Raw genomic sequence first — 131,583 nt, forward strand, 5'->3', positions numbered from 1 at the left:
CATATCTTTTTAAATGCTCTTGTACCCCCATACCCTGAAAATGCAGTTTTCCTTTTGCAGAGTCCCCTCAGGACTGTCACTTTACAGTTGCTCCCACAATGAGCCCCCAGTTGGAAGTAGCTTGGTGTTTTTTTTGCCTTGAGTCTTTGGCTGATCTACCTGGGAAAGGCATAGCCCCACCTCCAGAACCAGCGCAATGTGGACTCTGTTATATTCAAGGGTACGTGTTCCTTCTCCATCTCATAGATCCCTTTCCACTGCCTTGACACTGAAGGGCAACCTTGCCATCACTCCTTTCTCGTCGTTCCTGGGTCTCCCTCTGAGACTCACAGAATGAGGAGTGAAAAAGACATGCAACCCCAGCTGACCATGAAGGAGAATCACTATCAGGTGTTGCTAGGAACATGTAAGAGGTAGCTCTAAGCTAGCCTGGGAGGTAAAGGAAGGCTTTGCGGAGGAGGAGGCCTTTACATGGAGACAGAAAGGATGAATAGGCGTAAGCTAGGAAGAGGGAGTGAAGAGGACTTTCCAGGTGAAGGGAATGACCCACTCAAAGCCCCAGGCAGAACAGAGTAGGAGCGGCTTGAGAAACTGAAGTCAGGCCAATGTGCTCGGCACTCAGCATAGCATGGAGAGCCAAGGGGAGGGAGGAAGAGATGAGGCCAGGGAGAGGCCACGGGGACGATTCTAGACTTGGAGGCTTTTCCTGGGTTTGGAAAAGCCTGAATTGCCGAGCTTTTTTCCAGGGAGAATAACTCAACTGGGCCGATTGTGTGAGCTGGAGCGGAGGTGGAGGCCAGGACGCCAAGATGGAATTTTCTGGCTTTTCTGCACACTGGGGACAGCTGTAGGCTGTCTGGATCCCACAGAGCTCAGCAACATGCCTGACTCACCACCCCTGAGGCTGCCCAGCCCACAGGTGACAGTGTCAGGGCTGGGGCCACCTGCCTGGTCCTGCCATTCAGCAACCTTGAACAAGGCACTCCCCACAAGTCTCTTTATCCATACAATGGAAATGACAGCTACATCCCAGGCTTATTCCAGGATTCCCTGAGATCGTTCTAGGTCAGAGGCTTTATCCATAAAGGTTATTATTATACTATGACTGTTGTTATGGATGTTTGCAGCCTGTCCCAGCTCCTGGGCACTGCTTCGTCTGCTGGTTGCTGGTCTGTTTCAGGGACAGATGCTAGCAAGGCGCAGGGCTGGCATGTTCCGCTTTTTTGCGTACATGCGAATCTTGCATTCAGAGAGCCCCTCCTTCCACAGAGGGTCCAGCGGGGTTGCTTGGGGGACACATTCCAAAAGGAATAACTCTGTGTAACATGAAACCTTGAATCTGGAAACACAACCTCTATGGGAAATTGGAGGATAAGGTCTGCTCTGTGGACCGCCCAGCCTCACTCCATACAAAAGGTATATTGAAACCCAAAGGCCTCATCCCTTAGCCTCCAGACTACAGTCTCACCCATCACTGTGGCCCAAGAGATCTTCCTAAAAACCAAACTTCACCAGGACACTGCCCTGTTTCAACTCTCCCACGGCCCCCACTCAGGTTCCCCCTCAGGTTCCGTTCCGCACCCCTTATCATGACCTACACTGCCCTGTGGTTCAGGCCCCTGTCCATACCTGCAGCCACACCCGAGCCTGCTCTGACTCAGCCACATGGGCCTCCAACAGATTGAGGTCTCTCCTGCTTCAGGACCTCTGCACAACTGTGAGCCCTCTTCCCGCTCTAACAGGCCACTGGCAGTTCTTCCAGATTCAAAAGTCCGCAGACTTTGTTAAACCTCCAAATAATAATAGAAAGTAGGCCAGGCATGGTGGCTCCTGCCTGTAACCCCAGCACTTTGGGAGGCCAAACTGGCTGGATCATCTGAGGTCAAGAGTTCAAGACCAGCCTGGCCAACATGGAGAAACCCTATCTCCACTAAAAATACAAAAATTAGCTGGGTGGGTGGCGGGCGCCTGTAATCTCAGCTACTGGAGAGGCCAAGGCAGAAGAATCACTTTAATCCAGGAGATGGGGGTTGCAGTGAGCCAAGATCATGTCACTGCACTCCAGCCTGGGTGACAGAGTAAGACTCCATCTCAAAAATCTAAATAAATAAATAATAATAATAGAAAGTAGTAATATTATCCCCACTTTCCAGATGAGCCGACTGAGGCCATCCACCATCAGGCCTGGAGTCTGGCAGGCCGGGCTTCAGGTTTAATTGCAGGAGCCACTTGCAACATCACCAAGTGGCTCCTGCAACTGAACCTGCAAGTCGGGCCAGCCAGACTCCAGAATCTTTAAGTACCCAAGATGAAGCACCCTGTCACACCTTTACTACCACAGGAGGGCGGAGGTTGCTCAGAAAAGAAAGGCTGGCCAAGGAGAACTGGGCCAGGGTAGCACAGCATCATGGCATGGAAGCCATTCTCAACACATTCAAAACCTAGTTCAGCCCTCAGACGCTGCAGTCTTAGGCGGAACATTCAACCTCTCTGAACCTCAGTTTTCTCATCTGGAAAATGGGGCTAAATAATAATAGAAACCTCACAGGTGCTTTGTGAGTATTTGGGAGTGACATACGAAATGCCTGGCCTGTGGTGGACGCTCAGGGAATGGCACAATGCCACCCTCCCTTGACGCATCTGGGGAGGCTGCACCAGTGCAGACCAGCCTAGCCCAGACACGCCTTGCATCACCCAAGGTTAGGCAGCCAGGGCCTGGGAACCATCCCTGCCCTGTTTTCTGTTTGGGGCTTTGTGTTTCTCAGCGTTTCCTTTGGAAAAGGTCCAGCTTCCTCCCCACTGGAACGAGGCAGGAGGGGTTCGCGCCTGGGTCTGGATGCCCGAGGGAGCCTTGTGGGGAGATGACAAGAGCCTGGGGTTTGGAGTCAGGCCAGTCGGATTTGAATCCAGGATCTGACCTTTACAACACTGTGTGGCCCTGAGCAAGTGACTTCACCTCTCTGAGGTGCCAATTTCCTCACCTGTTTCAGGTCTCATGGTCTCTGCCTCAGAGAGTACTGGATGCAGATGGAGGGGTGGGGTGAGAGAAGGTTCTGGATGCAGTTCCCCAGTGTACATCCGGGGATTCCTTTTGTGGGTGGGTTGAAGACCAGGGGAGGAGCCAGAGGTTGACAGCTGGAGTGACCAAGACAAATGCTCCCTGGCAAACTGAACCCAGTGGGTGTCCTGCCTGGGATGGAGGTAGGAGGGGCAAGTTTAGGTCCAGCTTGTCAGCATGCTGCTGGAATGAGGGTCCAAAGCGATCAGGCCTCTGATTATTCAGGAGGAAAATCCAGCTTTCCATGCAAAATCTCATGATTAAGGTATGGTAAGGAGTATATAGGATGATTCCATTTATTAAAAAAAATCAAAAACAGGCAAAACCAAGATAGTGGTTTCCTTGGAGGGAGGGAGGTGGTGCTGGGAGGGACATGAAGAAGGATTTCGGGAAGCCAGTAACATTCTCTCTCTTCATCTGGGTGGTGGTGGCATGAGTGTGTCCCCTTCATTACCCTATGCTCCGGCACTTTTCTACATGTGACTTATGCTTCAGTAAAAATGCTAGAATAATGTTAAAACAAATAAATCCAGACTGCAGTGCTGGGAGGACAGGATATCTGCAGGGGCCAAACTGAACACATCGACAGGCTGCCTTCTGACTCCAGGCTGGAGATGTGAGGCAGGCGTGGGGGCTTTTGGCCGCTGACACCCTGGACAGGCTCCTCACCCTTAGCAGGCAGGTGCTTCCTCAGCCACACAGGAGGAATGCCCCACCCTGCTGCCTTGTCCGGAGATGGCTGGACAGTCACATCTCTGATCAACGCTCCTCTTGGCCAGGTCTGCTGAGCTCACATTCTAGAGAAACAGACAAGCTCTGCCACTTAAATGATAAAGTGGTCCCCCCAAAACTCACCCTTATTTATTAGACATTTTACTTTACCAAGAATGCCCAGAGGACAGTAATCAAAAGTGATACTAACCAAAACAAATTCACTCAAATGCATTCATGGAAAACGTCTTTCTGCGAGTTATCCTTAGTGTCTTAATACAGCTTTTATGGTTTCAAATACCATCCTGGGTCTTCTCTGCTCTCACTCTGGTCCTCAGCTGGGGAAGCCCCCAGTTCCAGACAGGCTGCAGAAATAATCCAGCCCATCCATTTGGCAAGAACGCCAAAAGGATAGGCTGTGGTGGCTCACGCCTGTAATCCCAAGACTTTGGCAGGCTGAGGAGAGTGGATCGCCTGAGGTCCGGAGTTCAAGACCAGCCTGGCCAATATGGTGAAACCCCATCTCTACTAAAAATACAAAAAAATTAGCCAGGTATGGTAGCGGGCACCTGTAGTCCCAGCTACTTGAGAGACTGAGGTGGGAGAATCGCTTGAATGTGGGAGGTGGAGGTTGCAGTGAGCCAAGATGGCACCATTGCACTCCAGCCTGGATGACAGAGTGAGGCGAGACTATGTCTCAAAAAAAAAAAAAAAAAAAAAAAAAGCAGAAGAGGCAGACCCAGTTCTGTTTCCAGAAAAGGCTTCCTAGAATCTGGATTTCACCAAACCCATCTGCCAGCCCTGATCACCCCCACGAGGTAAACTCAAAGGCTACAAACTTAACCGGTATTGTTTTGGGGCCCAGGAGCCCCTGATGTCACAGGGGTCATGGTAGGCAGTGCGATTGTGGATTGCCCCAGCTCCACACCTGTGTCTGGTCCAGAAGTCTTGGTTTTATTTTTATTTTATTTTCTAAGGGCCAATGGGAGGTACATACACCTCCTATATAAAGTGGTACTAACCAAAACAAATGCACCTAAAATGCATTTATTTGCACAGACACTCATAAAAACTTTACTAGACACCAAATAATTACAGGAAGGGGTGAACCTTCAATCCACCGAGCCACAGCATTTTGAAGTGGATTTAAGATAAAGATCAAATAGAATCGGTACTGGCCCCAGCCTCACACTGAGGTCTCTTCCCTGGCCATGGACCCATGAGGTGGAGACTGAGGAACTTTCTGGCTTTTGTGACTGTGTCCAATTCATGGAAAATGTCTTTCTGCAAGTTATTCTTAGTGTCTTAATGTGGCTTTTATGGTTTCGAATATGATCCTGGGCCTTCTCTGCTTTTACTCTGGTCCTCAGCTGGAGAAGCCCCCAGTTCCAGACAGGCTGCAGAAACAATCCAGCCCATCCATTTGGCAAGAAAGCCAAAGATTCTTGAAGAAAATACATTTTAAAATAAATATGTGACACCTTGAGAATGCCACGTGGTTGGTTTTGGTGTAAGAGGCTGAAGCCCCTAATTCTGTGGCCCCACAAGGGTCTATCTCTGAGCAGCTACTTGCAGGCCCAGGCTCCAGAGCAGGGCCAGTGGCAAAGGCTGTGCCAGCTGTGCCGGGCCTCTGGGCACTGCCTGGAGGGCTCCCGTGACCAGCCCACAGCTGCCTGGAGTGAAGCTTCACCTGCCTTGGAGGAAGATACACAGGTAAGCCCAGGGGGTCTGTGTGCCCTCAAGCCCTGGGTGGAGGAGGAGGAGGGGGAGGAGGAGGCAGCAGTGATTTCCCCAAGTCTTGATAGCAAGGCCCCCCTTTCATCCGATTATTTACCAAAGACGTACAGAGCCCTGGTGGGTGCTGGGTGCTGTGGTAAGCACTTACATTTCAACCTCTCCACAACCCTGTGGGACAGATGAGGAAGTTGAGGTGCAGAGAGTAGGGCAGAACCTCCCTGAGGTCCCACAGCCGGATCCTGAACCAGATCTGGGTGGCTCCCTAAGACCTGCTCTTGACCACTCCGAGCCACTGCGGGACCTCAGCACCACACCACACGGCCAGGGCGCAGTCTCTGCGGGCTCCAGTCCCCAGGGCTGACAGCAGCCTGGGCTCTGAGGGAGCCTGTCTCCTGACCCACTGCGGAGGAATCCCATGACTAATGACCCAGACCTTGTGCTGGAAAGTCATGGGTCTGTGGCCAGAGCCCCCATCCGCTGGGGGGGGGGAAGCTGCAGGAAGGACTGAGGGGGTTCACTGGGGCTGGTTGTCTCCCTACTACACACAGACACACACGCTTGTACCCAGCCTCAGACTCCATGCTCTGCCTCACCAGCAAATTCTCCTTCAAACCCGGTGTCCCCACCACCCCTCTCCCATCAGGCTCAAAAACCCCAATGGGAGAGGCAACCAGTTCCCAGCCCTGATTCAAAGGATCCCAGCTGGGACCCATCCCATCACTCCTCGGCGTGGGCCTCCATCTGGGTTCAAGGTCGCTGTGAGGTCTCCCACCCGCACAGCAAGACCACAGACACTTGCACCGTGCTGCGGCAAGGGTTACTCTGTGATGATTACACACGGCCATCTCTAGGTGAGAAGGGGCCCAACCCTTTGGCCCATGTGTCCTGGGGTCCAGTCAACTGGAGTCCAAGAAACGGAACATGGTCACTGCTGGCTGGCAAGTTTCCAGTACTCAATCTCTGGGTGTTCCTGTTCTACTTCCTGAGTCTGTGTGGTTCTCCCGGGACCGTAGACCCGGGGCCACCTCCCAGGAATATCAGCCCCCAACCCAGCCCCACGTCTTGGGACAGCTCTGGTCCACCCAGTCTGGCCGCCTCTTGTGGATCTGAGACTCGGCAGGGCCAATGACGGCGGGGCGACGTGGGACGGCCCAGGCTCTCCGCAGCCCTGGCTCTCCCGGCAGAGTAAATAGAGACACTCGCAGGTCCTGGTCCTCGGCTTCTAGCTCCTTCGCACCCGGCCTGGACTGCCCCTGCGCTGCCCCAGATCCGCGCCTCCAGCAGGGGTGGCAAACAGGGAGGGGGCAGTGCAGCTCCGGCTCTGGTCAGAAGCACGAAATGGTCCAGACAGCCCAGTGCGGCATGGACAGGGCTGCGTGGGGTGGGGGAGGGCAGCTCAGAGGACCCTGGTCGCGGGAGGCGGGTGGCGCAGAGGAGAGGGTGCACGGCCATAAGAAGAGAAGCAAGGGGGACTAGGGCAGGGCTTAGTGGAGCTGGGGCGTCCGCAGACTGGAAGGAGCCGAGACCCCAACCCCGGAGCCTCCCTTTCCATTCTCGCTTCTTCCAGCGATTCCGAGCCGCCGACTCAGTCTTTCCCCAGGTGGAAAGAATCCGAGGTCGTTTCTGCCGCTGAAATCTGAGCGGCAGAGCATCTCGGATCCGCTGGCGAGGACTGAGCGGCTCCCGCGACGTGGGCCGCAGGCGCCCGGGGAAATCCGCTGGTCCGGGATCGGTCCGGGATCGCACCCGCAGGGCCCCGGTGGAGCAAGGCGCCACTCACCGCCTGCGGGCAGGAGCTGGCTCTGGGCCTTGGCCCCTGCTGTGCCGTCCAGTCGGCCGCTTCTCCAGCAAGGGAAGCAGTGGAGCGGGACGGGAGCCCTGATTGTCCTGGAGAGACCTGGGGCCTCTGCGCATCTACGTGCGAAGGACCCGCGAGACCAGCCAACTCAACTGGGAGCACGGGAACAGAGGAATGAGGACAAAGGGCAAGGAACAGGGCCTGTAGGGGTGTGTGTGTGTGTGTGTGTGTGTGTGTGTGTGTATCTGTGTACACGGGGGAATGAATGGACAGCGGGGGAAGACACTGAGAGGGGCCCAAGTGGGACCCTCTCACTTGGACTCAGCAGCCCCACCCCAAACCAGAGAAGGCAGCCAGGCTCTGGCGTCCACCAAGCCAGCGCCCCTTCCCCGGACGTGGCCCGCATCGCGGCAGCCCGCTCCATATCATGCCTTGGTGGCGTGAGATATGATTCTGGCAGGATCGCGGGAGAAGCGCTGAGAATCCACAGTCCCCAAGTCAGACCAGCCGCGGCACGGAGCAGTTACTGTCCAAAAATCCTTCTGCCCGGAGACCCAGCCTTTGAGTGGCCTGAGAAACGCGCCTCTGGGCACAGCCATCAGCCCCCGATCGGCCCTGGACGCCAACCCAAGAGTCAGAGAAGCCTCGGAGGCCGGGGTAAAGGGGCCCTTATTCAGCCAAGGGGCGGTAAAGGAGAGTTGTGAAGTAGAAGGGGTCAGGCACAGGGAAGGTGGGGAGTGGAAAACAGGGGGAGGGGATGGATCCCTGCGCCAGAAGCTGGGAGTTTAGGGCCTGTGATGGGAGAGGATTCCCCTGTGCACCCTGAAGGAGAGGGCGAGGGTTTGAGCCTGGAACAAGGACTCTGGCCTGCAGGCAGTCGCGCAGCCCCGGTTGCAGGGACGCACCGTGGCCAGCAGAGGGCAGAATGTGCCTGGTCCGCCCGCAGGGCCCGAGCCGGGCTCCGCACCTCCGGGCTCTGGCTCTGCGCGCAGAAACCTTTGCCCGCCTGGCTTCTCCCTGCAGCAGCCGCGCCCCCGCCTCAGATGCCGAGAGAAGACGGCCCAGGCCCAGGCCCAGGCCCAACTTCGCGGGTCAAGGCCTGGGGTTTCCAGGTTAAGCAAAGAAGGGACCAAGATGTGGGAGAAAAACTCCACATTTACTCGTCCACTCTCCCCGACCTAAACACACAAAGGCGCCTTTAGAAATACAGGGAGGTACAAAGCCTCCCCCACCACCAACACACACACACAAACAGACGCTGGGAGACCCGCGAGCACACAGAAGCATTCAGAACCCCGGAGATACGCGGCCACACGAAGGTGACACAGACACCCATAATGAAAAGGATCGCAGACACAATACGGAGGTTGAGACACGCACAAAGACTTAGGCACCCGCACAGTGATGCAGACACACACGCCAGACACAGAGGCACGAAGGACCCACACATTCACACACACATGGGTGCAGGGGACTCAGACACAGATCCACAGATTCACCCCCTGGGAGTCTGGAAGCTTGCAGGAACACACATACCGTGTGTGCAGAGCCAAGGTGCCCACGGAGGAGCCGCAGAGGCGGGGGCCCGACACGCACAGACACACGCAGATACCCACCGACACATACGCAGGTATTGGAGTGGGGCGGGAGCCTCCAATCCTCCACAAAGCCCGGCCCCTCCGAGGGGCCCCGCGGCGCAGGGGGCCACTTCTGACCAAGCCTCCCGTAGGTTCCAAATCCGATCTGCCCTCTCGCCTCCAGCGAGGTCAGGGGACCCGCCCCCCATGCCCTCCGCCCCCGCCTGGCTCCGCGCCGCTGCTTCGCTCCGGGAGGAGCCGGGGCCGCCCCGCAGCGGATCGCGAGGGTCAGCCCGCTGCTGCCCCGAGCCTCACCCGCCCCCTTGCTCCCCGGTGAGCCGCGCGTCGGTGGGGACCCAGGGGCCGCAGACAGCCGGCCCGACGCAGTGGCCTCTCGCACCGGACGCGGGTGCCAGGCCCGCCTAGCGCGGGAATCAGCAGCTCCGTCTCGCCGGCCTTTCGCTTCCCGGTGCCGAGGCCCACTTTGCCCAGGTTGGCCAGGGCACGGCCCTTGATCCGCGCGGCCCAGCGACCCCGGGCCGGGTACCCGGGACGCCAAAGGACGCCAATCTTGGTAGCCAAGCCGATTTCTCTGGAGCCACCACTCCCTCCCAGAGCCCCTCGCTGCAAACCCGAGGAGGCCCGGCTCTTGCCTATCGCTCCCGCCCCCGCCCGGGGGGGCCCTTTTCCAGCCTTAGTTGTCCTCGAAACTCTCGGTTGCCTGAACCCGGGCCTGACCTTCCTTGTCGGCCCAGTGTCCCCCATTCTCGATCCCGGGGGGCCCAGCCTCCCTTGGGCTCAGACCTCCGCCCAATCTCTGCCAGGCCTGGAGTTTTCCCGGACCCCTCACCCACACTCCGGGCCCACTCCCCGTTCCTGGGCCTGGGTCCCCCTTGGGCGAGTCCAGGGCCAGCCGTCCTTGCCTTCTGCCCGCCCCCGTCCCTCGATCCCGGGAGCCGGCCCTCTCCGCAGACCAAGCCACCCCGAACAGGCGCCGCCGCCCGGAGGACGCCGACTCAGCTCCGGCGACCTACCTCGGCCGACAGTCGGGGGTCCCCGGGTAGCCACTCCGGGCCGGCGCCATCCCCTGGAGGAGCCGCCGCGCTCCCCGCCGTCCGCGCAGCCTGGCCTCGCTCGGGGCCACTCCTCGTAGCGCTGGAGCTTTACAAAATATTAATAATAAAGAAGACAGGGGAGAAAAGAGAAAGCCTTCGCTCCCCAACTCCCAAATCAGTTTTTCAAGGGGGTGGAGCAGAGAGATTTGTTTCGAAGGCGACCCGAACTTCTGCAAGGGGCCCGCGTGGCGGCCGGCCGGACCGGGGCGCTGGGGCCCGCTCTCGGGGCCAGGCGCGGCGCGGGGCGCCGGGACACGAGGGGGGGCGGCGGGACGGCACTATTTGACGTGGAGCCGGCGGCGCATCCCGGCGCAGGGATACGGGCCGCGGGGTTCAAATGTCAGGAAGTTTCGGAAGGTGAGGCGGCCCGTATCCCTCCGCCGCCAGCCCCAGCTCTAAACCCGGCGGCTCTGCGGGCGCACCATGGCACTGGAGTAGCGCGGGGAGCGCGCCCGGAGCCCCGCGGCCCGCTGCGCCCCGCCCGGGACCCCGCTGCGCCGCGCACCGCCCCCACGGCCCGCGGGGCCGCCCCTGCACCCCCCACCCCCTCCCCCGCCCGCCGCCGCAGTTGCCGCCGCCTCCTCCCTGCGGCTCCGTCTGCCGCCGCCGCCGCCGCCGCCGCCGGGCTCCGGGACTGACAAGCAGGTGACAGGGGAGCCGGCGCGCGTGGCTGCGAGTGCCCGGGAGAGCGCGGCGCGGGCTGCAGCCGCCCCGGCCCGCCCGCACGACGCCGGGGCCCGGGGCCAGCGCGCCGCAGCTCCACGCTCGCCGGGGGCCGCCGCAGCCCCTGCCCCGCGGGGGCCGCGCCTCCCCGGCTCCAGGGCCGCGGCGGCGGAGAGCGGGCGGACCGGCCGGCAGGCGAGCAGCCGGGCCGGCGTAGTCCGCAGCGCGCCCCGCGTCCCATGGATATAGCAACAGGTCCCGAGTCGCTGGAGAGGTGCTTCCCTCGCGGGCAGACGGACTGCGCCAAGATGTTGGACGGCATCAAGATGGAGGAGCACGCCCTGCGCCCTGGACCCGCCACTCTGGGGGTGCTGCTGGGTGAGTGCGGGATCGGAACGTTCGAGTGGTGTCAGGCTTGGGACAGGGGCGTCGTCCGGCTGTGGACACGGGCGTCCGGGCCAACGGATAAAGGAAATGGGTTTGCCATGGGGATGGGGGCAGAGAGAGACAGGACTCCTGGAGTGATCACCAGAGGGCCGCAAGCACGCCTCCGGCGGGCGTCCTGAGGGGACAGGACAGCTCCAGTCGCCACCCACCATCCTTTCAGGCCTAGGTTCTAGAGCTGCCACTCTGGCTGCGTAGGTGGCGGGTGGCAGGGGTGATGGAAGACCTAGCAGTCACCTTGGCGAGCTTGAGAGAGGCGCCAGCTCACCTGGGGTGGGGGAGCTTCTAAGAGAAAAACGTCTCCCGGGTCACTCAAACCACAGATCTTGGGGATATCGGGGACAGAAGACCAGGAGCGCTGCCGTGGGGCGTGTCAGCCAGCGAGCGCCCCAGCCTCACCTCGCCTGTCTTGGTCCCAGCCGGCCACCCTGCGCCATGCTCGTTCTCATTTGTCTTAACACCGAGCGCGGATTCTCCGGAGACGGGGAGAGCGCAGCGCCGAGCCGAGGCTCGAGGCCCGCGGCCTCTCCACTCTGGAGCCTTCGGACTGGGACCGACTAGCTGGGGCTGCCCGGCCCCTGGCGCAGCGGTCCAGGGAGTGCAGGCGGCGGGCGGTGATCCCGGGCGTCCCGAGCCTTCGGGGCCGGGGGCTGTGGGCCCCGTGCGACCGGGACGCCAGAGCTGGGCCGGGCGGTGCTGACCGCCGTACTTTCGCCCCGTGCGCTGTAGGCTCCGACTGCCCGCATCCCGCCGTCTGCGAGGGCTGCCAGCGGCCCATCTCCGACCGCTTCCTGATGCGAGTCAACGAGTCGTCCTGGCACGAGGAGTGTTTGCAGTGCGCGGCGTGTCAGCAAGCCCTCACCACCAGCTGCTACTTCCGGGATCGGAAACTGTACTGCAAACAAGACTACCAACAGTAAGCGCTTCTCGTCCTTCTTCCCCGCCACCACCCGGCACTCGAGCCCAGCCAGCCCCCTGCCGGGCCCGGCCCTCGCCAGCTCTGCTGCCGGCTCAGTGCGCCGCTGGGCCAGGCAGCTCTGAGGGCTCCGGGAGCTGCGCGTCTTGGGGCTGGGGCAGAGCAGCCCAGCCAGCCGGCACTGATGGGGTCCCGGGAACCTCCGGACGGCCCCCAGTTGCCATCCGTTATCCCGGAATCCTGCTCTGGGCCGCTGAATTGGGGTGCAGGCCGAGGCCCTGGGCCGGCTGAGGAATTTGGTGCCTGGGTCTTGGGATAGGGTCTGGCCCTACGGAGGTCAGAATTGGGAAAACAAAATTGATTTCCAAAGGAAAACGGTGCTTTAGGGGGCCAGGCCTGGCGGACTGCTTCAAGGCCCTGGTGAGTGGGGATTTGGGATTCCTGGAGCCGGGAGCCGGGAGCCAGGAGGTGAGGTGCTGGCCACTGAACGGCCTGAGCAGCAAGGGAGGCCCCCTGTCTGCCAGGCTCCCTGCTGCACTGTTAGTCCCTGATGGAGAGAAAAGAATGTCCATATTCCCCAAACCGTTCCATGCGGGAATTTTGCACTTGCAGTTTTTCTGGGTTGGAGAAGCATTCCAGGAAGAGGACGTCAAAGGGGGACAAGCTACAACCTGGGGCTCCCAGTGGGAGTGAGGAGCTGACAGAGTTAGCCCTCCCCAGAAGGTCTCCTTTCTAGCAGTGTGTACTGAGGAGGGGAACAGCCCGCTTTGCCCTGGTATAACCCAAACCTCGGCGCTGAGACCAGAGACGTGGCTTGAGCCCTTCTTGCTAACTTTAGTTTTTAGCCGAGACTGGATTTGTATAGCCGGGGCTGGGGACAGATAACAGTACATGCAGGCTTTTTCTTTTGACCTGCTGGATTTTGTGCCTGGCAGTGCAATTGGGAGGGAGGCAGTGAGGAGCCACAACTGAAAGAGGGGTGTGGGGATCCCCAAAGCCACATTGCAGAGACAAGTGGGTGCCTGTGAAAACTTTTTAGTGGTGCCAGAAAACCGTCCTGGATGAGGCTGCAGAGTGGGTATACCACTTCGGTTGTTTAGTGCTCAGAGAGGACTATGTATGCCCGAGCATCCAGGGAAAGAAAAGCTGGGCTGCCGGTGCCTCATGGTGAGTGCACCCTCCCTGCAGTGCCCAGGGACTGTCCCCAAATCCAGGGTCTAATGGAAAGCAGCACAGCCGAACTGTTTAACTGAGGCCTGGAAATAGTGCAGGCCAGAGCCCTAGAGAGGGCATCAGGTTTTACCCCAAAAGGCTCTGGCTGTGCCCGGTGCTCTAGCGGCTGAGCTGGAGCTGCTTTTTGCACTTAGCTCTTTCTTCCGGCTGAGGGATCTTTGGGTAGGGATTGGAGTCCATTCAGAGGGTCAGCTGTTTTGCTGGTCCCAGAGTGCAGGTGAGGCCTTCTTCTCAGTAGGAAGCACCCCAGATTTAGAGATGCAGCTGTCGGTTGGCTTTGTGCTGTGCTCTGGACTAATTTGATTCTAGTTCTGGGAGAGGGAGATGCCGCCAGTCAGTTCAGCCACAGCCCAAGCATATAGCAGCACAAATAGAATGGGAAAATCAGATTGGGATAGATGTGGTTGTGGGCTCTGGGCTGGACTCTGTAGAGAGCAACAGCTTCCAGCCCTCTCCCCACCAGCCCTGCACCCCTGGTCTCTGCTGGCCTGACCTCCGAGCTCTGGCAGTGCCACTTACCACCCAGGTCAGCCACCAGCCTTGGCGACACACGTGGGGGAAGGGGGCCGGGGAAACTAGAAAGGGACCTCCGAATCATTTGCATGGTTTGAAAAACAAAACAAAACTACTTTTAATATATTGAAAAGATTCACCAATCACTTGTACATATTCTGCCTCCCCTACCCCCCATGATCATTTATGGAGCTTCTCTTTTACAAGAAGAAAGGATGCCCCCAGTTCTTCAGGCACAGAATGGTAAAGTCATGAAATTTCAGCTGGATGTTGCCTTAGAGAGGAGCGGCTCACCCCCTCATCCTACAAAACAAACGTTAAACATTTGTGACTGCTTTGTCCAAAGTATATTTGTTTTTTAAAGAAAAGGAAAAAGTCACCTAAGAGCCGGATTCTTCAGTGCAGTCCCGAGTGTTGGGAATTATTTTTGGCACAGGGCGAATCTCAGGTCCCCAGACCTCACTCAGTCTGGGTCCTGTGGGGCTGAAGCACGGGGTGGGGAGTGTATTATTCTAGTTATGCAGTTCACTTCTCCTCCCTCATCCCGTTTTTCCCAGTAATCCCAATTAGGTATCTTCGTTAGGCCAGCAGGATGTGCTAGGGGTTAGGTGTGGGGTGGTTGTTATCAAGACAGTCCTGGGGACAAATACCCAGGGAGTCGTTTTGCAGGGAGGTGGAGCACCGCTCCAGGCAGGCAGCGGCTCCCTGGAAAGGGATATTCTTTGCACAATAAATTTTTTTATTCACATTTCTTTTCTTCTTTGAGATTCGCAGATGCATATTTATTTCATCTGTGCGTAAATGCTTTTCAGACGAGAATCCAGGCGAGCGGGTACAGAAACGTGCCTTCTTGATTTTGTCGAGTCTTTGCGTCAGCGGCATCGGGAAATTAACAACCCCCGCACCAAATACAACTTTTGAAAAATGTGTCCTCACGCCTGATTGAGTTGCAGGGCTCCATCCTTAAAAAGAAGTTGCCGTTTTTTGTTATATGTTTCTTCCTCCTTTCGATGTGTTCTCCTAGATCCGGGATACCCAGAAGTGCCAAGTTCTTTTACGCACCACGGGGGTGATTAATTGACACTGGGGCACATTGAGCCGAATTTGATAAAATCCTCTTGTACATCCTTGGTGAGCGGAGCACAGCAGAGGTCAGCCGCAGAGTTTGGGCATTTTCATTCTTAACTCCAAAAGTCTCCTTTTTCCCCGTGTGTGATTTTTGGGGGCTCATTTAAAAAAAAAAAAAAAAAGCCTTTTCGGACAGAAAACCGGTTAAGAAACGGAGAGGAACACCTCTCCCCATCCTCCACCAGAGAACAAATGAAAAATAAGGCACGTTCCCCGCCCCCCCCCCGCCCTGTTTTTTTCTTGGCGGCTTGGCCAAATAGACTTATGTAACTCTCTTTTCTTGCCGTCTGTCGCTCGTCTGGAAAGGGTTTTTATCCTGAAGAGGTGGCGAATTCCTGGAGGAGGCTCCGGAAAGGGGGAGGGTCGGTGGGAGAGTCCAAAAATCTGTCACAAAATGGAGTCTAATCGCTTGTAAGACAGCTCCCAGGTCTGACGACCCAAGACCCGCTGGGGCGCGAGCCGGCGCCTTTGTGCGCGGCGAGACGCGGAGCTCCAGCCCGGGCTGCGCTCCTACCTCGGCGGCAAGGCCGCGGCGCCCTTCCGCCCGCAAGGCCTGCCCGGGCGGTGGAGCCTCTCGGCTGCACAGACTTCTAGGGCTCCGTCGGGCCCGACGGGGGCTCTTTGGGCTCGCCTATCCAGGTAGGATGTGCCCTCCTTGGCAGAAGGGGAGCATCGAGGCTTTGATTGAGTTTCACAAAAAGCCCTGGGGTGAGTCCTGGCATGAGTTTTAAAAAAATTTCCCCCAGCTGGCTGCAGCTCCCTTTGCCCAACCGCTCTGCCCTACACATTCCTTTCTTTGGAAGTGTTTACCCTGGGAAAGACCTTCCTGGGAGGCTCACCTCTCCCCCCACCCTCGCCATCCAGCTCCCAAGTTCGGGTGTGGCCCAGGGGGAGAGTAGTCAGGCTCAGCCTTCTCTGGCTGCTGCTTCTCCCAGCCTGGAAGGCCTCCCATAGGCCCTCCTGCAGGGTGCCACTCTCCAGCAGCACTCCTTCTCCAGTGTGTACCCCAGCCAGTGAGCCCCCCATCTCACCCCAGAAGACTCACTCCGGACTGCAGAGGGCCTGTCCTGGAGACTATCTGCCTGAGAGGAGGAGCCAGGACTTTGCCTTACAAAAAGGCTTTCATGGTGCTGTCTCTGGGGACTGAGACCCAAAGGGCTCACCCTGGCAGCCCAAGTCTGGGGACCCTCTGGCCCTTTGGAGGGCATCTCACCATTTAACCCAGTACCTTGGCTGTGTGCAAGTGGGTAAGCACAGGCCTTCCTGAGGCTGCAGTCCCCTGCTGCTGAACGGAGGCATTATTCACAGTGACTCCTGGCTCACCCTCGACTCCCTGGGCACTGGGCTGGTGTGGCCTTATTTGTTTGCCCTATTTTTCTTGAGTAGGGGAAGCAGGCTGGGAGGATCTCCTCTGTGTATGTAATTGGTGACTGTCAACTCTCTCCTGCCCTGTCCACTGGAGCCAGGCTTAGAGACCACATGGCCCTGGCACCTAGCTGATCCTCCTCTGTGAAATGGGGACTTATTCTGCTGCGGGCAAATATTCGTATAAGGACTTGAGATAAGGTGCCCCAAGGGACCTGGCATCTTGCCTGACTTGTTATTAACACTCTGGAAGTTATTGTTGTTACTATTCTCACCATCAGCATGGCAGGGAATACCTTGTCTCCAAGGACACACACTAGACTGCCAACAGGTTCTATGCCTAGGTTCCATGGCACGCAGGGTTTGCCTTGAGCCTCTCCATGCAGGGAGGATGAGGGGCACCCCGGGGAAGCCATTGCTTTTGCCTTCTTAGGACATTGTGAAAGTCTTGCCTTCCTCATCCTTGAAAAGAGCTTTAGACTCGAGTCAGACCTGAGTTCACCTCCCAGCCCAAGACTTGGCAGCTGTGTGATCTTCACTAAGTGACTGTTGGTCTCTGAGCTGGGCTTCATCAACAAACTGGGGGTGATGATGTGACTTTGCAGGGTGGTTGTGAGGATTACACAGGCACCTGGTGGAACTTTAATACATATTGCATTCTCCAAGGGATCAGTTATTCTCTCCTGCACCTCAAGAGAGGTGGAAAACCTAATTGTGTGGGTGAGCACAGATGCCAACTGCATTAACAGAAAGGGCCACAACAGCCTGGTGTGCTAGGTTCTTTCTCCTTAGGGGCAGAGGGAGGTTGGTCCAGAGCAACAGTATTTCTGCCAGGAAACAATTGGCATCTCCAGGGCCCGCATATAGCTTGGAAAAGCTTAATAATTCATATTCGAAGAACTGTTTGTACTCATTGTTTTGTGATTGAAACAACAAAAAATAAAGCTCAGCCAATGGAGAAGCGCGTAGGTGAGAGAGAGATCCAGGGATCTGTCTATTTCTCAGAAGGAAGATGAGGTTTGAAAGGCAGAGAAGCACCATTCCAGGAACTGAGAAAGCCCCTCCAGCTCGGGCTCATGGCCTTGTGAGGTTTCCACCCATGGGCAGCTGGCGATGCTTCTCCAAGGAGCCTCCTCTGTCCTGTAGCTCTGGAGTTTCTAAAAAATAAAAGGAAGGAAAAAAAAATCAGTCCTACTTTGGCATCAGTTAGGCTGAAGGATGGAGGATCCTCTCACCGACATGAGTTATAACTTCCAATTTGTTAGACACCACAGTCAAGCCTCAGCCGGGGAGGGAGGAAGGGAGGGATAGTCCACTCATCCAAGGAGCTGCATGTGTGCTGTCAGTCAGTTGGGGGTGCCCGAGGACCCAGGGCTCTGGGCTCTCTGGCTGACCCAGCCGGAAGTTCCTCCGGCCCTCTCCAAGCCAGATTCTGTGCCGATGGCAGCAAAGAGCAAAACCAAAATTATATATGTTTATTGCCACTGCAGTCAGAAGTGGGGAGTCGGTGGTAGTAAGAGAGGGCTAAGGCTGAAAACCGTATTTGAAAAAGTTAATTCACGAAGGTAGAGGAAGCAAAGTGGCAGACGTTTGCCATTTCATCGACCGGCTGGTGTTCTCCATTCATGTCATAAATGTCTCCTGTCATTTGATGCCAAAAGCAACATGATTTGGTTCCCCGGTGGCCTATAGGGTTTTTCTCTTCTTCTTCTCTCTCTCTCTCTCTTTTTTTTTTTTTTTTGGCAGTAAATGTTTATTTGTTAATAATATACTTTAAACAGCCTAGCCTTGACCTCAAGTCTTCTGAAGCATCCATCTTCTCTCAGAAAAATGTTTCCAAGTTTGTGTAATTTTGGGGGGAAGGTGTAACTGACGGGGCAGTGAAGGGCCTGTGTTTGCTTTAACTACCGCTGCGGTGAGGAGTGGTGGGGTATAAGGGGCCACTGTGCTCCGAATGGCAACTTTCTTGGATTTCAGGCTAGCTGACAGCACTTCCTCTCTGCCCTTTACCTTTGCTTCGCCTGATCAGTACAAATAAATTTCCACGTGGGCCCTTCCTTTGTTATTCCCTGGTTAATAGTGTATCCATTTCTACTCAGCATCTTGACTGGCAGCTGCTGGACCTGCCCTGCTGACCTTGGGGCCCTGAAGTGGGGATGAGGGGCTGGGGATCTGGGGATGTGTGGGTACATTTGTGGGGAGGCTTTGTCTCCATTGAGAGTCTGGCTCGGACCAGCCCTGGATGAATGTCCTGGCTGATGGCAGAACACCTAGCTGGCCTTAGCGCTTGGTAAACTGGGGGTAAGTGTTGCTAAAGGAAAAACCCAGTTCCTGGAGCCTGGTTCCAGAAGAAACAAAGATGTTTGCTTCCTGGCCGGGCTGGTGCCGTGAGAGAGGCTTCCCCAGGATCTGTGGGGAGGTGGCTAGCTGGGGAAGGTTCTGAGGGCTACCCAGAGCAACAGCGATGCCCATTAGGGCTGGCAGGAAGGAGGAGGCCACCGAGCTGCTGGGTAGCTGAAGATAAGAGCACGCTCGCTCGGACACAGGGCTGCCAGGGGTCCCTCCCCCAAGCGCCTCCAGGGAGCTTCAGCAGCAGTGACGGGAGGGAGGGCCGGAGTGGTGCTGGGTTGGGACAAGTTGGGTGTGACTGCTGTTCCCGCTTCTCCCACCGCCTGCTTTCTGTGGGGACTCTGTGACTCTTGTCATATGACTCCTGGATTGCCATAGTTACTGGGCTGTCGGGTATGGGCACCGGACGAGGACCGAGCTGCCTTCAGGGATCCAGAGGATCAGGGTGCTCTGGGGTGACCTCCTCCAAATGGAGGGGTCCTGGGTAGGGCACATTTTCTCAAAGAAAGAGCAAGCTTGTTGGCAGTTACAGAATGGGGATCCAGAATGTCTCCATCTCCCAGTGACAAGGGCCAAGGGCCTTTAGGGAAGGACTGACAACTCTTCCTGAGCTTTAGTTCCCTTCACTGTGAAGTGGAGTGATCATTCCAATCTCACGGGGTTGCTCTGAGAATAAAGTGGAACAAACTCAAGATGCCAGCCAGTGTTGGGCATGCAGTCAGTGTATGTTTTCTTTCTTCCTGCCGGGAAATGAGCCGAAGGCAGCCCCGTCTGGCAGGAATGCATTGTCTGTCCTGCGTGGGAGGCCCAGAAAGTGCAGCCTCCTGAACAGGCCTCCCAGAGGGGTCTTGCCCACCCTTCTGCTTCTCACCCAGGTCAGGGGCCTGTGTTTTTATTTTTTCCCTTGAAAAGGGAATGGGGCTGGTCTGGATGCCAGACGCTGCTCCTCGGAGCCAAGGGCAGCCTGTGAATGGGCCCTCATGACTGCTGAGACATGGAGGTCCCATTTTTCCCAAGAGACTCCTGAGCATGGTCAGTGTAGATGTGATCCTGCAGGAGCAGAGCCTTACTGAACAGAGGCAGGTCATAGTAACGCATCTAAAAGGGCAAGGCATTAGCATTTGTTGAGTGCCTGTGAAGTTCACTGTACCACTCCGGCTCTGTGTATAGGGAAGGCAACTGAGGCTGAGCAGCTTGAAGGACTTCCCCCAGGCCCAGAGTTACTCTGTAGCAGATTTTTTCCCTGCCCAGAGTTACCTTGTAGCAGACTTCCCCCCAGGCAGGTCCAACTCCCAAAGCTGGATGGGATCCCTAAGTCCTCCTGTGCGACTTCTGGAAAGTGCCGGCTCTACAAAGTTGCCAATCTCCTCCTAAGCGCCCAGCCTGGGAGGGGTGGGGAGCTGCTACCCGAGGGCGGATAGGCAGGGTGTCACTGACCTCCCTCACGAAGATTGCCCCCTGTAGTGCCAGCCCTGGCCAGAGGAAGAAAAAGGTTAGAATAACTGCCTTCCCCTGGGCGGAAGAGCTTCCTTCGCTGTCAGGACACGCGGGTGGGGTCGCTTTCAGCGACCTCCACCCGTGCGCTTCCCCAGGCCCACCTCTCGGCGGTTCCTCCACCACGTTCTTCTTTCCTGGGAGTGGGATGACACCATGCACATGCTCCTGGGCTCCGCAGCCGAGTCGCGGGCGCCAGCGGCGGTTGATGAATTTCGGTGTCACCAGGGGTTTAGCCCGGATTTGGGAACCGCGCGCTCTAATACGCGCACACGGTCCTGCCCTTTCTAAAGCGCAGCCCTTTCACCCGGCCGCTGATTTATGGAGGAATCCGATCCTGGGACGGGCTGGGCTGGAGCCGGGAGTCCGGGGCTCTGCAGTTGTCTTCGGGTTCCTCAGCGTTTCGGGGACCCTTGGTGGCTCGGGCTCTTCTGGGCTGGGCTTGGGGTGCCCCACCGGGTGGGACCTTCCAAGGCCCAGAAGGAACCAGCAATTCTCCTTGGAACCCGGAGAGTTGGCATTTCATTCCTGGTTGAGCACAGCCCTCGCCCCTCCCCAAGCCCTCCCGCCGACCCCCTCGGGCTGGCCGAAAGCAGCAAGTTCAGGAGGATTGTTTATTGAGAGAACAGAAAATTAGGGGTTTCGGTGGAGAATCTAAGACCCTTTTCCCGCCTGAGAAATGTGCAAAGTCCCTCAGCTTCCAGAGGCAACCAGGCAGCCCGAAAGCCGAGTTCCCGGCACTAGGGCTGACCCCAACCCCCTCCCTCCTGCGCCCCGGCCCGAGGGCTGCGAGCAACGGGTTTTTTTTGTTTTGTTTTGTTTTGTTTGTTTTTTTGGTTTTTTTGTTTTTTTGTTTTTTTTTTTTTTTTAAGATTTGGTTTGCAGGGGGGAAATGTGGTTGTATCAATCCACAAATATTTACTCTTAACAGACTTGTATCTGTGGAGATTTCGAACAAAGACAGTTTAGGGGGATTACAAAAACCCTAAACCCCGTTTTTCTCCCGGACTTGGTGCTTTAAATGCCAATTACAGGCGAGCCATATCCAACAGCAACGGGGAAAGGCGAACGGGGTCCAGGGAGGGAGTCGGGGCGAGTCCGGCCATTAAATGTAACTTTTCATTATGAAAAGGATTTCGCCGGTTTTATCTTCTAATAAGATTATGTCACGAACACAAGTACCTAGGATGGTGCTGAGTGACAGGGCTCTGTCGTTTAATCAGAGGCTGTGCCGCTCAAACCGCGGGGCCCTTTGTCCCACGGAGTGAACGACGGAAACTTGCCGTCCTAATCCCCTTATTCATGTCAAGCACAGAAAAGAAGCGGAGCACCTTACAACCGTGTCCCCTCCACCCCTTCCGAGAGCGGTGGGAGGAGGGGGCTCCGGCTCGGTAGCCCTCTGGCGCTTTTCGTTTCTGAGCACGCTTGGGCCTCTGGAGCCAGCCCGTTGCCGCGGGGGTGGGGAAAGGGGTTGTTTTGCTGGTGCCTTAATTGGCAGCGTCTGGAAAATGGGGACAATGATCCCACAACTAGAGGATGAATGGGGGGAGGGTTAAAGGGATGTTTTTGCCTCCTCTGACGGAGAGCACGGGTCCTACTCTGTCCTCTCTTCCCAAGAAAGGTGGCACTCGGGGTACACACCCACCACCCCCATTAAAGCGGGATTAACCAGAAGAGAGAGACCAAATGGAGATGCCAGGCTGGGGCCCTCGGTGGGGCAGATTTCGTTGGATCCCTGGGACTGATGTCACAGTGCTCGCGCTCGTGCAGGTCCTCAGGGTTGGCCATTCCTGGCTGCACACTCAGCCCCTTTCTTCCGAGGGTGAATTCCTTTGTTCGACCCCCGAGGACACCCGCTTCTCCGCCAGGCCCGTGGCGCCTTTCTTGCCACCTCCGCCGCGGCCGCCGCCGTCGCCGCCACCCCCGCTCCACCGTTTGCAGGGCTTTCCCGCTGGGCCCTGGCCGCAGAGACCCAGCCATGTCCGCCGACTGGCCCTTCGACGCCGCGGCGGTGCCTGAGCCCTGCTGCCTGCTCCGACACGCGGAACTCCGGCCGGCGCCGCGGGCGCAGAGGCTCGGGCTTTAGCCGCAGTGCTTGCCTCTGGCCTCAGTGGGGAGCCGCGGGCGTCGGAGAAGCGGCCGCGCTGTTCCGGGTCGCTGCACTGGCTGAAAAAACCAAAAGCAAAACCAACACCCAGTAAATGAAGCCTGCGCGCCTCCGGGGGCTCTGTTTTGCGCCCCTCATGGACACAGGGGTGGGAGGGCTCCCGGAGTTTCGCCGCAAAGGCTCCAGTCAGCGGAACCGGAGGGGGGGACTTCGGAGGAATTTCTCTGTGATGTCCCCGCTCCTTGGCCTCCTATTAGAGCTCATAGAGGCTCCGCTCTGGAGTCCCCCATGCGCCAGTGCTCCCTGGCAGTGCTCGGGGACGCCTGAGTGCACCCAGCCTCCTCCTGCGTGCCGAGTTCAGGCTCCGGGCTCGGGGAGGATCAGGCTGAGAGCAGGGTGTCACCTCGTAAAAGCGACAGGCAAGGGCTGTTTTATGGGGAGGTAGAAGGAGCAGGAAGTGATGCTTCCATCTCTGGGAGCAAAGGAACGGGGAGCTGCGATGGAGGAAACCCTTTCTGGGCAGGACGAGTACAGGGATAGGACAGGGCCAGTGACCATGGGATTCGCTGCCATTAAGTGTGAGACCGGCAGGCGGTAGTGGGGAAGGGGACCGTCGGAGCCAGAAGCCACGAGCTCACCTCCCGCCCGTCCTCTCCCGGAGCCCCCTCTGCAATCCTGGCTCAGTCGACAACCGGCCCTTCCTTCCAGGTCAGGGGTGGGGGAGAGACTTTCTCCCTCCAAACACTTGATACCAACTTTGTTTTTTTGGCAAGAAAAATAAGCCTTGTTTGGAAAGGGGTGGGTGGGGGGCGTCCAGCGAGCGAGGGAAAGAGCAAGGAGGCAGCGGCGGAGCAAACTCTGCGGATTAGGTTTCAGCGCCTCCGCCCCACCCCCAGCCCCGCGGCTGTGATTTGTGTGCGGGGGTCTGTGACCCTGCGAGCATCAAACGGCCCGCGGGAACCGGCCGAGTTCAGAGGGACAGTGGACCGAAAGGCGGCCTAAGACAACGCAGATGGTTCCTATCAGCCCGGCGGGGCCCACGCCCTGGGCGCGCAGCGTCCACCCGTCGGCCTGGGCTCCTCCGAAGGGAAGAGGCCTTGGTCTTGGGGGAGGCTCCTGCCTGAGCATTGATAAGGGTCTGGATGCAGCAGCCCACGCCCAGTCGGCCGCACTGGAAAGGAGGCCTTGGAGGCTGGTGTCAGATGGTTCCTCGGCCAGGCTGTACCAACCTCACAGGGCTCAGGAGGAGCCTAATGTGCCTGGTCTCCTGAGTGGCCTCTGAGCCGGGACCGGCAGGAAGAGAACCCTGCAGTCTCGGCCCAGTGGCCCAGTTACCCTGTTCCTGCCATGCAGGCAGCTGAGGTTCATCCATGACATAGTGCCCCTCCCCCAGGGACCCTTCTTCCCTTTTTTACTCAGAGAGGTGCCCTGCCCTGCCCTCAGCCTGCCTGCCTGTGACTTCATTCATTCATTCATTCTGTGCCCACGGGGGACTCCAGAGCAGAGCCTCTACAAGCTCTAATAGGAGACCAAGGAGCCCGTTCATCAGAGACAAATTCCTCTGAAGTCCCCCCTCTGATTCTGCTGACTGGAGCCTTTGGGGTGAAACCCTGGGAGCCCCCCACCCGTGTCCATGAGGGGTGCAAAAAGGGGCCCTGTTTCTTCCTGCTAACTGGAGCCCTTCTGCTTGGCTGAAGCTAACTTTGAAGGACTCTTCTATTTTCTCCCTTCTGTCCCTAAGGGAAAGCGGAGAAGGAGGCTCCGCTCATACCTTGGCTCAGAGCCTTGCCTTGGAGCTGGGAGCCCTGCTTGGTCAGGGTGGGAGGGGCTCTTCCCCCACCAGCCCTGCCTCTGAGCCTGCTCCCCATCTTTCCCCAGAGCCGGAACAGCGCGGGTCAACCTCAGCAAGCCCAGGCCACCCTGCCCTCCTTTCCAGGGCCTGGTCTTATGCGTGGCCCCTAGCGACCACAGTGGAGCACAGCAGGGCTGCACTCACAGGGACCTGGGGCTGCTTTAGGATGTCCCAGCTGAAGGGCTCTTCAAGATCCCAGTAGAAATGGGAAAACCACGGTTCAGGTGCAGCTAGGACTTGTCCTGTTGTAGCAGAGCAGAGGCAGAAATCCCAGTCTACACACTACCAGGCTTGGGGTCTACGTGGCAACACCACAGTCCTTTCAAGAACCCTCTCCTGGACTCTGGCTTTAACACTGGCCTACTCTGTGTTCCCTCGGCCCAGATCTCAGGGACAGGAAGTTTCTTCAATCCCAGCTCTTGAAGAGGGGACGACAGGTGGGCCTGGACAATGAAATGATTTTGATAGTTTTCTGGATAGGATGGGGCCACATGACTTAGGAATTCTATCTACCAAACTGGGACCTTGAGGGACAGAAGCCAGGTGAGCACAGTGCCACATCTCACCATCTTTCTTGTCTCTGACTCCCAGACACCCTGGGCTTAGCCCTTCCTCTCTACGGTGGGTCATAGGGAGGCCAGAGGCCTGGCTGGGGCCTCAGAGGGCCAGTGGGCTGCTGGAACCTCTCGAGACTCCCATCTCCCAGGGTCCCTGCCTCAGGGGAGCAGTCGGCTGGGTCATCTGTGCACGGAAGACACATCTGTCCTCCACATGTTGCAGGCCGAACAGAGGACATGTGGTTTGGGTCGTGTTATCTTAATCATATTTATTAGCCAATCCTGTGGCAAAAAAAAAAAATCTGATATTGTTATAATTTGGAAAAGGTCCCCAAATCTACAAGGCGACAGATCAGGAGAGGCCGCCAGCAACAGCCAGGTCTCAGCTGGGTTCGGGACGTGGCTTTGGAAGTTCTTTGGGTTGTTGTAGTGCAATGGAATCTCTATGCTGTGAAACAACACTTACTGCTTTCATTTTCCCAAACAGAGATCTGAAGCGAAATTAATTACCCCGCCTTGACTGATAGTAGTTCTGTTGGAGTATGGTTCTAATCCTTATTAACATTCTCTAAAGTCAGGCATGAAATATGACTTTTACACCACACTCTTTGGCATATGTTTTTCTTTTCCAGAATATTTTTCAGGCTATCTCTTAAGACTCACTGCTGTTCATTATTTTTGCCATAGGTCTAAAGTTGCCAGCCCCAAAGCCAGTCCCGCACACAGCACAGCCAAGTGGGGAGGGGGGTGTGGGAGGAATGACACATCTCTGCTTGCGACGCAAATTGCTTCTGATTATTGAGCTTTGACTACTTTTCTCCATCGTGTTTTTATTAAAAACTCCAGCATGTTTACGCTTGATAGTGTCTTCAATTAGGTTAAAAAAAAAAAAAAAGCGGGGGGTTCCCCTTTCTATAGCAGTATGTATAGAAAATAGTTGTTATGACCACAGAATTACCATCCAAACCTGGTTCTAGTAAAGCCAGCACTGCTTTGACAAGCCCAGCAGGCTGGGTGCTTTTTTTCTAAGCATTCCAGCTGCTAGGGAAACAGACCAGAGAGGAAGCCCACAGAAGCCTCCATTCTGCAGGGTACTTGGGGCACCTCTCAGGAGCTAACACTTCCCAAGTTTGTGAGTGGCAGAAGGAAGCCCAGCTACACAGGGCTTTCTGAGCGGTGGGGCAGCTCTGGAGCAGGCACACCACCGCAGCGATTATAATCCCAGCTGATGCTTGCTTAGCGCTCGTAGCCCATCAGGCGCTGCTCTCAGCTCTTTTCACTCTTTAACGACACTGCAACATGGGTGCTATTATTATTTTCATTTTCAGGTGAGACAACCAAGGCACAGAGAAGTTAAGTAACTTGCCCGAGGTCACACAGCTAGTAAATGTCACCCAGGCCTTGTGTCATGAGAAACTTTCAGCAGCCTTTTGGGAGGGTGGAGTCTGGCCTCTGGCTGGGATTGGTGCTCCGGTGGTGGCCTGGCACTGCAACTTAATGTTGTTTGTTGAAGGAATGGCTCCTAATGAATGGCCAGTGTTCATTTCATGCTGCTTGTCGTAAGGTTTTGGTGGGGATTCACTCACTGAACCTTCTCACTGCTTTGGGGGCAGGTTTTATTAACATTATTTCCCAGTTTGCCAACATTGAAGCTTGACTGGAAAGGTATAGTGATTTCCCCAAGGTGGCAAACTTATCATCGCCAGCTTCAGATGGCACCCCAGATCTTGATGGGAGTTCCTAAAAGCACTATTGCTTGCCTGGGTTTCCAGATGACAGAACTGGGGCTGAGAGGCGGGAAGCCACACACCCAGGGTCACACAGCCAGTGAGGGGCTGTGCAGCATGGAGTCAGCATCTGCAGGTACCACAGCCTGCCCTTGAGATCGCTTCCCAGCTCCAGGGAACCCAGGCTTGGGGGAGCACCTGCACTGAGCCTTCTCAGTGGGTCTGACTTGGCCTGAACAACCCTCCTGACAGTAGCACATTTCAGCACTGGAGGGAGGGTTGTTATCTGTGACCTGTCTTGTGCCAAATAGGCACGGCATCACCCCTTCCAAGCCCCATTTTACAGAGGAGGAAACTAAGGCACAGAGAACCTAAGTGTCTTGCCGTAGGTCACACAGCTAGTGAGCAGCTGGTAGGAACCACACTCAGGTGACCTGTCTTTGGGGTGATGCCTCTCAAAGAGAGGCTCTGAATCATCATCTTGGTCATCAATGTTGTCAGCTTCATGCATGACCACCCCTGAGTGCCTTCTGAGTACTTTGCAAATACATAGTGAAAGCAGCGAGATTCAGAGAGGGAAGGTGATTTTCCAAGGATTATACCACAGGGTGGGGCCGGCTGGGGTCTGCCCTTTTGCCCAGGATAGTGGAAGTCTATCCCATGGATGGGAGCATGGCCAGCCCTCACAGGGCCACCTTTACCCCTGCAGTGCCTTCCTGGCTCCGGGCTGCCGGTGCAGCAATTCGGGGCAGGCGTTGTCTGGCCTTTGAAGGGACGGCTGCCTGACTGTGTCACTTTGAACTGCAAAGGGGCCTGTGGTGAGGGCTCGGCCCCCTCCCACGTGCCCCCGCCTGCCCACCCCTCCAGCTCTGGTTCCAGTCGGCAGGCCTGGAGCCAAAGGGGCGGGCAGGGCAGTAGCCCCCTGTGGGATGTCAGCCTGATAAGTGAGTAGCAACAGACCCCTGGAGGAAGATGGAGCTGGCTGCCCACTGGTTGGGCTGTCCCACGTGGCAAGAGTTCAGGCCAGTCCCCAAGGTGCCATCCTCCCAGACATGCCCTTACGGCTGCAGAGAAACATCTGTCTGAACGTCAAAAGATTTAAATTAAAATAACAGTAATGATAGTAATAATAATAATTTGTAAAAGGAAACAGCTTGCCTTGGGGCACAGGGAGTATCAGGGACCCAACCCTGTGCTCCATCCGCTTGGGGAGAGCTCGTGGCAGGAAGTCAGGAAGAAGAAGTATTAGGTAAGAGACCTAATGCCTATTAGGTGTGGGCTACTGATTACCAGGAGACCAGCTGGGGGCCTTTGAGTTGCTCAGCTTCCTAGCCAGGTGCTGGTCAGCTGGGCCAGGATGGGGCAGGCCCACGCTGCCCTCAGAGAGCTTACAGGCTAAGTGGGCAGGGTGAGGTAAGGGTGAGGGCTTGGGCAGCGTTGAGCAGAAATCAGGCCAGCACGGTCCCTGTGCCTGCAGATATTGGCCTCTTCTTGGACTTTGTGACCCCAGAACTGATTCCTTGGGAGGCCAAGAACTTAACCAGATTTTTCACCAGTGCTTTGGAACGTCAGGTTTCACCACTTGCCAGCTGTGTGACCTTGGGTTAGAGGCTTTCACTTCTGTGTGCCTCAGTTTCTTCAAAGTTTCCTGAGGACCAGACACCTGCCTCCGGGTAAGGATGAGATTTACAGAGGGAGCAGATGCCAGTCCTCATTAGGTGAGTGGTTCCTGCCAGTTTTGTTACCAATGCTCCCATAGTCCTTTGTGCTGGGCCTCAGAGGGGTCCGGCTTTGGTCATATGTACCAGGTCTCAGCTAGAACAGGGAACAGTAGGTGCTCAGTTTGTAGGGAAAGACAGTGCAAGGGTAGGGAGCGGGGCTGGACTCTGGGCTTGGCCTCTTTCTAGCTGTGTGACCTTTGACAAATCCGTTAGCTTCTCAGAGACTCCATTCCCTCGCAAGCAAAATACACACAAAGAACCTACCTTCCAGGTTGCCGGGAGAGTGAGGTGAGATGCTGTGTTCAAAGAGCCATACCAGTCAGTGGGAGCTGTTTTCCTTAGGGGGTAGGGTTGTGGGCAGGGGTCTCATTACTCATTAGTCACACAAGAAGGCAGCAAGAGTGTGTGCTGGCTTACCCCAAGCAGGTGCCCGTGGGTTGGAAGGCTGGAGCTTGGGAGGATTTGGGGAGGGCGTTCCAGGAGGGGGCCTTGGCAGCAGGAATATCAGGGGTTAAATGGGTGGGCTGGGACAGTGAGTCTGGTGGAGGGGCTGCCAAGGGGCTGCTGGGACTGAAGGCTGCAGAGCAGGAAGGAACCAGTAGCTGTGCTCCGGCATTTGGATTTTATCCTGTGGGCAAGAGGGAGCCATTGAAGGTTATTGGACAGGGGAGTGACAGGAACTGGAGAGGCACTTTATGGAGATGATGGGGCAGCACGTGCCTGGGATGAGACTGGCCGGAGGAGGCTATTGGCCACCTTGGAGATGAGGGACTGGAGAAGGAACCGGGCGCAGGGAGAGTCACAGAGGCCTGGGGCTTGGCGTTGGGGTCGCTGGAACCCCAGGTACTCAGCTGTCTGGCTAAGGCCTTGGGGTCCTGAGCACTCTAGGCTGGTCCCAGCAGGGGTGACCCACTTAGCTAGTCCCTGGAATGGCCGGCTTGACCTGCACAGCCCCATCAGGCCCCACACCCAGGAGGGCCCTTAGCTTGGTTTCACACTCTGCTGTCACACTCTTGAAATCCTTAATTTTTGAACAAGTGGCCCTGCCTCTGCCTTTTCATTTTGTGCTGGGCCCTGCCTGCGAGCCCCCAGCTCACCTGCCATTCCCGCATGTCTCAGACACTTGCCCACATAGAGGTCTTGCTCAGGCTGTGGCAGTTGCCCAGGAGATGTCCCCTGGCCTCCATCGTCCTTTCTTCTTCTGGAAAACTCCCCTGCTCCCAAGGCCTGGCACAAGAGTCACCTGTTTCATGGAGTCTCTCTGGCTCTGAGCCCCACCCCTGTCCTCCGGGCTTGGATCTGTCCTGCAGCACTAGTTAAATGTGCAGAATCCTAGGTCTGTGAAAGGACTCAAACTCTCAAGGTGGAGCCCACGAATCTGCATTACCAGATGACCCTTGGGGGAAGCCTTGCATGCTGAGGTCTGAGAACCTCTGCCTAGGGCACCTCCAAGCCTAGCACAGGGCCTGGTACTTGGTAGGTGCGTCCGTGTGTTGTGTCATTGTGAATGAATGAATGAGCTGTGGTTACCCGTCCATCTTGATGGCTGAAGCTCCCTGGGCCTGGCTCATTGCCTGGCATGGGTGGATGGGGTTGCAGCAAGTGTGGTTCCACAGGACAGCTGGGAGGACACGTGGCACATCCTGGGGAGCAGTGTCCTGAAATCTCGGGACATGGGGGCCAGGCTGGGGGATGAAAGAACAAAATTAGTACCCTCTGGGAGACAGGAAGTGGGGAGGGACCATGGAGTCCACCAGCACATCCTCCCTCTAGCTCTCCCCTCCTCCAAAAGAACTGCCCAGAATGCTATGGGCAGTCCTTTTGGAGGAGGGGAGAGTTAGAGGGAGGTTATAGAGCATGCACACAATGATGGAAGTAAAGGGTTTGATTGTTATTTCTCAAGCCTTTACACCTGTGCAGTCACTGAGTTAAGGATCATATTGTTTCATTCAACCCTGAGCCTCATCGTCTGTGAGGGAGAGTCTGTTATTATCCCCATTTCAGCAATGTAGAAACTGAGGCACAGAAAGGGGACTTCAGCAGTCCAAGTTCATACACCTCAGTGGGACCACTCTGCCAGCTGGCCTCTGAGATGCCTCACTGCCCCTGTGACTCCCGCTTGTGATGCCTCAGGGATGCACCTGGTGCAGTGGGCACTCCGTGAATGTTTGGGGAAGGCAGGAGGGAGGGAAGAAGGAAGCCCAGCTCACTCATCCAACCGGAAGGACTCCTGCTCCAGGCAGGACTGGAATGACGCCAGAACCCCAGATGAGTAAGACAGTCCCATCCTGGCCTGCCTGGGATGAGGAGCAGGCAGGGACACCTAAAGGAGAAGCACTGATTTTGGCAGGATGGGGCACGAGAGGGCACCTGGAAGGCACAGTGTTGAAACTGAGACTGGACATCCACCTTGCCCAGCAGTGACGGGAGCATCATTGAGAGGCCTCACCGGTCCGGTCTCTGAACACAGCGTCAGTTTCATACAGGCATTCCAGAAGGTGTGTGGAGCTTCCTCCCTCCACATCCTGTGTGGGTATCAGGGAGGCATGGGGAAGAAGACGCTCCAGGCCCTGCCCTCAACTGTCACCAGGATGAGTCTAGCCAAGGGACAGCAGATGCCAGGAGCAGACCCGGTGCACAGCAGGTGCTCAGGGACTGTCCCTATGGAGATTTCAGTTGCCCACCTCCTGCATTAGCCCCTGGTGCCAGGTCCTGGGCCCTCCCTAATGCCACAGCCATGAACCACTATCTTGAGTCCTTTGACCTCTCTGAGCCTCAAGTTACTCATCTATAAAATGGGTATAGCTATTCCTACTCTCCAGATTGTTGTAGGGATTAATTTTGTAGCAATTAATCCGGGGAGGGTCCTGCTGCAGGGGCACCTGGAAGAAGGGATGCTTCCGAGGGAGGTGAGAGAGCTTTTGCCAGGCGGGTGACATTTGGACAGTCAGGAAAGGCGAGGAGGAGGCCTTTGCCTGTGTCATGTCAGGTGTGGGGTAAGTGTGGGCCAAAGCCCAGAGACATGGAAGCCCCTGGCCTGTCAGAAGCACAGGGCTCTCCCCCGCCCCCCCTCCTCTGTGCCCATGGCTGTCCTTTCACTGTCAAGTTGGCATCAGTGTGGTTCTGCAGACTCACTTCTAAGTCCTAGCACCTACTGCATGCCAGCCAGGCACAAGCACCTTATGAAGCCTCCTGGTGTGCCTGGGAGACAGGTGTTACTATCATTCCCATTTCGCAGATGAGGGGACTGACGCCAGAAGAACCCAGAGGCCACTTGTCCAGGATCACACAGCTGGGGAGCTTCACCACCAGGTCTGACTCCAGTTCCTGCCCACCCTTCCCCCAGCCCTCCCACTCCTCTTCTGGTCTGCTGCTTGTCACCCACTTGCTCATTGCCTGCACCTGGAGCAGACAAGGTGTCCTGGGGCTCACACAAAGGCAAGGGAGGTAGGCTGCTGGACTCAGGAGACTGAGAACAGCTTCATAGAAGAGGCAGGCGCGAAGCTTCTGCAAAACCAATTGCAGTGGGAGGAGATGCTATGGCGAGAGCACTCCAGGCTGAGGGCACTGCCCGGGCAAAAGTGTGGAGGCTGACAAACCCAGCCACGATGATGATTGATGTCACAGCAGTCATACACATGACCTTTGAGATTCCTGGGAAATAACTGTGTGTTTTGGAGGAGGCTGGTAGTTTCAACCTTGGTTCTATGGCTTTCTGCCACTTACCCTGTTTTTTGTCACATATAAAATTGTTATTCTAAAAACCCAAATCAGAGGTTCCATTGAACGAGGAAATGGTAGCTGCTAAATTATTATTATCCAAGTCTTGCAAAATTGAAGCTCAAGAAACAGGCTCTGAGAGGTTAAGTAAGTGCCCCGAGGCCACTCAGCTGTGGAGTGAGTTGTTTGGATTGGGGCCTGACAGTAAATAGTACCAGGGGCTGCACATCTTATGTGCCGTGGGCTGGGGCCTCTCAGAGGAAAGGAGGGGCGGGCCTGAGGCTTAACTGAATGCTTGCAGGCTGAGCTAGACCCTGCCCTATGAGCTGCCAGCCCTTTAGAGGTGTGCAGGGAAAGGCGTTCCACTCTCATGGCCCGGAACGAGTGATAGGAGTGGCAGCCACTTCCTGCTAGAAGACAGCCCAATGAGTTTCCTGGGTGCCCTTCATGCTGGAGCCCTCCCCTAGGACTCCACTAGCAGCTTCCTCCCTCCCTCCTTTCTGATATTTGCGGAGAGGCTACTGTGTGCCTTGTCCTGGGTACTAAGGACACAAGGTAGACACAGTCCTGCCCAGTGGCAGTAGCTTGTAAAGGCTCTGATGAAGGGAACACAAGGCACTGTGGTCCCAGGGGATGGGGCTCCTAACCCAGACTTGCGGGATGGAAGATGGCTTCCTGGAGGAAGAGCTGCTGAAGCTGAGAGCAGAGGAATTATCCCAGGAAAGAGGGCAGGAGGGCAGGTTTCAGGCACAAGGGCCTGGAGAAGTCAGGTCACAAAGGTCTTGAAGTCTGTGCTAGAGGGTCTGGCCTTTACTCCAGAGGCCCCTGGAAGCTGTGAAAGGGTTCTAAGCAGGTGAGTGTCATGTCAGATTTCAGGTAGAACATTCACTCTGGCCGCTGTATAGATTGCAAAGGGAGGCTGGGGACCAGAGGAGAGAGTGAATGGAGGCTGTGGATGTGGGGAGAGGGGCGCTGCAAGGTAGCGTTCAAGTGTGTATACCCTGGTGCACCTGACTGCAAGTACACGTGTGCATAGGTGTATCTAGGGGGGTGTCAGGACTTGAACTCAGTGAGAGCCTGCCCTTGTCCTCTAGGTCAGAGCTGTCACCCAGCATCCGACACAGGGAATGGCCCATGGTAGAGACTCAGTGAATACGTGTGGTTCAGATCTCAGTGGGTACGAGGCATCCATGACTCTGTGTGCATGCATGCAGGCACACATATGTACAAGTGTGTCAGAGAGGTTGGTATGTGTCCATGCATCCCTAGAGATGTGTGTGTACATGACAAGCTGTGAGATGGCACCTCTCTGGCCACACTCCCTGGGAGGGACCCAGGGCGCCTTTGACAAGAGGGTAGGCAGCTGTTGGCCTGGTCTGGACTGGCCCAGCCTGGCATAGACACCTTGCACCCGGCCAGAAGCCACCAGCATAAGCTCTGCTTAGCTTTCGTGCCAGTGCTATCAGTCAGGGAGTTATCACTGCTGCATATTGTTCCAAACAATTGATAGTTGCATACCTGCCCTACTCACTGCAGCTGAGCTGATCCCAGGCAGTGGTGGGTGGTGGCACTGTGCTCTGGAACCAGCAGCATCTGGAGAGGCAGGCTTAATGCCTCCTTGGGGATTGTGGCTTATTCTTCTGAATTCAGATGCCAGAGCATACGGCAGGGGCGGCGCCTGTGTCTGTGTCTGTGTGTATGTGTGTGTGTGTGTGTGTGTGTGTGTGTGTCCCTGTGTGTGCTGGGGGTGTGTCCCTGAGCCTGCACGTCACCCTCTGTGCCTATGGCTAAGGGTGCCCACCTGTCACCTTGTCTGTGCGCACAGCTCAGAGTGTCCCGTATCTGTGTGCCCTGGTGCAGTCAGGCGCTGCTTGTGCATTTGTGTGTGTTTGGTCGTGGGTGATTCTGTGGTGTGTGGCATACAGGTTCGTCCTGAGAATGCTGTGTGGGTCTGGGTGTGCATGTGGTGTTGGCCATTGTAGGCTGATGTGTCAGGGTGAGAGGAGAGTGTGCACCTGTGTCATTGTGGGTCCTGCACGTGTGATGTATGGATGCAGGCTGGGTGTGACAGGCAGAGAAGCAGATGGCCCCTCCTGGCCTGTGACGTCCCTGGCCAAGGCTCCCAGAGCCAGCCCAGGTTTTGTCAGGGATTTCCTTTCACCTCTATCACGTGCAGGGGAGGGTGAGGTGATGATGGGTGACTGGCTCCAGGGACTGTGGTGCCTGCCCTCCCTCCCTCTCCAAGCTGGGAACTGCGGCAGCTCCTTCCTTCCCTTCCTCTCTGTTTTCTCAGGGACTGGGCCCTGCTGTAGCCTCAGGGCCAAAGGGATGGATACCCAGGGCCCCCTCTCACCATGGGACCTAAACCCTGAGAGGAGGCACAAACCCCACTCCTCCCCCTCTGCAACCCTGCCCTGGGACGTCCTTTGGCCCTTGGCAGGCAGCCTTGTCAAGGCTGGGCTCTCAAGAGTCTGGAAGCGACCAGGCTTCCTGGGGAAGCATGGGGAGAGGGGACACAGTTCCAGGGCATGGGGCAGGTTCCCGAAGCCCGGGGAGCTCCCGGTCCAGGTGAGCCCCTCTCTGCTGGTGCCCCTGGCAGGTGGGTGTCGACCGGTATGCCCCGGTGGGCATGCGCCACTGCTGTGCCCTCCCAGGTGCGCCTGCCCATCTCTCCCAACAGGTGTGCCCTGACAGGTGTGCCGGATGGAGTTTCCCTGGGAGGAGCAAGGTGAACAGCAGGGCCTCCAGGGCTCCCTAAGACTCCTCGCAGCCTCTGCACCACCCTGCAGCCCAGGAGGCCAGCGCCCTCCCCGCTGCCACCGGCTGCCCTGCCTGCGGCCCTGCCACCCTGGGGAGCTGACCCCGACCCCACCTGGCCCCCCACGTCCCAGCTCGGGGGCTCACAAAGGGAGAGGAGGGAAGAGCAAAATCGCAGAGATTTGTCTTGTCTGGGGCTGACAGCGGAGCGAGTGATTGCCAGGCCCGCTTGGCAGTTTTTAATCATTTTATCTCTGTTCTCGGCTCTCCGGGGAGACAGCCAGTGCTTAGCAGTCTGCTCAGAAAGACCTCGGGGCGCGTGGCGCAGCGGCGGCTCGGAGCTCCCATTATTAGCTGTGCTCTTCGGAGCGCGCTCCGATCTCTCCCCGGGGAGCCGGTGAAAAATTAACACGGGCCAGCGGCGCGGGCGCCCGATGTAACTGTAATTACTCCATTGATATTCCTCACACAATAGCGCTGTCATCAGTCATTTACATAAACTTTCTCTCCCCAGGACGGGCGGAGGTGCCTAATCCTATTGGGCGCTTCCACTGCATGCATTATACATGGCAGCTCCTAGGTGCGGACGGAGGGAGGGGCAGATCTCGGGGCTTCTAGGTGAGGAGGGAGGGAAGGAGGGAGGGAATAATTGGGAAGGAGAATTGGAGAGGAGGAGAGAGAAGGGGGAGGAGAGAAGGAAAGGGGAGGAGAAAGGAGAGTTGGGAAGGAGAATTGGAGAGGAGGGGAGGTAGAGGGGAGGAGAAGGAAGGGTATAATTGGACAGGAGAAAAGAGAGGAAGGGAGGGAGAAACGGTGAGGCAGGGGCAGAGCCAGAAGCCATCCCCAGAGGGTGGGGCTCCCAGATGGGCTGGGGTCCTGCTTTACCAGGTGAGGGTTCCTCTGCATTCGGGGCCAGTCCCCAAGAGCTGGGTGATGGGGCTTCCGGCCAGCCTGCCTTTCCATCATCTGTCTGGCCTGGAGCAGGTGAATCTGATTCTCCAGGGGCCTTGAACAAAGCCTGGCCCATGCCCCACCCCTCTACCCGCCTGGAGGGTCTCGCCATAAGCCCCACTGGGCTGGGGCTCGAGGCTCTTCAGCTGCTAAGGAGTTAAAATCTCCCTGGAAATTACCCTGTAATGACCTAATTAAAGAGTTAGGGCCACCTACTCTAGGGTGAAAGCTAATAACATGCGCCCAACAATAATCATCCCAGTGGAGCCCCCCTGTTATTGCTGCAGCCTGGTCCCTTCCCACCACCCCCGGCTGACACCCTCCCCTGGCCCTGCCAGTGCAAGCTGTTAGTGACTGGGGAGGGGCAGAGGAGGGCTCGGGATGGGACCAAGGGGAGAGGCCCAGGATAGTCAAATTTCCGTTGCTGAATATTTAATGAAGCCCGTGTGGTTTATTTGGTTGGCCTGTCGATTTTTATTCTTCTGTCAATAGCTTCTCATATGTGGGGCTGTGATGATCTTTAGCAGGGCCTCTCCAGGGACGGCTGCCACTAAATGCAATTATGGATTTTATACCTCAATGTGTTTGATATTTCCACTGATCTAATTTGCAGCCTGGTAGTTTATTGTTTGGCATTTTAATGGCGCTCAAATGCTATGGGAAATTTGATTTCTTTTTATAATTCCTCCTTAACGCAGTTAATGTGGGTGGTGGGATGGCCCAGATTTTAGAGCCCAATGTATAGGAAAAAAGGAGGAGGAAAAAACTAGAGCACCCCATTGTATATATTTAAAGATGTGTCCATTGAAGAGGGAGCCCTTTGGGCCCCCAGATGTCTGCTGCCTCCAGAGTGGGGATCTCTTAGGGCTGGCCTAGGGAGCTGGGGCTGAGGTGTGGGGAAGCTGATGGAGGTACCAAGGTTCAGGCAGAGGGACCAGCAGACAGCCCTATGCGTCAGGTATACTGAACTCTGTGCCCTGTAGGCCTTGTCATGGGACCCCTCCAGGTGGCTTCAGGTGACTTACCCAGTCTTGGGCAGCTGTAGAGCCAAGAAGGCCAGTCCTTCCACTGGCATCAGTTTTTGCATCCTGCATCGGAGGGCAGAGGCTGTACCAGTCCAGGGCTTTTGGGACAGGAGGTGATTCTGTGACATGCCTGTCATCTGTGTGCCAAGTCCTTGTGAGGTCTTACATTTACCAGATGTGTCCTCTCCCATGTTCCCAGGCCAGGGATGTCTCCACCTCTGCACCTGCCTGCACCTCTCCTTCTCATCCTGGCCCCCTTGGGAAGGGCAGGTATGGAATCATGGCCAGAATAGGCATGGGCTGGTCACTAATGTTAAAGCTGGGTTCCTGGAGGCTGTGCTGGTCCTTTCTTCAGGCTGAAGGGAGGGCAGAGAGGATAGTGACATCCCAGAGCAAGCTCCCACCTCTTTGGGCATTTCCCCCAAGCTGAGCTGCCTGCTTTCCTGACAGTGAGTCTGCTGGCTGGGTGGCCAGCCAGGGGTGGCCTTCAGCCCTCAGATAGCAAGGTGGAGTCATAGGGGACACTCAGAGAGCCATATAGCAGGGCAGCTCAGACCAGACTACCAGCAATTGTTCTGGGCTTTCTAAAACAGCCTCTGGGGAAAAGGAGTTGAGAGAGACTCTGGAACAGGCGTCCCCAAACTACGGCCCGCCGGCCCCATGCGGCCCCCTGAGGCCATTTATCTGGCCCCCCGCTGCACTTCAGGAAGGGGCACCTCTTTCATTGGTGGTCGGTGAGAGGAGCACAGTATGTGGCGGCCCTCCAACGGTCTGAGGGACGGTGAACTGGCCCCCTGTGTAAAAAGTTTGGGGACGCCTGCTCTGGAAGTTCTTCCATGTGACCTGCTTGGAAGTGAGCTGGGGGAAATGGTCCAAGGCAGGTACACTGAGTTTCTCCACAGGACACAGAGCTGGGCAGGCAGGCAGCCTGGCACAGGGACACGTGGAGAGAGCTGTGGGAAACAGCCCTGGGCCGTCTGGGAGGTCTGCACAGGCTCCTCTGGCCTGCAGGCCCCGAGTTCTGGTCTGGAAGTTCCCCTTTCCTGGAGCACAGAGGAGCCTGGACTCCAGGCCTCTGAGGCTATAGTCGTAATTCAACCTGCGGTTGACTGAACACTTACTGTGTGCTGGGCAGCGTGTTTGCTGAGTCCCGTGCAAGCGTCATCTCTCTGCATCCTCTGGAAGCACAGGTCCCATCAATATCCTCATTTTATGGAGGCACAGACTGAGGCTCTGGAAGTTTTAAATCACCTCCCTAAGGTCATAGCTAATAGCAGGAACAGGACATGAACCCATGTGTGCGTATCTTCATGGGCCCTGCACTTAGCCATGGTGCCTGATAGTGTGGTCTACTTGAGCCTGAGCTGGGCTGGGCTAGGTGTGCCCGCTCAGGGAGAGACCACCCCCTACCCAGCTAGGGTCCTCCTCCCACTCCTGTTCAGCAGCTCAAGTTTCTGTCCTCGAGCTGGTCCCACCCCCACAAGCCAGCAGGCTGCTTGCTGAGCTGAACTGGGGAGGCTCTGTCTTCAAGGAAATCGTGTGCGCAGGGGGCCATCTTCTCCCTCCTCCTGGGGGATTCTCACGTCATCATCTTTCCCAGGTTTCTGCTGGGTCCAATCCACCTTCTACACAGCTGCTGTCCACAGCACCAGCCCCACCCCAGCCTCTTGCCACTCACACATGAGCAGTTGTGGTCACAGCTGACGTGCCCCTACCCCAGTCAGGCCCTGGGCCAAGCACTTCACCCCCATTCTCTCAGAACTCTGAGATAGGGACCCATTTTACAGATGACACAACAGCCTCAGAGCAGACACATTCCTGCTGGGGTTCTAGCTAAGACTCACAGCTTCCCCCAGCAACCCCTGCCCCCCGACCTGGAACAATTCTTCTACCCCACAGCTCTGTTGTGTGTCTTGTGGCACCTAATGCCAAGGCAATTTGTGCTCATATGTGTGTCCCTGGCCAGCCCAGGAGGCTGGAGCAGGGTCTGTCCCGCTCACAGTCAGCCTGCTGCTGCTACAACAGGGCCTGGCACTCCTGGGCCTGGGAAAGATTCCTGAGCACACAGCTAGCTAAGTGAACCCGTGAGTGTGTGTGTGCGTGAGTGAGCGAGGTCCCCAGAGCCTGTGTCCCAGACCTGTCCTCACAGCCATTCCAAGATCTCCTAGCCCCTTCTGGACAGATGGCAGCCCCGATGCAAGACCCTGGGGCATCTTCCTTCCAGCCGCCCTCAGTGCATCCCCAGGGCTTCAGCCCCACCCGCACTCTCACTTTCCCTGTCTACGCTGTTCCGTCTGCCAATAACGTTTTTGCCCTTCTCTTCACAGAGCAAACTCTGCTCCTCCCGGATCATCCCCCGAGCAGCCACCCCAGTTGCCTTGCCCTGTCTCCTCTGGGCACCCTCAGCTGCCCCAGCCCTTGTCATGTGGTTTTGCTACCGTCTCCCTCACTGCGAGGGCGTTCCCTGAGGGTGGGTCTCTACTGCTATAGTGTGGACTCTGGGGAGGGTCTGCTGAGCGAATGGAGTGAAGCAAGGGGAAGAAACACTTCTGTTGATCATCTGAAATCATTCTCCTGGTCTTGGAGGCATGAGACAGACTGGCCTTCTGCTCATTCAGAAATTCCCACCCTAGAGTGGAAGGGAAAATGGACAGGGACCCCATCCAGGGATGATGGATTGGCAGCTCGGGAATCAGCCTCACCATGTGTCTAGGTGTTAAGTGGAGTGCACCCTCTTCCCACCCCCAATCAGTGAAACCAGACCTGAGTAATCTGATGTTCCACTTAGGAAAGAAAACAGGATTCCCCAGCCTGGGAGGAGCTGAGGCTGCAGTGGGCAGCGGGACAGTGTGCTGGTGTCATTATCAGCCATCAGGGGCCTGATAAGATCTTCACAGCTTTTTATCCAGGGCAGGCTGACTTGTATGCACAGCTGGGGGCTAGGGGTGGAGGCTAGAGGGGAGTTCTCCAGGTAGCTGGATCAGCTCTCAGTAACCTGCCTGTGGTGGTGTAGGGAGCTGGGTACTTTCCCGATAGCTTCAGGAGGAACTGAGGGTCTCGGGGCCTCTGTCTGCCCCGGGGAGCGCCAACTCTCCGACTTCAAGCCTCAAGTGCATCTTTGACAGAGCCAGCAGAACAGATGAGTGCAGACAGCATGGTGCAGTGGGTCACGTAGACAGCAGTGTGACCCTCGCTCAGTCACTTACCGCTGTGTGTCCTTGGGCAAGTCACAAAACCTCTCTGAACCTCTGCTGCCTCCTCTGTAACTGGGGAGCACGATCTCTACTCCCCTGGATTGTTGACAAGATTTAGTGATATCCTGTCTGTCCCTGACACAACTGAGTAGCTCAGGGAATTAGGCATACCTGTCAATCATTCATTATTCCAAGTGGGACGATTTCAGAGTGAAAGGGGGTGTCATTGGTAATGATGCTGGGACCCGAGCATCCTGGATCTCTGGTCACCTATCAATACAGGCCCACAGGGTATGTTCATGGACTCCCTTACCTGTCCCCAGTACTTGTTGGTGGGTGAAGGGCTCCTGGGGTCTTAGAAAGCAATGAACTTGAATCAGTACTGTATAACCTTAATGGAGCACTTTTTGCCTGCCAGGCACTGTGTTTCTCATTGAATTGTCACAGTAGCCCTACCAGGTAGATGCTACTTTTATGCCCACTTTGCACATGAAGAAACTGAGGCTCAGGGGGTCAAGTGACTTGCCAAGGTCTCACAGCCAGAAAAGGGCACAACCGGAAACAGGTCTGGCCAGCTCCACCACAGGAGTCCCAGCCACTGGCCTGCACTGCCCAGCAGCAGAGAGGAGAGGAGGCCCCGCTGATAAAGGCCATCTGGAGGCCAGGTGGGAGTCATCTCACCCTGCCAGGTAACCGGCTGGTGGGCTCGCGCTGGTCTCTCTGGATCCTCGGTGTCCTGCGCCCCCACTTGCTGGGCATGTGCAGAAGTCATTTCCCAGGCTGAAGAGTCTCTGCCATCAGCTCAGCAGCTGTCAGGATTAAAGAATGAGATGAGGAGAGAAATCCATAAAGCGTGAGTTTGGAAAAACCTGTTTGTTGGGTGAGCTATTGATCGACTGGCCCCTCCCAAGTCAGCATTTAAGCTTAATGGCCAACAGAGGATGGTGGGGTCAGGCACAGCAGAGTGAGGGGGAAGTTCACTCTCCCACACTATTCTTCTCCCGCATAACCGGCTCCCTTCTTCAGAACAGGGGAAGGAGCTCCAGGACAGGGGAGGGAGTACCCGCCCTTCTGTAGCCTTAGGACAATTATCTTTGGGGATCAATTGCTCCCTAGTCTGAGGCTTCTCATTTCATTCTGCAAAGCCCCATGGCCCCCTGCATTGTGGGGTTATAGAGTGAAATGCTCAGAGCCGTCCTTCTGTGAAACAGGGCTCCAGGAAGAGAATTGCTTTGCCCTCCGGCTCAGCTGAGAACTCTACCCTGCCACTTCCTGTCCCTGTCCCTGTCACTGCCCCTGCCAGAGCCTCAGCTTCGTTGTCTGTAAAATGGGACCACCGCCCTCGCAGGGTATGTAGTCGGGGGTTGAAGCTGAGGGACGTTCCTGGCTGCCGCTTCCTTGGGCGGGAGCTGGTGGAGACGGGCGTGTTTCACCTGGGATTCTCTCAAGCAAGACAGGCCCTTTCAGCAATTACTCGGAGTTCCTCAGAATCCCTGCCAAGCGCTGACAAGGACGGAGGGCCTGGGGGCTTCTCCTGCCCTCCCAGCCCACCTGCTTTCAGTCTGCCCTGATAGAGCCCCCACCCTTCGGAGGCACTCGGCTCCGCTGTCCCACCTGGCCCAGCGGCATAGGCGTCCTGCCGCGCTGCGTTGTTCCAGCTCGCTTGTGAATGGTATTCACCTGGCTGGGTTGCTCCCCATCTCCTCCCTCACCCCACTGGAGGTCCCCAGGGAAGAGCATCACTCAGACCAGGGACCCCACCTCCCAGAGACCACCTCTCCCACGACAGTTGGACACCTTTCTCCAGAACTCTACACTTGGCCTCTAGCAGAGCTCACTGGCACGTCCCCTGGGCCCAGGCAGCCTTGTGGAAGGACGTAGGGAGGACTCAGTCTTGCGAGGGAGACATACATGGGTGCCAGATCCCTGCTGTGCTTGACGGCTGCCCTCGGGCCAGGCAGAGAGCAGGGCCATCTCTAACCCAGCCCCTCCTGCAAGGGACATCGTTCCCAAGCTGGGCACAGACTGAATTTCAACCCACTCACCCCTCTGAGGAGCATCTGGTTCAGTGAACAACCTTCACAGCCATATACGGCAGCCTGCTGGGAGGACAAGATCCTCGGAGGAGAAGTCAATGGTGTCGAGCCCTTAAGTCAAAGACGGTGCTGGCAAGGCTGAGGGTGGCACACCTGCCCTCCAGGACCCTTGAGCATACGAGATGGGAGGGCAGGGGATGATGTCTTTGGGACCCCATTCCAGGAGGAGCTAGCGAGGAAGTGGGCTTCATCCTCAAAATTCTTGAATTCCATGTTTAAGAGTTGGAGTTGACTCTGGAGTCCAAAGGGAGCCCCGGGGGATTTCCAGCCATAGAACTCCGGAACCCCAACTGCCTTATGGAGGATGGGGTTGGGGAGAAGCTGCTGAGGGAGGGAGGTCAGAGAAATCGTCCCACCATGCCCCTGAGATCGAAGTCCAGTGCGGGTAGGGGCTGCTCTTGCTCCCAGATCATGCTTGGTACCCTTATCTGCTGCCTAGTAGGCGCTCAAGAAATACTTCCTGGGCCTATTATTAACCTAGCGGAAAGGGTTAGAATCCTGGCTCACTTCTCCCCATTTGAGGCCTGAGATCCCTGCCTTCTTGGCAGTGTGATCAGGGGCAGAGTGCTGGGCTAAACTCTGTTCCTCCTCTCGGAAAACCTCTTTTTGCTGTATGGTGATATGAAGTGATGCGTCAGGGTAGAATGGATGACAAGAGAGAAGTCTGTGTGTCTAAAAAAAAGCAGGAAGGAGTGATGACCCCTCCCAGTCTCATTTATCCATCCACCTACCTACTCATCCAACCACCCACCTATCCATCCATCTACCTACCCATCCATCCATCTATCGCTCATCTGCCTACCTGTCCATCAATCTAACCATCCATCCATGCATCCATCCATGCATGCACCCATCCCCCCTTCTGTCTTTCCATCCATGCGGTAGTCACCAAGGATCTACTTCATACAGACCCCATGTTAGGCAAATAAAGACAACAGTGAAACCTACAGGCATCACCTGCCCTCGAGGGCTCACAGTCCAGGGGAGAGATTGGTCAGGTGGCCAGGTGCAGCCTGCTCCTTTCCTGTGGGGCCAGAGCCAGGTTGCACACCTGTAAGATGAGCCCCTCAGCTCCTGGATTCTACTTCTGGTGGATGATCAGAGTCTTCCAGAGACCATGTTCCCAGAACCAGACTCGGTCCAGTCAGCAAATCTTTGTCAAGCTCCTCTCCAATGCAGACCCTGCCCTTCCACTGGGACACAGCAGCCAAGATTCCTGTTCATGCTCACCCTCTGGAGTGTGCTGGCTCTGGAATCGCTAAGGCACATCCAACAACCGGCTCCTAACACCGATGTCACGGTCTAACAAGGAGGCAGGGGGTGGAACACACAGACAATGTGATAGGTGCTCTAGCGTTAAGGTTCAGTGGGGCGCCAAAAGGAAAGACTAACACATTTTGCTTTGGTGGATCAGGGAAAGTCTTATGTAAGAGGAAACAAATGAGCTCACTCTTTTGAGCAAATATCATTTTAAAAATTATTACGAAAGCAGTATGGTGCATGCCTGTTCCCAGCAACTCAAAAGACTGAGGCTGGCAGATCGCTTGAGCCCAGAGTTCAAGTCCGCAGTGTGCTATGATGGCATCTGTGAATAGCCACTGCGCTCCAGCCTGAGCAACAGAGTGAGACTTCATCTCAAGAAAAAAAAAAAAATGCTAGGAAGATTTCAAATAACATAGACTATATGAGCAAAGAAATGAAAGATCCCTGCCCCGACACTCCAACCAAGCCAAGTTCCCGAAGGTAAACTCCTTAGCAGGTGAAATCAATTTCTCTGGACATTGTTCCACACATTTACATTCAGTTCTACACATATGACTTGGAGACACAACCGGATCGTGCTGCACATGCCATTTGGCAGCTTATATTTTTCACTTACTGGCCTATTCCTTTCACCTTGGCGCCTTCAACAACTCCTCACGGTGCACTGGCACAGCATTGATGTAACTAGTCCCCTGATGATGGACAGTGGGGTTTGCATCCTGGCCTTTTGACCCCTGGACTTTCACTCAAATCTGCCCAGTTTAAGAATGGTCAGTGGCTCAGGTTGCTGAAGTGTTGTGTGCCTCGGGGGGAAATCCGTGATCCAGCAGTTCCAGGAAGCCACTCGGGGAAGACCCTTGCAACTGATGGCCCCTGCACAGGGCGGTGTGGAGCCCTGGCCCAAACACGAGGTTGCCAGCTTGCTGGGAAAGCCCAGGGATGTTAGCACAACCCCAGGCCCAACTCTGCAAGCCCACACTGTGTCCTTTGGGAAATCCAAAGCCTCAAGAGCAGCCAGCCCCAGGCAGTTCCAGGCATGGACTAGGTGAGTTCACAGGGACACAGACCTCTCTCCCCAGAGATCTGACATCTGCCCCCAACCCTCCATCCTCCTGTCCCCAGGGAGCTGCCATCTCTGCCCTCCCCCCTCTGCTCTCCTGACCCTGGCAGCTCCCTGGGTGATGGAAAAGGCAGCTTTCCAGCTTGTGACCCTGACTGTATGCACCACGCATTTTTATTTTTTCAACATGTCGTGAAATTCATAACACCCAGTAATGACTTCCTCACTGAACTGGGAAAAGGGAAGGGGGGAAAAGGGGCCTGGAAGAAAAATGAACCATGGCAGGTGTGGACTCCATTTGTAACAATATGGAAATTGATTGTTGAATTGGAGGAATATTTTGTAGTTTGCTTAGCTGTGCTCGGCACTAATAGCTGGGAACATTAGTGAACCCAGGGAATGAGTTATGGGCCTATTAAGGAGGCTGTGAGGCTCCCTGTCCTCCCTCAAAGGCAGGTCCCAGCCCTGCAGGTCTGCCCACCCTGGCATCGGCTCCTGCCTGCCCTAGGAGAACCAGGCCAAGCTCTGTGCTGGAGAAAAATGCAAGCACCATCTTGATGGAGTGTTGGGGGCAGGACCTGGCTTCAAATCTCAACCCCTCCCTCCCGTGTGCTGTGGTACCCAGAGAAGGTGACTTAGCTTCCCCAACTTGATTTTCTCATCTGTAAAACGGTGTTAGTTATTCATCTCAGAGGCATGAGAGGACTGGGGACGATCATTAATATAAAGCAAGGAGCATAGAGACTGGCTGTGTTGGTGGTGCAGCAAGCTGGATGGATAGATTGATGTCGGGTGCATGAGTGATGACTCTCCAGGTGAAGATGAGTGCTAGGATCTGGGGGGTGCTGGGTTGCCTGTTGGAGGCACCAGGGGTGACAAGGTTGCCTAGGACCATAAAGGTCACCAGGACTGAGGAGGCTGTGATGGTAGGGACTGCAAGTTGGGACCAGGTGATTGGGAGGAGGGAGGCAATGGCTTGCAGCCTCCTCTGCACAGGGGCAACTCCCAGAGGCAGAGCTCCACCAGATCTGGCCATGGGAGGCTCTGCTGGTCCTTTAGAGGTAGCATGATCTGAAGTCATGGTCCTCACAGCCGCCCGTCCAGAATCTGCTTCCCTGCTCCCTGTCTTGGTGAGAAGCATCTACCGTCTTCCCAGGTTCTTAGGTCAAAGCTACCTGTGTCTTCCATGGTGCTGCCTCTCCTTCACCTTCAGCCTGACCATTTGACCCCGTGACCATCACTCACATATGTCCCCTTCTCTCCATCCCCTTGGCCTCCCCTATCTCAGGCCTTCCCATCCCTTCTCTAAACAATTGCATCAGCCTCGTCCTGGCCTCTCTGCCTGCTGTCTGCCTCCCTGACTCTGAAGTCAGAGTGAACTTTTTATGGTCTGACCCTGTCACTCGCTTGCGTGCCTTCCATGCTCTTACCACCCTCTCAGAGACTCAAGACCTCCAGCAGTCTTCCAGAGGCGTGTCTCCAGCTTTTTCTCCCTGTATCCTCCAGGCCCCATCCCATGTGTGCTCTAGAAACAGAGTTCTCAAGCTTGAGCAGAACTCAGAATACCCTGGCAAGCCTTTAAACTATGACTGCCACTCCGACTTCTCCAGAGTTTCTGATTTAGTGAGTCTGGGCTGGGCCCAAGAATTTGCAAAATCCCAGGTGATGCTGAGGCCACTGATCAGGGGAACCTCATCTTGAGAACCACTGTTGTTGGTTTTGGGTTTTTTTTCTTTTTTCTTTTCTTTTTTTTTTTGAGACAGGGTCTTGCTCTGTCACCCAGGTTGGAGTGCAGTGGCACAGTCTTGGCTCACTGCAACCTCTGCGTCCCAGGCGCAAGTGATCCTCCCCATCTCAGCTTCCCGAGTAGCTGGGACTATGGGCATACACCACCATGCCTGGCTAATTTTTGTATCTTTTTATAGAGACCAGGTTTCGCCATGTTTTCCAGGCTAGTCTGGAACTCCTTGAGCTCAATCAATCTGCCTACCTCAGCCTCCCAAAATGTTAGGATTACAGGTGTGAGCCACCATGCCTGGCAGAGAACCACTGTTGTAAGCACACGAAATTTGGTACTGTTCTCAAACATCAGTTTTATCCCTGCTTGCAGACCTTGGCACCTGCCCTGCCTGCTGTTGAGAATGTTCCTTCTTCCCCTTCTCAGCCTGGTGAGCCCCTGTTCATCCTCGCCCACATTGCCTGGCAGAGGCAGCAGCCAGGAGCCTCTCTGTTCAGCAGCTTTTTGTCTCTGTCAGTCCCACACGCTGGGGACTCCTGAGCCCACTGAGGAGGGCTGGACATAGGAGACTTCAGATAAGGAGCTTCCTGCCCTGTCCCGAAGTCAGTGGTATGTCCTGGCATGACAAGCAAGGGACCTGGCTGCCAGGGATGTGGGCCATTTGTAGGGTAACAGACCTTGGTCATCTTTCCTAGGGGCCGGAGGGAACAGAGGCCTCTGGGAAGCTGAGACCAGAGCCGCAGCTCTGACCAGTCAGCTGAGAGGCAGGCGGGAGCTCTGAGGGGGCAGCCTTGTTTTGTTTTAATCATGGGTGAGATGCTGATGTGGTCCTCCCTGGGGATGACGGAGGGGAGGCCAGCCCACGGGCGGTGGAGGTGCTTCTGCAAACAGTGAGGGAAACCCGAGTCAGCAGCGGCCAGGGAGAAGGGCCAGTATCCTGAAAGAGGACGTTAATGATGCCAGGAGGGCAACGGGAATGCCCCAGCACAGGCCAGGGGGCCCCCTTGCTCCTGACCTCTTGGCACTGCCCACCGCCCAGGCCAGCCCCTCACCCTTCCTGAGGCCAGGATGGCCCAGCAGGCAGGAGCCCGCTAGGAGCCTCCAGCAGCTGGAAGTTGTTGGCCGCAGCAAAACTTGCCTAGCGGCCTTTCTGTGGGTGCCCTGGGCGGCCCTCGGCGGGCAGGGAAACTGCTCGCCATACCTATTTTAAACACCAGTGTAATGGTTTATGGCCCATAGAGGGATAATTACGGAGTGCAGAACCCGGCTTTTATGGCCCCTCCTCCCCCGGGTGCACTTAGAGAACAGTATGTGTCATGTAGCCAATTTAGATAATGATTCTGATAAAGATAAACGGAATTGTTTATTATAAGTAATTGGGTCTGCGAAGGCCCAGATGAGGTGGTGATGGGGAAGGACTCCGTAGAATGTGGGGACATGGGGACAGGGCCTGGATGGGGCTCCAGGGTGGAGGAGAAGGGCCTGCCCTCCTCTTCCTCCCCATCTCTCTCTCTCCCTCCCTACCTCTCTCCCTCTCCCTCCTTCTCTCCTCACTGGAGCTGACTGATCCTCCTCCATCCTGGGCAGAGGCTGCTCCTGGGCATAAATAAATCATGGGGTTTTCTGTTGAGTCAGCTGAGTGGGGGAGGCACCTGGAAGGAGGGACTTGGGGGGGCGGCTCCAAGCTGCCCCGGGCTGCAGGACAGCCTGGCCTGTCTTCCCCAGACCCTGAGGGCTGCCATCCTACTCAGCAGGCAGCTGGCAGGTGCAGGGGGCGGGGCATAGGGGGCGGGGGTCAGCCCAGAGCTGAGACTGCAGGGTTGTCTCAAGAGGACAGTGGCCTCCTGTTGGGGGTCTTTGTGAAGGATAAACAAAACGAAGGCCCTTGGAGCCCACCCCGCCCCACAACACACACACCTGAGACCTCTAATTATGCATTAGCCCCAGGCAGGGCCGTGGGAACGCTGCCCTGTAACCCACTGCCTGACCCTCTCCCCCAGCCCCGCTCCTCTCCTGAGGCTGCCTCAGTCCTCACTGCAGGGAGAAGAGGGGTCCCACAGACCCATATTCAGGAACATGGAGTGCTCAGATATGTGAGCCTCTGAGAACAGGGTCCCCGTCCCCAGCGTCTCTGAGATGAGGATCTCACAGACCAGGGTCTGAGCTACGGGTTCAACAGGCTGGGTCTGCTGTGAGGAATCCGACAAACTTGTGAATCCCTTTGAGTCGGATCCTACAAGCCTGGGTCCTAGGTGGAGGATCCCACAGTTTAGTTTGAATGCGGACCCTACATGCCAGGGCCGTCGAGATAAAAAGAAACCCAAACCAGGCCGGGCACAGTGCCTCAGGCCTGTAATCCCAACACTCTGGGAGGCCGAGGTGGGTGAATCAGGAGGTCAGGAGATCAAGACCATCCTGGCCCTGGTGAAACCCCATCTCTACTAAAAAAAAAAAAAAAAAAAAAAAAAAATTAGCCAAGCGTGGTGGCTCGAGCCTGTAGTCCCAGCTAATTAGGAGGCTGAGGCAGGGGAATCGTTTGAATCCGGGAGATGGAGGTTGCAGTGAGCCAAGATTGTGCCACTGCACTCCAGCCTGGTGAAAGAGCAAGACTCTGTCTCCAAAAAAAGATAAAGAAAAAGAAATCGAAACCAAACCACAAACAGCCTCGGTGGCGGCCTGAGATGGGGGATGTGCCTGCGGTGGGATACTCGAACGCCTGGGGGGTCCCAACAGCCAGGACCCTTGAGGCAGGGTCCTCACAACAGAGACCCAGTGGCCCCTCAGACCCAGGTGGAAGGGCCCCGCTTGTCTGCCTGAGGCTGCAGCTCCCCCATTGAAACCCAAACCGGAGGAGCTGCCTGTCAGGCTGCCTGTGATCCTGTGATCCGAGGCATGATTGAGAGGGGGCGCGGCGGGAGGGGGGCTGCAGGCCCCCAGGCAGCCCCTGTGTGGAGCAGCAGGAGTGTGAGGAGGAGAAAGGGGGGGATTTTCTCTTTCTTCCCAGCCTGCTTATCTGATCACAGAGGAGGGAAGGGCTCCCGTTCAAAGGCAGTCTCCTTATCAGCTGGGGGTTTGTTTGGAGAGATGACTGCACCTGGCAGGGAAGCCTTCCTGCAGGTGGGGGCGCGGCAGCCGGGGCGGGGCTGGCTCCAGGGTGTGTGTGTCCACGCAGGAACGTGGCTACCACTAATGCTACATGAGTGTGCACCCCATGGTCTTTGCGTGTGCAGGTCTGTCTGTGTGCGCACGTCTCCAGGCCAGTCTGTGCTCCCACCTGTGCATGACGGTGTGTGTGTGGGTGGGCACAGAGTGCATCTGCCCTCAGAACAGAAAAAAGAAGGGGCTCAGATCTGGACTAGACTGGGCATTGCTTGGCTTCCGTCATGATGGGGGTCCCTGCCAGTCCCACCCATGTCCTGTCTCCAGAGTGAAACACCTGGAGCCTGTGGGAACAAGGGGATGGGTTGGGAGCAGAGGTTGTGGCATCACAGTTCATCTGTGGGCACAGCAGGGACAGTGGGGAAGAGGCTTAATGGGTGCTGAAGTGTGACCCCAGGGGATGTTGATGGAGAAGAAAGAGCCTGTGGGAGAGGCCAAGGCACAGGCCAGCTGAGGGGAGCAGGATGGGCCGGCTGAGGGCTGGGCAAGACTGAACACAAACCCAGCAAAAGGCCCAGCGTTGCCCGAAGATAGGAAGAGTGGGATCTGAGTCTTTTTGTGCTAGGAGCTGATTTTGTTTAATAGCTATCCCCCATTCCAAACCCATTCCCCTTTCAGTGGTGTTCTGTTTTTCTTTTTTGTTTCAAGTAGATGCTTTTTTTTTTTTTTTTTTTTTTTTTTTTTTTTTTGAGACAAGGTTTCACTTGGTTAGCCCGGGCTGGAGTGCAGTGGCCCAGTCACAGCTCACTGCAGCCTCAACCTCCCAGGCTGAAGCAATTCTCCTACCTCAGTCCCCCGATGAGCTGGGACTATAAGCAAGCGCCATCACACCCACTAATTTTTGTATTTTTTGTAGAGATGGTGTTTTGCCATGTTGCTCAACCTGGTATCGAACTGCTGGGCTTAATTGATCTGCCTGCCTTGACCTCTCAAAGTGTTGGGATTACAGGCTTGACCCACCACACCTGGCCCTAAGTGGATACTTTTTAATTTGGCTTTTTATTTTGAGATAATTGTAGATTCATGAGCAATTGCAAGAAATAATAGAGAGGTCCTCATACTCTTTGCCTGGTCTTGCACAGCTACGGGACAGCATCACAGGTAGGACGCCAGCAACCACGCGGTGCACTGGTTGCACTTAGACTTCTCCAGCGTTGCGTGTGTGTGTGTGTGTGCACGCGCCTGCACAGGTAGTTCTGTGCAAATTTGTCACATGTCAACGTTCCTGGATCCACCCCACAGGATCCCTCCTGTTGCCCTTTCATGACCACACTGGCCTCCCTCCCACCCTCCATCCCCAGTCCCCTGGGTTGTGTTGTGTTGTGTTGTGTTGTGTTGTGTTATTTAATCTTAGTAAATGGCACCTCCACCTCCCAGGCCCCCAAGCTGAACATTAGGGCATTGTCTTGACCTCTCTACTCCCCACCCCGGCATCAGACCAATGGTTGGCTATCAAGGCCTAGACATGCATAGTACTTATCATTTCTGGAACTCTCCCTTTCTCTCCACTGGACCTGGGCTCCCAGCCTCCAGGCTTAGTTCTGCCAACTCACCCAGCATTCACTGCCCTACCCCAATCCCCCCCAGCTCCACCATTCTTAGGGTAAGAATGTGGAATATGCTGCCAGTGGGCCCTACTCATCTTGCCTGTCTCCACCCTCTGTGTTTGTTCCAGCCCTTCAGAGCCATCCCGAGATGCCACACTGTCTTGGCAACACCCACCCAAGCTTCCTCCTCTTGGGGCAGCTCCTGCCCTTTCGAACGTTTCAGCCTAGTGTCCTATACCTGGAGCCTTCCCTGGAGCCTTCCCTGACACTCTGCTCAGGGCTGCTGCCCCCTGGCTGGGCTCCCACAGACCCCTCTGCCTCCCGCACTCCAGCCCTGATTTCCTGTACTGTCATGGTCTGTTTACTCGGAGGCCTTCCCCAGAGACAGCAAATAACTTGGAGGCAGAGACTGTGTCTGGTTTAGTGGGGTAAGCCTGTGTCTGTGAGGTGGGGAACGAGCACCTGAATCTTGTTAGTGTGAATGGTGAACAGGTAGGTTGGTGGTAGGTACCAGGTTGGCCTTGCATGCCCACTCAGGGTGAGGCAGCCAGCCAATGGCTGGAGTGGGTAGAAGGAGGGACTGGGTGCTTCTCTCTTGCCCAAACTAGCTACACATCCCAGAATAGAGCCTTTCCCACGTGACCTCTGTCTTCTCCCAGTGGACTCCACTGCCAAGGTCTGAGCACCTGGCTCTAGAGAAGGAAATGAGGAGCCACTACTGAGTGCCTGCTGGATGCCAGACTCTGAGCATGCCACGGGGAGCCAGGTGGGCCCATGAGAAGAGGAGGGGGTAGGGACAGTTGTGACACCCAGTCCTAGGTCTGTTGCTTCCTGTTGTGACCTGGGGCAAGTCCCTTTTCCCTGTGAAATGGAGCTGAAGCAGTTCTCCTACCTCAGCCCCCCGAAGAGCTGGCACTACAGGCGAGTGCCACCACACTCGCTAATTTTTGTATTTTTTTGTAGAGATGGGGTTTTGCTATATTGCTCAACCCGGTCTTGAACTTCTGGGCTCAACTGATCCGCCTGGTGTCAGGGTCTTCCTTATGCACTCCTGGGAGGAGCAAAGGAGGAGATGGTGAGTGTGAATGTGACGAAGATGTGTACTTTTTTCATGGGATAATCAACTTTTTGGAGGTGCCCAAAGATACCCTGGCCTGGGGCCACTGTCAGGAGGTTGTCCGCAGCTCAGCCCTGGAGGTCTTGTTAGCCTGGCCCCTCACCCCGATGTGGTGGCTCCCTTCGACGGGGGACCTAAGCATCTTGGCTGCCCTAGACTACCCCTCCAGCACTGGAAGCAGTGGTGGGTGCTGGGGGAGGATGCCAGTGGGGCTGAGGGAGCGGGTCAGGGACACCTGCCCAGCGCAGAAGAATTCCGTCTCAAGAGGGAAGACAGACAGATGGGAAGGGGAGCTTTAAGGTGACTGTGTCATGGAGTGGAATCCCGGTTTTGTCCCCTACTAGCTGAGAGGCCAACCACCCCGTAAGCAGCAAGGAGGGAGAGGTTTCTCCTGTTTTGTTCACGGAGGTATTCTTAGCACCCAGAGCAATGCCTGGCACTTAGTAGGAGCTAACAGAAAAATACTTGTCGAATGAGTGAATCAACCTTGGGTGAATCACTTTGCTAAGCTTCCCTTGGAAATGGAGATAGAATGATGCCGTTTGTTTTGTTTTAGGTATTGTTTACATAACATAAAATTCACATAACACAAAATTCACCGTTTCAAAGCGTACAATTCAGCGGTTTTTAGTACGTTCACAAAGTTGAATGCACTGTTTTGATCACTGAAAGCAGTGCTGTGGGTGAGCAATCCAGGATGCGCCTGGCTCACAGTTGCGCCGTGGATGTTGGGTCGTCTTTTCGTTTATGATGCACACCTGCTACTTCCCAAAAGGGTAGAGACGGCTTCCAAGAGGAGGCGAAGAGTCAGTCAGATTCTTAAAAATAAAAGCAGAGGATCAAATCCCTACAGTGTGCTAGGGAAGTACATCAAATGCCTAGGCCATTAGCCACGAAAGTAGAGGATTAGATTGAACTCTGAGCATCCTAGCAGCCCAGATGGAAGGAAAAATAGGATGAGATAGAATTCACATTGACCACAGGAGGATGATGAGTTCATTGGGAGAATTTTTTTTCTTTTACCAAATTTATTTTTTTGTAGTTGCCTTATATGAGGAATGGAAAACAGACAGGTGTCAGTGAGCACCTCTGTTGAAGTAAAATATTAAACAAGATCTTCAGGCTGGGTGCAGTGGCTCACACCAGTAATCCCAGCACTTTGAGAGGCCAAGACAGGCAGATCGCTTGAACTGGAGTTCCAAACCAGCCTGGGCAGCACAGTGAGATCCCGCCTCAGATAGGCAGACAGATAAATTAGATAGATTAGATTAGATTAGATTAGATTAGATTAGATAGGTAGGTAGGTAGGTAGATAGGATAGATAGATTTTCAGAGGCCATCTCCCCAGGCTCATGGTTTCAGACAGACAAGGACAAAGGGTTCAGAAGCCACCTGGAGGAGGCATTTTTGAAGGTCACTGTGCCAAGGAAGGAAGGGATATGATGCCCCAGGGAACTTTTGGGACATGGGGAGAGGTAGGAGCCCAGCGGGAGGGCAGTGGCGTGTTCCTCCTGCCTATCCCTCAGGTCTCCGTGCTCTCAGCAGGTGAGAGCTGAGTCCTCTGACGTGAGTCTAAACAGTTAGACTGCAGGGTTTCTGAGGCTCAGCATGCTGACGTGGCGGGTCAGCTCCTGCTTCGTTGTGGGAGACTGTCCTGTGCATGTAGGGTGCTCAGCAGCATCTCAGCTACCACTCACAGGATGCCACTGGCACAGCACTGCATCCCCCAGCCCATAGCCTCAAAAATGTCTCCAGACATGGCTGAATGTCCCCTGGGGCAAAATCACTTCTAACTGAGAAACACTGAGTAGGAAAGACATGAGGCCCTCAGACCTTTTAGGAGCCCGACCCCCAAACCTCCCTCTATCCCGGATCTGGCTTTTGCCTATTGCCTCATGGAAGAAGGATTCACACTCTTCGGGGTGGTCCTGGTCACCTAACGTTCACTCGCCTGGCCCTACGGCCATCTTTTAAGCAGCACTTGGGCAATTTTTTCAATATTTTATGGCATTTTGTTCTAGATTTTGAAAAAGTAAAACTAGTGAAAACTGGGCCAAATAAAAGCAACTACTGCCAGTAAGAAGAAACATTCTTCCCACAAAGCCAGACATCATCAGCTTGGCAAAGTGAACATAAGACTGTCTGATGTCGACGAGAAATAATGACATTTAAACACATAAAATATGGTAGTGCATAAAATGCTGGCAATCTTGGCCAGGTATCTGATACACAAAATGCATGAAATAGGCAAAGTGTATTTGAGCATCTGACCATACGTGTAGTTCTCTGCAAGTAGAACTCTGCTCATGTGCAAGTCTACTCCCCGGTGGTGACGTGTTTCCAGGATCACCTTATCCTTGGAAGCAGGGGTTGCCTGCCCGCATCTGGGACCCGGACTAGGGTTGGGAGGGCAGAAGCTCTACAGACTTTGGATCCCAGAAGCCTCCTCAGGGAGGTTGGCTGGGCATCCTCACTGCAGAGCCCTTGCCACTTCCACAAGGCACACATGCCCTGGCTCTGCAGCTCCTGGGCCAGAGTTTTGGAAGTTGCAGGATCTTGATGCATCCATCCATTCATTCAGGCAGGCATTCAGCCACTAGTGAGGACTTGCTTATGTACCAGCCAGTGTACAAGATGAAGAACATACCAACATAAGTTAAAGAACCGCAAGAAGCACCCAGTCTTGTGAGATCACCTAGGGATGTCCATTCCCATGATGCAGGGTGTTCACTGCATGAAGGCAGCCAGCCTAGGGGTGAGTGGGGGACTGGACTCCACCTGGTACTTTGCTCACCTGGCACAGGGCTATGTCTAGCCAGAAGAAGGGGTGCCTGCCTCACTTAGCAGCACAGTGCAGTGTGGACTAGCTGTCCAGTGATCAAAACTTCCAGAGGAGGATGGGCAAGAGTTCCTACTTAGGTCCTTGCTTGGAGGAATAAGCAGGGGGATGGGAAAGTCTCAGAAGAGAGCACAGGGACCTGAGTGGGAACAACCAAGCCAGAGACTCCTGGGTATGAAGGGCAGAGAGAGAATCCCCAGCCAGCGCAGGGGTCGGGGGGCTGTGTTTGCAGAGTGTGGGGGATGGGCTGCAGGAATAGGACAGAGCAGGGGAAGGTGAGTCTGCAAAGAGCACCAAATGCCAGGCTTGGCATTTGGAGAAAGGGAGTCCAGAAGCCTCTAAAGTGAGGGAGGGACTTAGCAGCTCTGGATCCCTTTGGCCAGGGTTTAGGGAGTGGGTAGCAGCAAGCCAGCCTCAAATTCGGCTGCCCCTCCCCGGCTGCTGGGCCCAGGGCACCCCTCCTGCTGAACCCCTGCCCTCCCTGCCCTCCCTGCCGCCTGCCAGCCCCTTCCCTCTGGTCCACATTCCCAGCTCCTGATTAGATTTGGGAAGGACTAATTAGATATAATTCATTATCCTCAAAAATGAGATCAGAAATCAGGAGCTCTCCTCAGAAGAAGGTAGCCTCGCCCCTCATCCATCATGCCTCTAAGTAACCAATTTAAAGGCAGGCGGCCGCACACGGCAGCGTTATTACCTTGTCATAAATAGTTAGGGGAAGGCCCCCAAACGAGGCAGCTTTATAAATGGTTTTTATCACATTAGTTTGCAGTTATTTGTCATCCACTTTGCTTAAGATAAATGCCGAACAAATAATCAAATTATCAAGCCAAAACCTGGGAAAGTCATTTGCATTAATTGCAGCAGGAGAGACTGGGGTTCAAATTCCAAAACCCCCCTGCCCCACCAGGCCTAGTTTGGTGGGGAGGGAAGGAGGACTTCCTTGGAAGGTGGGAAGTCTGTACTGGAGGCGAGAGGCACCCAGAGCCCACACAGGAGGGGCAGACCAGACCCGCAGCTGGATACATGTTGGGAGGACCCTTCAGGGGGCTAAGAGGTGGGTGTTCTGGGGCTGGGGTCTGCTGAGGCCTCTTCTTCCTCGTGCACGCACAGAGAGGCATGCAGACACATACAGATGCTCAGACGCACTCACAGGCACACTTCTTACTGTCCGTTGCTGGGATCTGGGGCCTTTTGTCTAGCCCCAGAAGGGCCCTGTCACAGGTCTGAATGGGCCCTCTGCCCCCATGGAGAGTGACAGCTTTAGGCAACTCATGCCCCAGGCCTGTCTGGTTCTTGTCCTGGCCACCAGTGCTGGGCAGGTGGTGAGGAGGGTCCCAGGCCTGGGCAGAATATGCCCAGGGGCTCTGCTGACCCTCTCCCAGCTGGGCCAGGAAGGCTCCCTCCAGCAGCGGCCCCTTAGTGGAGAATGGCAATTTCACACTGTCCCCAGGAGGCCGTCCTGTGTTCCAGCTGGGCCAGGGTTAAGCCGGCCCTGCGGGCCCCCATCCCTCCTCATAACAGCAGGGCGGGCATGGCCCATCTAGCTTCTTGTCCTGTGTGGGGGGTATCTGCACTGGCCTTAGAGATTGTCCTGTGTGGGGGTGTCTACACTGGCCTTAGAGATTGTCCTGTGTGGGGGTCTCTACACTGGCCTTAGAGATTGTCCTGTGTGGGGGTCTCTACACTGGCCTTAGAGATTGTCCTGTGTGGGGACGTCTACACTGACCTTAGAGATTGTCTTGTGTGGGGGTGTCTACACTGGACTTAGAGATTGTCTTGTGTTGGGGGTGTCTACACTGGCCTTAGAGATTGTCCTGTGTGGGGGTGTCTACACTGACCTTAGAGATTGTCCCGTGTGGGGGTGTCTGCATGGGCCTTAGAGATTGTCTTGTGTGGGAATGTCTGCACTGGCCTTAGACATTGTCCTATGTGGGGGTGTCTACACTGGCTTCAGAGGTTGTCCTACATGTGTGTCTACAATGGCCTTAGAGGTTGTCCTGTGTGGGGGTGTCTACACTGGCCTTAGAGGTTGTCCTGTGTGGGGGTGTCTGCACTGGCCTTAGAGATTGTCCTGTGTGGGGATGTCTACACTGACCTTAGAGATTGTCCTGTGTGGGGATGTCTACACTAGCCTTGAGATTGTCCTATCTGGGGGCACCTACATTGGCCTTAGAAATTGTCCTCTGTATGTGTCTACACTGGCCTTATAGATTGTCCTGTGTGGAGGTGTCTACACTGGCTTCAGAGGTTGTCCTGTGTGTTTGTCTACTCTGGCCTCATAAGTTTATTCTGGTGTGTCCAAGGCAGTGTAAGCTTTCTGTGATCTTTGTACAACTGCTTGGAGCTGCCTAAGAAGTGACTCCTAAGGCAGTGTGAATAGTACAGCAATGAACTCGACTGCTGCCTCCAGGTGGCCTGAGGTTAAACCCAGCTTGACTACTGTGAGACTTTGGACAAGTCACTTAACCTCTTTGTGTCTCCGTTTTCTCATCTGTAAACTGGAGTTGGTAGCAGTAGCTACCTGCACTGGTCACTGTGAGAGTGAACTAACCTTTGTAAAAGGCTTGTATCAAAGCCTAGAACGTGGTAAACACATAGAAGAGCTTGAAATTCACGTCAGGGGGACGGCAAAGGCCGATGTGAACCCTTGGGTGATGTCCTATTTATCTGTCCCTTCCTTCACCTAACAACAGTATTCCCTGAGCCCTTAGTGTGGCCGTGGTGGCAGCTCCAGCCAATGAAGGCAATGCCTGCTGTGGTTCTGGGTTGGACTGAGGACCCGAGAACCACATTGATAAAATGGTAAAACCGGCAGTGACAGGGCATCTCCAGAGACGCCATGATAGGGGACCCACAGGCGGCTGCTGGAGAGTCAGAGCAGGAGCGCTCAACTAGTCAAGGACCCCACAGAGGACATCCCTACAGAAGCAACATCCTAAGAGCTGGGATCTGGGATGGGTAAGAGGTAGCCAGGGGGAGGAGAATGGAAAATTGGAAAATATCCCACATGGGACAGCCTCACACGGGGCAGCCTCTAACCACAGTAGACACGCCCACACACAGGACAACCTCTCGGGCCAGTGTGGACTGGCCCCATGCAGGGTGACCTCTCAGGCCAGTGCGGATGCCCCATGCAGGGTGACCTCTCAGACCAGTGTGGACGCCCCATGCAGGGTGACCTCTCAGACCAATGTGAATGCCCCATGTAGGGTAACCCTCTGGCCAGCATGGACACCTCATGCATGGCCCCCTTCAAGGCCCTGTGGGGCCACAGTGGATTTCTGAGCAACAGGACAAACTAGGCAGCCAGGATGGGGCAGCTTCTCTGGGTATGGTGGGCAGAGGGCCATCCTGGAGAGGTACATGGTCACTGTCTATTTGTGGGGCACTGGGAGCAGGTTTAATGGGCCAGCCCCAGAGGCCATGGAGAGGTGGCTTTCAGAGGAACCCTGGATGAGGGAGACTCTCCCTCCTGCCCTAACTGCCCCAGCTCAGCTGGGCCAGCAGGAGCCTGGGGCTCTGTGGGACCCTGTGGGACCCCACCCGCCACTCCCCACCCGCCGGCCTGCAGTGTGTCTGCAGCCTGAGTTGAGCAGGCATGGGGAATGCCAGGCCCTAGTGGGAGGAGCTGGGCCTGCCACTGTCCTTGGAGCCCCGGGGGTTCCCTGCAAGGTGTGGCCACTGCAGAGGGGAGGGGGGACACCTGGTCAGGTGCAACCTTTGCCTAGGCATGGGCAGGCCTGCAGTGCCCCCTGGCCCGGTGGCTCCTGCAGCCCTTAGCCACCTCAATCAGTCATCGCTGGACCCTCCGAACAGCTGGTGCTTCCAGGGAAATTACCTAATGAATCAACAATGCAGGGATTGTGGAGGCGGAATTACAGCAGGAAGGGGCCTTGCTCCATCGCTAGGCCCACTGGGCATGGCACACCTGCAGGGCAGTTGAGCCCCCTGTGCCCCTCCCCCACCCAGGGCCTTGTACCCGCAGCGCCCTGCAGGATAAAGAGAGCTGGAGTCAGACAGACACAGGACTGCTGCTACCAGCTTCTGCTTTGCTATTTGCCCACTGGGTGTCCTTATGCAAGTGTCTTTACTTTTCTGGGTTCCAGGTTTCTCATCTGTACGATGGGGTTAATATGGTGCCTTGTGATGGGAGGCTGTGCTGGTTGAGAGTGCTGGTCCCCGTATGGTGCTTAGCATGAGCTTGGGGCAAGTGACTGCTCAGTATGTGGTGGCCTAATAATAATAATGATTATCATTACTATACCTTGTCAGGAGACATTCATTTGTGTATGGTTCCCAGTGATCCGTGTCAGGGAATTCCCTTTGAACCTTAGTTTCCTTGGCTGTAAAGTGGGGCCAGGATCTCTTTGCTTGAGGGTAGTGGCAGGGTCTGGTTCCTGCTCCTGGAGACCTCCTGGCTCCCAGCCCAGTCTTGGAGAACAGCCCTGAGAATTCTGCAGAACCAGTTCCCTGGTCTAGCCGTGGGAGGCTCCCATGCCCTGCCCTCAGGAGGAAGGAGGCCTGCTCCCAGGGTGGGCACCAGGCCCGGAGAGGTATGGGTGGAAGTGTGGGCTGGGCTGGGAGCCGGTGGGCGGCCTGTTGGAGCAGGCCCTGAGCTGGGCACAGAGGGCTCATTGTTGCTGGGCTCAGCCAGGCCAAGCTCACGAGAGCGGCCACCGCTGCCGAGTTTCAGTAAGTGTCTAGACAGGGCAGCTCCAGGTCCTGACCTGGGCTTCCTCCAGGTGGGGTTGTGCCACTAGGGGCGGATAGGGAGCCTGGTGCCCTCAGCTCAAATGGGACCCAACAGACAGAGGAGGCTGGGGCAGACGCAGGACTGCCCGTCAGGAAGAACAGACAGACACAATACACACACACTGTTGACATGGAGGGTGGCGTTGGCAGTGGTGACTTGCTTGAGATCTGGAGTCAGAAAACCCTGGGTTCCAATCCGGGCTCTATTGCTGTGTAACCCAGAGCAAGCGAATGCCCTTCTCTGAGCCTTACTGACCTCAGCTGAACAACCTAAGGCTTAAGGATTTTGAGGCTGGTGGAGGGGGCGGGGGCTCACACTTGTAATCACAGCACTTTGGGAGGCTGAGGCAGGTGAATCACTTGAGGTCAGGAGTTTGAGACTGGCTTGGCCAACAATTAAAAATACAAAGAATTAGCCAAGTGGGTGCATGCCTGTAGTCCCAGCTTCTCTGGAGGCTGAGACAGAAGAATTGCTTAACCCAGGAGGCAAAGGTTACAGAGAGCCAAGAACGTGCCACTGCACCCCAACATGGGTAACAGAGCAAGACAGAGGAGAAGGAGGAGGAGGAGGAACAGGAGGGGAAGGAAAAAGAAGAAGATGAGGAGGAGGAGGAGGAGGAAGAGGAAGAGGAAAGAAGAGAAAAAGAATTTTGAGAGCTGAGGGAGTTGGGTTCAAATCCTAGCTCTGCCACTTTCACAGTTGTGTGACCTTGGCAAGGGATGTGACCTCTTTGAGCCTCGGTTTTCTCACTTATAAAATGGGGATAATAGTAATCCTTGACTCTGAAGTGAGATGAAACACATACAGCGTTTGGAGTAGTGGCTGGCACGTAATGAGTGTGCAGTAAACACTAATGCCTGCCTCCATTGTTATCACCATTTCAATTTGTTTTGGTTGACACCAGGCTTGTGGATCACTTGCCAGGCAGCGTCTGGCACACAGTCGATACACAGTATTTGAGAGCGCTTTTCTCAAGACGATGTGCTAGGCCCTTGCCCTCTCCTTGGCTGTGGTTGCCCTGCATGGGAAATGGGCTCATCCCAGACCAGGCCACCCATGGGGCAGGGCAGCAGGCCAGGCTGTCTTTGGGGGATCCCCGGGGGCCTCTCTGCCTCCCAGTATGGGGCTATTTTTAGCCAGGTGGGTAGGAGTTGCTGCTCTTATCTCTGCCTGGTGTTTTTGGCACATCTTGACTGCCAGGGCTCCTCTGCCCTCCCATGCCAGCTGCACCCACAGAGCCCAAGTCTGAGTCCTGTGCCAGGCTCTTGTCTCCAGCCCAGGGGGATACCAGGTAGAAAATGCCTGTCCAGCCAGCCCCGTCTGCCTCCAGCTGACTCCAGGCCACCCACGGCTGGCCCCAGGTCTGAGGCTGGGGGGAATCTCACATCTGTAAAGGGGAGCCGAGCCACGCTCCCCTCCCCCACGCTCTGTGTAGTTTCCATGGCGGTGAGCACAAACCCCCCAGCGCTGCACAGAGGAGCCTTGTTTGTTTTGCCTGTATAACTTGGAGACCAAATCACAGGCCCAGGCCCCCCAAGTTCCCCCACCCAAGCCGAGCCCAATCCCCCACCCAAACAGATGGTCAGGCCCAGGGATGAGGGGGCAGTATACCCCTTCCCCTTGAAGCAGGCCAAGGGGCCATGCGGGCAAGGAGCCGAGAGGTGTCACCTCCAAGTCTCTTCCCCGCTGGGTGTCTGGCCTCCCTCATCTGTGGAATGGGAACATGTCATGGAGATAGCACATGGCCCATACTAGGTGCTTAATAAATCCACAAGCTGTGTAAGTCTTTCTTGATCTTGACCAAAGTAATTCGGCTTCCTGAGCCTCAGTTTCTCCAAGTGGGGATGAAGGTATCTCTGTCATTGGAGGGGCTGAAGCATAAAACACAGGGATGCCTGTGCCATCCTTAGCACGGTGCTTGTACTAGGCAGGCAAGCATCCATTTGGTCCATTCAGGAACGGCTTGTCTTCTTACTGCCAGTGCTGCTGCTGTTGTTAGTTTTATTATTATTATCCCCAGGTGGAGGTGGGGTGTTCCTCCATGCCTTCGCGCCTCTCTGGCTTCCCTGGCTCCCTGGAGCTGCTGGCTGAGCCAGTGCCCCTCCTCCACGGTCCATTGTAACCTGATTTGGGGGGAGGGGCGGTGCAGCCTGGCATGGCCCATTGTTGGGCCTCCCCCTGGAGCTGGAGCTGGGGCTGGGACAGCGGGGGCGGGGCTGCCAGCTGTGCAGTGACATTCCGCAGCCCTGCTAACCGCTGCTCCTGACTCTGGTGGCTAAATTGAGTCTCGGTTTCCTTAAAATGACTATTTATGGCTTTAATGCAGTATTGAGTATTTACTGAGTGTTGGAGAAAAGGCTCCCCCAGCTTGTAGCTCGGCAGCCGCCGGCCAGCAGGGCTGCTCCGGGAGGGTGAGTCTGGAGGAGGTGGGAGGCTCCTCTTACCAGAGAAACAAAAGCCCCTCCGGTGTTCTTGTGCTGGGCTGCAGGGGCGGGGTTGCCCTGTCTCTGATCTGGACCACTCCCTCCCCTGGGTGGTATGTCTTTGGGAGGAGGGGCTCATGGGACACCCTCCACCCCTTCACCAGCCGTGGAGAATCGCTGGCCTTTGAACAGAGCAGGCACCAGCTGCCCCCCACCAACCCCCTGGGTAGCCCGCCTCCTCGGTGGGGCCAACCCATGCCAGCCCGGGGCAGCTCAGCTGTGTCCCCCTGCATGGAGACCTCCCCACACCCCCAACAAGGCGGGCATGGGCCCTCCCTGAGGACTGCACCATTGTCTCCAGGGTGAATGCAGGCGCTGACCAGAACACAGAAGGCAGCATGCACGGAGAGGCTGAGACGTGCTGGTGAACAAAGATGGGAGGAGGAGGCCTTTCATCACAGCTCCCACACAGAGGCTTCCAAGCCAGGCGCTGTGCCGAGGTGCTCTGCCCTGCACCTCACTAACCCTCAGAACAACCTACCAGGCAGCTTCTATGTCTGGCCTATTTTACAGATGGGAACACTGAGGTTTGAGAGATTTACTGAGAGGCACAGACGGGTCTGAACCCAGGTCTGGTGCTCTGCTCCCCACCTCCTGGGGGCAGCCGGCTGGCAGATCCTGGGAGTAGGCAGCCTCCCTGAAGGAAGTGCTCATCGAATGCAGCTTGGAAGGATGAAAAGCATTCAGCTGACAGCGCTGGAGGGGCAGGGGGCAGCCCCAGGAGAGGGGACAGGGAGAGCCAAGGAGTGGAGTTGAGGACAGGAACCTCAAGGAGTGGAGTTGAGTCCAGAGCAACTGAGCTGGGTGAGGGAGGCTGATGGAATCAGGGAGACCCTGCCCTGGTGTGGCTGGAGCTGCAGATCCATTTCTGGAAAGAGGAAGGCGAGGCAGGCAGAGAGAAAGAGGGTGGAAAAGTAAGTGAGGGCAAAGAAAGGAAATTGAGAGCAAAAGGAAGAATGGAAGTGTGAAGAACAGGTTGTTAAAATAATAGCAATGCTAATAATAGCCTCGCTGGCGCCATTCTCCATGATGCTGTACGCCGAGGACATGCTGGGTAGTCAGGGCTGATCTGTCCTGTCGCGTGTAAGTGGAGAGATTTTGAAGGCTTCCGAGCAGGCTGTGATGCAGTTTGATTTTCATTCTGAAAGAGACAGGAGACAGCAGAGGGGACAAGGAGGCCTGTGCCAGGCAGGTGTACAGGGACGAGGGCCTGCAGAGGGGCCACGTGGGAAGAATGGGAGAGAAAGAGGTGTGGGCCAAGGGTTCGAGGTTTCTTCCCTCACAGCCCTGGGAGAATGGTGATGTCACTTCCAGAAGAGCTGGTCAAAGGGAAGTGAGTTTAGGAGGAAATGACAAATTGGTCATTTTCTTTCTTCTTTGTATTTCTTACATATTTTTCCTATTTCAAATATCATTGCTGCTCATTGTAAAATAAATTCAGGCAAAGCAGAAGTCAAACAAAACGGGCTAGTCTTCATCCCTTCCCCCGCCCCCTTCCCAGAGGCGGTCAGTTGACAGACGGTAACTTACGTTCCAGGCCTTTCCTACAAGTGTGGGAGCGCATTCTGTGCACATCCACTTGGTTTTCCTTTTGACGGGATCCATATTTCCTCTAAACGGCTCTGCTCTGTACTGGCTTGTCCCACTTAGCGACACGCTGAGAACACCTGCGCACGTCAGTGCACGCGGGTTTGCTGTGTCTTGCAGCCACAACGTAACAGTCCAGGGAATGGGTGAACTTTGATTTATGAACCCATTTCCCCACTGACAGCCCTTTGGGCTGCTGCCAGTGCTTTGCTGTCACACACGCCATCCATCAGTGAGCATCCTGGTACATATATTTTGTGCACATGTGCCGCATGACGGGAGCTGGAGTGTAAACACTTTGGGCGGTGCTGCCCCGGAGGCATTCACGGAGCAGCCCAGGAAGCAGGCCAGTAAAGGGGTCTGGATCCCCAGGGAGGATGGGAGCCTGAGGGAGAGGTTATTGCTATAGATCTGGAGGTGGTAGTTTGAGAGCTTTTGGTATTAAGTGACACTCAAAGCCATAAAAGAACAGAACCCTGAGGGTCCTGGCATTTGAGAGCAGGTGGAGAGCTAGGAACCCAAAAGTCTCTGGGCAGAGACCAACGCCGTGTGCCTTCAGAGTTTCCAGAAGAAAGGGATGGCCAATGGCAGAGGGCAGTGTGAGCTTAGCTCTCCAGCCCCTGGCACAGTGCCTGGTCCGTAGTAGCTGATCAGTAAGCAAGGGCCAGTTGAATCAATCAATAAATCAAAGAAGGAGACCGCTGGGTCTGGAAGGTGTTGTTTGTTTTCAGCTGAGGGGTGGCTTGGGGGAAGTGGAGGAGGCTGAATGCAGGTTGATTGAGGGAGGAAGTGCAGGTGATGATGTGGTACCACTGCGTGTGGACAGAGCAGGGCTGGCTGGGGAAGGTGAGACGGGGACAGGTTGAGGGTCTGAAGGGAATGGAGCATCCTGGCAGGTTAGGAAACGGAGGGCAGAAGAAGAGATGCTGAGGAAGTACTTTGGTGTTTGAGGCTCAGGGACAGAGACTCTTACTGAGGCCAGGGGTCTACAGAGACCTCGGCATTGCAGGGAGAGGTCCCTCTGGGTTGGAGAGGGCAACTGAGTCAGGCTGCCACTTCCTGAGCACTGTCCTGGGCACTCAGCGCTAACGGTCTCATCACACCTTCACCAGAATGCTGCAGAGCCAGATCATAACCTTCCATTTTACAGACAAGGAAACTGAGGCTCTGGAGGTGGAGTCACAGGCCCACGGTCATAAAGCTGAGACAGAAATACACAGCAGGATTTTTTTGTTGTTTTTATTATTATTATTATTTGAGACAAGAGTCTCACTCTGTCACCCAGGCTGGAGTGCAGTAGGGCAATCTCGGCTCACTGCAACCTCTGCCTCCAGGGTTCATGCGATCCTGCCTCAGCCTCTTGAGTAGCTGAGATTACAGGCCTGTGGCACCTTACCCAGCTACTTTTCGTATTTTTTGTAGAGACAGGATTTCACCAGGTTGGCCAGGCTGGTCTCCAACTCCTGACCTCAGGTGATCCGCCCACCTCGGCCTCCCAAAGTGCCATTGTGCCTGGCCCAGAAGCAGGATTTAAACCCACATCTTTCAGACCACAGAGAGGCCCCACCCACCTCTTGTCCCCTAACTCAGGCCCTCTGGGTGGTGCTTGGCAGGGGATGGTAGGCAGGAAGAGAGGAGCTTTCTGGGAATTGGCTGTTTGTACCCACAGTTGGGAAAAGCCTGCTGCGCTTGCCCTTCTTTGTTACGCCATCAAGAATGCTTGACTGGATGAGGAAACTGAGTCATGGCCAGACTCATTTGTTGTTTAGAGATGGACACAGAGGGCCGGGCACGGTGGCTCACACCTGTAGCCCCAGCACTTTGGGAGGCCGAGGCGGACGGATCATGAGGTCAAGAGATTGAGACCAACCTGGCCAACGTGGGGAAACTCCGTCTCTACTAAAAATGTAAAAATTAGCTGGGCATGGTGGTGGCACCTGTAGTCCCAGCCACTCAGGAGGCCGAGGCAGAAGAATAGCTTGTAACCAGGACCTGGAGGTTGCAGTGAGCCGAGATCGCGCCACTGCACTCCAGCCTGGTGACAGAACAAGACTCCGTCTCAAAAAAAAAAAAAAAAAAAAGAAAAATAGAAAAGAAATAAATAGACACAGAGACGGCAACAGGCCTGGGGTCCAACCGTGAAGGCACTCTCCGGCAGCTTGAGCTCTGGGCAGTCCTGGCCCCGAGGCCAGAAGGTAGAGGGAACAAGAGGAAGAGTGTGGCTGGCGTGGGCCGGGAAGGCAGAAGGGCATTCCACACAGCGAGGGTGCACCTGAGAGGGCATGGGCTGCCTGGGGCCAAGAGGGTAAGGCCTGAAACAGGGCCTGGCCAAGAGGGCAGAGACAGGGATGAGGGCTCCTGTGGATATGAGGACTCCTGGCGGATGGGGGCTAGGGAGAGAGAGGGGCCAGTCCATGAGTCAGGGCCCCTGATCTCCTCACCAGCCAGTCTTGGTCTGTGGTTGGGTCACTGCCTGGGCCTCCCTGGACTTCTGAGAAAAGAGTTTCCTTCAGGTCTGCATTAGGTATTGGTATGTGCGCATGCGTGTGTGTGTGTTCACGTGCGTCTGGGCGTGTCCCTGGGCACCTGCAAACTGCTCGGGCGTCTGCGTGGGCCTGGGCGTCGTTTTGATGTGTCCTTGTTTGTCCAGCATCTCTTGTGATTGTGTGTGTGAGTGTATACCTTGGGCTTTTGTGTTCCAGGGTGTGTCAGTGCACACTGTGTGTGACCCCAGGTGCCTGTATGTACCTCTGTATGTGGCAGCATGTTTCTCTGTGTAAGTAGGTACCATTCTAGTCACTTCGTGTGTGTGCACATGTGTTAAGGTGTGTGTCCATGGGGTGAGGGCTGGGATCGGTTGTCTCCAGGGCAGGGCAGAGCAGAGCAGAAAGGGAGATCTTCAGATCTCAAAGTTCCTCTGGATCTGGGCAGCCTGCTCCTCCGTCCCTTCCCCCAGGATGGCTTTCAAGCACTCCCCAGGTTGCGAGGGAGGACAGGACCACAGTGGCCGTGGTTAGAAGTGGAGGAGGCAGGTGAGAGAAATAAGCCTTCAGAGGAGGCTGAGGGCAGGGCTCCTGGGCAGAGGATCGGTGACAACTCGGGGCGAGGTTACCCAACAGACAGCGAGGAGACCCCCACCCTGGCAACTTTTCCAGAAACCTGGTGCTGGGAGTGCCCTAACCTAAATCCAGTTCCCAAGAGCATCCCTGGCGTGTGCCTCAGCCTCTCAAAATATACCAGCTGGGCCCTCAGAGCAGTCACCTGATGCTGGTTCCGAGTGACCTCCCCCAAGGGGCAGAGCCTGAAACAGCCTGAAACAGTGCCTCCCAGGGCCAGACATATGCGTACATGAGCAGAGGCAGCAGACCTCCCCACGGCTGGAAACGTGTGCATGTGTGTACATACGCATCAGCAGTTGTGTGTATTGTAAATGCGTGAGCATGCTCAGAGAGCAGCCTGTAGGTAGAGTTGGTTTAGCGGTCACATATCAGTGTTCACTTGAGTGTATGTGGCCTGTATGTGTGCATGTGGGTGCAGACACACTCAGGTTTGCCGGCATATTGTGCTGGCATATGTGGGCACGTGTAAACAGCAGGCTTGGGCAGATGCAGATGGATGGGTGGTAGAGATGGGGTTTCACCATGTTGGCCAGGCTGGTCTTTAACTCCTGACCTCGGGTGATCCACCCACCTGAGCCTCCCAGAGTGCTGGGATTACAAGTGTGAGTAGGTAGTCATGTTTGAGTACAGGTATATACACATATGGTCAACATACACCTATGTGTTGGCAGGCATGTGAGGGTGGACATGGGCAGGGCTTGTAGACTGTTGGCACACGCAGTACAGGTGTGCACACATGCATGGTACCTGGCTGCTGTGGGCGGCAGTACGGTCAGTCCTCCCCCACCCTCCCGGATAGGTTCTTGGAAACCGTGACATTAAGTGAAACCACAGACAGCAGTTCCTCAAATAACGTTCCTATATAGCGGGCATGAAAAAAGTTTATTTCATTATACGACTTCCCTCTTAAAGTCACAGTTTTCAAGAACCCATCCACAAGGGTACATGAAGGCTTACTGTACGTGTCAAAGGCGAATTCTTGTGGGTGTGGGTGTAGCTGTGGGTGGCATCAGGAGCCCTGCACACATGGACCTCCCACGCCAGCTGCCACCACTGTGGTTGTCTGGAGGGGAGTGTAGGACAGATACACAGCCGGGGGCCATCCCAGGTGGCAGAGCAGGGGCAAGAGAAGCATCAGCTCGAGCACCTCCCCTGCTCTCCAGAGTTTGGCAGTGGGCACAGCTCCGTGCCCAGCTTACTGGCCATCAGCGGGAATTCAATCCCACCCCAGTAAACTCGGCTCTGCTTGGCCACCACGGAGCCCTGAGCTGGGGGAGGGGACCCCGCTCGGAAATCGGTCATAAATTTCTCGAGATGCTTTAATTTTTTAAAAGCCCCACGTAGATGCTTTGCATTGCGAAAACCCACAAATATCGGCTAAATGAGGTGCGCCAGCAGAAGGCCTGCCAGGCCCACAGCCCTCCCCTCCCAGCAGCTGGGCCCAGGCTCAGCTGGGGCCCCTGGCCTGGCCAGCCAGGGCCGAGGGGCCCATCTTTGTTCCGAGCAGAGCTCAGACTGCAGAGTGGCTGGGTAAATAGTCTCCGCAGTAATCGCAGGCTGATTCCAACTAATTAAATCCTGCGCCAAGAGCCCACTCCAGCCAGTATCCCGAGAGGCCGCAAAAACACAGACACCCCAGACGGGGCACTGCTCCAGGCCGGCTCTGGCTCTCTAATCCTGTATCTTTTGAAAGATAGGCGCGCCCCGGGGATGAGGGGTCAGCGGGCCTGCCCTGTGCCGAGCGGTGGAATTTTTCAATAACCAGCAGCTGGGTCACCAGGCACACAAAGGCAGTGTAATATCCTGTGGGCTTACTCGGGGAGAGAGAGGGAGCCAGCTCCCTCCAGGCCGGGGCAGCCGCCCCCCACAGCTCAGGCCCCCAGCGGCCTAGAGGCCACTTGGCCAGGCCTCCACTCCCCTCCCTCCAGAAGGGCAGAGGGAAGCGAGGTCGGCAGCCTCCGCCACCCCCTTCTCCTGGACTGGGGCTTCCAAGTAAATTCATCTTTCTTATTAAAAATCAGCCCTGATGCTCCCAGGCCCCAGCTGTGGCCGTGGTGGGACCTGCCCGGGGCAGGGCTGCTGGGGCCAGGCTCCTTCCAAGGGGTCAGTGGATGCTCCTCATATAGGGAGGCCACACCGCAAGGGGCAAAGGTCTCCAGCTCCGGGAAGGACCGGTTTCAAATCCCTTGGGCCTGTCTGCTGGAGACCATCCTGGCTGGCCCAGTACTGGCTGGTGACCTTGAGCAAGGCACTCAGTTGTACCGTCTGTGGAATGGGATCATTAGTGACAGTATGAGGCTATTAGAGGGACTGAATGAGAGGCAGTGTCTGGGAGGCTCCCTCTGCCTTAGTTTCTCCCATGGAACGATGGACATCAGGGGCCTCCCTCACAGGCCCTAGGGGGAGGCAGGGTTTGTGCCCGGGCACGGCTCACACGCTATAGAGAGCTGTCCTCCGCGGGACCCATGCGGCACATGTGAGAGTGATTAGAAGCTGCAGAGACTCAGTTTATTTTATTTTATTTTATTTTTTTCCCAGAGAAACAATAGTTGCCCCTCTCCCGAGTCTGGAATGCTTTACACCCCGCGTCTGGGACCCCTCATTTAAATTGGCTGCGAAGGGACAGGCACTGTGAGCCTGGGAGGAGGTTGTTAGGGATGGAAAGCCGGGGCCCAGGAATTTACAATCCGTTACTTGAGGGATGTCCTGCCTCCCTCTTGCCCCATTCAGGCCTTCTCAGACCCAGCATGTGCCGTAAAGATGTCACACGGGGCGCGGGGGGCTGAGGAGCAGTCCAGGGCCTGGCCTTAGGGAGGGGGGCGCACAGCCCAGGACAGAATCCTGGCTGCACCATGTCCTGGACAGCTGAGCCTGGCAGGAGCTTCCCTCCCAGAGGTACCAGTAAGCCGGGCCCGGTGATGCCGGAAGTGATGCTGGTGCCGTGCCCAGGCACATGGTGCCTGGCGCAGGACTTGGTCAGAACTGTGCACCCCTTGCTGGCCACCTGTGGACTCTTCACACACACAAAGCAAGAGGCTCTTTTTGGCTTTCGTCAAACCACACGCTGACCTATCTCTTACTGGGGGCTGTGGCACTCTGTAGCTGTGAGGCTTGGCACAAAGCTCAGTTTTCTCATCTGAGAAATGGGAAGACTTTCTCCCTGCCTTCCAGAGTTGAGAGGAGATGAGAACTCCAGGAGCTCAGCCCAGAGCCTGGCTCACAGCAGGCATCCATGCTGGGATGGAGGGGGAGCCTTGGACACCGTGGGGAGCCCCTCCCAAGGGAAAGGGCATTGAGGGGACCTGTCAGAGTGAATGGGGAGCCACCCACAGAGGGTTGGGAGGGCTCTGAGTGCTGCTGGCTAGACTTTGTGTGCGCCTGACACACCAGGCCCCACAAACAACTCAGCACCAGGGAGCTGGGCGATCTGAGGCCTCACAGGAGGCCGATGGGGTCAAGCTCAGGGACCAGTGTAGAGAGAGGCTAACCCAGGGGTCAATCGGGCAGGGCAGGAGGTAGCTTTTGGCACCATCAGGGAGATGGAGATGGACAAGCGGACACAGATTTGGGCCCAAATAGTGAGGCCAGGGGGGCTTGGAAGGGGTGGTTCCCCAGGCACCCAGCTTCACCAGGTCCCCAGGCTCTCAGATACTCCACCTCTGCTCTAGGCAGAGAGGGGGCATTGGGACATGGCTAGGGGCCAGCACTGTGCTCCTCAGGAGCCTCCCCTCCTCACCAACCCCTGGGGACTCCCAGCCCTTGTCTGGGAGATGAGCATTTCGGAATGTGCAGGGGTGGTGGGAGGGGCAGGGGTGGAGGGCACGTCCCCACGGGGAGATTGGATGGAAATGGCCTTCGAGTGTGTGTGTGAGTGTGCGGCTGTGGCAGCAGCAGAGTAAACAGCCGCTGCCCTGTCCTCTCTACGGCCGTGGCCAGGTACACAGGCCTGTTTGGACAGCTGCCTTGTCTGTCCGTCTGTTTGGGAGATGCTGGCTGATAGATGGGGGTGGGCAGACTGTTAACCCCTTGTTGCCTGCACTGCTTTGTGCTCCCTGCTTCATCCGTGCGGTACAAGGCAACTAGATGGTGGTCCTGGCTGTGCCCCCAGCTCCTCTCTAGGGGGGCATCTGTAGTTCTGAGTCAGGGAGATCCAGGGCATCAACAGCTTGCTCCTCCCCTGACCAGGGAGCCAAGGATGGAGGAGAAGGGGGTCTCCCCCAGTGGTGACTAGGGGCAGAATATGTCTTTGAGTGTCTGGACCCCTCCTCACGCCAACACCATGCCCGGCAGACGCTCCTCTTCCTTTATTAAAAAGTCACTGCCGGGCTTTCTCAGGACCGCTCCTCTTCAGGAGCACCTGCTCCACCTGGGGTCTGGGGTGGAGGCGGTTAGGGGCCGGGCATTCAGGGACATCAACAACAGGCCCCTGCGAAGTGTGAACTGGCAGAGATGGGGTTTGGGGCCACCTGTAGGGCAGCTAAGCTCCATCTATCTCCTCTTGGGCATCAGAGAGCCTGACATGGGGAGATCCCTGACCCAAAGATGAACGGATGCTGCGCAGGCTGTCAGATGACTGCCTGCCTGGCATCTCCACGTGGTCCCCCATCTGCCACCCTGTGCCTCCAGCTCAGCCAGGGCTCCCCAGTCCACACCCACCAGGCACCTGACAGGGCCGAGGGAGCAACCCCAGTTCTCCCATTCACTCCCAAAGCCCCGTCCACTTCAGGAACTCCCTACTTCACTTTTTGATAACCCACCGCCTCTCCCACTCCGGCAACCCCAGCGACTGCAGTGCCTCCCACCTGCAGGGCACCAGCCTGGAACCTCTTAGCCAGTCTCTCCACAAGTGATCTGTAAAAAATGTAAATCACTCAAGCCACTCCCTACTTAAAACCTTTCAATGACTTCCTGTGGCTCTTGAGATTAAGACAAAAATCCTTTAAATGGCCCACAAGGCCATCAACAGGGCATGGGTTAAATAAATTAGGGTTTGCCCTGCAATAGAGGATCAGGCAGCTGTAAAATCAGGTTCTCCTGCCCTGACGAGGAGTCATCTCCAGTCATGGGATAGGGGTGGCAGGTGGACGGATGAGGTGTAGAACAGTTATAGAGCATATTAGTGTTTGTGTGGCTCAAGCCTGTAATCCCAGCACTTTGGGAGGCCGAGGCGGGTGGATCACAAGGTCAAGAGATCGAGACCATCCTGGTCAACATGGTGAAACTCTGTCTCCACTAAAAATACAAAAAAATTAGCTGGGCTTGGTGACGCGTGCCTGTAATCCCAGCTACTCAGGAGGCTGAGGCAGGAGAATTGCCTGAACCCAGGAGGCGGAGGTTGCGGTGAGCCGAGATCGCGCCATTGCGCTCCAGCCTGGGTAACAAGAGCGAAACTCCGTCTCAGAAAAAAAAAGAAAGAAAGAAAGAAAGAAAGGCCAGGAATGGTGGCTCACGCCTATAATCCCAGCACTTTGGGAGGCCAAGGTGAGCGGATCACGAGGTCAAGAGATCAAGACCATCCTGGCCAACGTGGTGAAACCCCATCTCTACTAAAATACAAAAATTAGCTGGGTGTGGTGGCGCTTGCCTGTAATTCCAGCTACTTGGGAGGCTGAGGCAGGAGAATTGCTTGAACCTGGGAGGCCGAGATTGCACCTGCACTCCAGCCTGGACGACAAAGTGAGACTTCCTCTCAAAAAAAAAAAAAAAAAACAAAAACAAAACTCAGCGACTCCTCATTACCAAAACAAAACCAAAACAAAACCCTGGCTGGGGAGGGGAATGATGGATGCACCCGGATTCGTGTGTGTGGGTTTGTGTCTGTGTGGCGCATCTCTGGAGGAGGGTCAAGTAAAAGACCTCGGTTGCCTCTGGGGAGGGGACCTGGATGGCTAGGCACGGGGTGGAGGAGGATGCAGAGAACACCCTTTGGTATTTGTACATTTCTTTTTTGTGTGTGTGTGTATTTGTATATTTCAATATTAAATCACGAAGTGCATTACCTATTCAAAAACATATTCAGTTATTTTAAAAATTAAAAACGTTAAGTAGATAGTGTGTAAGACCCTGCACGAGCTCCCGCACTCCCCAGCTTCTTCTTGCTGCCCGCGCCCGCCCTCCTTGCAACCCTCTGCATCTTTCATTTCTCTTTGATTCTTGTTGTTTCTCAGGACCTTTGCACTCAATATTCCTCTCCTGCCTGGCCTCTCTATCACCTCCCATACTTGCCTGGCTGATTCGCCCTCCTCTCCCCTCCCCGTCTCAGCCCAAATCTCTGTCTTCCGAAAAGTGGCCTTCTCTGACCCACTCCCCACCATAGTCCCCGGGTTGGGCTGTCTCCCATTGGCTTGTTCGCCGCTGTCCCCAGCACCCGGCACCGCACCTGGCACACAATAAGCACTGCCTCAGTATTTGGGGGAATGGATGGACTGGCAGGAAGAGGAGGATACCCTGGGAACACCATGCCATGGGGCTTGGGAAGTGCCCACCTGGGCTTTGAAGGATGAGAAGCATTTGGCCAGATTCAGAGCATGACAGTATTGCAAGCAGAGCGCAGGACAAGGTGCAAAGACCAAGCAGCCGGCCTTCTCTCGCAACCTGTCTGCCACCCCAGTTCTTTCATGCCCAAGCTGGGTATGTTGAGCAAATTACCTCCCCTCTCTGAGCCTCAGTTTGCTCATCAGCAAAATGGGGGTGTTGGCAAAGACCTCTCAGATATCTCTGAGTTGCTAGGGGTGGGGTCCACAGATCCCATAGGGAAGGCTTGCGCACAGTTGGTGCTGGATAAATGCTGGGGGAACCGCTGCGGGCGAGGAGAAAGGGTTAAAGCTAGGCGCTTTTTAATTGTCAAATGACTGCGGGCGATTAGCACTGGCAGCTTCCTCAATAATCGCTCTTCTCTGTACCTGCTGGGAGCTTAATTAAAAAACAAAGAGGCTCAATTTAAAGGCCATTACTATGCTAATTCGGCCAGGCGGGCGGTGATTAAGCGGCTCGGGCAGGCTGCGGGCGGCTGGGGCGGGGCTTGGGGCGATCTGTTACCCACTAAATGGGCGGGCGGCGGGCCCTGCCTGTCCCAGAGGCCGGGTCCCGACCTGTCTTGCCCACCCTTTGCCCGTCCCCAGCCAGAGCGCAAGAGACCCAGGGATGTAGTCCTCCAGATTCTTTTCTCCTTGCCTGGCAGAGGATCCCTGTCTCTGGCAGGAAATGAGTGCCACCCACACTTTCATATACTTCCTTTCAATTCCCGCTCTTGCTCCTCCTCTCCAGGCTCCCCTGGGCTCAGTGTGGAGTCCTGCTGCTCTCTGGCACCTGCTTCTCAGAGTGTTCTCTCAGGCCTCTGTAGATGACTCAGCCAGGGGACTCATCCTGCCCACCCACCACAGCTATGCCCCGACAAAAAGTCAGCCCGGCACACAACAGCCCACTGGCTAGCAGCAAGTGTCAGGCTCCCAGACCTCTGGGGCATTTGCTTCCCAGGCCCCAGCCATCTTCCCAACCTCCAGGAAGGCAGGAGAGTGTGGTGGTTACCAGCCCAGCTGACCGGGGCCCCAGCTCTGCATTTCACCAGCTGGGTGACCCGTGTAAGGAAGAGACTCCCACCTCCAGCAGTGGTCACGAGGCATCGATGAGGCCCCTGAGTGTGAAGCTCCCGGCACAGGGCTGGGCTGGTTCCCATGAGTGAGTGGAGTGTAACGTCTAGTAGGAACGTCTGCCAGCTTCATTCACAGCCTGGATTCAAACATTCGAGCAGGAGCACAGGGCATGTGCTCAAGGGCATTGAGGAGGAGAGAGCTTAGTCCAGATCTCAGGAAAGAGACTAGGCAGTAAGGCCCTCAGTGACTGGGCTAACAAAGTTGATGCTATCTCTGGCTGCATTAAGAGGAGCATAGGATGGGAAATAAGGGAGGAGATGGTTGGTCTTTCCCTCTGGAGGAGAGAGCTCCTGGACTTCATACCTCAAGAGTTTACATGGACAAACTCAGGTTCATTCAGAGGGTGATTGGAATGTGGAGAAACTGCTGGGCGCGGTGGTTCAGGCCTGTAATCCCAGCACTTTGGGAGGCCAAAGTAGCTGGATCATTTGAGGTCTGGAGTTTCAGACCAGCCTGGCCAACATGGTGAAACCCCATCTCTACTAAAAATACAAAAAATTAGCTGGGCATGGTGGCGCATACCTGTAATCCCAGCTATTTGGGAGGCTGAGACAGGAGAATCACTTGAATCCGGGAGGCCGAGGTTACAGTGAGCTGAGATTGCGCCATTGCACCCCAACCTGGGCAACAAAGCGGAGACTCTGTCAAAAAAAAAAAAAAAAAGAAGAAGAAGGAGAAGAAGAAAGAAAAGAATGTGGAGAAACTGCCACAGAAGCCTAACCAAGAGAGGGAGGTGTCACTGTCTTGGGGTCTCCGAAGGGCAAGAAGGGGTTCACTTAGTCTGTGGAGTCCCAGCTAAAGCTGGACATTTGAACCTAACATATGACACCCCCAAATCTGTCTCGACCCCATGGTTTTTACCCTGAGCATGTTTTTTATCAGTTGCCTGGTAACATTTGTAGTAATAAACTTTGGTAATTTTGTTAACATTGAAAACCACCCTGCCTGAGCCTGGGGAAAATGTAACTTGGTAAAATAATCCATATAAAATACAACTGACAACAGTGAAATGACAACGGTAAGATGTGTCACTGGTCACAAATTAACCAGAGTCCATCGGCAGGATACAATATAGGCAACAACCTGATGAGAGAGCAAAGCTTTATGGAAATTTTTCATGAAAAATAATTTATCTCAATGAAAATAATTGTAGGGAAATAATGGCAAAAGTAGAAAACTATTGATCAAAAAGAAAGGAAATTGATCAAAAAATTAAACTGCTTTAATGGAGTTTGTTCCAGAAAAGACTTGCTCAATGAAAGTTTATCAGTGTTGTTATAACCTTAATTAAAATGCTATGGTCAGCCAGGCGCAGTGGCTCATGCCTGTAATCCCAGCACTTTGAGAGGCCAAGGTGGGCAGTTCATGAGGTCAGAAGTTCAAGACTAGCATGGCCAACATGGTGAAACCCCGTCTCTAGGAAAAAACACAAAAATTACCCAGGCATGATGGTGGGCACCTGTAATCCCAGCTACCTGGGAGGCTGAGGCAGGAGAATTGCTTGAAACAAGAAGGCCGAGTTTTCAGTGAGCAGAGATCATGCCACGGCACTCCAGCCTGGGTGAAAGAGCAAGACTCCATCTCCAAAAAAACAAAACATAAAATGCTATGGTCTATGTACAGCAGTCCAAAATCCTTGGAATCAGAATGGTGGGGTCAAAATATCAGCTGGGTCAACCACTTGGACGCTCTAGTGGTGCCCTGGAGATCTGAGACTCCACTCCATGGAATACCTGCTTCCTCATTCTGCCAGGAGCTCCCTGGAGGCTGTGACCCTGCTGATTTCCCATTGTCTAGCACAGAGCTTGGTCATAGTGGGTGCTTGCAAGTGCTTACAGAATAAACAAGTCGTATAGTGAAAGTTTCTGCCCTTTCGGGAGGAACTGAGTCACTACATGGGGTTTGGCACAGAGCAAGTAGCTAAGTGTTTGTTGGATGGGTGGAGGCATGGATGTTTGTATGGGTAGCTGGTTGAAAGGGTGGATGGGTAGGGGATGGGGAGATAGATGGGTGGACGGATGGATAAGTGGAAGGATGGATATGTGCACACGTGGATATTCATATGAGTGGATAGATGGTTGAAGGGGTGGGTGGATGGGGGACAGGTGGATACCTGGGTAGGTGGATGGATGCATGGATCGATGAGTAGATCAATGTATGATTTGATGAGAACAAAAGAGATATGACCAGGCTTCCAGCCTGACCTTTCTTTGTCACCCATATTCTAACCTGACCCACTATCTCCAGCCTGACCCACTATCTTCCTAACCCTGAAAATGGCTTCCATTTTCTTCACACCTTTGCTGTTTTTCAACTTCTACCACCCAGAATGGGCTCTCTGCTTTTCCACCTCTACAGAGAGCCTGACTCTGGCCTCAGACACACACATTCCCATCCCAGCCCCAACACTTCCCCTATTGGAATCTTCTGAACTCTTGGAAGTGTTCAGAAAGTCCTTCCTGCCCTACCACTCTGCCCTCCACCTGGCTGAGTTTGCTTGGCTTCAGACTGCGTGGAGCCCCCAGCCCTTCCTGGACACCTGGCTCTGGACCTGGCCTATTCTGACCATGCAGGAGCCTGGAGTGAAATCCAAAGGCCTCTGCCTCCCAGGGCCTAGGGTTTCTCACCTTCCACGTGTGTGGTCAGCCCTCTGGACTGTGGGGGCCATCATCCTCCCACAACCCCAGTGCCCCCAGCCCAGGCCAGAAGCCCAGCAGCTCCATGCTCATGAAGCAAGTGGAGAGTTGTTTTGGGAGGAGGCCAGGGCAGATGAGGTTAAAGCAGGAAAGGGCTTCAAGAACAGGGAGGTCTGAGAAGCCAAGCACAGAGGCTGGGAGGGTGAGCAGGAGCTCAGGGACACAGTGTGCCAGGCTCAAACCCCAGCAGCCGTGTGCCCTCTCCAAGCACCACTTTCCTCTCTAGCAAAGAGTGATGGTGCCGACCCCTCGGGGGTCTGTTGGAAGAGGAGCCCATGGGCAAATGAAGCACAGAGCCTGCTAGATGGAAAATAGTCCATACATCTTAGTAAACTATAATAATGATAATCAGGACTGTTGGGTTTGGCAGCCAGGAGCTGGTGACCTCAGTGAGAATAGGGGAAGGTACCTGGGACCAGCTCAAACGGTTTGATGAGTGGGTGGAAGGAGAAGGTTCCTACTGCGGACCAGGAGAGGGCCTGACTCATAGAAGGTGTTGGGTAAATGTTAGGTGAGTGGGGGAATCACAAAATCGTCAAATGTATTGAATTCACTAGTGAAGGGCCAGAAAGAAGGGGGAAGAGGGTGAACCCTAAGGTTCATGAAATAATACAGATAAAGCCCTTTACGTGGTCCCTGGCACATAGCTCGAAGCCTTTCTGACGCCTGGAGGCCCAGGATTTTCTGCAGCTCTTCTATCCTGGACTCAAGTCCCAAGTTCAGCCAGAGAGGATGCAGGGGAGGATTGTCAGAGGGATGTGATGATCCACCTCCTACCTGCACCTGACCCGTCTTGCCGATGGCAGGAGGGCTGCTGCTTGTCACCAGGGAAGGTCTGGCCCCACAGAAGCCTCCATATTCCCACCACCCATTGGAAGTCAGAGCCCCAAAGGTGGGAAACCACCTGTCGGCTGCCAAGCCACATGGGCACAGCTGCTCACCCTGTAGTAGTGTGTCTGTGTGAGTGCGTCTGTGTGATGTGTATCTCTGGGTGTGTCTCCATCCTAGCAGCCCCCACACAGCATCTCCAGCCTGGGCCTATCCCTGAACTCCAGCCTCGCACAAGCAGTTGTCCCTGGGCCTATCCACATGGCTGCCTAGAAGGCAGCTCAGACCTAACACATCCAGGCCTGCGCTCCCCGTTCTTCCCCGCACCTCGCCACAGATGCCAGGTCCTCTAATGGCAACTCTGTTATTCCGGATGCTCAGGCCAGGAGATCTTGGACTCATCCCCAATGCCATCCTTTCTCACACATCCTCTCGGGTCCCTGTCTGCCTTCTCAAGCCTTCCCCTGCCCTCCTGGCTCTGAGCTTACAGCCTCATCGTGCTAACTTAAATAAAGCCACTCCCTGCTCCTCCCTCTAACCTAGTGCCCCCCTACAGCTGCTTAAGGAACCTGGTTAAAATGCCAATGAGGGCTGAGTGCAGTGCCTCATGCCTATAATCCCAGCACTTTGGGAGGCTAAGGTAGGTGGATCATCTGAGGTCAGGAGATTGTGACCAGCCTAGCCAACATGGTGAAACCCCATCTCTACTAAAAATACAAAAATCAGCCAGGCATGGTGGCGTGTGCCTGTAGTCCCAGCTACTTGGGAGGCTGAGGCAGAAGAATCGCCCATACCCAGGAGGTAGAGGTTGCACTGAGCCAAGATCGCACCACCACACTCCAGCTGGTGTGACAGAGCGACCCTCGGTCTCCATAAATAAATAAAAATTAAAAATTAAATGCCAATCGGATCACAGCGCCCCCACGCAAAACCTTCCCAGGTTCCCTGTCTCATGTGATCTGTCCCCTCTGCCCCCCATCTCTGCCTGTACCTTGTCCCCTGAGTGCATCTGCCCCAGCCACACCCCAGATACTCTGTCTCCAGGGCCTTTTTTTTTTTTTTTTTTTTTCTTCAGAGATGGGCTTCGGCATGTTGCCCAGGCTGGTCTCAAACTTCTGGGCTCAAGCAATCTACACGCCCCGGCATCCCAAAGTGCTGGGATTCCAGGAGTCAGCCACAGAGCTTGGCCTCCTTGAGGCCTGTGCACTGGCTGCTCCCTCTGCAGGGAACTCCTTCCCCCAATATTGTAGATACCATCCCCAAGTGAATGCTGGAATGTGTGCCTCCGTCAGCCTCTGACTGTTCCTTCTAAAGCTGCAGCCCCGTCTCTCTTCCCTGTCTCAGTCTTCTTTGCCTTGTAGTCACCATTCGTCATACTCTGTATGAAATAGATTTATCTATGTGTTAAAATAGATCAGTGTTACTGTCCTTCCGCCCATGAGAATGTCCTCCACTGATGAGAAGGAGCTGGGGGTGGGGGCGTTGGTAAGGGCTGTGCCTCTGCTCACTGCTTTAGCCCCACCTCCAGACAGCGCCGGGCACGGCACAAAGGAGGCACTAAAGAAATATTTGTAGAGCTGGGCACGGTGGCTCATGCCTGTAATCCAGCACTTTGGGAGGCCGAGGCAGGCGGATCACGAGGTCAAGAGAAGGTGACCATCCTGGCTAACACAGTGAAAGCCTGTCTACTAAAAATACGAAAAATTAGCCGGGCATAGTAGCACATGCCTGTAAGTCCCAGCTACTCGGGAGGCTGAGGCAGGAGAATCACTTGAACCCAGGAGGTGGAGGTTGCAGTGAGCCGAGATGGTGTCACTCCAGACTAGGCGACAGAGCAAGATTCCGTCTCAAAAAAAAAAAAAGGAAAGAAAAAAAGAAATATTTGTGGAATCGCCGAATATGCATGTGGGCCTCCCTGGCCAGGCTGGCCCAGGATGGCTCCCCGGGCTCCCGGCTGTGCCCGTCCCTCCCTGTCCCCGGCCCGTGACCTCCAGCCCCGGCTGGGGGCTCCCAGCAGCGCCCCTGGCGCGGATCAAAGGCCGAGGGCCCGGCGGCCTCGCACAGCTGCGTCTGCGTCCGGGCCGCAGGAAGCGCCGGGGCAGCCCTCGCGGCAGGCCCGGCCCCGGCGCGGCGACGAGGCCTGGGGAGGCCAGGAGGCCGGGAGGCCGGGAGAGGCCCCGCGAGGCCCGCGGAACACCCGCCTCGCCGCGCATTCCAGCCGCGTGATTGACGCGCGCACCGGGGCCCCCGCCCGCGGCTCCAGCCGCCGCCCGCCCGGCCCGCAGCCGCCGCATCAAAGCAGATGTTTGCAGCTGGTTTGAGTTGGATCCCCATCAACAGGCCCTTTTTTGTCTCAAAATAAAAAACAGCTACGCCCGGAATGATAAGGACGCGGCAGGCACGTGGGGGAGATGTCAGCGAGGCCGGCAGGGAGGAGGCCGGGAGGCGGCTCTCTCTCCAAGTGACAGGCTGACTCTAGCAGCAGCAGCTGCCGCGGCCCCCGGCCCCCGACCCCCGAGAGTGTCTAGAGTCCTGTCCCCTAGCTCCCGTGAACTACAGTTCATCCTTCAACGGGCATCATCACAGCCGCCCACAGTCATAACATAAGCCACCACACTGAGCTCTTACTGTCGGAAAGAAAGGCTCTACGGCTGCCATCCTGGGCACCTCCGACCAGCCTAGGGAGGAGGTGTGCCACAGGGAGGTCAGTACATTTTGACCATTACCTGTAAGGTGGGCACTGGGATCGCAAGCTTTCAAATGGAAAAACCAGTTCAGAGAGTGGAGGTGGCTGGCCCCAGGCCAGGCAGCTAGGAAGTGGCAGAGCTGGGATTCAAACTCACTCCTCTGCCTCCAGAACCAGGTTCTTAAGTATGTGTCATGTCACCTTTTCCAGAAAGTCCCCAGATGGACTCTTGCTGCTTTCTGTGCCTCTCAGCTTGCCCAGCGTGCCCCCAGTACCCCCCCAAGCATGCGTCCTATGGGATGAGATTCTGTCCCTCCTGCCCCTAGCATCTTCCATGATCCCAGCCCAGACTCAGCCTGCATGGGTGTTTGCTGGGTAAATGTGAGAGGGTGTAGCCAGTGGGGACAGAAGGGCTGCAATTACAGGGGCCAAACCTCGGGATCCCCATGGAGGGAGGAAGGTGTTTCCAGCAGTCGTTGCGGCAGGGGCTGTGGGGCTTGGGCATGGAGAGGCCCTAAAGGAAACCAGCCCAGAATCTTCCTGGTCCCCAGTGCAGCCTATATCTACAAAGGGACAGACAGGGAGAGCACAGACCCAGCAGTGCAATTAGGGCGCTTCAGACAAAAATGGGACGCAGCAAAGAGGAAGTTCCAGTGACTTAGACTGGGGAGGAGGAGGGAGCACACGCCTATTGAGATCCCTCCTGGACCAAGCCTTCCCACATGGGTTAAAATCGCCAGATTCTCAATTACCCAGGGAGGGAAAGGTCAAACCCCCATTTTATGGAACAGGAATCTGAGGCTTGGAGAAAGGGGGTGACTCGCTGGAGGCTGTGCAGCTGGCAATGGAGATGTGGGAGCCACCCCTGAAAATGGAGTGGGGGCTGACAGAGCTCTTGAGTGAGCAGAAGGAAGGGACACGGGACACAGGGTCCCATTGGCCCCCACCTTGCGTCAGATGTCCAGGCATGGTCCAATCACTTCAGGTCACAAGAGTCATTAGTGCAAACATGGTACCCCCAGGGTCTTTCCCTGGGTACAGGGGATGAGGGTGCTTTTGGGATGGAAGACTCCCAGCCCCGCAGGAGACATGCATGGAGCTCCACGGGTACAAAGTTAACAAACTGGACTCCAAGTCGTGTCATTGTGAAGGGGCTGAGGGGGTGGGAGGGCAAGTTCACTTACCTTGTTACCTGGTGGCAGTCTCAGACCACTAGGAGTAGAATACCTGGTGTTTTCTTGTGCTACCTGGCTACCCATTTCATTTCACGCAAGGTTGTGCCTTCATTTGACAAACACTCACTCATCACCTCCTCCATGCCAGAGCCTAGGGGGTAAATTAGACCCTAGGTCAGTAGGAGCCGCAGACACACAAATAACTAGAGAGTGGCTGGGATTCTGGGCATCAGGGAAGGCTTCACAGAGGAGGTGACACTTGAATTGGGCCTTAAAGGATAGAAAGGAGTTCAGCAAGATGCTAAGGAAGAGGGTAGAGAAGCCAGGCCTTGGAAGCAGATGGAATTTTAAGCACCAAGGGAGCAAGAAGGGACTTGCTATGTTCAGGGAGTAGTGAGAAGCCTGGCAGCAAAAGCCGGGTGTCATGGGGTGGGCGGGGCCTTGAGTGCCACAGTGAAGTCTCTGGGCTCATCCTGACATTTTTGGGTGCTCTTGGACATTTGAAAGTGAAGGGGGTTTGTAATCTGATTTAACTTGATGAGGAGGCGAGACCAAACTTTGGATTTCTCTCCCCTAACCTTCTGCTTTCTCTGTGAAGTGGGAGGTGGCTGTGTCCTGGACAAAGGCTGTGGGGAGGGGCTGGATAGGGATGCGTTGACGGGTGGAAGAGGCCCACTGAGAGTAGGGAGACACTCATGGACTGTGGAGTGTGAATTGTTCCAAGAACCCAAGGAAGAGCCACATCAACTGTAAAGGGCAGTAACGGGGTGGGTGCGGAAATGGCACTGAGGAGAGGAGGGTAGGAGATCTTGACTCAGCAGGGATGGAAAGCGGAAGTCGGGAAGTCCTGGAGAGTGGGTAACAGTGATCACAATCGCTGTTTATGGAGTCCACCTCATGGGCCCAGCCCTGTAAGGCAGTCTCTGTCATCATCCCCATTGGACAGATGGGCACACAGGCTCAAGAGAAGGGACTTGTGCAAGATTCCAGGGCTAGGAAGTGATAGAGCTGGGATTCCAAGCCTGGCGTCTGCTGTCTGAACCCTAAGACCTGTGCACGAAGACCGGCTTGGAGAAGCTGGAGTGCTCCCAGGACGTTAGGAAGCCAGTGTTATTGGAGGTAAAAGAATCAGCCATACTCTGTGTGTCTCTGCAGTTGTCAGTGAATCAGCCATACTCTGTGTGTCTCTTAAGAAATTAATCAGAGTTGTAATCCATGTTCAAATGCTCCTGAAAAAATTGGTTTTCAGGAGTTTTGTTTATTAGCCTTATGAGTTTAATAAATTGAGCGTTAAACAAATAAACCCATAAAAACTCAGAGGATATGGAGATATCTTCTCACACCCTGGGACTCTTCATAGGAAGGACATCCCTAAAAATGGAATTTCTTACTCCATAATCTCAGATGATCCCACAGTGGAAGGGAAGTGTTTGCCGGCGGGGGAGATGCAAATATCCAGCCCCACCTTCTGGGGGCCGGGCTTACGCTGAGTAATAAGAACTTGGGGTGAATCAGCCCCCAAGTCTTAGGAACAGACAGACACGGGCATGGTACCCGGGGCCCAGGGCAAGGGTGGCTTATGGGCAAAGGCATGCTGAGATGTACAGAGCAGGGAGGATCTGGTGATGCTGCAGTGCGACCTTGAAAGAGTGACCTGGCCTGTGCGCCTTACTGTGCTCATCTGTAAAATGGGAATAATGGAAACAGCGTCTTCCTTTCAGGATTTTATGAGGATTGAATGAGGTGACGAAGGTAGCTGATAACTGAGCATTATTAATGCTCAGTAATGTTCTGAGACTGATAATGGAGCCAGGAGTGCTCTGTCCAGATGAGACCAGACAAGCTGGAAGGGCTGGCCAGAGCCCAGGGGGGTGGTGAGAAGGAGGCACAGCGGGCCCTGTAACCCCAGTCAATGTTAGGGTGGGAGGCTGCAGGCTGCCCCCAGGAATCGTGGAGACCCTAGCAAGGGTGAGTACACACTGAACCAAAGAAAGGCAGAGAAGGGCAGACTTCTGTGGTGGACATCCATCATGCCAGCGTGGTGCCAAGGGCTTTAAAGGAATCCAGCCCCTGCCAACCACCCTGTGGTCGGGGATGATCATTCCCATTCTTTTTATTTTTTATTTTTTTGAGATGGAGTCTCACTCTGTCACCCAGGCTGGAGTGCAGTGACAAAGTCTCGGCTTACCACAACCTCCGCCTCCCAGGTTCAAGAGATTCTCTTGCCTCAGCCTCCCGAGTAACTAGGACTACAGGTGTGTGCCACCACACCCGGCTAATTTTTTGGATTTTTAGTAGAGACAGGGTTTCACCATATTGGTTGGGCTGATCTTGAACTCCTGACCTCAAGTGATCTGCCTGCCTCGGCCTCCCAAAGTGCTGGGATTACAGACATAAGCCACCGCACCTGGCCTGATCATTCCCATTTTATAGATGAAGAATTTGAGGCTCAGAGAGGTCAAATGCCTTGCCTAAAGCCACACAGCAAGGAAGTTATGGAGGTTGTGCCTGCCACACCCGTTGCTTTACACTGACAGCTCACTACATCTTCATGCTGAGATGCAGGCAGTGTCGTTCAGCCCGTTGTACAGATACATGAGCTTAGGCTCAGGAAGACAAAATTACTTTCCCAGTTACCAGCTAGCAATTGGTGGGACAAGGCATGGCACTCAAGTCCATGTGATTCCAGTGCCACCTGTCTGTGGCTGGGCCTGCTTTTGGGACTGGCTCCCCAGTCCTCCGTGGTAGGAGGCACGAAGAGAGGGGGAATGGAGGCTCACAGAGAAGGGGGGAGCCCGCTGGTATCCCCAACCCCTCCCACACAAGCCGTTAGTCGCTCTCACCCCAGCACAGTAGACAAAGGCAGCCGGTAATTGGGAGTGAGTATTTCATGCATCCCCCCCGATGTTTTATTGGGTGGAGAGATGCTTGGAGACCAAACGGATGGCGCATTCTGTTTATAAAGTGCGTGCAGTTTGTTTTATTTCCCGAGTTTTTGCAATCTAGATAACAGATGATGCCCTGAGTGGCTGGCGCTGCCTCCATAATGGCGGCACCGAGCCTTTGGAGAAGTATTAATAATAGATTGTGTTGATGAGTTTGGAGAAAGTAGCAATCGACCCCCTGCTGCCAAGGCATTAGCGCGGCTATTCTGCACACAGCCAGCACCATGGCTTTGACTGCAAATGCAGGTCACCCGCCCTGCTGCCCCCTCCCCGGCCTAAGAAGGGCTTCTCTCTGGGAGCCACCCGAGGTGTGCCGACCCTGACCTGGGACCCTGAGACCCTGGCCCTGCCATGCTAGCAATGACGTGGCCAGTGTCTGTCCACTGGGAGGCCACAGATGTCAGGCTGCAGACTTAGTGGGGCCACTAGTCTGAGGTAGAGCGTGGGGAGGGGACAGAGGGGCGCTGGAGGTTGGGAGAGGAGTGTGCTCCACGTCAGAGCGATAGGTTCTACAAACCCAGGCTCATTCCTCAGCCCCTCAGGAGAGCTGGACAGAAAGCCAGATTCCCAGGGCCTCTGCCTAAAGCGGTCACTGACAGTTCGGTAGATTGTGCCCTGAACAAGGTGATTCAGCCAGAGGGCCAAATTAGAGCCAAAATCCAGCCCACGTTCCCCTTGCAGAGCCATGCCCCCCGGGCTGGTGGGGTCTAGCGTGTCCGCAGCAGAGCCTGGCCTCAGCCTAGGCTCACCCCAGGCCTTTAGTCATCTGCTCCGCGAACATTTACTGAGGCCCCCTTGAGGGTCTAATGGGGCTAGGTCCTCTCTCGTGGAACCTGGGCAGAGTTGGCAGAGTAGGGCACCGACAGCGACATGCATGTCACTCCACTGTGATACCCACACACCGAGTTACATGCTCAGCATCCTTGAATCCTGACACCAGCCTTCAGGAAGGGCTTGACATCTCCATTTTACAGGAGTAAACTGAGGCTGGGGGAAGCTCAGGGGAGCATAGAGGAGGCCACCTCCCCCAGACTGGGGCAACAGAGAAGGCTTCCCAGAGGAGGGGGCATTGGAGTTGGGCATCGCAGGATGAGTAGGAGCCTGTTGGGTAGAATAGAGGCAGGTGGCAGGGGTCGATGGGTGTGCCCTCAGCTGAGTGCCCTGGCCAGTGCTCGGGCAGCAGGCAGAGCTCAAAGCGGCCCTGCCCACTTCACCCCACCAGCTCGCCATGGGTGGTTCTGACGGCAGCCCCGAGAAGGGAGGCAGGCAGTTGCCTCCCATTTATGGCCATTTCTGTTCCAGAACCGATTAGTAGAGAATTGCAGCTGTAATCTGTGCCCGTGATGGCGGGCCATAAAGAGGGATGGGATGTGCACAGCAACTCCCAAGGTGGCGCCCGCAGACGTGGCCCGGGGATGCCGGGAATGAAAAATGGTTTTAATTCCCTCCCAGCAGCAATAATTTGATTCTTCATAAATTTTTCCATCAAAGTGTTGTTGAGCTGAGTTCCCACAGAGCAGGACACGTGACAGGGTGGAGGAGTGTCGGGAGGAGCGGTCAGCAGACACGGCGGAGGAGGGTGTGCTGCCTAGCCCCTCCTGCTTGTGCTGGCCAGGGCCCGGAGACCCCCGCCCTCATTTGTCTGCGGAGATGATGGGAGATGGAACCACTTTGTCACGCGGGAACTGGATTAGGCTCAGCCTGGGAGTTGGCTCCAGCATTTGCTACCCATGCAACCCAGAGCAAGTGATTCTGCCTCTTAGCACCTCAATTTCCTCATCTCTAAAATGGGGTTAATGTTCATTCTCTTCTTGTAGGGTTGTTGCAAGGATTAAATGCATCTCTGCACATAAGATGCTTAAAGCAGGGCTGGCACTCTGTACGTGCTCAGTAAATATCTGTTCAGGATGAAGATGTGTAAGCTGAGGCAGAGGGATAGGAAGACGTTAGCCAAGCCAAAGGACGGAGGTGCTTTGGGGAAACTTCAGGCTGTTCTTTGGGGCTGTAGCCTGGGGAAGCAGAGGGTAAAGAGGGGAGAGGCAGGATCATGAAGGGCCTTGAGCGCCAGCCTCAGGAGCTCAGATGTTCTCCTAAGGCCCACGGAAGCCATGGAAGAGTCTGGAGCAGGGAGGCAGCTTGATCCGATTTGTATTTTAGAAAGGTCCCCCTGGCTCCTGTGTGTATGATGGCTCCTGTGTGCGCTGGGGTTTAAAGGACTGAAGGGGCCGGGAGCCCAGGGGAGGGACCAGACAGCTGCTTGGGCAGGAGAGGAGGAGCCCAGGCTGGGCAGTGGGTTAGGCGGGGCTGGGAGTTGCTTGGATGTGTTGGGAGAATCAGAGGAGAGGCAGACCTCTCCAGACGGGGGCTGACCAGGCCCCGGGGGAAAGTTTGGGTGGACCCTGCACACTGCCCTCTAGTGGCCACCGTGTCTCTCAGCTGGAAGGGCCCTGAGCTGCCTCACCTGGGACAGGTGACTCCAGGCAGTTTGCCAGCACCCATCCCAGGGCCACTGGGGGCCTGTAGGCAGAATAAGGCTGCAGGGCTCTCCTACTGTCTTGCCCAGTGCCCAAGGGGGGCCTCTCCCTCCCACCTGAGCCTGAGGGTCAGGGTGGCAAGAGGGAGAGGCCCTCGGCAGGAATGGCTTCTGGAAGGGACTTCTGAGCGCAGCCCACGCACTCGCATTGTGCATCTGCAGGCTCTTCGCGGCCAAGTGCAGCGGCTGCATGGAGAAGATCGCCCCCACCGAGTTCGTGATGCGGGCGCTGGAGTGCGTGTACCACCTGGGCTGCTTCTGCTGCTGCGTGTGTGAGCGGCAGCTACGCAAGGGCGACGAGTTCGTGCTCAAGGAGGGCCAGCTGCTGTGCAAGGGTGACTACGAGAAGGAGAAGGATCTGCTCAGCTCCGTGAGCCCCGACGAGTCTGACTCTGGTGAGGCCTGGCCTGAGCTGGGGGCAGGCCTCAGGGATGGGGCTTGCTGCGGTGTCCTGGGGGGGAGTCCTGGCTGGAGGAGCCACCTCCTGCTTCCAGGACCTGAGCTGAACACAGATGGCGCGTTCACATCCCGATGCACACACACACTGACGTGTCCACCTGCATGCACATGACACGAACGTGGGTCTCCCCAGGCTCACAAAATGCGCTCTGCTTACTACCTGAGAGCTACCCATCCATACGTATAAACACGTGTGTGATCACATGTACATACAAGCACATAAAATGCACACAGGAGTATCCCTACCCTGAGGAGATATACATGTACATAAATGTGGAGGTATATGTTCACATACCTGGGAATGCAAAAACCACACTTAAGCGTACACACATGCACATAACACAGCACACGTGTGCACTAAACACCACTCCACATGGCTGCACGTGCACGTTTGTACACATGCTCACATGTACTGTGGATCGCGCATGTGTGTACACACACAGCTCTTGTTCTCTGGCCCGTCCCCCTTGCGCTCTCTTCCTTGATGCCCCACTACACACAGCACAGCTCCACAGGGGTGCTCACCAGCACCCAGTCCACAGGCTGGGGACACCTGAGAGGCACGGACCTGGTGTGCTCTCCGCTCCTCAGCCCCCTGAAACCTTCATCCGGGGAAGCAAACAGCCCTGAGCCATCCTGTTTCCCAGCTGAGGGGTAGAGGCTGGGCCCTTCGTGCTTGAGGGAAAGACCCCATTTCCCAGGGCGAAGGACCTTGCCTACCCTGCTCTAGCTCCCAAAAGGATGAGGCCAGTTTGGAACCCTCCTGGTGGACAGGGCAAGCCCAGCCAGGAATGAGCCTTAAGGAGGGAAAGCCCAGGAAGTGGCTTCAGCCCTTGTTCATGGGAACAGTGGGGAAGGACTAGAGCAGGCGGAGTGGAGAGGTGTCCCGGTCCACCAGGCCCGGTGGTAACCTGCAGCCCTGCGGCAACAGGATCGGCCGTATGGGAAGGGCTTGCCATGGCCAGCAGCGAGCTCACCACCGTCTGTCCCTACCCCTCCCTGGGCAGGGCACCGCTGCAGCCAGCCCCATGGTTGTCCAGACTCCTGAGGAAGAGCAGAGGCTGGCCAGGCGCCAGTGATCCCCTCATGCCAGGCCCAGCAGCGCGGGTCTCAGTGGGAGGAGATCACCCCCCACACTCCGAGGAGGACAGGATGGAAGAAGGGGGACCAGCCCAGGGGGCAGCAGGAGGCCCAGCGGTGGCTGGGGAGAAACGGCCCAGTGGATGGTTTGGCCATCCATCTGGGGCTGGCATTTCTGAGACCCAAACCTGGGGCGTGGAAGTTCTGTGTGTGTGTGGTGGGTGTGGCTGTAGTGCTGGGTCAATGCACACGCTGTATGTCTGTTCACATGCATGCATGCCTGTCCGTTACTGCCCGTGAGCATGGGCCCGTGTGTGTGAATACACCTGTGAGCCGCTTGTACCAAGTGTGTGCGTCTTAGGAGTATGCGTATGCAACGCTCACGAGCACTCTCGCGTGAATATCTGCGGTGCGTGTCTTTGCTCGCACACTTCTGCGGATGTCCACACACAGAGCCATGTGCACGACCATGTGCGTATGCCTGTGTTCCTGTTCCCCGCGTGGGCCTCGCTACCTGAGTGTGTGTGCACGCCTGTGCTGTGCTTGTCCAAGGCGCAGCTGTGTGAGTTCCTGTGCAGGTGTGGCTGCGGCCCAGGATGAGGAAGTGAGGAGTATGTGCCGGGGAAGGGACTTGCAGGGTACAGCGGGCAGGAGACGAGGGGCCAGGTGAGGCAGGGCCTGAGGGCCAGGGAGCGAAGTAGCCTTATCCTGCGGGAACTAGGGAGCCACGGCAGGTGTCAGCAGAATGCCACAGTCTCCTGTCGGGCAGCAGGTTGCCGAAGGGGACAAGGCCGAGGCCTGGGCTGTCCCTGGCCCCTCCTGACAGGCCGGGTTGTGTCCCCCACAGTGAAGAGTGAGGACGAAGATGGGGACATGAAGCCGGCCAAGGGGCAGGGCAGCCAGAGCAAGGGCAGCGGGGATGACGGGAAGGACCCAAGGAGGCCCAAGCGACCCCGGACCATCCTCACCACGCAGCAGCGAAGAGCCTTCAAGGCCTCCTTCGAGGTCTCATCCAAACCCTGCCGAAAGGTGAGGGGCGGCTGGGGGGCGGGGCTGAGGGCTGCCTGTCTGGATACCAGCCCCTGCTCCTGCTGGGGATAGGGACATCCCTCCATCTCTCCCTGACATCCCATCCTCCCCTTAAACCCACCGTCTCCCGGCTGCTGCCCCTGGAGGGCCTGACCTGTCCCCCTCTCTCTGGGCCAGGTCCGAGAGACACTGGCAGCTGAGACGGGCCTCAGTGTGCGTGTGGTCCAGGTCTGGTTTCAGAACCAAAGAGCAAAGGTAAGAGGCCACCCCCATCCCTGCAGGCCCCAGGTAGGGTGGGAGTAGAGGGGGCAGCCAGAAGACAGGGGTCCAGAGGGGGTGGGGCTGGCCATGCCTGGGGGAGGGGCGGCACTGGCCTGAACCAGCTCTCCCTGCAGATGAAGAAGCTGGCTCGGCGGCACCAGCAGCAGCAGGAGCAGCAGAACTCGCAGCGGCTGGGCCAGGGTGAGCTGGGGCTGGGGCTGCGCCTGTCCCAGGCTAGGGACCAAGGGATCCAGGATGTTTCCTTTAACAAAACTTCCGAAAAGCCTTCCACCAAGGCCATCGGAGCCCAGAGAGCTTCTGTCTTAAAACCACGGAGACATAGAGAAATAGAGAAGCCCTGGGAACTAAGGGGCCCGGGGAGGAGAGACAGAGTGGCAGCTAGACGCGGAGCTCAGCCTTCAGCACGCGCCATCTTACGCCGTCATCACAGATCACTGCCAGGGAGGGTATTGCCATGTCCCATTTCACAGATGAGGAAGTCGAGGGACTGCCTGTGATCCCTCAGCCAGTCAGGTGCAAAGCTGGACCTCGGCCCCAAGCCTGGTGCTCCGAGCCTGTGCCTTTAACAGGAGGACACTACCCCATTGCTGGAATTCTGCAGGCAAAGCTTGTCCGGGCGCGAGGGTCCTGCTGAGGCGTGAGGGACTGGTTTCAGGGACTGAGTCGGGCCCCTCATCACTGGGCTTCACCAGAACTGCTGTTTCCGCATCAGAATCTCCAGCCAGGCTGGTTACTGGCCTCCATGAGACTTTGAGCCTTCAGGGCCATGAAGGGAGGAGCAGGGAGCTCCCTGGGACTGCAGAAGCAGTGGGACAGAGCTGCCTGCTCCCCGTGAGAGGGAGGCTTCTGGCCAGGCGCCAGGGCACCGGGGGCCATGCCAGTATCCTAGGCTGGACTCAGCTTCTAAGGACACAGCCTCAGAGCCCGCTTCTTCCTCGCTCCCCCTCTGCCCTTTCCAAAGCTGTACTCACGGCCTCTGGTCTCCCAGCCAGGTCCTGGGCTGTGTCTCACCCCTGTGTTCCAAGCTACTTCCTGGAGACAGCCTCTCCGAGAAGGTCCCACAGTCCCCCCGCTCATCCCAGCCCGTGCCACACCGTCCCTCCTGCCCACACGCACATGGCATGCCCTCCTCCTCCCCACCCTGACTCTGCAAATGCCACCACCGTCCACTCTGTCTGTGCCAGGAACCAGGAGTCACCTCTGACCCTTCTTGTCCCACGCTGTGATCCACTGAGGTGCAAAGTTGGGGAGCGAAGTCTGTGTCTCTCCCACCCTCCCAGGAGCTCTCTCCCACAGCAACCTTGACAGAGACCCCGCCCTTCCTCTGGCTTCCTCCCCGACTGGCCCCGGCCCTGGTCTCTCCCTCCAGCCTTTCTAGCCCTCACCTGCCAAGACCCTCCTGTGGCTCCCAGCAGCCTCGGGGGCTCCCACCAGGGCTCCCTGTGACCTGTGGTCCCTGTCAGCTGGTCTCCCCGAACACCGACCTCTCTCCCTGGCTCTCAGCCCGCATGCTGCACCCTTACCCACCGCCGGTCTGTCTCCTCTGGGCCTTTGCTGCCCCTCAGCCTGGCTTGCCTCCCCTGCCCCGGCCTGTCGAACCCCTGCTAGTTCTTTAAGTCACACCAGGATGGAGGCCCTTTGCTCCAGGAAGCCTTCCCGGGGCCTCTTTGGCCTGGGTCTGGGACCTTGGCACTCCCAGATGCAGGGCAGAGTTGCTATTGCCTGTGTGGGGTGTGCCTCCTCCTGCTCCCTGGATCCCCTGGGTAGGTGGAGTAATGGGAGGAAAGAAGACAGGGAGGGAGGACTCTGCAGGAGGAGCTGGAGCGTGCACCTGGGGAAGGGGTAGGGGAGTCAGTGTCTGGGCAGCTTCAGCTAGAGAGGGGTGCCTGGGAGTCCCAGAGAGGCCAGAAAGGGAGGATGCTGGGGAAGCCGGGCCATGGGTGCAGCCGGGAGGGCGTGGGCCGGGCCAGTGGGTGAAGGCTCACTGTGTCCCCAGAGGTCCTGTCCAGCCGCATGGAGGGCATGATGGCCTCCTACACGCCGCTGGCCCCGCCACAGCAGCAGATCGTGGCCATGGAGCAGAGCCCCTACGGCAGCAGCGACCCCTTCCAGCAGGGCCTTACGCCGCCCCAAATGCCAGGTGACCACATGAACCCCTATGGTAAGCCGCCCTACCCCTGCCCCCCACCCCAGCACAACCCCTGCCCCCTGCCAGGCCAGGCAGGCCTGGGGCCATGACAGCCACCTGCCACCTCCGGGCTCAGGCAGCGTGGCCAGCACAGCCCTCCTGCCTCCTGCTGACAGGAAGGGCCTCGGCCCTCTTGGGTGGCACTGGCCAGCAGGCCATCCCGCCACTCCCTGGCCTCCAGTCACACAGCCTACAGGACTAACAGGGCCCCCAGGAGTCCCAGCCTGCACGCCGGTCCTGACACCTCTTCTGCCCCCCCAGGGAATGACTCCATCTTCCACGACATCGACAGCGATACCTCCTTAACCAGCCTCAGTGACTGCTTCCTCGGCTCCTCAGACGTCGGCTCCCTGCAGGCCCGTGTGGGGAACCCCATCGACCGGCTCTACTCCATGCAGAGTTCCTACTTCGCCTCCTGAGAGCCAGCCGGGCGCACGGACGCTTGGGCAGGGGCCTGGGGGGGACCGCCAGCCTCCTCGGCCAGCCTGGCCATCCCGCCCTGCTCTCTGCACAGACTACAGACAGCCATACGGTGCCCTCCCCTCGGCCGGCCGGGCCTGGCCACTGTGCCCATGGGGTACAGCCAGACCGGTAGATGGGCACAGCCTGGGCAGGGGCTGTGTCCTGCCCACAGAGACCTTGTCATTCCCAGGGACCCAGAGCTCTCGGAAGGCCACCTGCCTCCCAGCCCCACCTTGGCCTCCATCGCCTCCTCCCCATCTCTTTTTTGGGAAGCTTAAATTCTCTCTATTTTTTTAAATGTCCTCTCTCTGTCCATGGCCCTCCATGCAAGCCCCCAAGACGATGGTGTCATGAGGCGGTGACCTGAGAAGTGTGTGTACCTGTGCCCCAGCAGGGAAGGGATGGCCTCTGGAGGCAGGCGCACTGCCTGGAACAGGCTGGAGCAGCAGTGGGGAAGGCCTGAGGGGGAGGCACGGTCAGGAGGGGGGCTCGTGGCCTGAGCCTGGCCAGGCGGGAAGGGACAGAGAGACACGTGCCGACGCATGCACACTCGCAGGCAGACCCACGCAAACATGCACACAGCTTTGTGGGGACCCCGAAAGGGACGCGGTGCTCAGTGGGTCTGCCCTGGCCTGTCAGAAAGAGGAAAGGAGGCCAGATAGGGACAAGGAACCCCCGCTTCTTAGAGCGATTGGAGAGGGAGGTGAGCTTGAAGCATGTGGACCCAGCTGTATCCCAGCCTGGGCCCAGATGGGGGCTTCCTGAGCAGGGAGGGCAGCCCCAGGCCCCACCAACTCTGGAGGCAAATGGAGCCCCTAGAACCAGGTAGCATCAGGCCAGACGGCAGAAACTCCATGTCATCAGGGACCTCAAAAGCACCTGCTGGGCACCCCATCTGCCTCCCCTCACATACCTCCAGCGACAAGGGGCTCACTACATCTGTGAGCCAAGGCAGCTGTGCCTTCCTGCTTCCCAGAGCCAGGCTTCTCCAGCTCTTCCTCTCAACACTGTCCCCCTAGCGGGCCTCCAGCTGTCCCTGTGGGGCAGGTATCACTTCACCTTCCCGTTGCTGTCAGCTGGCCAGAAGAGAGCAGGTACATCCCTCTCCGGCTGTGGCCCCCTGCCTCTGTTAATGTGGCCTGAAAACCAATGAGTGATTTGGCCACATGACCTTGGGAAGTCACCCTGCCCTGCTGTAACTAAATCCCAGACCCCACACACAGGTGACAGCTAAGCCACATCCCTTCCCTGTGTATATGCAGGATGATGGGGGCACTTACTGCGTAGACCGAGTGAGGGACCATGCCCTCTTTCCTGTTCCATTCCCACCTACTCGATTCCTTCCCGCCTGTGGAATTTCTCTGCATCCTGATTCTGTGACCACTGCTTTGCTCTCTCCCAGCACACCTGCCCAGTGAGAAGCTGGCCCTGGGTGTCTCACCCGAGGTGTGTGGACCAGGGTGGCCTCTCCGTGTTTGACATTGGCCCATTAATCCATCCTCCTTGGGGGACACATTCCAATTGCATTTCCTGCTCCCTTCCCCCAGGGAGATTACAGATCCTGTCGGGTGCCCTGCTGGAAGCCAGGTACACTCGATCCGGCCCAGCCCCGGTCTGCTCAACTCTAACCCCATCAGAGCAAGGAGGCTGAGCCCTGGGGCCTGACCGGTGAACCCGCCCCGGCCCCTGCTGGTCACTGTGTCCTTGCTCAGGTGCTCACAACCCTGCCTTTAACTCTCAAGTCAAGCCCTAAGCCACCACCCCAAGGTCTGCCTGGTCCAACCTTTGAGCAAGTACGGATGACGAGTGTCCCTTTCCACCTCTAGGCCTCTGCCTGGATCTCTGGGCTTCTCCGAGTTCAGCCTGTCCTGTGGTTTTCCTCCTGTTTGCTGAGGAACTCACTCCCCCCAGTGCGTCCTAGGCCACCCTCCTCGCCTGACATGCAGCCCCGTGTCAACCATCGGGTCCCAGCAGCCAGCTGGCCCCACTGAAGCTCTTCCAAACAGAGCTTCTCCAAGGACTTCAGTTGATGTCCTGGTCCTTCTGCCACTCAGCCCACCAGGGACTCTGCCACCATGGGTCCCTTGGGCAGCAGCTGTACTGGCTTCTGGAGACACACCCCTCCTTCTCCTTTTGCACATGCACCATCGGAATCATGCCAGGGACACTTTGGGCAGATTCAGGGGCAGACACCTGACCTCCCAAGAGACCTGGCCCTTCTCTCCCAGACCCGATACGTTGGAAACGACATCAGAAACGGTCATCTCACCCCCCACCCCTTATTTTATAGCTGGAAACCCTGAGGCAAGAGAGGGGAAGAGACCTGTCCGAGGTCCGGGTTAGTGACAGCTGAGCTGAGAACAGGGACATCGTGCCAGCCCCATTGTCCCCTGTGGTTTGTGAATGACCTTTAGGTCAGGGGGTCACAACTTGTTCTTAGTAAACTTGTCAGCCCCTGGGGCCACCTCTTCCCATTCTGGGCCCTCACAAGGCCCTGAATCTAGCCAGGGCCCCATGCTGGGAGCTGGTCTAGGGACAGCACGCTTGTTAAAGCCAGGAGGGACCTCAGAGAATCCCTCCTGCCGGAGGTGCCCTGTCAGCCGTGGCTAGGAACCCTTTGCTCTACGCTGTGCCTTGCTGCTCACAGGCTCTTAGACACCAGCACCCACTCCACCCAGCCCTGGACTGGGCGTGGCACACATATGAACAAGAATGCAGGGCCTGTCCTCGAGGGCTTCTCTCCTAGAAGGAAAGCCCAGCCGGAGAGTCTAGACATGACGGGGACCCATTTCTCAGATGAGCCGGAGGCTCGAAGCAGGGAGGCGATGTGTTCAGGGCCAGCCAGCAGAGGTCTACGGAGCCGGCAGGCCTCTCACCTCACGGGAGGAGGGGCAGCCTTTGCTGGGAGCTGGGCGGGGAGTAGCCAGGATCACACCTCACCCCTGCCATGACATGGGATCTTCATCACTAAGGGGGCTGGGGTGGGAAGAGGAAGATAACGGTGTGGTCTCCAGAGCAAAACAGAATGACAGGGGGGCAGGAGGGGTCTTGATGAAAAGCCAAGTTCCACCTCCCTGCTGGGGAGGTTGAGGCTTAGAAAGAGGAAAGGCTCGCCCCAGGTATCACAGAGCAGAGGAGGGACACGAAGCCCGGCTCATGGCCCCAGCCAGAGCCTCATCCGCCTGCTCCATGAAGCCTCCCAGCCACGCTGCTATCCCGGGAAGCACAGGGAGGCTACACAGAGACACTCCTCACAAGGGGCAGACCAAGGTGCCAGCGTAGCCTGGAAAGAGCCCGGAGAGAGGGTTGGTGCACACCGCTGGGCATCTTAGGAAGCTTCCTGAGGGTGGGTGAAAGTGGATGAGCAGGCCGGGCCAGGCTCCCAGCATGGCTTTGGGGACAACCTCTTCTCTGGGAAGCCCTGCAGCCTCCTAGCAAGAAGTTGCCTCCCCCAAACCCCCTCTGAATACCCTTTTCATGTCGCACGCAGGGAGCCTCGGGAAAGAGGACTGCCTGATGCCTGCCCGGCTCCATCCTTGAGCTGTGGGCACCACCTAGGGTGAGGGAGAGCCTGCAGCTCTGGGGCTAAGTATGCCCTGTGGGGAAAGGGCCCCACGCTCGCACGCACGCACTCACACACACACATTCACACCGGGACGCACGTGGAGGCTCCCGGACCCACACTCGCAGGCACACGGGGCCTGGGGGCCCAGGGGAGCAGGAAAGACGACCCCTCCAACAGTTGGCCCTTGGAAGGCGCCAATGAGCCTCTTTGCTGGTGTCCCCCACCCCCCCCGGGGGTCCCATGGGAGCCCAGTCCAGCCAGGTGTGAGGACGGGCCACCGGCCATGCCTGTTTTCCTTGTACAGACAGACTCTCACAGCCCACCCGCCATCCCCAGACACATTTTATTTAATAACTTGTCATTGTTAAATTATTTATTAGCGTTTACCACACCACCGCCCGCCCTGCCCTCCACTCTCACCTCCACCTCTTCCTACAACAGCAGAAAATGGAAACAACAAAAAAAGACGAGACATCAGTATATTTGTAAATAAACCGACCTGTACACGCCTGTGGTGCTTGTTCTTCGCGGGCCGGGCCTGGATGGAGGAAGGGGCTTCCTGGGCCTGGGCCGCTCCCACATGTGACATTAGCAGATTTGTTGATGGCCACCAGGGACAGCAGGTCAGGAGGCAGGAGGGCTTGAGGTCCCTGTTCCTGCCGAACCCTCCCGTGATTCTCATCTCTTCCACCCTAATCTCATCCCAACCCCGAGCCATCTCCAACCTTAAAAGAAATGCGTTCACCTGCTCTCCATTTCCCTCTATCCCAGCCTCCAACACTTTTATTCATTCAATCAACCAGCATTTGCAAAGGGCCCTTAAGTGCCAGCCACCAGGCTGAGAACTGGGGACTGGTCATCCCTGCTTCAAGGAGATCAACAGTGTGATATGAGCTCAGTTGATGTACAAAGAAGCCCCGTTACCTGGGTACCCAACTTTGTCTAGAGGGTGGAGCATCATGGAAGGCTTCCTGGAAGAAGCCACATACTAAGCTGAGATCTGCAGTTACCTGACACTGGGGAGACTAGGAGTGGGGAGGGGTGTCTGGGAGCATTCCAGGCTTGTCCAAAACCTCAGAGGCAGGCAAAATCTTGTGAATCGCCTAAACGGAAAGAACAGCAAAGTCTGAGGGCAGGGCCGGACCAGTCAGGGCCTGGCTGCCGAGGAGAGAATAGATCCAATTAGATCGGGGAAGGAGGGAGGTAAATTAGGTCAGCAGGTGAGCGGTAATGATGGTTTTGACTAGCATGGCAATGGTGGGGAGAAAGGAGGGGGCACATCCCGGAGATATTGGTGGGGGGCTGTCCAGGTGGCATCTAGGTCTCTGGATCACCGAGATGGGGGCACAGGAAGCACAGGAAGTGGGGAGATGTGTGCTCTGGCCATGTGAGCTGGGGATCTCATGCGCATCCAAGTGAAGACGTCCTGGGCCAGGGCTGGGCCTCAAAGCAACCGGACGCTGAACACTCGGCTCTTCAGCAACCAGGTGGCTGGCCACTGAGGCCCGGGATGGATGAGCTCCCAGAGGAGTACAGCATGGGAGTAGGAAGAAGCTGAAGCCAAACTCTTGACTAATCGCGAGGCTTTGGGATGGGATGTGGCTGGGGTTCTCCAGAGATGGCAGCAGGGATGGCAAATGTGGTGGTGACAGCAGAGACTCAAAGGAATTCGGCTTTCAAGGCGGGTTCCTTGAAGTCTCATGCTTCCTCCGCATGTGTTGAGGAATCTCAGGGTGTGTGTGCACGTGTGGGCACGCGTGTGTGTCTATGGAGTAGTTCCGTGGGCCGGTTTGCCTGGATGTGTCATGCATGAAGCTGGGTGTCCAGAAGTATCAGGACACCGCGCCTGGCTGTGTCTCCTGGAGTGGCTGCGTGTCTCTGCACCCAGAGAGGTGAGTCCCCGATGTGGCGGTGTGCTCGTGGGGACGTTTGCCTACCCAACACGGGGCGCCATTGCCTATCTTTGCATGTCTGCATCTGGGATGCCTGAGCCTCCTGTCCACAGAACTGATATCCCAGTGTTCTCTCCCTTCCCCCAGGCTTCTGATTGCTCCTCGGCCTCCTCTCCCTACCCCTGTGGCGGGGACCACCGAAGGCCACCTCTCCTTCCTCTGGCTGTCCACAGGTACCAGTGCCCCCTAGGGGCAGGCCCACCCTGCACCCTCTTCCAGGCTTGCCGTTCATCGCCCCTGGGCTGTTCCAGCTGCCTCTGGAGTCTGGCCACATGAGGGACCTCCGGTTCACATCCTCATCTACACCCCAGCAACCCCAAGAGGCAGGTCCCCATGTTTCTGAAGGGAAAATCGAGGCTCAGAAGGCGAAAGCGACCAGCCCAATGCAGCAAAGCTAGCAAGGGACAGCAGAACCAGGATTCGAACGCAGATGCGGCTGTGTGGCCTTGCCACCATCTCAGCTGCCCCCCAACGCCAGACTCTCTGGCCCTGTGATCCAGTCCTCCATGGTCAGGCCCAGGGCCTGGGGAACAAGGAAACTCCTACCTTCACAGTGCCTCACTGAAGCTCAGAGAAATCAAGTCACTCAGCCCAGACTGCACAGCACGGAGGCAGGACTCATGCGCTTCCTGTCCAAGCCCCAGGCTGGGCTGGATGTGGGGGGCCCTATAACCTCCACCCTTGCCTATAGTGGGCTGACAGCGCTCTTGCTGACAGCAACCGTTTAAAATCCTGTCACTAAAAAATGTGGGGTGGGGGTGAAGGGGAGGAGCTGTGCTGAGCTGCCTCTCCCTTTTCACCTGCCTGTCTTCCTTCCCTAACCCAGAAGGGAAAGACATAGGTTGGCAGAGAAAATGTAGGCTGAGTCCCGGGGGATAAGCGGTCACCCTCTGAGCCACCTTTCTGGGAGTAGATATTTAATTTTGTTAAAGACGGCCTCACTCTGTCACCCAGGCTGGAGTGCGGTGGTGCAGTCATAGCTCACTCTAAACCTCAGACTCCTGGACTCAAGAAGTCCTCCAAACCAAGCCTCCCAAGTAGCTGGAGCTACGGGCACTCGTCACTATGCCCAGCTAATTTTTTCAGTTTTTCTGTAGACACCAAGTCTCACTATGTTGCCCATGCTGAACTCCTAGCCTCAGACAATCCTCCTGCTTTGGCCTCCCAAAGCTCTGGGATTACAGGTGCGAGCCACTGTACCCAGCCCAGGGGCCAACGTAAAACAGGATGGATATTTGTGGAATTCCTGCCCTGCCGGTCTCAGACTTTGGCCCACTGACCCTCACAACTCAGAACAGCTCCTAGTCCATTGCACAGATACAGAAACTGAGGCTTGGAGAGTAACTTGTTCCAGAGTGATTCCTCCCAGGAATTTGTGGTTGGCGGTTTAGGCCATGGATCCTGTGGAGCTGAGAAAGGAGAGGTCCCAGGCAAGGAAGGTGACTCTGAGATCACCTTACAAAACAAGTCTTCAAGGGCTCTGAGAGCCCCCAGTCCTGCCTCTGGAACCCCTCACTGCTGCTGGTCCCAGTCTCACACCCCAGATTGGAGAAGGTGAGGTATTGACAATCAGCCTGGACAGGTGGGCATTAGACAAGCCAACAGGCACAGGGGGACAGTCAGGAGGGCCACTGCATAGGGCCATGCAATCCCTAGCGCCATGTGAGTGGCACCCCGGATGCAGGCAGTGCAGTGGCAGGTCAATGCCTGGCCAGCAGGGCGGTCGGCTGGAGGAGAGGCAGGATATTGGGAGAAGGCTGCCGGGTTCCCCTCACTTCCCCATCAGCAGGGAAGGGAGCACTCCCACACACCTGATGCTGGCTGAGCCTCCTGTGTCCTGCCTCACTGACACCTCACAGCCCTGAGGGAAAATGATGTCCATTTGGAAGACAAGGACACTGCCGTCCAACCCCCATTCCTCCCAGAACTCCCTGTCCTGCAGCTGCCACTGGTCTGCCCCAGAAGCCCCCTTTGGCATGAGTGTCCCCTGACTCTATGCCAGGCAGACCCTGACCCTAGGCACTGATGGACACGGGGACTCTGTTCATGGCTTTGACTTCAGAGGAACCCCTGCAGCCTGACAGGAGAATGGAGAGCGGCTCTGGGCTGCTCCTCGCTCTGCCCTTCAGCCCTGGCTTGGCAGACCCTCCCTGGACCCAGCCCACCTGGGTGAAGCCTAAGAAGGAGTTAGGAGAAAGATATACAGGACTCAAATCATGGCAGGCTGATGGCTTTGCCTGGGAAATCAGAGAAAGCCTCCTCGAGGAGGGATGTTCGGGATGAGACAGCGAAGATGAGTCAGCATGGGGTGAGAGGAGTCGGGCAGGGAACAGCCGGAGCACAGGCTCAGAGGCCGGAGCTGCCGGAGTCTGGGGCATCAGGGCACACCCAGCTTGGATTCAGAGTCTGAAGGCTGGAGGTGGCGGGAGGTGAGAGCCTCAGCACTACCACACTGGGCATGCCAGGGTCAGTCAAGCCCTTGGCAGCAAGAGGCACCTGACACGTCACGTCACCTCCTGTTCTTTGATTTAGCAGGGAATAAAATCAGAGGAGTATATGTATTCTCAAACATACCTATTCATGGCCTAAAGAGGAAAGATAAACACTTCTTTACCCACTTCCTGGATAAAGAAAATGTACATTTTTAATTTCTTAGAGTCCAGGGTGTTCCCCCACCATGGTCGCAAGAGCTTTCGTTTCTTCACTGGGGAAACTGATCCCAATAGCTCAGCCACAGCACAGAAAGCCGAGAATCTCGTGGGAAAGGGCCCAGGGGCAGGCGGCCCCTCGTACATCTTCTCTCTGCTTCGAACACACAGGTGGCTTGCTGCGGGGAGCACTCTACTTTCACTCCTCGCCCCCAACCCCCCTCCCCACATCAAATCCTGGGGCGATTTGCGTTAAATCCCCAAACAGACCAGAAGCGAGTTTGAATTTCACTGCAAACCTGCAGTCACTCATCAGGCCACGAGGTGGCGATCGGGAGTCAGGCATGTGCAGCCCACGCAGCCAGCTGAGCGCGGAGGGGCGGCGTGGGCAGGAGCTAGGACACCGCCTCCCCAGAGGCTTCTGTGAGCCCCGCGCTGCGTGGGCACTGCGCACTGAGGACAGCGCGGATTCCCCACGCAACCCCGAGTGGATGGAAGCGCTCATTCCCATTTCACGGGACAGGAGAGCGGGCTCAGAGATTTAAGGAAGCTGCCTGAGGGCACACAGCTGGGAAGCGGCAGGATGGGGCCCGAACCAGCGCTGGGGCAGTGCAGAGACACGCGAGCAGGAAAATAGAGAGAGATGGGCAGGGAAAAGGCAAAACTGATAGCGACCGCTTCGGAGCCGTCTTATGCCCCACCCACGGACTCCTCACGCAGACCCGTGCGGTGGGGACTGTCGCCACCCTGTTTTATTGCTGGGGGCGCTGAGGCTCAGGAAGGGTAAAAGCCTGGCTCCTGCTACGGCGCTCCCCGAGCGAGCGCAGAGGCAAGGCCATGAGGAGGAAGCTGGGGACAGCTGAGCTACCACCCCCCACCTCTCACCTCCGTCCCCGGAGCTGCCACCTCCCACCCCCACCCTCAGCCTCAGCCCAGCCGGCCCCTTTCCCTACAGCAGGGTGAGCAGACTCAGGCTATGCCCAGACCCCAGGACCGCCTCGGGGCAACTGAGGGGGCTCCCCGACCAGAGCGAGGCCCATGTCCATCCAGGGCATGAGCCGTCCCCTGTGGAGACCTCCAGGACAGGGGTCGTGGGGTCACAGGTCACAGCTGGGAGCCCCTGACGAGGGGGCGGGGTGCGGTCAGTGTTTCCTGCTCATCATTTCATCACTGACCCAGCAATGCGGAGGCAACGGTTCTGGCAATGCCAAGGCGCCCACACCCCTTTCGGCCAGGGCAGCTTCTGCCAGCTGTGTTTCCAGCCTTCCTTGACGCCGCCTTCCTCGCCCCATCTCTCTTCCTTGAGGCTGATGGGCAGCTGGCAGGGGAACAGACACCTGCGCCTCCCGGGACCACGCGGGCCGAGCCAGAGGCGGCATCGAGGCCTGGGCAGTGGGAGCTTGTGCCTGCCAGTCAGCCATCTCTGAGCCTGGTGGCCAGAGCACCTCTTTCCTGTGACCCATCCAAGGCTGAAGCTGGGGCGCCTTCTTCGATCACGGTGCGGGGTCGGGCGGCCGGTTGGCTCAGCTGGTGAGCCTAGTGCTTCGCTGCCCAACGCCGCGGACTCGATCACGGTGCGGGGATGCGCTCAGCCATGTTCCTCACCACGCGGGGGAGCCCTAGAGCTCATGGCCAATTCACAGGCAGAAGGAAGAGAGAGGGGCGGGCCCCAAGGCTTCAGTTTATTAAAGGGCTAACAAACACATGGCCAATAAAGAATCTATTGTTTAAGCTAGTTTGAGTCTCTGTCACTTGTCACCAAAGAGTCCGCACTAAACCCCACACCATCTCACAGAGTTTTAGGTTTTGAGGGGAATAAATGAGATTTTTTCTTTTTCTTTTTTTTTTTTTTTTTTGAGACGGAGTTTTGCTCTTGTTACCCTGGCTGGAGTGCAATGGTGCGATCTCGGCTCACCGCAACCTCCGCCTCCTGGGTTCAGGCAATTCTCCTGCCTCAGCCTCCTGAGTAGCTGGGATTACAGGCACGCACCACCATGCCCAGCTAATTTTTGTATTTTTAGTAGAGATGGGGTTTAACCATGTTGACCAGGATGGTCTCGATCTCTTGACCTCGTGATCCACCTGCCTCGGCCTCCCAAAGTGCTGGGATTACAGGCGTGAGCCACCGCGCCCGGCCCAGATTTTTTTTTTTTTTTTTTTTTTTTTTTTTTTTTTTTTTTTTTTTGAGACGGAGTCTGGCGGCATCGCGCAGGCTGGAGTCCAGTGGCGCCATCTCGGCTCACTGCAACCTCCGCCTCCCGGGTTCAAGCCATCCTCCTGCCTCAGCTGCCCAAGTAGCTGGAACTACAGGTGTGCACCACCAGGCCCAGCTAATTTTTGTATGTTTTTAGTAGAGACGGGGTTTCATATATATTGGCAAGGCTGGTCTCAAATTCCTGACCTCAAGTGATCTGCCCTCCTCAGCCTCCCAAAGTACTGGGATTACAGGTGTAAGCCACCCCACCCGGCCAAATGAAATAACATTTTTAAGTTTCTGGTATAAAAATCAGTGCTCAAAAAAAAAAATAGTAGCTAAAATGATTTTCAACAGACAACAGTAACTATCTTTGCCCTTTCTCCTTCACATTTCAAAACAGCACTCCACTTCACTTATACAAATATGGTTTGAGAAAACTGCACCTCACCTGTGCACAGATTTTGAGCTGGTATTTAAGAGGCATTATTTTGGAGACATTTTTTCCACAAATTGCATCCAACAGGATATTGACGAGAGGTTTCTTGGGAACAAATGAAAATGATGGTTTTTGATGTAAAATACACAATGGACCACATATATCATCTCTGTAAGAGAGGTTCCTGCCATCACAGCTCTCATGGTCACGAGCACCTGCCTGGTGTGGGATCTCCTCTGGCCCCTCACACACACAGAACGGGGACAGCTCTGATTTACCCACAGCTGGAACTCGAGTGTGTGCCCCAGGGACAGGCAGCGGGGTACTTCATATGCAACAGAGTTCAATTGAAAAAGTGAATTATTGCTGCTGAGTTACTAATAAGCAAATAATCAGGTTATACCCGTCACAAAAATGTCTACAAACGGAGTGATTGTGACAAGAGCAGAAAACTGCAATCATACTCTGCAAAAACGAAGAGAAGCTGCAATTCTGCAAGATGGCAACTCACTGCATTTGACCTTTTTGCTTCTAAAACGCCCTGCTGACGCCTAATAATAGTGGTAATAATGAAGACCACCACGATGAAGGCCGCTGGGCTTTGAGTCCTTATCACGATGGGTCAGCGTTCTCAGACATTATCTCTTTGTTTGTTTTTTGTTTTTTTAGATAGAGCCTTACTCTGTTGCCCAGGCTGAAGTGCAGTGACATGATCTTGGCTCACTGTAACCTCCACTTCCCAGGTTCAAGTGATTCTCCTGCCTCAGCCTCCCAAGTAGCTGGGATTACAGGTACATGCCATTAAACCCACCTAATTTTTGTAGTTTTTGGTAGAGACAGGGTTTCACCATGTTGGCCAAGCTAGTTTCAAACTCCTGATCTCAAGTGATCTACCCGCCTCTGCCTCCTAAAGTACTGGGATTACAGGTGTGAGCCACTGAGCCCGGCCGTGGTATTATCTCATTTAATTCTCACTCACAGTGTTATTAGTATCCGCATTCCATAGATAAAGACACTGAAGCTCTGAGGGGTAAAAGGGCTTGTTCAAGTTCACAGAGCTGGTGAACAGCAGTTCCTGAGAGCAGGTTACCAGGAGAAACAAGCAACTCTGCCTAGAAAAAAAGCCAGGACAGACCCAGACAGGAAAAGCCCCAAATTTTCTGCAACTATGCTATTCTGAGGGGTGGGGCAGCCTTCACCAACCCAAACTCCAAGCCAAGGAGTGCCTTGGAGTGGCCTGAGGGACAGGGTGAAGGGCTCTTCACAGTGAGGACTCAGCGGCAGGGTGAGAGGTGTGGCCCCTCCTAAGCTGTTCCCTGGGCACCAGCCAGCACGTTGGTTCAGACATGACAAGAGGAACAGGGAGACTGAGGACCAGAGAGCCACGCTCCTCTGGCCCATCCCAGCCCTACACAGACACAATCTGGGCTCCTTACATCCCGGCCTCGTGCTGTTCAGAGAGGAAAAGCAGATCTCAGACTGGTCAGTAACTTGCTAAGGTCACATAACCAAGCACAGATAGGAAATACTTTATAGAGTTGGAAGGGGAGGGAAGAAAATGAGTTCGTTTTTTGCAGAATAAAGATCCTCCAGGAGAAGGCACTGGGTACAGTAGCAGCCCAGAAAGTTGTAGAACAGCTGGGCACAGCAGCTCACACCTAGAATTTCAGTACTTTGGGAGGCTGAGACAGGTGGATTGCCTGAGCTCAAGAGTTCTAGGCCAACCTGGGCAACACAGCAAAACCCCATCTCTACCAAAAAAACAAAATATTATCAAGGTATGGTGGCATGCACCTATGGTCTCGGCTACTTGGGAAGCTGAGGCAGGAAGATCACTTGAACCTGGGAGATGGAGATTGCAATGAACAGAAATTATGCCACTGCACTTCAACCTTGTGACAGAGAGAGACCTCATCTCAAAAAAAAAATGGCAAACCTTAGGCAGGTGATACGGTCCGGCTGTGTCTCCACCCAAATTTCATCTTGAATTATAGCTCCCTTAATCTCCACAAATCGTGGAAGAGACCTGGTGGGAGATGATTGAATCATGGGAGCGGGTTTTTCCAGTGTTCTTGTGACCGTTTATAAGTCTCCTGAGAACTGATGGTTTTATGAAGGGCGGTTCCCCCGCACACGCTCTCCTGCCTGCTCCCATGTATGACGTTGCTTTGCTCCTTCTTCACCTTCGGCTGTGATTGTGAGGCCCCCCCAGCCATATGGAACTGTAAGTCCATTAAACCTGTTTTTCTTCATAAATGACCCAGTCTCAGGTATCTCTGTATTAGCAGCGTGAGAACCAACTCATACAGCAGGTCAGAGGGAGCCAGAAGGAGCAGGGATCATCTCATGGGGAGGCCAGGTATAGGAACAGGTGTAGGAACTGGGACTGGGAGGCTGGACAAGGCCGGACTGGGCGTGCTGGGGAGCCTGACCATACTCCTTGGGCGCTTTCCAAATCACTGGAGAAGGTAGAAACCTGTCCCAGGGGTCATATAACCAGTCAGCACAGACAGGAAGATGCTCAAAGCCAGGACTCTTTAGGCCAGGACACTGCTCGGGAGGGATATCCACTGAGCTGGACAATATTAAGACAAACTATTGTGATTTTTTTCCTGGAGGTTTTGCATTGTATATATGTGTATCTATAGATATATGTAGCTGCTGTGTTGTTTGGTACAACAACATTTATGATTGTTTTATGTTTCTTGGGGAAGGCTGTATCTTTCTTTATTAAATATTGACCCTCTCTGTTCTGTTAAATGCTTTTGGCCTTGAATTCCACCTTGGTAATACTGTTGATACTCCTACGTTATTTTTTCTTTACCTTAATCTACTATATATTTGTCTTTGTTCAGCCTTTTATTTAACAATCTTTCTTTGCCTTTTGTTGTTGTTGTTTCTTGTCCTTTTTTTTTTTTTTTTTTGAGACAAAGTCTCGCTCTGTCACCAGGCACCAGGCTGGAGTACAGTGGCGAAATCTTGGCTCACTGCAACCTCCATCTCCCAGATTCAAGCAATTCTCCTGCCTCAGCCTCCCGAGTAGCTGGGACTGCAGGCACATACCACCATGCCCAGCTAATTTTTGTATTTTAGTAGAGATGCGGTTTCACTCTGTTGGCCAGGATGGTCTCGATCTCTTGACCTTGTGATCTGCCCATCTCGGCCTCCCAAAGTGCTGGGATTACAGGCGTGAGGCACCGTGCCTGGTGTTTCTTGTCTTTCTTTTAAAAAAACAAGAAGCAGCGCAATGCTGGAGTGTATTTTCACTGTGTCATGTTTGATGCAAACACAAAGAAAATATACAACTGATGTAACTTATTAAGCACAGTAAAATAAATGCTTATGAATCCAGTGCCAACCATAAGAACTAGAATATTGCCAAAACCATTGAGTGTTCCTGCATATCCCACTCCATTTCAGCTTTCTATCCCACCCCTGAAGGTACTCACTATCTTATGTTGTATGTTTATCATGTGCTGTGTTTGTTTGTTTGTTTGTTTGTTTGTTTGTTTGAGACGGAGTTTCGCTCTTGTTACCCAGGCTGGAGTGCAACGGCGCCATCTTGGCTCACCGCAACCTCCGCCTCCCGGGCTCAGGCAATTCTCCTGCCTCAGCCTCCTAAGTAGCTGGGATTACAGGCACGCGCCACCACGCCCAGCTAGTTTTTTTTTTTTTTTGTATTTTTAGTAGAGACAGGGTTTCACCATGTTGACCAGGATGGTCTCTATCTCTCGACCTCGTGATCCACCCGCCTCGGCCTCCCAAAGTGCTGGAATTACAGGCTTGAGCCACCGCGCCCAGCCCCATGTGCTGTTTTTATTTATTTATTTCTAGTAATTATTATTATTATTTTGAGACAGGCTTTCACTCCATTCCTTATGCTAAAGTACAGTAGGACAATCACAGCTCACTGCAGCCTTGAACTCCTGGACTCACATTATTCTCTCACCTGAGCTTCAAGTAGCTGGGACTACAGGTGCACACCCCTGCACCCATCTAATTTTGTATTTTTATTTTTCTGTGGAGATAGGGTCTCCCTATATTGCCCAGGCTGGTCTTTAAATCCTGGACTCCAGTGATCTTCCCACCTCAGCCTCCCAAACTGCTGGGATTACAAGTGTGAGTTACCCGTGCTGGGCCAGTTGCCTTGCTTTTTAGAAAATAATTTCTTATCCCCTAATTATATATTCTTCAGTTATGCTTGTTTTGAGCTTCATGTGAGAGATATATCCATGCAATCTTCTGCTAATTCCTTTCTTCTCTCAAGATTGTTTCTAGCATTCACCCACATTGCTGCATTCACACTGCCCCATTCACTAAACTATATATGAATGATATTTCATTTATTGTTGTTGTTGCGTTTTTTGTGGGTTTTTGTTTTTGTTTTTGAGACAAAGCCTCTCTCTGTCACCCAGGCTGGAGTGCAGTAGCACGATCCTGGCTCACTGCAACCTCTGCCGCCTGGGTTCAAGCAATTCTTCTACCTCAGCCTCTCGAGTAGCTGGGATTACAGGCGCTGCCATGCTCAGCTAATTTTTTGTATGTTTAGTAGAGACAGGGTTTCACCATGTTGGCCATGCTGGTCTCGAACTCCTGACCTCGTGATCCATCCACCTCAGCACCCCAAAGTTCTGAGATTACAGGAGTGAGCCACCATACGTGGCCTATTTCTTTGTTTTCTTATTGCAGATGTTCGAGTTGTTTCCAATTCTCCACTAGAATGAACAGTGTTGCAATGAGTGTCTGTCTACATGTCTCCTCATGTGTGCACACCAGAACTTTTCTAGGATATAACCTGGTAGGAGCATTGCTGGGTCGCCAGGGTATGCACAGGATCAGCTTTATAAGACAAACCAGTGATTTCCAAAATGATTTTTACATTCCAATGAGCAACTCCTAAGATTCCTATGGTCAACCATCCTTGACCATACCTGTCAGTTTTTACCTTCCCCAAAATGTATTTTTGCAAAGATTTTCTCCTTTTGCCTGATGTCACTGCATATATTTACACAGTTCATTCATATATAAATATATGACATATAACAAATGATATACTAATATATCATATAAATTACATGCAAGTAATATATCAGCTACATTTGTTGCACCTATAGTGAGTTTGAGCATCTTTTTGTATCTATATTCTCCATTTGTGTTTTCTCTTTTGCTCAGTTTTCCTTTGGGTTTTTAGTCTTTTTTTTTTTTTTTTTTTTTTTTGAGACGGAGTTTCGCTCTTGTTTCCCAGGCTGGAGTGCAATGGCGCGATCTCGGCTCACCGCAACCTCTGCCTCCTGGGTTCAAGCAATTCTCCTGCCTCAGCCTCCTGACTAGCTGGGATTACAGGCAAGCACCACCATGCCCAGCTACTTTTTTGTATTTTTAGTAGAGACGGGGTTTCACCATGTTGACCAGGATGGTCTCGATCTCTCAACCTCGTGATCCACCCGCCTCGGCCTCCCAAAGTGCTGGGATTAGAGGCTTGAGCCACCGCGCCCGGCGGGTTTTTAGTCTTTTTCTCATTTATGCTTCTAGGAGTTTTAAAATATATTCTGAATTTAAATCCTTTGTATCTGATATGGGTTACGGATAATTACTTACAGTTTATGGGTTTTTCCCTTTCTTTACATTGTCTTTTGATGTCTGGAAGTTGTCTTAATGTAGGCTAATGTATCATACTTTCTTAGTGGTTCTTTGTCTACTTTTGTCTCTGTCTCATTTACAAAATCATTTCCTACCTGATTCATAAAGATACTCTGTTATATTTTCTTACATTTTAAGGTTTTGACTTTCACATTTAAAATGTTAATCCATTGAGAATTTACTTTTTGGGTAGAGATAAAGAAAGGATGCAATGTCCCATTTTTCCAAATAGATAACAAATTATCCCCGCACCCTACATTGACTAGGCTGGCCTTTCCTGCTGATCCGAAATACCCATCCCATCATACGTCAGGTTTCCGTTACTGTTTTTATTACTGTCACACTGGTCTGCTGGTCTATTCCTGTGCCATCCCACATCATCTTAACAACGAATATTTAATAACAACGTCTATTGCACTTAGAGCCAGTTCTTCTACCATTTCTTCTTCAGGAGTGTACAGCTACTCTTAAGCTTTTTCTCTTCAGTGTAGGTTTTAGAAAGTTTGTGCGCCGGGCGCGGTGGCTCAAGCCTGTAATCCCAGCACTTTGGGAGGCCGAGGCGGGTGGATCACGAGGTCGAGAGATCGAGACCATCCTGGTCAACATGGTGAAACCCCGTCTCTACTAAAAGTGCAAAAAATTAGCTGGGCATGGTGGCACGTGCCTGTAATCCCAGCTACTCAGGAGGCTGAGGCAGGAGAATTGCCTGAACCCAGGAGGCGGAGGTTGCGGTGAGCCGAGATCGCGCCATTGCACTCCAGCCTGGGTAACAAGGGCGAAACTCCGTCTCAAAAAAAAAAAAAAAAAAAAAAAAAAAAAGAAAGTTTGTAAAGTACCCTGAAGAATTGGGTTGGGATTTTGAGTGAAATTATAGTCACTCTTGAACAATATGAGGAATTGATAAAATTAAAGACAATTTTGGTCTTTACCCCATTGAAAAGAATAAATCCCCCCTGTTTGTTTAGGTCTTCCTTAACTTTTTTTTTTTTTTTTTTTTTTTTGAGACAGTTTTGCTCTTGTTCCCCAGGCTGAAGTGCAGCGGTGTGATCTTCGCTCACTGCAACCTCTACCTCCTGGGTTCAAGCGATTCTCCTGCCTCAGCTTTTCCTGCCTCAGCCTCCCAAGTAGCTGGGATTACAGGCATGCACCACTACACCTGGCTAATTTTGTATTTTTAGTAGAGATAGGATTTCATGATATTGGTCAGGCTGGTCTCGAACTCCTGAGCTCGAGTGTTCCACATGCCTTGGCCTCCCAAAGTGCTGGGATTACAGGTGTGAGCCACCACACCTGGCTCTTTAATGTTTTTTTAAATAAAGTTGTATTATTTTCTGTATCAGGTCTTGCACATCTTTTATTAGATTTATTTTTACATTCCTTTCTGTTGCTACTATAAATATTGTCTTTTCCTGAATTGTTTACTTTTATAAACAAATATGGAGAAAAAATATTTAATTTTGAATATTAGTCTTATATCCTGCCACCTCAATGAACTCTTTCATTAATTCTAACAACTCTCAGTAGATTACTTTGTTTTTTTCTATGTAGACAATCTGGAAATGATAGTTTTGTTTCTTTCTAATCATTATTCATTTTCTTTCTTTTGTTTTAAACATCTTGGCTAGAACTTCCAATAAAACGTTGATTTTATTAAGGTAGCTATCAATTGGGATCCTTACCTTGTTCTATTAAGGAGAATGTTTTTCACTTTTTACTACTAGGTGTGATTTTGCTAAATTTTGCAACTTAGGAAAGTTCCCTTGTATTCCTAGTGAGATAAAAATTTTAATCATGAAAGGATATTGATTTTTATTAAATGCATTTTTACACAGATTTTTCTCCTTTAATCCACTGTCACTACATTTATTTACACACTTCATATGCATAAAAATCGTATTATATGACATATAACATATGATATACTAATATGTAACATAATATTATATATAAGCCACATTTCTGATATTAATATGATGTTAATATATAATATGTATTAATGTTTAACCACCCTTGAATCCATGGTATAAACCCAGTTTGACCATGCTTTTTAAAGTATTTTGTTGTATTCAGTTTTCTACTATTCTTTCATGATCTTTGCACCTAGGTACATGCATGAGGATGTCCTGGTTTGGGCGATAAGGTTATGTTGGTTTCACGGAGTGAGCTGATAAGTGTTCCTTCATTTTTATTCTCTAGAAGAGTCTATATAAAATTACAGTATCTAATCTTTGGATGTTTAAAATCATTTGGGCTTCATGTTTTGTTTTGTTTTTTTAATCTTTGTGTGTGTGTGTGTGTGTGTGTGTGTGTGAGAGAGAGAGAGAGAGAGAGAGAGAGAGAGAGAGAGTCTCACTCTGTCACCCAGGCTGGAATGCAGATGGGTGATCTTGGCTCACTACAACCTCCACCTCTCCAGTTCAAGTAATTCTCCTGCCTCACCCTTCTGAGTAGCCAGCCACAGGCCTGCACCACCACACCTGGCTAATTTTTGTATTTTTAGCACAGATGGGGCTTCACCATGTTGGTTAAGCTTGTCTGGAACTCCTGGCCTCAAGTGATCCATCTGCCTCAGCCTCTCAGTGCTGGGATTACAGGTGTGAGCCGCCATGCCCAGCCAGTGCTTGGTGTTTTCTATGTAAAAATATTTTAACCACTGCCTCAATTATGTTGAGTGGTTATGAGACTATCCAGGATTTTTATTTCTTCTTGGGTCAATTTTTTTTTTTTTTTTTTTTTTTGAGACGGAATTTCGCTCTTGTTACCCAGGCTGGAGTGCAATGGCGCGATCTCGGCTCACCGCAACCTCCGCCTCCCGGGTTCAGGCAATTCTCCTGCCTCAGCCTCCTGAGTAGCTGGGATTACAGGCACGTGCCACCATGCCCAGCTAATTTTTTTGTATTTTTAGTAGAGACGGGGTTTCACCATGTTGACCAGGATGGTCTCGATCTCTCGACCTCGTGATCCACCCGCCTCGGCCTCCCAAAGTGCTGGGATTACAGGCTTGAGCCACCACGCCCGGCTCCTTGGGTCAATTTTAGTAGGTTATATGTTTCAAAGAATTTGTCCATTTTGCCTGTTTTTAAAGTTATTAATAAAGCTTCTCAGGATATTCTCCTTATCTTTTTAATTTCTGCTCCATCTGTAGCAATATTTCCTTTCCCATTTTTAATGATATTTATTTGTGTCATATATTTTTATTCTTTATAAATATTGCCAAATGTTTATCTACTTTGTTAGTCTTTCAAAGACTTTCAATTTTTGGCTTTGTTGATTCTATCGAGTCTTTATTTTTCTATTTAATTGGTTTATTGTATCCTTTCTTCTACTGTTTTGGGGCTCTGGGTTTTGTTTCATTTTTGTTTTTGTTTTATTTCTTAAGTTGCATGCTTTAGCTCATTAGTTATTAGCCTTTAAAAAAAAAATTTAAAGCTCTAAATTTTCCATAAAGTATTGTTTTGCTTCATTACACAAGTTTTGATGTGTAATATTTTCATTCAGTTCTAAGTAACTTTTAGATTTTCAGTGTGGGCTGGGCACAGTGGCTTATGCCTGTAATCCCAGCATTTTGGGAAGCTGAGGCGGGTGGATCACCTGAGGTCAGGAGTTCGAGACCAGCCTGACCAACATGGTGAAACCCTGTCTCTACTTAAAATACAAAAAAATTAGTCTGGTGTGGTGGTGGGTGCCTGTAACCCCAACTGATAATTACTTTGTCTTAGCACTACAAAGACATTTTTCCATTTCTTAGGGATTTCCATGGCGGCTGTTGATGTCACTAGTATTTTGTTTTATTTATTTGTTTGTTTATTTATTTATTTATTTATTTTTGAGTCAGAGTCTTGTTCTGTCACCCAAGTTAGAGTGCAGTGACACAATCTCTGCTTACTGAAACCTCCACCTCCCAGGTTCAAGCAATTCTCCTGCCTCAGCCTCTTGAGCAACTGAGATCACAGGCACGCACCACCATACCCAGCTAATTTTTTTTTTTTTTTTTTTTAGTAGAGACGGGGTTTCACCATGTTGACCAGGCTGGTCTTGAACTCTTGACCTCAAGTGATCCACCTGCCTTGGCCTCAGTTACTAGTATTTTAAATGTCATTCTTTTGCAGCCAACTTGTTTCTTTTCTCTGATTGATTCCAAGGTCTTCTCTTTACTTTTGGTCTTCTGCAAGTTTATTACAATATGCCTAGGTGTGAATTCATATTTCTTATAAGTTCTGAAAAGTTCTCACCCATTATCTCTTTGAATGTAACCTCACCTTTACTCTCTCTGTTCCTCCCTGTGGATCTCAGTTATACAGTAGACCTTCTCATCTTTCCCTCGCTCTCTCTTAAGCATCTTTCATAGTTTATATCTCCTTTTTCTGTGCTGCAAATTACTCAGAAATATGTACTTTTGTAGATCTATTTTCTATTAGGGTGCTGCAAAAGTAATTGTGGTATTGGCCATTACTTTTAATGGCAAAAATTGCAATTACTTTGCAGCAACCTAATAATTCATAGTTATCTCTTCAGCTGCATCTGATCTGTTATTTAATCATCTGATGAGATTTTTCTATCATCAATTATAATTTTCATTTATGCAAGTTCTATTTTGGTTGACTTTCTGATCTTCATGAACAGTTTTGATAAGTTTGTATTCTGCATTCAGTGTGTGTGTGTGAATTCATCTTGCATTTCTTTAAATATTTTCTACATAATTATGTTATTTTCTGTATTTGGTCATTCCAACAGCTGAAGTATTAAAGGGGTGTGTCTACACATATTGTTTTATTTGCTCTCATTCATAGTGGCTTGTTTCTGTGTAGTGTGGTGAGCACTGATTGTGAGCTCATATTTTGTTGAACTTTAATCTGTGGGAATCCTGACGGCCTACACTGGAGGTCTATTTCTACTGAGGCATTTGCATTTGCTTCTGCCAGAAGCAAGGGGCTGAGATTAACCTGGGATGACTTTAACCACCTTTAAGAGACTCTGGCACAAGGCAGGAGCCTCAAGTTCTCTCACCTTGCCTCTGCCCTAGACTTAATTTGCCTGTCACAGTGCTTATTTCATCATTTAGCTCGATTTTCTTGTATCCCTATTAGTCATCACTCCATGCTTTAGCTTCAGCCCCCACTGTCTTACCATGCTTTTCTTGGCAGAGGACATTTAGTCCTTAGAGATTTCCATTACTCTCTAGGACGTCCAGCAATGCATTAAAATAATGGATTTTTGTTTTGTTTTCATAATTCTTTTTTTTTTTTGAGATGGAGTTTCACTCTTGTTGCCCAGGCTGGAGTGCAATGACGTGATCTCGGCTCACCGCAACCTTTGCCTCCTGAGTTCAAGTGATTCTCCTGCTTCAGCCTCCTGAGTATCTGAGATTACAGGCACACCCCACCCCCACCATGCCCAGATAATTTTTGTATTTTTTTTTTTTTTTTAGTAGTGGCAAGATTTCACCATGTTGGCCAGGATGGTCTTGAACTCCTGACCTCAGGTGATTCACCCACCTCAGCCTCCCAAAGTGCTGGGATTACAAGCATGAGCCACCACACCCAGCCTTGTTTTTGTAATTCATGCAGAATCCAGTTACATTTTCATGGGGTGACCTTTGAGAGTACTAGTCCACCATCAAACCAAAATTCCATGGTGCTACTATGATCCCCATTTTACAGATTGAAAACCAAGGCTCATAAAACCAAATGTCTTGCTGGAGACCACATAACACACCAGAGCCTGAGTGTTCAACCAGAAGCTGCTGCTCGCCAAATAAGAGGAAATGCATTTTCAGGGTTGCAGCCTTGGCCAATGCTCTCTGATAAACCCACAAGCTTCTGCGAGGGAAGGAATGAGGAGACCCAGCCCAGTCCACAGAGGGCAAGCCCCAGGCATCCAGCACTGGCTCAGCCGGTCTGCACGGGGCACTCAGCCTGCACCTCCTCCCACCCTGGGAAGGAGCCAGCGGGCGCTTCTGGCACTTGGGTTTCCATGGCAACCAGTCACCCTGTGCGATGAGATGCAAAAGCCACAGGCAGTGAGTGGAACATTCCTGAATCTGGAGCCCGCTTTGCAGGTGGGTCTCCGGCAGCCTTGGGGACAATGTGAGGGAGGCTCAGTGAAGAAAGAATTTGTGTGAAGAGGTTATGTTCAAACTAGCCACAATGCTACTTCTTAGCCCTTTTCTTTTTGCCCACAGCTCAATTATAACGGCCCCAGAGTCCCAGGTCCAAGGAAGTCCAGAAACAGGCTGGAGTCACCCTGCTGCTAAGTCCCACACAATAACAGGTCTACCTTTTTCATTCAACAGCAGTCCCCTCAGGCCTCCTCTGGCCAGACCCTCAGGGCTCCTCCGACAGATGAGGGTCCCTGCCTGTGATGAGCTATCTGGCTAGAGCAAGACGCAGACAGGTCCTAAAAACCAATTACAACCAGAGGACAAAGGAGCACAGAGGCCATGAGAGCACAGAATAGTGAGTGCTCCCTGCAAGACTTCTCAAAGCAAAGATATTTGAGCCAAGCCGCAAAAAAAAAATTATCACAATAGAAAAGGGAGGGAAGGGTGTGGTGACTCATGCCTGTAATCCCAGCACTTTGGGAGGCGGAGGCTAATGAATCACGAGGTCAGGAGTTTGAAACCAGCCTGGCCAACATGGTGAAACCCCATCTCTACTAAAAATACAAAAAATTAGCTGGGCATAGTGGCGGGCACCTGTAATCCCAGCTACTTGGGAAGCTGAGGCAGGAGAATTGCTTGAACTCAGGAGGCAGAGGTTGTTGCAGTGAGCTGAGATTGCACCGCTGCACTCCAGCCCAGGTGACAGAGTGAGACTCTAACTCAAAAAAGAAAAAGAAAGAAAGAAAAAAGAATAGGGAGGGAAGGGCACTGCAGACAGAAGGAAGCACAATTCGGTAAACTCAGAGGCAGGCAACAGCAGTGACTTTCGTAAAACAAGCGGAGGGAAGTAGGAAAGGTGACCACAGAGAAGAGCCATGCCAGAGCTTGTAGGACCTTGCTGTGAACTTGGGCTTTATCCTGGAAAGAGTGGGCAGCCTTAAACGGTTTTAGGAGGGTGCAACATGGCCTTATTGTCTTCATGGCATCGAGGATAGATAGGAGTCAGGGAACCCAGCAAAGAGCCCCTTGCAGTAATGCAGAGGAGAGACCACAGTAACCAGCACAAAGGGTGTAGCTGCAGGGATATGCAAGAAAGGGGCAATTCCAGCACTTTGGGAGGCTGAGGCAAGTGGATTGCTTGAGGCCAGGAGTTTGAGACCAGCCTGGCCAACATGGGAAACCCATCTCTACCAGAAATACTATATATATATATATATATATATATATATATATATATATATATACACACACACACACACACACACACACACACACACATATATATATATATATATATATATATATATATATATATATATGGCCGGGCATGGTGGTGCATGTAATCCCAGCTACTGGGGAGGCTGAGACACCAGAATGCTGGAACCCAGGAGGCGGAGCCAAGTTCGGGACACCACACTCCAGCCTGGGCAACAGAGCCAGACCCTGTCTTAAAAAAAGTGTGAAGGGTGGACTGCAGAGACGTTTGGAAGGACAGAGCAGCTGGACTTGGTGAGATATTGGGGTGGAAAAGACGGGAGCATCAACCTGAGGGGGGCACAGGAGCAGGGAGGGACCAGGAGAGGGGTGGCCATGCTTTCCTCACACAGATAGATGCTGGGGGCTGAGCTCACTGGAGTATGATATCCAGGACATTTTCTCTCCGGATCAACAGATAAAAAGAATATTCCAGAGCCTTCTTCAGCCTGGAGGCTTCTAGCAGGTTCCAGTCACTCTGTGGGGAGTACCAGCTGCAGTCTTGCCCTGCCCCCACCCACTCTGCACTGCACAGCCTCTGCAGGGGACACCCCGGCGCCTCCGGGCCACTGGCCCCTGCATCTCCCAGACCAGTGGAACCAAATTTCTGTTCCGTGTCCTGTTTCCTTGTTCTGGCTGCATGCAAGTCACAAAGTTATGTCTGTGTCAGCTTGCTGTGTAGCCCGGGGCTGAATTAATAAGGAGTACATTGCAGAGGAATCAAGTTGGTGACTGCAAATCTAAGTCAGGTGGCTTGGGAGTCAGACAGAACCGTGTTCAAATCCTAATTGGCTCTGTGTCTTTGGGCCGTGGCTCCTCAGACCCTTCATGCCCTCTGCTCACACTTCCTCCTCCCTCATCCCTCTGTGGTTCAAGCCCATCTTCCCTCAGGTCCCCTCTTGTCACACTTATTTCCTATTCATGCTCCCCTCTCCCCCTTGAACCTCCCCCCCAACCTCAAAGCCACACTCCTCTCATGCCTACACCTAGGGCAGGTTCCCACTGTCTCCAGATTGATGCTGGTCAGTCACCTCAGGCTTCTGAGGGAAGAGCGCTGGGGCCCAGAGGCCACCCCACGCCCCTCCCTTTACCTCCAGCCCCCATCCTGGTCTCCAGGCAGGTGCCAGCCTGGGCTGACCTCAGGGACCTGGCTGGCCTACCCGGCTCGACCGGAATACTCCGCCCTGACTCAGGGTCTTGGGAACACCGCTCAGCCCCCAGGGGAAGTTGGGGGTGGCGGTGGCAACTGGGCTTCCAGGCTGGCCCGCACTTCTGCTCCTCTGACTCCCTCCCCCAGCAGCCCCCTCCCATCGCCCACCCGGCCGCGCTCCCCGGGAGCGGGAGAGGGGCGTGGCCCGGGAAGAAGCCAGGAAAGGGGGCGGGGCCGGACCTGAGCGGCTCCGAAGTCAGCCCCGCCCCCTGCACCCCGACAGCCCAAAACGGCTCCAGGAATGCCGGGGGAACCAGAGTGGGGCGCAGAGCCGGGCGCCCCGCGGAGTTCGAACGCCCCGGACCTGACCCGTGCCCTGCCTGGTGGGGCCACCTCTCGGCCGGGGAGGCTCCCAGAGCCAGCACCCGCTTCCTCCCCAGGGCGGGGCCCGGCGGCCACGGGCCAAGCGCCGTAAAATTTAAAGAGGTGAGAGAGACACTTCGCAGAAACCTCAGCGGCGCGGGGAAATGAAATAAGGCCTCCCCCCGGGGCGCCCGCCCCCGCCTGCGCGGCCTGGGCCGCGGGTCACCCCGGAGGGTCCAGGTGCGGGCCCCAAGCTCAGTAGCCTCTCCCCCGGCGGTCGAGGCCCCGCTCCCTTCCCCTCGCTCCCCCAGGAGCTCAGGGATCCGGACCCAGCCAGCGGCCCCAGTCTCAGGCGGTGGCCGAGCTGGCCGGGGTCGCTCTCCCCATCCAGGGCAGAAAGGGTCCCCTCCCCTACGTGGAAAAGCAGACCCAGACCACCACCCCCTCCCCTTTCCCGGTGACCACGGTGGGTCTGGCTCCCGTCCCCCGTCCCTCCCCGCGCAGTCTGAGACCGCCCCCCACCACCCCGCCCCGGGCCGCCCCGTCGATCCCAGGTGATGGATGGAGCCTTGAGGGAGCCCGGGCGGGCGGGCTCGGCTCGGGCGGAAATGAAGAGGATAAGATCTGCGAGCAGAGCCGCCTGACACCGTGATATCCGCCTGACTCGCTGCGCTCGGGGTGATGGATGGGACGGAGCTTCCTGCCCCCCAGTCCCGGAACCCGGAGCACCTCCCAGAAACACTGCCCGGCTGCCACACACGCGGCCGCCGGACTCCCAGCCACCCGCGCACTCACACGGCGCCCCCCATGCATCTGCCTGGCGCGCACGCAGGGAACTGTTCCTCTTCCCAGTCCCCTTGACCTCGCACCAGTAAGATTGCTCTTAGCGCCCACCACACCTTACCCACTTGCCCATCACACTGCCTCTTCCGCGCATGCACACACACGTCCAGGCAGGCTGGACGCCCCTTCTCCCTCACACCCCAACCCCGGACCCAACATGTCTTCCTTCCTGAGTTTCGGAGCCTCCCTGGAAGAGGGTATGACTACAGTGAAACTCAGCCCTGGCCGGGAGTCTTGGGACAGGGAGCAGAACTGCAGTTGCTAATTGTGCTCAGCATCTTGTTCGGCCACCGAGCAAGGTCGGGCTTGGCATGGACCACAACAGCTGCGGGGCCAGGACTGTCCGAGCAGGCCTCACCATCAGTGTTACCATGGTTACCATCTTCCTAGCCTTATCATTCAGCGACATCGTCGTTACCATGGTTACAGGCACCGCATCTCCCTCTTCTGCGTTGCTGCCACTTGATTCACATCACCATTACCATTCATTCATTCACTCATTCGTGTATCACTCATCCCCTCAATTTATTCATCAGCTGCGGATACAGAGATGAGTCAGTCAGTCTCCACCTTTGAGAGCGCACAACTGAAATGGGGGAGGCAGAGAGGTAAGCAGCCAACAGCCTGGTGCATTTTGCAGAGCCCCGAGGAACAATGAGGCCTCCCCACATAGATGGCATCAGGCACGAAGAAGCACCGTAAGAAGAAAGGCATGCAACTGTCAACAGCGTCGTTGCCACGATGAGGTGCTCCGTGTGCTCGGAGAAGAGCACACTCTGGAACAGGCAGGCAGGGCAGTCATGGGCAGGCAGTAAATAGAGGAAACCGATTTGGACCACACCATGAAGGATCTTTAATGACCCAAGGTGGCTGGGCGCCCTGGCTCATGCTTGTAATCCCAGCACTTTGGGAGGTCGGGGCCGGAGGATCCTGAGGTCAGGAGTTTGAGACCAGCCTTGTCAATACGGTGAAATTTCATCTCTACTAAAAATACAAACATTAGCCGGGCATGGTGGTGGATGCCTGTAATCCCAGCTACTCGGGAGGCTGAGGCAGGAGAATCGCTTGAACCCGGGAGGCGGAGGTTGCGGTGAGCCGAGATCCTGCCACTGCACTCCAACCCGGGTGACAAAGCAAGACTCCATCTCAAAAAAAAAAAAAAAAAAAAAAAAAAAAATGACCCAAAGTTCCTGTGGCACAGTGATTAAGAGCCAGGCTTAGGGAGTCTGAAGGACCGGGGCTTGAATCCTGACTTTGCCACGCCCTGGCTTAGGGACTTCCGGCACGTCATTTCTGCACATTATCTGGCACTTCGGAAGTGTTCCGCAAGTCATTGTTTTCATTATTGTTCTTTTTCGACATGCAATGGAGAATCACTAGCATGAAAACTTTTGGCCTCTAGGAAAGCTCAGGTTCCTCACTTCCCGAACCTACCACTAAGCCACCCCTCCAAGGAGCCAAAGTGGTTAAGGCCAAGGGTATGCTGGAGGGTGAAGTCTGGGAGTGGAGTTTTCCTAGAACCAGTCCACCTGTGTGTGCCCTCTCCTTTGTCTTTGTGTGGCTGCAGGCTGGAGCACCAGAGGTTGTCTGTCATGAGGAAGGAGTTCCTACCCCTGCACATGCTAGGCAGGTAAAGGCTTGTTCCCGCTTACCTGAGCCAGGGATTCAACACCATGGCTGGAATCCAAGGCCTTAGGTCATTGTTCTTTATCCAGGGTTTCCATCAGAAGCACTGCTGGATTTTTTTTTGAAATACGGGTGCCTGGGAAATTCTGACTTAGCAGGTCTGAGTTTGGGTCCTGAAAGATGGCCTTAGGGGATTCTGATGGGTGCCATGGTTCATTTCCAACATATCATGGCTGCTTATACCCCTGGGACCAGCATGCAGTTGGCATCTTTGGTGCTGTCTGGACAGCTCCATTCTCTTCTCAAGGTCACTCCTCAACCCCAGCCCACTTGCATACGTGTGGCTGGAGCACAAGTTACCATGTTCTGATATGATGCAGGTGATTGGTCCAGAAATGGGCAACTGACCCAGGATAGGCCAACCAGACTCCTAATCTGGGATTTTTAGAAATTATTTTATGAAAGTTTTAAAATATGAAACATTTCATACATATGGAAGAATAGAGAGTAATCTAATACAACCCCCTGCCCATCACCCATATTTGGCAAACATTAAGATTTTGCCAGCCCAGTGCAGTGGTCCATGCCTGTAATCCTAGCACTTTTCGAGGCAGGCTGAGCGGGGAGAATTACTTGAGCTCAGGAGTTTGAGACCAGCCTGGACAACATAATGAGACATTGTCTCTACTGAAAAGAAAAGAAAAGAAATTAGCAGGACATGGTAGTACATGCCTGTAGTCCCAGCTACTTATAAGTCTGAGGCAGGAGGATCTCTTGAGCCATGAGATCTAGGCTACAGTGAGCTGTGATTCCACAATGCCCTACAGCCTGGGTGATAGAGCAAGACCCCGTCTCAAGAAAAAAAAAAAGGGTTTTGCCTTATTATATCTATCTGATCTATTCCTCGTCTCTTTTCATTACCTCCTTCAAGCCTACTCACCCAGAAGTGATTTTTTTTTTTTTTTTTTTTTTTTGAGACGGAGTTTCGCTCTTGTTTCCCAGGCTAGAGTGCAATGGCGCTATCTCAGTTCACCACAACCTCCACCTCCCAGGTTCAAGCAATTCTCCTGCCTCAGCCTCCCAAATAGCTGGGATTACAGGCATGTGCCACCATACCTAGCTAATTTTATATTTTTAATAGAGACGGGGTTTCATCATGTTGGTCAGGCTGGTCTCGAACTCCCAACCTCAGGTGATTCGCCCTCCTCAGCCTCCCAAAATGCTGAGATTACAGGTGTGAGCCACCGTGCCCAGGAGACTACTGCTCTTAACTTGTATGTATTCTGCCTGTTCTCATGTTTACACTTTTACTATAAAGGTATCTGTAAAAATTTAGCATTATTTCATGTATTTACATAAATTGTTATAAACTGTTACATACATATTTGCCTGAACAGAACCATTCCCAACTTTTCATGAAACATTATTTTCTAGGATTTGTTCAAATTAATATATGTAGCTTTCATTCATTCATTTTATCTGATGATGTGATGAGTAGTCCATTGCATAAAATGACCGAAATTTCTTTATTTACTTCACTGTTTGTAGACATACTGATTGTTTCTTGATTTTGTTGCAATGACAAATAAGCATCCTCATGCATTTCTATTTGTGTATTACAGCAAAATGGCTTGGGCACATATACTAAAGAGTGGAATTGCTAGGTGCGAGGGTGTGGATATTGTCAAATTGTATTTCCAAATTGCTCTCCAAAGTTGTTGCCCTAATCTACCCTCCCACCAGCAGTGTGCAAGTCTACATTTCTCTATATCCTTACTAATACTTGCTACTGCCAGGCTTTGACATTTTTGCCCATTTGAAGGATGTGATATGATATCTTGTTAATCTTTTAACTGTCTTCACTCAATTATTAGTGAAGCTGAGCATCTTTTCATTTGTTATGGCAGATTTCCATTTTCTCCTTTGCATACTGGCTGTTCACATCCTTTGTCTACTTTTTTCCTGGTTGTTTGCCTTTATCTTATTGGATTAAAGAAGTTGTTTATATAAACTGAATATAAATCATTTACATTTTTTATTGTGAAAAATATTTTCTCCAACTTTGTGGTTTTAAAATATTTTTAAAAATATTTAGAAGGCTGAGGCAGGAGGATCTCTTGAGCCATGAGTTCGAGGCCGCAGTGAGCTGTGATTGTGCCACTGCACTCCAGCCTGGGTGATACACAAGACCCCATCTCAAGAAATAAAAAAGAAAGATTTTGTCTTGTTATGTCTAACTGATTGTGCCTTCCTCGTATCTTTTTATTACCTTCCTCACATTTACTCACTCAGAAGTGACTACTGCTTTTTATTGAAGAGTGTTATTTCAAATATTATTTCATTTTTAGATGACAAACGTAAATGTATATATTATATTTGTGGGGTACAATGTGATGTTTTGATACATGTTTACATTGTGGAATGATCAAAGCAAGCTAATTAACAAATCAATCACTGCACATTCTTAATTTTTCATGGTCAAAACATAAAATCAACTCAGTAATTTTGATTTTTTTTTTCTATACTTCAATGGATGTAAAAACTTTTAAAAATTTAGGATGTCTTTATATGTAATGGTTCTGGCATGAGGATAGGCAAATAAAGCAATAGAACAGAATGAAGAATCAAATTTACCAGCCTTCAGAGTTGGTGCCTTTCTTCCTCCCTCCCTCTTTCCTTCCTTTCTTCCCTTCTTCTCTCCTTCCTTTCTCCTTTTATTTCTTCCTTCCTTCTATTCCTCTTTCCTTCCTTCCTTCTTTCTTTCCAATGCTGAAGAAATTGCTGAGTGCAGTAGCTCATGCCTGTAATCCCAGCACTTTGGGAAGCCAAGGTGGGAGGATCACGAGGTCAGGAGATCAAGACTATCCTGGCTAACATGATGAAACCCCATCTCTACTAAAAACACAAAAAATTAGCTGGACACGGTGGCACATGCCTGTAGTCCCAGCTACTCAGGAGGCTGAGGCAGGAGAATCGCTTGAACCCAGGAGGCGGAGGTTGCAGTGAGTCAAGATCGGCCTCTGCACTCCAGCCTGAGTGACAGAGCAAGACTCTGTTTCAAAAAAAGAAAGAAAGAAAGAAAGAAATTTTCCCTAAACAAGACCATGAGATATTCTTTAATAATTTCTTCTATCTCGTTACTGTTATTATTATTATATGGAGTCTCGCTCACTACAACCTCTGCCTCCCAGGTTCAAGTGATTCTCCTGTCCCAGCCTCCTGAGTAGCTGGGAGTACAAGCGCACACCACTACATCCAGTTAATTTTTGTATTTTTAGTAGAGATGGGGTTTCATCATGTTGGTCAGGCTGGTCCCAAACTCCTGACCTCAGGTGATCCACTCACCTCGGCCCCCAAAGTGCTGGGATTATAGGCATGAGCCACTGCACTCAGCCGATTTTTTCTGTTTTAAAGATTTTGATTTGTTTTACCTTTAGGCCTTCAATCACCTATAATTTATTTCTATATATGACCTTCCAAATATTATATGTTATTTTATATTGGCTTTCATATTGATAGCCAATTCTCCTAGTACTATATATTACACAGTTCCCGACTTCTGTATTGATTAGTGAAGCTGTCACGGGTATATACAGAGTTTTCATACATAAGGAAGTCAGTTTCTGGGCTCTGCTTTTTGTTCTATTGATCTACTGGTTTATCCTTTGCCCCACTCACACAGTTTTGATGATTATATCTGTATAAGAAATCTTGACAGTGGGCAGGTGCAACAGAGACTGGCTAGCTCTTCACTACACCTGTTTCCTCTTGTTCTTTGGACCACAACTGGGCTCCATCTCACAACCTCTCTTGTAAGTAGATGTGGCCACTTAAGTGAGTTCTGACCAGTGACGTGAATGGAAACAACGTACACCATTTCGAGGCATTGCCTATAAAATCTCCCATGCACAACCCTTCCTTCCCTTTCCCTTTCCACCATCTTGATGCAAACAAGCATGATGACCTTCAAAGATGGGATCCCAGAATGGAAGAAGCCTGAGTCTCCAAATTGCTACATAAAGAAAGCTGCCAACTGAACAGGAACATCCATTTTGAATTTTACACCAGCTGAAAATACACTTTTATTATGCTTGAGCCTTAAACTTGTTGAGGTTTGTTTGTTTCAGCAGCTAGTGTTACCTAATACAGCATGGCTACATATATAGCTACCCTCCCCCTTGTTCCTCCTCTTTAAAATTGTCTTGACTATTCTTGACTGTTATCCTCACAGGAATTTTAAGACCTATTAACTGACTTCCTTTAAAAAAATTTGCAGTGTCTTTTGTTGGAATTCCATTTAATTTCTATATTTGTGGAGACCTACTATCCTTACAATACTGAGTCTTTTCATTCATAAACACAGTCCACTTACTTAGATATTATTTCTTAAATGTTATTAGATTTTATTTGATTTGATATTATTCGATTAATAAAGATGTATGAATTATTTTATACATAGGTCTGTATATCTTCTATTAAATTTAATTATAGTTATGTGGATTTCATTGTCATTGTGAATTAATATTTTTCTTTTTTTACATTATATGTCTTAATTAGTTGCTGCTGTTGCATAGAAACCCAAATGGTTTTTGAACATTTATCTTGTGTCTAGCAACCTTGCTAAATTCTCTTCTTAATTCTAATATATTTTGTAAATTTTCAATGTAGAAAATCATATCAAAGATATTTCCACTTGTTATTCCTTTTGCCTGGAACTCACTTATCTGAGATATCTGTATCATTTATTTCTTCACAACCTTCAGGTCTCTGTTCAAATATCATTTAATCAGTCAGGCCTTCCTTGGTATAAAGTAATACACATGTATACAGTGCTCTTTATTCAGTTATCCCACATTATTTTTCTTCTTAGGACTGATATATTATAAATAGTTGGTTTATTTTTGCCTGCTTCCTGCAATAGAACGTAAGCTCATGTTGGTCAGGCTGGTCTCAAACTCCTGACCTCAGGTGATCTGCCCACCTCAGCCTCTCAAAGTGTTGGGATTACAGGCATGAGCCACAGCACCCGGCCAATTAAATGCTAATTTCGTGAGGTCTGTATTGTAGTGCTTCTTGGTTACTTTTGATTCTTTGTTTATGTGTTAGAATCGATCAATTTTTAAAAACATTCCACATATTCAGCAAGAGAATGTATATTCTCCATTTGCTACATTCAGAATTCTACATGGATTCTTTACATTAGCTTAATTCTGTTATTTAGTATTCTATATCTTCTTTATCTTTAGTAGTTTTTTTTCTTATTCCTGCTGCTGAAAAGTGTCAAAATCTCCCAGTATAATTGGGGATCTGTCAATTTTTGCTTAATGCATTTCAGGCTACGTCAAATTCAGTATTATATGTTCCTGGGAAGTTCTTTTTATCATTAACTATCACCCACTTTTCTTAATAGTTCTCTTTTCCCTAAAGTTTATTTTGTTTAGAATTAACATTGCTATACCAGCTCTCTTTCTGTTACTATCTACTTACTGTTTGTTTGTCTCTTTTCATAGATTTACTACAACCCATCTACAATCATTCTTGTAGATGTGTCTCTTGTAAAGAGCACTTACAGCTGAATTTTGAAACCAATCTGTAAATCTCTGTCTTTTAATGGGTGGGTTTCATTTGTTTACATTTACTGTGACTATCATCTTATTTAGAACTATTTATAATATCTTATTTATGTCTACATGGGTTTCTTCACTATACTTTTCTTTGCCCTTTATTTCTTTTTTTCTGCCATCCATTGAATTAATCGTTTCCCCTTTTCCCCTATTGGTTCATAAGTTATATATTCTATTTATATTATTTGAGTAGTTATTCATGAATTTTAACATAATTGAAACAACAAAGCCAAGAGATAATAATCAGTATCTCTGTTATTCTCTGTAGCTGTATGAGGACTGAGATATTTAATTCATGTGTTAGCCCAATCATCCATATCTTTATTGTCTAGCTTTTAGTTTCACCTTATTCATAACTCTCCCATTAGTTAGTTAGTTATGTTTTATAGCTAAGGCTTACCATATTTTATCAAATCTAAGATTTCAGCAATTGTGAGAAACACTATTATTTTATGGTCCCCTAAGAAAAAAAGAGAGTGACATCAGCAAATATGGCAGAGTAAGGTCTTCTGAAAGTTCCTTCCTTCATAAAAGCAATGAAAACACTGGCAACAATTGTCAGAAACAACTCTTTGAGAGTTCTGGAAATTAACCAAAGGCTTGCAGCAATCTGGGAAGTTTTCTTTTTTTAAAAGCCAACAGCTAAATCTCAGTAAGAACAGCAAGCTCTGTGGCATTTTAACTTTCCCTATTCCCATATCCCCGTCCTCAGCTCTGAAGTAGCCTTTTAACTGCAATTACAGTAAAAGTCAACAGCCTGGTAGCCAGTGGAAGGAGCAGAAAGGGTTGGACCACTTCAAAATCCCATTCCCAGAGAATTGTCGTTATTTGACTTGTCTGGTGGTTCCGCAAAAGATCCCACTTACAAAGCTGTCTTTATTCCACCTGATTCAGAGCTCAGCCAATAAAAACAACCTTTCTTCAGGGCCATATGTCTAAAAAAATTAGAGGTAATGGTTAAATATTGGGTGCCGGAGGCTGCCATGGCTGTTGGGGCAAGCAAGAAACTGACCAAAAAGCTTAAAAGGAAAATTTGGGGAGTGAAATGACAATAAGGGGACTTTTAAAAGCTCTGACATATCCTAGGGAATCAAGAAGAACAGACACTTCTGTAGGGCTATGCCCATGCTCAGGAAAGATGTGAGAAGGCCTTAAACTCTCACCTCTGGCTAACCTTGAAGCTCTGTGTCAGCAGGAAGTGAAGGTGAAAGTGGACACTGCCTGTCTGGATGTTGAAATGCCCCGAAACACACACAGACACAAATACAGCCCCTCAAAGAGACGTGGGGACTTACTGGTTCCAGGCATTTAAGAAAATGTCTGTCCAGTTATTACCTGGCCCACTAAGGTAACCAATTAGAAATTTCAATAGCCATACATGGCAAGGAATGTCACAGTAGCCACACATGACAAAAAATATAGACCTTACAGAATTGGTTCTGAAAAGTCACTAAACAAACAAAGAATAGCTTCCATAAAAACAAACCTTGTGGGGCAGAGAGGAGAGGTGGAATTGGATTTCCAGAGCTACCACATTAAATTATTTGAAATGGCCAATTTTCAATGCAAATTAAGATATGAAAAAAAAAGCAAGAAAATATGACCCACAAAAAGCAAAAAAGTAATCAATTGAAACTGTACCTGTGGAAACCCAGACATTGAATTGTGAGGAAAGGAACTTAAGTCAGCTATTTTAAGTGTGTCCAAAGAAGAGAAACCACATCTAAAAACTAAAGTGAAGTATGAAAATAATCTCTTATTAAGTAGAGAATATCAATATCAATAAAGAGATAGAAATTATAGGAAAGGGCTGGGTGTAGTGGCTTGCACCTGTAATCCCAGCACTTTGGGAGGCCAAGGCAGGAAGATCACTTGGGGTCGGGAGTTTGAGACCAGCCTGGCCAGCATGGTGAAATCCCATCTCTCCTAAAAATACAAAGATTATCTGGGTGTGGTGGCACACACCTGTCATTCCAGCTACTTGAGAGGCTGAGACAGGAGAATTGCTGAACCCAGGAGGCAGAGGTTGCAGTGAGTGGAGATCATGCTACTGCACTTCAGCCTGGGTGACAGAATAAGACTCCTTCTCAAAAAAAAAAAAAAAAAAAAAAGAATTATGGAAAAGAACCAAATGGAACAGTTAGAAAGTAAAATAACAGAAGTAAAAAATTTACTAGAGAGGCTGAATGCAGATTTGGACAAGTAGGAAAAAGAACCAATAAACTTGAAGATAGGTCAATTGAGATTCTTCAGTATGAGAAACAGAACAAAAAGAAAAAAAATGAAGAAAAACGGACAAAGCCTCAGAGACCTCCAGGACATTATCAAGCAAAGCAACATAGGTAAAATGGGAGTTCTAGAAGGCGAGGAGTAAGAGAGCGGCAGAAAGAATTTTGAAGAAATAATGGCTTCAAAATTTCTGAATTTGATTAAAAATATTAACTACAAGTCCAAAAGTTTAAATGAACTCCAAATAAACTCCAAGTCAGATAATTAAAGAGATCCACACCTAAACACATCATAAACTGTTAAAAGACTATGACAAAGAAAAACTCTTAAAAACATCAGAAGTAAGCCAGGCATGGTGGCTTATGCCTGTAATCTCAGCACTTTGAGAGGCCAAGGTGAGAGAATCACTGGAGGCCAAGACTTTGAGACCAGCCTGGGCCATATAGCAAGACCCTGCCTCTACAAAAAAAGTTTAAAATTAGCTGGGCATGGTGTCCCATGCCTGTACTTCTAGCTGCTTGGGAGGCCAAAGCAGGAGAATTGCTTGAGCTTAAGAGGTCAAGATTATGGTGTGCTATGATCATGTCACTGCACTCTAGCCTGGGAAACAGAGTGAGACCTTGTCTTAAAAAAAAAAAAAAAAAAAAAAAAAAAGTCAGAAGTAAAGTGACTCACTGCAGACAAGGATCCACCACAAGATTAACAGATGATTTCTCATCAGAAACTATGGAGGCCAGAAGACAGTGAGATGACATATCAAAATACTGAAAGAAAAAAACCAAGTCAACCAAGAATTCTATATCTAGCAAAGTTATCCTACAAAAATAAAGGAGAAATTAAAACATTCCCTCATGAAGAAAAAATCCTAGACAATTTATTACTAGCAGGTCTGCTATAACTCTACAAGAAATAGCTAAAGGAAGTCCCTCCAATGAAAGGATTGAAATGAAAGGACACTAAGCAACAATTCCAATCTGCAAGAAGAAATAAAAATCACTGGTAAAGGTAACAACATAGGTAAACATAAAAGAATAGTATAAATGTATTTTTTTGTTTGTAACATTTTTCTCCTATATGATTTAAAAGACAACGGAATAAGGAAATAATATTAAATCTGTGTTGATGGACACTAAATGTATAGAGATGTAATTTGTATGAAAATAACAGCACAGGCCAGGCATGGTGGCTTACGCCTGTAATCCCAGCACTTTGGGAGCCTGAGACAGGTGGGTCACCTGAGGTTAGGAGTTCAAGACAAGCCTGGCCAATATGGGGAAACCACATCTCTACTAAAAATACAAAAAAAATAGCTGGGCATGGTGGTGGGTACCTGTAATCCCAGCTACTCAGGAGGCTGATGCAGGAGAATCGCTTGAACCCGGGAGACAGAGGTTGCAGTGAGCTGAGATCAAGCCATTACACTCAAGTCTAGACAACAAAAGCAAAACTACATCTCAAAAAAAAGAAAAAAATAATAAAGAAAAAAGAAAAAGAAAATAATAGCACAAAGAAGGAGGAAGGGATGGAGATTCATAAGAATAAAGTTTTTGTATGCCATTGTAGTTATATTATAAACTAGATTGTTATAAGTTAAAACATTAATTATAATCCCTAGAGCAATCACTAAGAAAATAAATCAAGTAAGTTTAAAAAATGACAAGGTAACGAAAATGGTACACTGGAAAAAATATATTTAACACAAGATAAGGAAATAGAGAAATAGAAGAATAAAAAAGTCATAGAACATATATAAAACAATAGCAAAATGGCAAATTTAAACACTACCTTATTGGTAATCACATTAAATGTTAGTGAATTGAGTATACCAACCAAAAGGCAGAGATTGGGAGAACCATTTATTTAAAAAAAGATCCGAATACATACTGTCTATAAGAGACAAACTTTAAATTTTAACATACAAATAGAATGATAGTATAATAAAGGATGGAAAACTGTATACTGTACCAACATTAACTGAAAGAGTACTAGAGTAGCTATCCTAATATTAGACAAAATAGACCTTAAGACAAGCATTGTTACTAGAGAAAAAGGGCATTATATAATAAGAAATGAGACAATCCTTCAAGGAGATGTCACAATTATAAACATATATCAACCTAATAGCAGAGTTCTATAATACATGAAGCAAAAAGAGACAGAACTGAAAGGAGAAATAGACAATCCAATATTCATAGTTGGAGACTTTAGTACCCACTTTCACTAATGGTTAGTACATCTACGCAGAAGATCGACAAATAAATAAGACTCGAAAAACATTGTATGCCAACTAGACCTAACACACAGTAATAGAACACTTTATTAACAATGGAAAAATACACATTCTTCTCAAGTCACCAAAATGTCTCAAATCAAAAATTTTGGAATCAGCCGGGCACAGTGGCTAATGCCTATAATCCCAGCACTTTGGGAGGCAAAGGCAGACAGATCACTTGAGGTCCAGAGTTCAAGACCAGCCTGACCAACATGGTGAAATCCCATCTCTACTAAAAATACAAAGGTTAGCCTGGCGTGGTGGTGCACACGTGTAATCCAGCTACTCAGGAGGCTGAGGCAGGAGAATTGCTTGAACTTGGGATGCAAAGGTTGCAGTGGGAAGCAAAGATTGCATCACTGCACTCCAGGCTGGGTGACAGAGCAAGACTCTGTCTCAAAAATATATATATATATTGGAATCATGCAAAATATTTCTTCTTCAACCACAATGAAATGAAATTATGAATCAGTAATAGAAGGAAATTTGGACAATTCACAAATATATGGAAATTCAATAACATAGTCCTAAATAACCAATGGGTCAAAGAAAAAAATCAAAAGGAAAATTAGAAAATACTTTGAGATGAAGTAAAATAAAAACACAGCATACCAAACTTAGCTAAAACAGTGCTATGAGGGAAATTTATAGCTATCAGTGCATGTATTTAAAAAGAATGATCTCAAATCAAGAGCTTAAACTTCCACCTTAAAAAAACTAGAAATAAAACATAAACTAAACCCCCAAAAAAGCAGAAAGAAAGAAATAATAAAGATTAAGATGGAAATAAATGTGATAAAGAATAGGAAAAAAAAACAACAAAACCAAAAGTTGTTCCTTTAAAGGATCAACAAAATTGACAATCCTTTAGCAGACTGACCAAGAAAAGATTTATTAAAATCAGAAATAAAAAAAGAAAATATTACTGATCTTATAGAAATAAAAATGATTATAAGCAAATACTATGAACAAATTAAATAATCTACATGATCTGCAGGAATTCAAAGAAAGAAAAGAAAAAAAATAATAAGCTATATGAAATGGCTAAATTTCTAGAAAGACACAAACTACTGAAACTAAATTTAAGTATTGAGTATCTAAATAGACCTATAATAAACAAAGAGCTCAAATTAGTAATAAAAAACTTTCCACAAAGAAAAGCCTAGGTCCAGATGGCTTCCCTGGTGAACTCT

At 53.2% G+C, this 131,583-nt stretch overlaps 1 protein-coding gene and 1 long non-coding RNA gene across 2 annotated transcripts; one reads left to right on the plus strand and one right to left on the minus strand.

Moving 5' to 3' along the window:
• Window positions 1–4,819: 4,819 nt before the first annotated feature.
• Window positions 4,820–10,263, minus strand: LOC141582897 (uncharacterized). Its single transcript, XR_012515803.1, has 3 exons — window positions 9,916–10,263; window positions 5,604–5,674; window positions 4,820–5,213 (listed from the first exon to the last, which is right to left on the minus strand). It is a non-coding gene; the product is annotated as an uncharacterized LOC141582897 (long non-coding RNA).
• A 586-nt stretch (window positions 10,264–10,849) lies between these two features.
• Window positions 10,850–96,555, plus strand: LMX1B (LIM homeobox transcription factor 1 beta). The gene is made up of 8 exons (XM_003940619.4): window positions 10,850–11,037; window positions 11,833–12,019; window positions 87,154–87,386; window positions 89,378–89,559; window positions 89,737–89,814; window positions 89,955–90,021; window positions 91,838–91,981; window positions 92,291–96,555. The coding sequence occupies exons 1-8, from the start codon at window positions 10,899–10,901 to the stop codon at window positions 92,446–92,448; spliced, it is 1,188 nt and encodes a 395-aa protein (XP_003940668.4). The 5' UTR covers window positions 10,850–10,898; the 3' UTR covers window positions 92,449–96,555.
• The last annotated feature ends 35,028 nt before the right edge of the window (window positions 96,556–131,583 follow it).

This window comes from Saimiri boliviensis, chromosome 2 (assembly GCF_048565385.1).
Source record: "Saimiri boliviensis isolate mSaiBol1 chromosome 2, mSaiBol1.pri, whole genome shotgun sequence".
Lineage (NCBI taxonomy): Eukaryota > Metazoa > Chordata > Mammalia > Primates > Cebidae > Saimiri > Saimiri boliviensis.

What these genes read in the sequence shown, in the direction of transcription:
- LMX1B (XM_003940619.4), top strand. Translation starts at nt 10,899, where the DNA reads ATGGATATAGCAACAGGTCCCGAGTCGCTGGAGAGGTGCTTCCCTCGC. An exon ending in TTCAGAACCAAAGAGCAAAG is followed by an intron (nt 89,815 to 89,954) that starts GTAAGAGGCCAC and finishes CTCTCCCTGCAG; the next exon opens with ATGAAGAAGCTGGCTCGGCG. An exon ending in CTCGCAGCGGCTGGGCCAGG is followed by an intron (nt 90,022 to 91,837) that starts GTGAGCTGGGGC and finishes CTGTGTCCCCAG; the next exon opens with AGGTCCTGTCCAGCCGCATG.